The sequence below is a fragment of the Brachionichthys hirsutus genome, chromosome 5 (assembly GCF_040956055.1).
Source record: "Brachionichthys hirsutus isolate HB-005 chromosome 5, CSIRO-AGI_Bhir_v1, whole genome shotgun sequence".
NCBI classification, from domain to species: domain Eukaryota; kingdom Metazoa; phylum Chordata; class Actinopteri; order Lophiiformes; family Brachionichthyidae; genus Brachionichthys; species Brachionichthys hirsutus.
Genome location: NC_090901.1, coordinates 6301820 through 6444887, shown reverse-complemented (window position 1 = coordinate 6444887; position 143068 = coordinate 6301820). Strand labels below are relative to the sequence as shown.

At 46.7% G+C, this 143068-nt stretch overlaps 5 protein-coding genes and 1 long non-coding RNA gene across 6 annotated transcripts; 1 reads left to right on the top strand and 5 right to left on the bottom strand.

Annotated features, from left to right (window-relative positions):
- Window positions 1-2075: 2075 nt before the first annotated feature.
- Window positions 2076-42025, bottom strand: LOC137893638 (spondin-1-like). Its single transcript, XM_068739054.1, has 16 exons — window positions 41690-42025; window positions 40861-40967; window positions 34065-34198; window positions 26836-26909; window positions 25952-26074; window positions 25600-25748; window positions 11644-11708; window positions 10461-10662; window positions 8654-8794; window positions 8507-8582; window positions 6982-7164; window positions 4415-4585; window positions 4084-4251; window positions 3841-3999; window positions 3414-3671; window positions 2076-3331 (listed from the first exon to the last, which is right to left on the bottom strand). Exons 1-16 carry the CDS (start codon window positions 41913-41915, stop codon window positions 3168-3170), a joined length of 2400 nt encoding a protein of 799 aa, XP_068595155.1. The 5' UTR covers window positions 41916-42025; the 3' UTR covers window positions 2076-3167.
- Window positions 42026-42146: 121 nt separating this feature from the next.
- LOC137894357 (uncharacterized) lies at window positions 42147-47483 on the top strand. The gene is made up of 4 exons (XR_011105477.1): window positions 42147-42389; window positions 42502-42562; window positions 43289-43478; window positions 47334-47483. It is a non-coding gene; the product is annotated as an uncharacterized lncRNA (long non-coding RNA).
- A 12073-nt stretch (window positions 47484-59556) lies between these two features.
- kiaa1549la (KIAA1549-like a) lies at window positions 59557-104357 on the bottom strand. The gene is made up of 23 exons (XM_068739625.1): window positions 104120-104357; window positions 88385-89046; window positions 87448-88186; window positions 87213-87328; window positions 84570-84792; window positions 83111-83244; window positions 82074-82242; window positions 78293-78352; window positions 77485-77645; window positions 75926-76097; window positions 75217-75377; window positions 74561-74596; window positions 70225-70415; window positions 68009-68154; window positions 65914-66038; window positions 64618-64838; window positions 62864-62996; window positions 61954-62195; window positions 61560-61731; window positions 60785-60882; window positions 59927-60102; window positions 59688-59842; window positions 59557-59589 (listed from the first exon to the last, which is right to left on the bottom strand). Exons 1-23 carry the CDS (start codon window positions 104355-104357, stop codon window positions 59557-59559), a joined length of 4563 nt encoding a protein of 1520 aa, XP_068595726.1.
- Window positions 104358-107373: 3016 nt separating this feature from the next.
- LOC137893588 (homeodomain-interacting protein kinase 3-like) lies at window positions 107374-129310 on the bottom strand. The gene is made up of 18 exons (XM_068738999.1): window positions 128997-129310; window positions 125646-126667; window positions 125299-125490; window positions 125009-125190; window positions 118297-118420; window positions 117223-117342; window positions 116748-116834; window positions 116402-116586; window positions 115907-116072; window positions 115406-115529; window positions 115004-115098; window positions 114689-114843; window positions 114279-114440; window positions 113879-114205; window positions 113575-113736; window positions 113204-113478; window positions 111597-111724; window positions 107374-111470 (listed from the first exon to the last, which is right to left on the bottom strand). Exons 1-18 carry the CDS (start codon window positions 129049-129051, stop codon window positions 110925-110927), a joined length of 4107 nt encoding a protein of 1368 aa, XP_068595100.1. The 5' UTR covers window positions 129052-129310; the 3' UTR covers window positions 107374-110924.
- Window positions 129311-129894: 584 nt separating this feature from the next.
- On the bottom strand, window positions 129895-134573 carry tcp11l1 (t-complex 11, testis-specific-like 1). The gene is made up of 10 exons (XM_068739504.1): window positions 134442-134573; window positions 133995-134129; window positions 133053-133185; window positions 132827-132947; window positions 132468-132688; window positions 132168-132304; window positions 131395-131576; window positions 131112-131293; window positions 130785-130957; window positions 129895-130704 (listed from the first exon to the last, which is right to left on the bottom strand). The coding sequence occupies exons 2-10, from the start codon at window positions 134119-134121 to the stop codon at window positions 130508-130510; spliced, it is 1473 nt and encodes a 490-aa protein (XP_068595605.1). The 5' UTR covers window positions 134122-134129; window positions 134442-134573; the 3' UTR covers window positions 129895-130507.
- A 513-nt stretch (window positions 134574-135086) lies between these two features.
- On the bottom strand, window positions 135087-138633 carry LOC137894485 (DEP domain-containing protein 7-like). The gene is made up of 12 exons (XM_068739962.1): window positions 138567-138633; window positions 138251-138436; window positions 137945-138086; window positions 137766-137861; window positions 137306-137487; window positions 137035-137227; window positions 136806-136955; window positions 136228-136376; window positions 136004-136146; window positions 135802-135924; window positions 135506-135581; window positions 135087-135283 (listed from the first exon to the last, which is right to left on the bottom strand). The coding sequence occupies exons 1-12, from the start codon at window positions 138631-138633 to the stop codon at window positions 135087-135089; spliced, it is 1704 nt and encodes a 567-aa protein (XP_068596063.1).
- Window positions 138634-143068: the final 4435 nt, after the last annotated feature.

Below are 143068 nucleotides of genomic sequence, written 5' to 3'. Positions count from 1 at the left end.
GCAGACGGAGGAACCAGGGGGTAAGATGCCGAAAAGGTCACGGCAAACAAACAAGCTCATTAAAACTTTCATTCTGACAAAGGAAAATCAGCAAAGGTCCATTTCCTTCCTGTTATCCAATCATCAATGCTTTTCATCGCAGGTGTCCCGTCTTCTTTTCTACCCCTCGGCTTCCTGTGGCGACTCTCTGGGATGGATTTCAACTTGAATATCCAACCTTTATGATCAAAAGGAAGTGGAATAGAGCACAAATAGATCATCTGTTGCACCATAAACTGCAAATTTATCTCAGACAATCAATGATCAATATGTTTGATCAGAGAGGCGGGCCTCAGAGACGCCTTTGGATGCTGATCCTAATTAATTCAGATCAGGGAGGTGTGTGGGTGTTCAGTTCCATCTTCATTTGAATACACGCCCACATGTTGTTAATTCTCGCTGTTTATCTCCCATTTTCATGTTAACACATCAGGAAGGACGGGAGGGTCATCGACAGGAAGTGTAAACGCGGTGCTGACAACAGTCATTGGTTAAGAGACTCTCCTAAACACGCTTGTTAATAAAATGCACTGTGTGTATTCTGATTTTGCACGCGTGCAGAATTGAGGCAACACAGAACCGTTTTTATTACGTTTGGACGGGTCTCTGCAGTTCTGTTGAAGGAGTTCTGGTTAAAAAATAAGCAGAGAGACAGACAGATGAACAGAACCGGAGGAAGAGACAAGCGGAAGAGAGAATCTCCCCGATGAGACCTGTTATGTAACACATAACTCATTATGAGCGTTCTAAAAATGGAGCAGCGATGACGAACACCAACGAGTAAGAGAAAGAGACACGTGCTCTGTTCGGGTCCACGATAGGACGGATACCGGCCTGTGAAGAACAAACTAGACCGGAGAACATCCGGTTCATTCTGGACATGACGACTTGATATGTTTTTAAAGTTAACTGCTTCAGCTCCTGCTGAGAAAACACAGAGGATGACATTCCCACGTTAAAATAGCCATGACCTCTAGAAAACACGATAAAGCGTCGGAACCCTGAAATAGAATTTTCACCTCTCCAGAGGTCGGAATGGTGTCGGCACAAGACTAGACATTTTAAAACAGCACATTATGGCTTCATACCAGGGTTTTACGTAAAGACCCAGCAGACAACTATAGTAGTCGATTAGTTAAGTAGGCCGGACATTGACCGATAGGAAGCTTCAGCCTCCTCGTTGCTGCCCTCTCTTGGACAGGTATATTGTATAGTACCACGTCTGTGATGTGATCCCATTGGATCCTATTGGATCCCTTTGGGAATGATAACAGTGTCAGAAGAACTTGCTTTAGAAACTCGAGTCCCTCAGTCCCTTTGAAGCTTTGTGAAATGTTTGCCAGTGATCCAAACTGATACAGAAGATCATTCAATATTGATCAATGGCAGATGAAAAGCTATTATGCTTCATCCGGCGTTCATTATTCATGCTCACCCTGAAAACACCAAAGGTCTCGTTGCTGCGCGGGGTCGACTGGAGCAGGCAGCCAAAAAGTTCATCCGTGCAAAACTTCAAGTCCATCAGACTCAAAAACAGTTTTAGTCCTGACATTTCAAGTCTGGGGAAAAGATAACGTCACTGTGATGAAAGACGTCCGGTGTAATGGAGCTCGACCTGCAGTCAGGATACATGTTGTTGCATCTTTTAAATTATGCTCTGGATGCTGGCGTTAGTTTGTCTCCAGGGTTTCATGTTCCTCTACCGCCATTTAGTGGAGCGTTGCTGTCATTGCAACTCATCCGCTGCCGTAGAATCAAATAATGAAAGTTCTTTATTCCGCCAAGAATTAACCGACAGTATCGAGACGACTCATTCATCTGCGTTTAACTATCATTTCTATTTGACGTCAGATCATCAAACCCAAAGAGTAAATATAATTTGCATAATCTGCATCTCCTGAAACGTTTAATTTTATACAAAAAAAAATTATAAAGAAAAGGACAAAGTATGAAGGCGACATTAGCAGTATTATGCCGGTAGAGAAGTTCCTAATGGAAGATTATGGTTGATTAAAATAATTCCAGTGACGTCCAGATTTATTTACATTTACATTTTTATTGTAAAGGTGCTTTCTAAGAAAATCTGATGATGCAGAGAAAAAGAAATTAACAAAAGAGTAAGAGGCCTAAAAACAAAAAAGAGTAAAAAAAAAAAATCCATAGAAAGAACTTTGGTGATACTCTTAATAAAACAGGGGGGAAAAACTGCAATACAATCGAAAGTCGAACTAAATAAGATCACTCATCTTGGTAATCAAATTAAACGCTCAGTAAAAATGCGTGGTTATAAACTTTGAAAAGCTTTTAACAACAGAAGGGGAACCCACTTTGTGATCCCAGTGGAAAACAGCCGTTTTATAGACACCTACAGAGGAAGCAAAAGGTCCGACAGAACATCGTCGTCTTTGCACATGCCAAAAAAAAAAAAAGGGAGAGCGCCATCACAGGTTTAATGCTACATTAGCTGAAATCACAGACCTACAGCAGGACAGTATATAAAGACTAACAGTATAAAACATCTCTAAGTGTTTTTAGTTCTTACATACGAGTCATTTATAAGTGTTGGTTAGATAGTAGATACACAGGACGTCCAGCCAGCAGGCTTCTAGCAGGAGCAGTCAGGGCACGGTTTTCCTCACACATTCCGGTTTCCAGTCGGCTCTTTATCCGGGATTCAAAGATTTGACTTTTAGACAGATTTTCTGATGTTATCTTTAATTTAAGTGGTGGAAAAGCGAGCTTTGACACAGATTTACATGGCTTTTCCTTTCTTTTACCTGTAAACATCTGTTTCATGAGGCTCGTGTTTGTTTGTTTGTTTGTTTGTTTGCACCTCAACATGCTTTTTAAAACTACTTCTAGCACACAGGCAGGAAGGGCGTGTCTCAGTGGAAAAGACACCAGTTGTTTATTTTTGAAATGTCCTGAAAAGCCGATTTGTTTTTTTTTGCAGGACCCTTGATGACGACACGCCGACGATGACATCACTAAATATGATCTATTCCCGCCCCTCTCTTCTTACCTGCACCCATCTCTCGTCCCTGTACACAAAAAAAGTCCACCACAACCATAATAATCAAATGAACTCATGTATTTACCCCTCTCACCCTGTGGCTCAGTGGCGCCCCCTAGCAGGCGTTAACGTTACAGGCACGGATCTCCCTGCTGTCTTTACAGCTGGCCACCGGAGTGCCTTTAGCTCTTTTCTTCACCGCCTTCAAGCGTTCTTGGATCCCCCCTCCACACGGTTTGGTACAGTCCGTCCATCCGGCCCAAGGCTGCATCCTGCAACCTGCCGGATCAGACAGATGTCAGCGTCTCCGCTACGACCTCACGTAGAAGCTGTGATGTCATCACAACGGTTTTTCACCGACCTGGTTGTGCCTCCACGGCTGCGTCTCTTCCCTGTTTACGTCGCCTCCTTCTCTTTCCTCCCACGCCTCCTCTCTCCTCCTTCGTTTTTGTCCTGCACTTCCTGAGCTTGCATTTCTTCCTCTGAATGGTTTCAGGACAAGCGCTGCCCCCCAGCTGCGGCTCCAGTTTGACCATGCGGGTCCGGATGGTGTGTCCTTTACCGCAGGACTTGTTGCATTCGGACCACTCGGACCATTCGGAGACCATGCAGTCGACGGCTGGAAGGAGGAAGAGGAGTAGAAAAGACCCAGTAAAGGAGACGCAGACGTCCCAGTAACATTTAAACTCGCTAGAGATCAGCTTCTGACCGCCGCCGTGAAGAAAACGAGAGAATATAGGAGTAAACACGATGACGGCAGGAAGCCCGTGCAGCGGTTTTGTTCTTACGACACTCCGGCAGCATGCATTTCTCCGTCTGCTCCAGCTCCTCCGTGCAATCCGCAGGTTCGGATTTCAGCATCCTCTGGCGCATTCGTAAGCCCCGCCCACACGTCACGCTGCACTCGCTCCATTCGGACCAGGGCGACAGCATGCAGGGGATGGAATCTGCATGACACAGAGCGCCAGATCACGACACAAGACAACGCCATCAGAGTCAAACGCACAGGAAAGGAAGGAAAAGAAACTCACGGCATTCTGGCATCATGCATTTCTCCACCTCGGCCACCTCGGCCTTACACATCGAGCCGTCCACGGGAGGCATCTTCACCATGCGCTCGCGTCTCCTCATGCCCACCCCGCAGAGGACGCTGCATGGGTCCCACTCTCCCCACTCCGTCACCACACAGCTGCTGGGAGCTGAGGGAAGGACAGTTTTCCTTCAACATTATAACTGTTAGGAGATTTGAGCTATAGGAATGGATCCGATGTGGCGCTACACTTGTAATACATTCCTCCACCACTGGGGGCCAGCAGTGAGCACCATCGCCTCATTCCCCACGTGGCACATGAAGGAACTCACAGCATTCCGCGTTCACCACGCACTTCTCCGACTCCTCGGCGTGGAGTTGGCACAGCGAGCCGTCCTCGGGATACTGTTTGACGTAGCGCTCCCTGGATCTCATCCCCATCCCGCAGGACACGCTGCAGGCCGACCAGCTGATCCACTCCGACATCATGCACGCCGAAGGTTCTGTCCACGGGGAAAGGAATAAACTGTTCATAAACTAACCACAGTCACTTTTCAGCTACAGAAAAAAGGTGTCTTAGTAGAGCTGATTGAGGGTTCTAAGCTAAAGCTGAGCTTACAATGCTACTATAATGCGAGGAACCTCCGGCCTTGGGAGGAACCCCCCTCCCCCCCTCTAGATCCGCCCATCTGATCCTCGTCAAACGTGGCTTTCCAGAGGACAGAGGCATTATTTGGATGTTCGACACGCTCAGTATAATAAATTTTGGACAAACGAGAGCACAATGTTCCTTGCAGAAATGGGGGCGTGGCTTCAGGGTTCTGCAGACTGCTATTATAAGAAACAGGCCGGTCCTTATGGCGCTTTAATGTTCGCTGGTCCATGCTAATGTGAAGAGAATAAGATATTTCAGGGAGAAAAGTCACCGTTTTCTCTTTCATCCATCTGGTGAAGATTTAGTGTTCGTTGTTGTTGTTGTTTTATATTTCTCATCTTGTGGTTTTAAAGCTGATGAAGCTCGAGAAAACGTTTCATCGCTTTTTGCTCTGCTCAATGTGTTCAGCAGCTTTGTTTGATTATTTTACTGACTCTGAATCTGTGACGTCATAAATACGGCTTCACGCTTGTCCGTCGTGGCGTCCACAGGACCGGTCAGGGACCTTCTTCTTCTTCAGCTCCACTCACAACCACAGGAACCCTTTAACATCCAGGGCGTCCGCCAGCCACGCTCCACCCCAGGTGTCCCACCTGCCTGGATTTGTGTTACATCTTCCAGGAGCTCATGCTGCCATTTTGAAAAAGGTCATTTGTAATAAGCCGAGGCCCCGTCCCACTCGCAGCAGCTCGCCAGCGGGAGCAAAAGTCAACATGTATGGTGCAGCTGAAACGTGACCTGCAGCTTCCGTGGCTTAACGAGGCTCCACGCCGGTGCCTTTAATCACTATTAGGCAGCACGGAGCTTCAAGACCTCCCTATTCTTCACTTAGAGTCACTGTAATGGTCGAACTGCCCTTTGCTGCCTTCTCCTTCAGACACGTCTCCAGACGGCGTGGTCCTGGTGGAAATATTAAGATATTATGATTTAGAAACGACAGAGCGTCTTTGAAGAAAGATGCAGGAGGTGCCTCCACCCAGGACGATGCCTTCACTGCTCCAACGGCGCCGGGTGAGATCTGCCCCTCCGTGACCCCTGACACATCCAACAACAAGCTCACGTCGCTGCGTGATAATCGCTGCGTGATGATCATGGAAGTTTGGGAAGGAGGAAGACGGACGTCTGGGAATTGGACAAATTGGGGTTTTGTGTTCGCAGTGAAAACGCATGAAGCCTTCAAGCTCTGCGGAACAAAAGCAGTTTCTCCTCCGACAACAGGATGTTAACGTGCTTCAAACGCTTCTCTCGTCCGTCTTCGGCTTTGCGTTCCTGCAGCTTGACGAGACGCCGGACTCACGAGGCCGTCCTGTCATCCTTAACCCAACGGCGGAAGCGTGGATCCAGGACGTCTGCTAGCTGAAGACAAACGCGTCTAAATCCTGGGCGAAGCGTCTTGGAGAACGTTCGACGTGAACCGCTAATCCGTCATATGTGACTGGAATATTCAGGCTATCCAATCAGGAAGTGTTTACACCCTTTGATGAGGGATTGTTGATGCTGACAGAGCGTCAGACTTCCTCTTGTTTCACCTGCTTCCTTAATTACGACGGCTGTGCCGGTGAATCAAACGCGTCCACCAGGGCGTGAAACAGGAAGGAGGCAGCAGCAGCTTTGTGTTCCGACTGCAGATCACATCAGCTTGAGCACGAATGACTGAGTCCAGTCAGGAGGAGACAATCAGCGGAGATTTCATCGGCTTATTATTTGCAGGTTTCATTGATCACTGCTCCTCCGCCGGTGGAGAAACACCCCAGACATGAAAGGACTGCGGCGAACACACAGGCTTTGTCTCCGCCGCTCGCTGCGATCAGACGAGACGCCGGCGGTGATGCTCGTCACGCTCTCCTTACATTCTTTGATGCAGTTCATCGCGTTCATAAGTAAAAACATCTGAGAGATTTTCATTAAAAGAAAAAGAGTTGATGGGATTCACAGAATTAAATCTAACGGCTGTTTATGATGCTTGTATTCAAAATAGAGGTTTGTTTTGTTATATGAATATTCATGATGGACGGACTCGACTGTCTGACTTTACTAAATGGAAATCAACACGGGCGCTCCGGCGCCCGTGTCAGCAGCCAATCACGTTCAAGACAGTATAGCGAGTAGGCTGACATCAGTTATTGCAAAAAACGATAGCAGAAAATGTTGCTAATATATTAAAAGTGTAAACATAGTAAATAGATTTTACAACCAGTTACATATTACTTTGATGAGCATGCGTGTGTGTGTGTGTGTGTTTACCCTCCGTACTGCATCCCGCTGCCATACAGGGCTGGAAGTCTTGAGTGTGTGGACACGGGACGCTGAGATCCAGCTGGGCCTTCAGCATCCTCTGCCTCATCCTGCGTCCTTTATCGCAGGTGGCGCTGCTGCACGCCGACCACGGAGACCAGCCCGAGTAGATGCACGTCTCCGGCGTGTCGTCTGCGAGACAAACACAAAGCGCTGGCGCGTTAATATTGTTAATTAACTGATATTCTCGTCTGGGATTGCGCTGCCATGAAGTCAAGCAAAACTTCTAACGGCAGCAGATCTTGTTTGTCACGGTGAGAAGGAGCTGTGGGAGACGAGCTGACATGGCATCCGAAGGCGATTACCACAGATACCGCCCGGCGCCATTGAGTGGAGTCTGATGGGGACAGGACGGAGCAGAGAGATGCAGCCGGGGGGACAGAGGAGTGTGATTTGTGACTGTCTCGTCCAATTATCAGCGGCGGCAGAGCTACGAGAGGTCGCAGAGGTACCGGCTTCAATTACTAATCGTCTCTCGGGGGTTCAGAGAGGAGAGAGACAATACACCGGCGGGCCTCGGGGACTCACCTGAGTCCAATTCTCCAGGACAACGTCTAATGATGGAGGAGAATGAGGGAAGAAAGGAGCTGGGAAGAGAACAGCTTTGTTGTAGTGCAAGCAGTGATGCTCCGGTCCGGCTCCTCGTCTCCGTTGTGTCATCTCACACAGCGAGGAGGAGGAACGAGGGAGAAGGAGAGAACAGGTGGAGAAAGAATGGAGGAGGAGGAGGGGACGAAGCAAATGTTTTATGAGTGACTGAGGAGGACATTTATTCAGCAGCGGGAGATCCTTGTTAGAACTTCTGCTGCAGAGGCAACATTTTCACCCTAGGAGGCCACTGAAAATGAAAGAAGGCGCGATGCACCTGCAGGATGGAACATAAAATCCCATCATGCAGCAGGGCGTCCCGTTGAGCGATCGTGCAGCCGCTCATCCCAAATCACAAGGGTTCATCGCATTTAAAGGGAGAACTGTCTTTTCCTCAACCTCAGAACAACATACGGCCAAAGCCAGAAGGCGGCTAGCTTAGCATCGACGGCAGGAACAGCTGGCCTGTCCTCCGCGTCTCTGAAGCTCATTCGTTGTTGGGTCGCGTCCTGTCTGCTCGCAATCACAGATGTAAACGAAGGTTTTACGAGCGCCGTTTGTCTGGTGCATGCTGCCGTGTCAGACAGGCAGACTCCTCCCACCGGCGGCGGCTTATTGATCTGTGCTTAAGTGTGTGTGTCCTTAAGCCTCGCATCATCCGCTCCGTCTGCGAGTCCGTAGGTAAATAAATGTTTAGCAAACAGAATTAATTTAAGAGACGGTCAAGATGAATGAACACGGAGGAATGCTAGCAGGTAATGGTGGGTAATTAAAGTGATTAAAGACGGCATCAAGCGCTTGAAGCTGATGCTCCGTGTCATGTTTAGGGTCTTTCACTGAAGAACTCTAATCCGGTGTGTGTGCGTGTGTGTGTGTGTGTGTGTACCTTCCTCCTTCTCCTCCTGTCCAATGTCAGCTACAATGTCGTCGATGGTGTCTGGGACCACGTTACACTGCTCTCCCTGCACACATACAAGGAAAACCGTGGTCACACACACACACACACACACACACACGCACACAAACGCTGTACCTTTCGCGCGATGCGTTCCACCACCACTCTGGCTAGGGGGGTAATTGCCCCTCCCTCGGGGTCGTAGAACGGACTCTGCAGATGGTCCAGGCTGGTCAGCGGTCGGATCTTCTCCTGAGGAACGGTGGGCTTGTTCGGAGACTGAAAGAGGCAGAAAGGGATTAGGAGAAAGATGCCGCGGCTGCGACCTTCATAGTCATGGCAACATCTGGACCACTGACTCTTTTGGCTTCTTTCAGGGGACTGTTTTGGTTTTGAATCTGCAACTTTACAGCTTTACTCAGACCCCTAAACGGTCATGTTTGAGTTTGTGTTTCCAACGGCGTGAAGGACTCCTGGGATGCACGCTGCTTTAGGTGAAGGCTGTGTGATCTGAATCGCTACTGGAATGGAGGGTTTCCTGCAGGGAAACACTCGGGAACGGCAAGAGTAAGGCAAACCGCCCAGCTTTAGGACGTTAGTTGTGGGACGGGAACGTTAATCCACATCTAAAGCGTACGTCTGAATAGAGAACGGAGTTTCTCCTGAGCAGTAGAGCTGCAGTGATGACTGCATCTACAAGCGTTCATTAAAACTAATTTGAACACGCCCGTCTTCTTTATGGGTGAAGTCCTGCATGGACGTGATTACAAGCCAGAGCTTTTGCTGTGATGTGTCTGCAAACAGAAACGCTGTCGTTTCGCTTCAAAAACTTAAAGACGTGTACCTGCACGTGTCCGCCTGTAGGTGGCAGCCATTTAATGTCTGCTGCAGAGCAGGATGACGACTACTTTCTAATAAAAGCATGCCTTTTCAGCTCGGAGGTCTGAACTGTGCAGTTACACATGATTATTGTGTAACTGCTAGGCTAGATCATTTTTCACAAAAGCTTTGTCTCATTTACGTTGGCAGTGTCCTCATTATAAAAACCTTTTGTCACTTAGAAAAGACAAATTACAAATAGAATAAGAGACAATGTGGATCTTAAATCAAATAAAGTGACTCATTAAAGGCTAAAAGCAGGTCCAGGACAGACCAGACTGTTCCAGCAGCCTCGCTGGAAGAGGCTGACTTTATGGCGGAGGGGATTTGGAAAGGTATTTACCTCCTTGTTATTCCTGAAGTTGTAAATCAATTCTTGCCTGCAAACATTGTATGAATATGGATGAGCTCCTTTCATTCTGAGGAGGAATTCCATCACAGGACGCGGCGGGCCGGAGTCGTTTGCGCCGCTTCCAGCTGTCCATCAGCAAAGCTCATATTAATGGTAATAATAACTCACTTTGTCCAACAGCGACTGTCTTTAATGGACGTCAGACAGCTTCAAGACAACAGTGTCTGCACGTTGGACGCAATCAATAATCAAATTATCATAAGATGCTAGTAGCTTTCTAGCTTAAAATAGTTAAACTGAATTTGATAAAACTAAAAACAATTTTATTTTGAGAGCAGGTGATCCATTAAGTTTAAAATCTCCTTTTCTTATCTCTTTCCTGATATTATATAAAGTATTTAGCATCACTGCCGGTTCTCCAGAAGTCCTTAATGATGGCACAATTTCAGATTTGGTTGTCATGGCGATGGAGGGTCGATTAACCCTTAAAGAATCACTGAAGACCAAGAAATGAAGAGAATACACAAATAGGAACGCCTTGATCCACATTGTGGAATTCATTTGTTCAAGCAAACGTCTTTTCCAACACTGGACAGGGACAACAGTCCGTCCAGAGATATTGATTGGCTAATCATTAGTCTCCCTGAGGTAGAGTCCATATTTAAATGCCCAGCCCTCTACCTGTGTCCTAGCTGCCCGGTCAGAATAGATTACCTCATACGTGACGCCGTTGTCTGTGCCCGCGTCCCACGGAATGAGGTCCGTCTCAATCTTCTGGACCCAGCCACACTCTTTGGTGCAGAGGTCCTCTCCCGAAAGGCCCACATTCCAATCTGGACTGGGTCCAAGCATGGTGAGGAAAGACATCAGGTGACGGGTCCGGTCCACAGAGAACTCGGCTGATGGAGCGGCTCGCCTGGGAATCATTGACACCACACTCGTTTCAAGATGTCACAGCACAGATTTTTTGAGGTCATTATTGACCAAAAGGCAAGTTATTATGTCACATATTGTTTATGACTGCATAATGGAAGCACTGGAATATCCAATCAGTAGCAGAAAATAGCTTATAGCAACCGAATGTACGAAAACTAAAGACAAGAAAAGAGTTCATGAGTTAATTTCATGTTTAATAACTTTAAACGCCTTTGGTGTAACTGCAAATCAAATGTTTTGTAAGTTTGAAACACGGAATGAAATGAGCATATAATTCATACTTACTGTGTGTGTGTGTGTGCATCTGCATATTTGTGATTGCTCTCATTAGTAAAAATAATAGTGGCACAATATATCGCAAATGACAGAAAACCCTTGGAGGGGTAATTAAACAGATGTTTTGTGAAAGATACCTAAGTGAGTGTGTGTGTGTGTGTGTGCGTAGTGTCCACAGCCCCGCGTGGATACACTATCTCCGTAGAGTGCAGATAAGTTTCTCATTGCTCTTGAACTCATTCTTTCGCGTCCACTGGTGCTGGAGTGAGAAACAATTCAGAGACGAAAAACAACAACAACGGGCCAGGACATTACAACCACGCCTCTATTATTGTGTAGGCCCTCCTTCTGCCACCAAAGCGGCGCTGATCCATCCACGCATGGACTCTGGACCTCTGAGTCCGACCCAACCACCTGGTTGGGTCGGACTGAAAGATGTTCTGACCCGGTCTCCTGAAGCGTTGTTCTCCCAACACATCGACCTCTAAGGCTGACTCCTTCTTATACCCTTCACCTGTCGGAGCTACTAAAGTCATGTCTGATCGGTGTGTCTTTACATTTTAGGTCTGACCCTTCAGAAGAATGAAAATCAATTATTTGGCTGTTTCACACCTTTCTTCTCCCGCCCATCGTTCAACAGAATCGGCTCTTCACCTTTGTGGAGGTGACGCTAACTGATACTTACAGGTTGAGCGGCTGCCACGCCGGCCACTGAGCCTTGGTCTTAATGACAGTCATGACTTCATCAGCCTGCGAAGAGACAGAGATGGGGAGTGGGCGGGGGGGGGGGGGTATACGAGAAGCAATTTGTCAGTGAATGAATGCTGATGAAGGAGGAAGCAAGGAGGTGACAGAGGAGAGGCCTAAACCTACTGACAGACACGACCGAGGGCGAGCGCCCTCGTCCAAGGTCGGCAAAGTGTTCTTGACTTTTTAAAAGCAAAGTGTGTCAGAAGCGATTGGTTCTGTGCTGTTTTAGAGCAGCCATCTGTTATTCTAGAGTCTCTTTGGTCTCTCCGTAGAGACATGGCCACTTTACAGACAACACGAAACCACCGTGCATCGGATATAAATACCGGGATGGTGGATCCGATGAGGCGCAGACTAGAATGGAATTAGAGCGTCCATATGCACCATTCCTGGGTCCACTAAAGCCATTATTGTCTTTGCTTCATGCATCCATATTGTGCCTCTCATTTTTCAGACACACACCTGCATCTATAGATCAACACTCTCAGACACACACACACACACACACACACACCAACACCTAACCCTAACCCATAATCCAGGATCTCTTCCGGATCGTCACCAAAATGTAATCGTCCGTTCCTGGTAGCATTCCCAACTTTTCCTGAAAATGTCCTCCAGATCCATCCAGATCGTTTTGAGTCATCTTGCTAACGGACGGACAGAAAGACAAACGCCGGGGCCGACCTTGGACATCCCTCCTGCTGCCAACAAGCGTAGTGTTGCCCTAATTCTTGTTAAAAAGCAATAAAACTATGCAGTTCTGTTTTTAATGCCATAGAAACCCAGATGCAGTGATTACATATCTCTTAGTTGCAGAAAGGTTATTAACATTTTTAAATGAACTTTTTTTCCACCCCTCTTTTACTCCCTCCATCGTCTGTCCTCTCCAGAGACTCAATTCTTCGGTTCAGTTTGGGTGAAAGAAAAGAAGTCCTCCTCTTGTGCAGGAGTTCAACACATTTAATGGCAGCACAGCCAGAAAGAATTCAAAATGCTTGCCGGAGGCGGGCAGGAGATGCAGATCTGCCGGTAATGGCCTTGTTTGTTTATGGTAATTATCATAATGTCACAAAATGACTGTGATTTACCAATGTTTAAAAGCTCAGGACATCTTCCTGAATGTTTTAGAGGAGATAACGAGTGGAGCAGAAGCAGAGGTCAGCAGAGGTAGAGAGGATGGTCGGGTAAGGAGGGAGAAGAGGGGGCGATGAGGGAGAAGGAGAAGAAGAGAAATGACAAGGGTGGGTTTAAAATGTCAAACAATGAAGAGGGGAGGACGAGTGGGTGGGAAGTGCTAGAGCCGAACAGAATGAAGACAACAAAGAAAGAGCAGGGCGAGGAAGACGAAAATAAGAAGACGACAGAGGAAGAGAGCCGGCGAATGGAGAGACAGCTGGGAGAAGGGAAATGAGAAAAAAGCTTTTAATGGAATGAGATACAGACGATCCAAAATGGAGAGGTTTAAAGATCCGGGGATGGAGGAGACTCCTACAAACACTCCTCGGTCCAGCCGGACCTCCTTCACTCCTCGACTCCTCCCAGAGCCGTCAGACAGAACTCTGGATGGAGGGGCCATGGGCTGGGAAGGAAATGACATTTTGGTGCAGGCCCACAAGAACTACTGTAAAACAGATTGATCAAAAAAGCTTTCAATAATTGTGAACAAAATTACTGAACGATTTTCCATCAAACTTGGTGGGGGGTGGGAGGACTTGGGTCAGATGGGATAAAATCGATGTGCACACGGTTGTTCGGCTTCAGTCGAGGTGCCGTTCGGGTTCAAATATGTATGTTCAAATATCAACCAAGCCTCTGGAGTGTTCAAAGATGTTCGTTTGATCTTACAGCAGATAGCAAACGTATATCCAATGACAGAGCGGCGTGGAGCGGCTGATGAAATGCTTTCTCGATGATGGAAACAAATATAAAAACGCTGAGATAAGCGGCCGATGAAGAGGTTTTGGTGAACGATGAGGTAAAGGTGCAGGAGTGAATTTATAACCATTTCCTGTTTCTTACAACAGCAAAATGAAGACATTTTGAAGACCAACTATAAAAGACGTGTGGGTTAAGATAATGACCTTAATAATCAATGTCCATTTAAAAGCATTTCGTTCCTTCCACTCCGCGTCTCAGACTTTTATCTCTGTTTAATGACGGCTTTTGAAATCACATTCCTGTGAGTTTATTTCGTCTCTAGTTCGTTCTTTTGACTCGTGTCATTGGACGACCTTCCTCTGAGCCTCTGAGGCCTTTAAGGTCAAAACAGCGATTGTGTTTTGAATTCTTTAAACACCAAATGAGATATTTTGATCCTTTTAGAGACAACCCTTGAATACTAAACTTGCCCATTTCTTAAAATAATCTAAGCACGAGTGGACGGGACAGCGTTAAACCCCCCTCAATGGTCTCGATGCCCTCGCTCACTTTGGATTGAAGTTCCGCCTGGAGGAACTCTCTGTGCGGCAGCACGAGGCTTCGTATTGTCTTTCCAATCCCTGTCTAATAAAGGAAAATGAGCCTGGGGAGATAGGGAAAAGGTGTCTAATAAAAAAAATCAACGCTGCACCAATGCAATTACAACTGCGTAGGGGCTGTGGAAGAGATGAATGACTGGGGCCTCCGTCAGGTAAAACTCACAGCTTAGGTCAAAATGTGTCAGCACCTCCTAGAGGGAGGACACAAAAGGTTTTATCTACCGGAGACAACTTGATGAAACAAGCTGGCCCCCTCCAGATAAATGACGCTTCCCCTCGTTTAGCATGACGACTTCGATCATTTGTCAGACACGACTTCACACAGACGGTTTCAGCTCAGCAGGTTATTCAGCCACGGCGCATCATCTGTCCAATTACATCCTAATTTACTTGTTCCTCCAGCGACGTGCCATAATTGAACTGCACAGAACAGCAAGCTCGGCCCGCCTGCAGCAAAACCACAAACATGTGAAGCAAACAAAGCACTTCGTCATTCCTGAAGGCTTCCAGCCGCAACGCTCCCGGAATTAGTTTTTACAACGGCAATAATTCTGCACTGCAGAATCCGTACGTCATTTCTTCAGCGCAGCGACTTCATATTCCAACAACTTGCAAAATGTAAACGTCACTGATTAAGTACACACTGAAAGCTCCAAAAAGGAGAGGATTAACGAAACTCTGACACAGATTATACTCACAAAACGTGCAAATAAATGCATTAAAAGAATTAGAAGATATATTCTATCAGCGCAAGCAATGTTTACAAGAAGCACAATAGAGGAGAACTGCTTGGAAATGTGGACCAAGAAGAGGAACAAGGTGGAACCAGGAACTGGAAGAGATGAAGATCAGACAAAAGACCCTCATTCTTTATTTATTCTACAATCAATGGCAAAAAATAATGAAACTAACCGGCTTCAATGGGATGAACAACATAAATAAAGCAGAGCTGGTCCGAGGAGGTGCAGAAATGCAGCCTGCGTGAAACACAAACAGAAAAACAAGAAATAGTTTGTTTGTCTTGACAGCCATAATACTGTGTGTAGCTTTGTGCGTGTGTGCGTGTGTGTGTGTGTCACTGAATGCATTTCCTAAAAGATATTATAACCCGAGGGTTTGGTAATCCATCACACCGATGTCAGGTGTAATGTGCGACGCCTCCACCTGAGGAAGCGGCATCACATTAGTCATCGTGGATCATTGTCATCGTCTGGCTCGCTCTCTCTGGTACCAGAAACCAACAGCTGCAATTAATAAAGACGAGGTCCGCTTCACCTGTGCGAGTAGATCCGGACCACCGGCTTGTTTATTTGTGTTTATGAGAAAACACGCGAACACAAGAACGGCTGCAGTTCATCCCCGTTTCAGGTGCTAATATTCTGCGTCTCCTGCCGGCATAAGTTGTTGATTTGTTTATAGAGCCATTTTACCATTTTACAAGTCATTTTCATCAGTGGCATAACGTAGAAAATGGGTTTTGACAGATGAGGAAACTCGAGCAAAATGCTTTCATGCTGCGATAACAAATTGGATGTTGTCATTACAATAAAAATAAATCAACCGGCATGAAGGCACTTCTTTTTTTTCCTCTTAAGGAAAGGTTCTGCTTTCGAAGAAATGAGAACGCTCCAGCAGAAACGAAGACATTTGCGTTTGATGTGAATCTGGAAATGGAGACGGTGTTTTTGCAGACTGCAGATTACAGGCACTCATGCAGGACGCCTCAAAGGCTTTCAGACCGGGCGCTTGGTTTAAATCTGAAATAGCATTCCCGTGGCGTTCTTCCGGACGGCATAAGAGGAGAGGAGGGTTTATCCATCGTCTTTATTTTGTCATCATTCAGGTGAAGCCTGGTTGAAAATGACTGGCGTAGTTATTACGCTATTAAGGAAACGTAGCTTCCTGCTGTGGATTTGGTCGTTTCTGTCGTGAACACGTGCACTTGTCCTCTGATTGAGCTGAAATATTTCCAAGGTCATCGTAGGCTCAATGAGAATGGGGGCTTCTCTGGAGGCCGAGCCCAGGATGGTCGTCTTCATGTCGGTGTTCTGGCCATTTATGTTTTAGGACATTGTCATATTGTAAATAAACTGAAGACCCATTTGAGCTCCATCTATGTCCTCTAGTGCAGCGGTCCCCAACCTATTTCCTGCCACGGACCGGTACCGGGACAAGACCTGTTGGTAGGTGGCCTATGACCTTATGGACCTACAACCTAAGACCTCTACACAGCTGGGACAAAAAGGAATATGAGCAGCGTGTGTCCGGTGGAAAGGCAGAAAAGGAAAGAGGTGGAAAACCATGAAGCAGGTGTCAGAGAGGCAGGAGAGGGAGAAGGAAGCAGGTTTCAGTTTGGTGGAACAGAAGGAAGAGAGAAGGGAATAGCAGGAGGTCATGATGGGAGTGAAAGTCCAGGAAGTGCTTTGACCTTTGGCTGAGGCGAGTTGTAACCCAGTCAAAGGGAGTGATGAGTTCCACGCCGTCGGGCCCGTCGTGGGGATAAAGCCGCCACTCGCTGGGATTTTTGTTTATGAGCACAAAAACACAGAGGGAGGAAAGAGCATAGAGCGGGCCGGTTTTAACGGCCGCCCATGAAACGGAGGTCTGCGAGGGACGCTGAAAGGTCAGAGAGGAAAGACTGCAGCAGGAAGTATGTCCGACCCGGTCGGGTCGGATAGCTTCCTGTCAGGGAACGATGTCCTGACCGAGCACTGGAAGACGACTGAAAGGCTGGAGCGCTCACACTGCTCCGTCTGTCCTCGTCTGTTCGGCTGCTGCAGCGCCGCAGTTTCCCAGCAAAGAATACATTAACAGCTTTTTCCTGCTCATTAAACTTTCATAAGGCTTGTAGCAGTGACAGGAAACATTCAGAAACGCCGTGCACCACATAAGCAACTGCATGAAAAATGATCTTCCATCTCGTGTCGTTCGTGTTGCTTCACGCCGAGCAGCAGCGGCGTTCACAGTCTTTACTTTAAGCCGAACTGCTGCAAAGCCACTCGAGAGTTTGTTGATCGTTTATAGATTTAATCAAAGTTATAATTATCAAGTCTAAAGACATGTAAATATAATTATTTTATAATATAAAACAGTCCAAAACGCATTTTGGGCTTTAGATTCATGAATATTTTGACAATAGTTGGAAACAAAGTTGGGAGAGAAGCAACATTAGAATGGAGGCCATAGAAAAATGTTGTTATATGTGCGGCGCTTGGCTCATCTAAAGTTCTAAACGGTTCTTATGGGCTCAGTATATTGCAAGCATCGGGCTGGTTGAATAATATTGCCTCCAATCGCCGATGAAGTTTTTCGATCTTTCCATCTAAATGCGGAAACAACAGTAGAAATAGAATAGAATAGAATAGAAAACTGTGCTCAATTAAAAACACATCTGCAACCAAAGCTTTTTCTTGAGTTCTGGTTCTGATTCCAGCGTAACAATCTCCCCACATCTGGGCTGCAAACATCTGTTGACCCGGAGGATGATTGGTGGAAATTATAACGAGTTCTGGTTCCCCTGATGGAGAGGGATCCACACCGGTTGGACGCTGACATGTCGGACAGACTATTTACGACATACAGTATCTAATGCAATAAACATTTATCCACTGGTCTGTGGACGAGCTGACAGCCCGCATTCACCCAATCAAAGCAAAGCATTCATAACTTTCATTTGAAGTTGATCTACAAAGCAAATGAAGAACACGAAGAGAAAGCTGAAATAATAATGATGCTACCGGCTGGCACCGGCTAGAAAAGAGAAAGAGGGAAAGACAAATCAAAGCAGTGGAATACCGAGGAAGGAGGAAGGGAGGAGTCACAGCAAAAGAAAAGAAAGTTGTGGGAACTATGTAAGAACAGATGGATTAATTTTAGATGCTGATTCTGGTTGCCGTGTATCACAGCGCCGCCGCGGCATGGATAAAAGCTTCTGTCCGCAGCCTCATTATAAACGTAGAAGCTACCTGGCAGGTGTGTGAGGCTAACAAGCTGCTACAAATCCTTCACAAAAATCTTTTTAGCATTTCAAAATTGTGAGGCAGGCTGGGGATTAGGGTGGAGTCGATGCGATTGTGGTTATAGATGAGAGAAGAGAGGGGACGGGCTGCTGCTAATCCATGAATACAAATTCCCAATTAGGAGAGAATGGAGGCAGAAACACCCACAACATTGTAACACACAAGAACAGATGCTGGCGACGCCGCCGTAAAGTGGCAGCTGGAGGAGACGTTTCCCAGGGGACGGAAACACAGAGCAATTTGTTAGATTAACAAAGGAGGAGTGGAGGCACGCCATCGTTCCTCGACACCATCCAGATCGGCTTTCACTCTGGAAACACAGATAATAACCGGGACACAACCGGGACATGGCTGCGGGGGCCATTAATGGACCGCTGCTGGTGTCGCGGTGGAATCACCTGCCTGAGGAAATAAAGTCGCCAAAGACGGGTTCCTCTCTCAACACTTGCTCCTATAGGAAGCTTTTATCTCCCTGTCATTAGTTTTATTGTCCTGTTTTATCTGGCTTGCGTCCATTTGTTCTTATTGATCCCGTGTTGTTTTTTTATTTCGCTTTTTACAATTAGATCGGACTCTAAGAGTTTATAAAAACAGCGATACAAATAAATGAGTATTTTTGTCATTTATTATCGTAATTCAATCATGTGACCAGATGTGGTGGAATTTTAACGTTTGCCTGTTGCCGCTCCGGGACCCTGGGCTGGCCCTTCTGCAGGGGGTCGTTCTCTGGGTGCTGTTCTGCCCTCTTTCCTTTGGTGGAGGTTTCATGCATGCCAGATCCACTACACCAGCACCTATCGAAACTCAATACGAGAGTTAAGTCCTGCCACCGGTCACTGAGTCAGTGGAGGTTGCTGGGCTAATGACTGTGGCTCTCACTCTGCATGAAACTCAAACAATGACGAACACCATGTATGATGTAATTTTCGAGCACAAATGCAGACAAGTAGAAAAAAAAGGAAAACACGCCGGCCTAAAAAACTGTCTCGCCCCCGCTTCAATCTCCATCTCCATCGATTGGCTGACAGCGGTCTTTAACCTCAAGTAAAAGCGTTTCATTCTGGACGCTGCTTTCTGTCATCGTTGTGCATTTTGACATACCCTATTAAAAATTTACGACGGGGCGAAATGTATTTCAATCGTAATTCCATCGGCCGTACTCTGATCTGAACAGACAGCCTTCCGCTGCCGCCTTGACAATATCCGTTTAGAGGAGAAAAGCGATCACAGAAAGGAGCATCACGATGGGCCACGTCGCGTCACGCAAGGTCTTTACATGTGGGTGACTTTTGGAAGAACAAAAACTCCTCTTTACTCATCAGTAAAGAGGAGATCATCAGACGACTGATGAATAAAATGATCTCCGTGCGTCTGGGACTTGAATGAAGCCTCACGGCAAAGTGATGCGTTAAAGGCTTTTAGCGTCAGATGAAAGAGAGAAGCGTGTGATGTGCTGTAGAGGTGTTGTCATCCTGTCTGGCACCAGAATGAAATTGGGTTTGGAACCCTCTTAGTGCCCTGTTCCAATAGCCCGCTGTGAATATCGCTGCAAGAGATGGAAATCAATTCAGATCAAGAAAATAAAGGAACTAAAGCTCGTTCAGGCCGTCTTTGTTCACGTTGGAGGATCCTTACGACTGAGGCCACCAGTTTGCCTTTCAGCACAAACGCTTGAGCGTTGATGTCCGTTAAACCATCAGTGCATGAGTCTGCACGCCGCCGATGCGAGGATGAAGGGCAGACGTCTTGTGTCGGATGTGTGTCTGGCGTGTTTTTACAGCTTCCTCTTGACTTTTGAAGCTTTTTCAGGTCTCTGGGGACGGCGGTGTCTCCCGCCAGACATAAGAATTAAATTTGGATGCTGCCATCAGTGGAGGAAACAGCCATGCCCACAGCTACAACCGGCTCTGCTCAGGCGCCGTGTCGCTTTGAACTTAAAGACTGTAGTGGCTGCACATTCAAAAAACACCTTTAGTTATCTTGATCATTTTTCATTTGTGTTTTTAGCGGCTAAAAAACCATGAAAACAATCCTTAATTATAATTAGATACTTAAGAAAATGCACTCAGAACTCCACAGCGGCAGTTAGTGCTCAGTCCAAAGGAACTAATGGAGGCTTAACATCGACCAACAACCCTCAAGGAAGCGACAACAAAACCCGAGCGACTCCACCTGCAGGTGAAATCCAGAGAGCGCCTCCATGCACCACAGAATCCATTAACATGGAAGAATAGCAGGCAAATGCTGCAGCGCTGAGGGAGTCAGCCTACCAGGATGACGTCACAGGAAATACCCGGAAACTTCAATCGTTTTCTGTTCATGATTAATCAGGAAGTTTGTGACGCTTCGAGTCTCAACCGGGACTTTCACCGCTTTGTTATCATGAAATGTTCCGATACACTTAATTAGATCATTCACAGCAGAATGTCACCAAACAACACAACTCGGAACGGATGCAGCCGTTTCTCTTTTCCTGTTTCCGGTTCCTTCCAAGCTGCTTTTGGATCAATGCACGTTTCCTTCCTCACTCTGATTTCAAACCGTTTTCCCTACAGATTCATTCCAAGTCAGACTTCTATTTTGGTTAATTGGTAATGAAATAAAATAATCCCTTCATACTAGGAAGGATGCGTCGCTGCCTTCATCGTCGTCTTCATCCATCCAGGTAACTTCCTGCTGAAACTCTTGGCCAATTAAAGTGAGCTGGGAGACGCCGTCCGTCTGTCAGCGGTGAGAGGCTTTCCAAACGTCCCGCGAGACCAACTGCCAAATCTATAGCGTGTCTCATTGTCATGGACTGTTCCCCGACTTAACTACCTCTCACTCTTCGGCGTGGAGAACTCAAGCGGCGCTGCAGAATACTCCTCCCACATATGGACCAATCACAAAGACACAACGCCGGGGTGAGCGTTCGCTCATCTTCCACCCACCTCTCACTCTGGGTGAGAAGTTAAGTCCACACATAGTTCACTGCAAGCTGCTGTATGAGTGACCCGATGCTTCATACCACCCCGGGCCCAGGGAGGTGCAGCAAAGACGCAAGCCGAGGTGCGAAATTCACAGGATGTGTGAAATAAACAAGAAAAGCACCGTCCTCGATAGAGCAGCGGGATCGGGGTGAAAAGGATAACATATTCTGCTGGATTCTTATTCAGGATGGTATCTGATTTAAAAGACAATGCCTTGAGGAAGAGAAAGGCAGCTTGTCAGGCAGAGTGTGAACTCACCAAACCGCCGCCAACCAATGGATGAGGATGAATCACTAGGAGGCGCTGAAAATAGAATTACTCCCAACGCTTCAATCAAGAGCCGGCTCGGCAGAAGAGTGAAGGATTATATTTCTCTCAAAAGTTCATGCAAAAAGGTTTCCTGTCAACAACATGAATTACAAGAATTAATTACCAGTTCCGTTTGTGGCTAGTCGGATTCAAAAACAGCTCAAAAACAGGAAAACAAAACCTGCTTCTTAAGTTCGTCACCAAAATTAAATGTGATGTATTCTGGCTCAACTTCCATCCATGTAGGGAGAAATCCATTCTGTCAAATTTTGTGCGATCCTGACCAGTAAACAGACAGGAAACTTAAGCCTCCTGGAAGAAGTTAAAAGAAGCTTCAAGTAAACAAGTAAAAATCAAAATGATTAATCAAACCAGGTGGAGCGAATAGATAATAAAACAACAACAACAACAACATCTTAAATCTAATCCTCATGGACTAATTAATGCAGTCACTGTGAAACTGGTGAATTTGTGTATTTTCAAGTCAAATAAATCAATTTTAATGCATTTTGTAACACCTTTCATGCTAACATTCTGAATTGTAAAATAGTGCGATTATGAAGATTTATGGAACGAGAGGAGAAAACGAGGGAACGACGCTGACAGCGGGAGAGAAGAGGAAGACTCTGCTTCGCTGCTCACACGCCGAGCAGCCATGCTGGACGACTACCAAACCGACGGGCAGAGAACGTCCCTGCTGAAGAATTTTAAGCAACACCAAAAAAGCGTTGCTCTCCGTGGAGAGCAGCTTGACAAGAAAAAATCTCGGAGAGCAGCGGCGTGTGCGTGGGAGACAGTCGGAAAAAATAAATCACTTAGCATCACTTCCTTAACTCTCAATCTGATGGGTGTCAGTCAGGAAGGAACGGGAGGCAGACGATGGAACGCTCCACAAGCGATCCCATGATCCACAAGGAGCAGTAAACACCTCGGCGGTGTTTCAGGCGTGTGTCCCCGACTTCCTGTCTGTCTGCGGTTCGTCAGCAGCAATTTCCTGTTTTGTGTCGAAAGATTTAAGCACAGGATAGTTCTCTCGCTCTTCTTCCATCCCTGGTATCGTCGCATCCGCCGCCCTACTTTGACAATCCGTCTGAAATAAAGGTTTGGAGGAAGAAGAAAGTTCGAGATGTGGAGTGATAGAAATAGAGAGAAGCAGAGGAAAGTACGCGGAGGTGAAGAAAGACAGTCTGCAAAAAAGTCAAATGTGAAACTATGAAAAGGGGACTGGGGTAATAAAGACATCGATGGAGAGTATCGGGGGAACTAATGGAGAACGAGGGACCGGCGTCGGACAAGCAGCAGAAGCTCAGAGGAGGTCACACATTTTAGGCGACTCGTCCTTCGTCCCGTCTTCCTTCCAGCTGACTCGTTGAGCAGTAAAGAACAAGCCCTCTCAACAGAAGTCTTACCAGATGTTCGGTCTCCCCAGTGAGCGTCAATAGACGCCGGCCGGTGGCGCCGTATGACCGGAGGCTGCATTTCCACCTGCCTTTAAGCTTCAAAAGTAAAACGGTGTCCCGAAAGCCCACCCGGGTTTTAAAAACCACTTCGGCCTCTGCATAAAATATCAAACGGCCTTTCAGTACAGCTGCAGCCGTGACGCTCGCCGTCCCCAAGCGCCCGCTAAGCAACGCATTCAGAAAGAACAGGAAGTTAATTCACAAAGATCTTAAGAAACACCTGACAGCGCGTGGCATTTCACGCAGCATTAATTAGGTGTAGCTGGAGATAGTTTTGTCCCGTGTCAGCGCTCCGTGGCATTAGAAAGCCTGACGATTTATTTCTTGGTCAGCGGCTCGTGTGATCGTTTTATACTCTTGGCTGCGTACGACATTTCTAAGCGATCCTTAATTAGATCTGCCTGGTAATTTTTTGTTTTGTGGTGAAATTAAAAACACATTTTTTTTTGCTCCTCAGGACAAAGACATCTGCCAGATTCGTCTGCTTTTAACCCAATGAAGCTCCAGCAAAGAAAAACGAAATGATCGCACATGCTCTTCTATCATTCACAACTCTTGCATGCTCATCAGCACCCAGACTTCAGATTCATCAGCCGCCGCCACCAGCATCCGGAGTCCAATGGGCAGATTTATATCTCGCAGCGTCTCGGGACAGATTCCGTTCAAGCCCAATGCTTTCAACGAGTTTAAGCAGTAAAGACACAAGCCTGCTGCACTGAGCACAGACCTGATGTCAGTATATTTGCCCCAAATCATGTGAAAATAAGCCCGGCTAACCGGAATAAGCCTGCCTGATTTGATAAGCTTGCTTCCCTGTTGCTGTACTTTACTGGTGCCAGTTTTCTGACTCCCAGCCGGGGTGCAGAGATGTGCTGAGTTCACTGCGGTATGAGCTGACGGAGCCTGAAGCCTTTCAAAATGAGCTTTATCATACGTATTTTCCACAGCCTCATGCATGCTGGGCCTTGTTCAGCAAGGCTCTGTGCTCATTCCCAGGAAGAATCTGATGTGCCGCATTCTGGCCAAGTTTGACTTCAGCAACCAAACAGATGACGGATTTAGGTCATGATTAAGCAAGGCGTGCAGTGGCAGTTCGACAGGCCGGGTGGGCTGTTCTGTCAGCGTCTATTTAGCTAGGCTAGTTTCCAATGATTAAACGGCATCTCATGAACACCATGACGTCTTTCTGCAGGGAGCGCTCCGTGATGATAGCGCTGCAGAAGCACCTCTCGGAGCCATTCTGGTTGTCCTCACATCATCACAGTGAGAGCTCTCAGGATGTTTCCCCGCCTGCAGACTCCGGCTCTGCTCCAGTCTCAGGTTCGTTAGCGGCAGCGCAGGTCGGCGCTTGGCAGCACGGGCTGGCCTAAAGGCTTTGTCCACACATCACAGCTGACCGCTCCTCTGGATGGATTACTGACCCGAGTCGGCTTCCTGCCTCTACAGCCGCAACTTGATCTTCGCTCAGCCTGAACTGAAACGGTAAGTGGTGCCCGTTTTATCGACAACAAATCAAATGTCAAGATAAAAACTCTCTAAAAAGGCATCATCCTGAGTAATCCACGTTTCCACTGTCACGCTGTCATAATGACGGGGGGGCGTGGTCGACGTCTGTTCATAGTGAATTCCTTCTCAAATGTGAAATCCATAGATTTATTCGTATCTGCATCACATTTCAGCTGTGGTTACCATGGTAACAGTAGAAGGACCACTTATGTTGTGATCCCACCCATGCAAAGGGGTAATGAAGCTACGTCCAAGAGGACCCGCACCAACACTGGAGTGAACATTTGGAAAAAAAACAGTTCGGGTTAAACAAAGATGTCCCTTTAAAGAAATCACAATAAAAGGGCACATTTGTTTAACCATTCTAGAAAACAACTGGACCCTCAAGATGCTTGAATACAATACTCAGAATTCCTATTTTAGGATTTGTGAAATAATACACCAGCCAGAACTTTACATAAATCCTTCCAGAGTAAAAAAGACATTAAAACTTTGTGTGGTCGACTTTTGGCCGTGTGAATAGGACAAATCTCTGGACACAAATCTTATTGATTCAAAAATAAAAAGAATTGAGGCCCCATTGGCTCAGCAGCTGGCATTCCAGTCCACGGAACACAATCGAGCTGTCTCACTGCACTATGGAACAGGCTGGAGTTCCCATTGTGTCAGGGGTTGTTATTGGATCAGGAAAAAGAGAGGAGTTAGGGCCGTCCGGCTTCTCCGCAAAACAACCCAAACCTAAACTGACAGGCAGGTACCGGCCAAGATGCACCTTTCAGCGTCGGCAGAAATAGAGCGTGGCAGAAAGAGGACCGCCATAGATGTGGACCTCGTCTCACGCAGGACAAACATGATCGTTATTATCGGTATGAAATCATCTATGAAAGTCAATCTATTCCCACACGATGCTAAACAGAATGCACATTTTCATACAGCTGCCACAAATCCTTAAAGCATGAGTTCATTGCTCAGGACACCGTGTGTCCTGCAGTCCCTGCTGAAATGAATGTTTGTAATGATGATGCAGTCAGGATGGCGAGTTCTTCACCCGATATATTTAATCCTATCTTTTGCTTGCTGCATCCTATTTGTACCACTAGCAGTTGGTTTTAGTCCAATCAGGACAGATGTTCTGCCGTTGACCCTACCTTCTGTCGGATCTCTTCCTCCATCTTTATGGGGGAGCCAAACTCAGCGACCTGACGGACGCCCTCGCTGGCGTAGCCTCCATACTCCCATAGCACGTAGCTTCTGGAGTGGGATGCACCAATCAGAGCTGACCAGTGGTTGGCTCGTCCTGGAAGACAGGAGATGGACAAAGAAAGCTTGTTTATGCTTGTGCAACATGTTGGAGCATCCAGGGATAAAGAAGCCCCTCCGCCCCCCAGAAATAAAATCGAGATCTAATGTACATCTAACTGAGCAAAGAATAAAAAGACAATTCCACACAGGCGGAGCAAAAAAGAGGAGAGGGAAACTTAAATACTTTACTGAACTCACTCGGGTAGTCTTTGGGATGCACTTTCTCCGACCAGTTGCCGTTGAAGGTGAGTCTGTACTTGGCTGTTCCGCAGGCGCAGCACTCTATGGCTGGAGCGTCGGTGGCGCCGCCGAGCACGCGTTCTACACGACAACACAGAGACACACAAATAGATATTAGGATTTATGTCTCTACAAGATGCGCAAGCCTAATGAATCCCAGAAGATAGCAAACAAACAAACAAACGAATGAAGCAGAGTGTCATAAATGATTTACTGCATGAAGGACTGGAGTCTGGTGAGAATGTCCCAAAAATTGCATTGCTGCCATAAAGTGGGATTTAAATGACACTTTAGCTCGCTGCAGACTCATATTGAAATATTGGCCTTGGACAATGTTTCACAGGAGATAGGTCAAGGAGATACCTGAATATTTATGAGTCTCCCTAAAAAAGGTTCTCACTTGACATCTAAGGTAAGAAGAGATGGGTATGCAAATCAGAAACGGCAGACAGGAAAGTAAGACGATGGTGAGGAGGGGAAGATTTTATGAATGTAGTTCTCAATTTAAAAAGATATGTGTACAGGCTGTGTTTTTTATTGTGTGAGGAGAGTCGCCCCGCCGTCCCACGCGAGGGGGCTGTTTATTTGGGAGTGAATATCCACAGATTTGCTCTTTGGCAGAGTAAAAAAGGACTTTTTAATTCCAGAGGGAGCTCCGTGATTCCCATCTAGCGTTTCCCCAACCGCCTCTGTTGGCTTTGCATTTTTAAATTACAGGTCTGAAAGCTGTTCTGCTTTGAAAGGTGACAGAACAAAGGGGATAATGGCAGCATGATGAGGGGAGTGTGAAAGGACGAGTGGCCGGCGAGGAAGAGGAGGCGATGATCGGCAGCTGTCAATACCTTTCTCACACAGCCGGACGGTGAGGGATCCCTCCTCCTGGAAATAAATGATTCTCTTCTGGACAATGCTGGCCCTGGAGAAACAGAGAGAGGTGGGGAGGACGAGGAGGGAGGCGAGACATTTCGAATTAAGGAGAGAAAGAAGACAGAAGTAAAAATGGGTACAAAAGAGGGTATTAGATAGATAATGCCCCAGTGTCTTTGACAAAATGTGATCCATGTAATCTGTGGAGAGACAGGAAGGTAATGGGCTCACCGACGAGGACACAGTAGCCGTCTTCTCAGTATTTTCCACACCTCATGACAGAATCATAGAGCTGCAATCCAAAACGGAACAGCGCAATCACGTCCGCGGACAGGGAGCCGGAATTACAGTCGGAAGCAGGATTATCGATCTTGACACAGGCTGCACACGGAGCCAGACTAACTTATGAGCTAATACTGTCTGAAAATGAAACGGTCTCCATGAAAATAGCTTGTTTTAGCAACACCCGTTATGTTCCCCTCCAGGAAGGATTCAATATGGCGCTCACGTCGCAGAAGAGGAGCCAGAACACTCCAGTGCGATGCTATTTTTATGGACATTTGAAAGGGACGATGAATGTGAAATGACATTTCAAAGGATCTATAAAGTTTGGTGGCCTCATAAGACTTTGCCACAGTTTTATATTAGATTTCAAATGAGCTGTATACGTCCGCCCAGTCCTTTTACAGTACCCGAGAACAATCCTGTGAATCTGCATCAATATTTCTGTTGGATAAAATCCTTTGTCGGGCTCATAAAATATTGGATTAACTGTAAAGTCGGAAAGTAAAATGATGAGTTCCCCCCCCCCCCCCCCCCGCCCCCAGACAGACACCAATTGATTTCTAATAATGTGTCTGACAGAAATCTAGGTGTTGTTTCATTTCTGAACCAACCTCTTAACTTTTTTTTTTTTCAATCTTGGAACCTAAAATTGAAAATAAGTGTGCCCCAGGAAGAAAAACTCATGAATGCATAATTTCTACATCGGCGCAGAGATAATAATTAAAATACCCTTCTTTACAATAAGTCATATCACGGCCAGCAAACCGTGTTTAATAAATGTGAACAACGTTTTCTCGTGGTCTCTGAGCGTAAACGTGAGTCATGTCTGATTTGCATACAGGTGTTCTATCGTTTTATTGCTTTTGAAGTGTCTGCTGTGCTGCACATTAGCTTTGAAAGCAGTGGTCTGTCCCAAAATAGCTAATTCCAACATGAGAAGTAGTTTGTTGACGTCAAACCCCGAATAATGACAAAGATCAGAACAGCTCAGCCTTCCTGCCACGGAGCACGACTGGACTGGATGCTAGAAGCGGCCATCGCTGGCGATTATATAAATAATAAGCATTTTGTAGACTCTTCAGAGCATCTCTGCACCTCATCCAGCAGAGACACATAAAGGTGGGATATTGAACAACACTGACTGCAGACGGAGGAGGGGCCAGCGACATCAGGTAGGAGTTATCGCTTATATTGCTCCTATAAATCTCTCCCAGACTGAATGGTGCAATATAGCCTGCAACACAGGCTGACTGCTTGGGCATGAAATTAAAAAACAAAAGTGAAACCTACAGACCTGCAGTGAGCTTCCCTTGATAACTGATTACAATCAGCAATAGTTTCAACGAGGGCAAAGTTCACGATTGGTTTATCCAGCAAAGGCATCAGTCGCTGCAGAAACCATTCTGGCTAGGCGGAGATAAGATTTGACATCTTTTCATGGTAGAAGTGAGTCATCACTGCAGTGGACCCCCCCCATCAAAAGGTCACAGATGAGTGCGTCCTTTCTAGAAGAAGATAACTCTGTCGTTAAGTGAGGACCGGCTGTATTCGTAAAAATGCTTGTAATTAGTATTTTTTTCTTATTTGTACGCTTCATTTTTTCCATCAGTGATGAACGGCTGCAATGGAACTATTTCCAGGGCTCTGAGCTGGGTTGCGTCCAATCAGAAGCCGCCGAGGCCACGGCGAGCGCTGCTTAATGAGGCGGCCTGGTCTACGGAGGATTACCTGCGCTAAATGGATCTCAGGATACAGCGGGATCTGAGAAAGAGCATGTATTACTGGGAAGCATTTGAAGAAACCTTCAAAATGGCCCGACCTTGTCACCCCCCCAACACAGCCCGCAGACGCCAACCTCGATTTGGGTCCCGGCTCTCAGCACTGCACTCATCATTTCCTTTATATTTTCCAAATAAAAATAAAAGATGAAATGAACATTTACTCCAGACTGATGACATTTGTCAGTAGAAAATATTTCATCCTCATCCAAGAAGGAACCGAAAGGAACCTTCACTGATTATCTGCCGCTGTAAACTCTGTGAGAACCGTCTCCAGCATCCGACTCGGCAGGCCTCGACGATAAATCACATTTTGGTAAAAGCATTAACTCTCATTTCAGGTCGACGTTTATTGGAAATGCTTTCCAAGGAAGGCCTAAACCACTTCAACTCGGCCTGGTTGGTTTATAAAAGCATCAAATGCACCCGTTTTACATCCTAACAGAATCATGAAAAACAAGAGGCGTCCACGGCAGAATTCTGATGGGCTGGCTGTCCCGAAGCCGCGTCCTCCTCGTCTAACGTCTACACAGAGCGTATTCCCACAAACAAGTCTTCACAGAGACAAACGCTTGGAATGTTTTGGGATCCTCGTATAGTAATGTACGGAGAGAGGCGGGAATGCTACCGGTGGGGGCGGTTCATCGGCTGCTTCAGGTGAAATCAACCCGAAAAATCACAGCCACAGATTTGCCTCGCATTCAGTCTGAACGCCGGATAAACTGCAATTACTTTCACGAGCCTGAAGCCGCAAGAGCGCTGAGAATGGCGGCGGCTGCCTCCGTAAAGCAACTCGCCGCTAACAGCATTTTGATGACGGATCCGAATTTATGCTGCTAAACAAATGCTCTTTAGCGGGTAAAAACGAGAAGCGACACAGGACGGATTCGACTCATTCCTTATTCATCATTCACGGGGCTCGACGTGAACCCGGGCTCAGGTTCCTGACAGCTGAGCACACATGAAGAAATGTAGCCCTGTGATCGGAAACAAAAAGCCCGATGTTGAGACGGGCTTTTGGGATCCTGCTGTCAAATGTCTCCACAGAGCTTCAGATTTAAGTTGTCACCCATTGAGCTGAAGACTGGTGGCCGCTTCCTGCTGGCGGAGGCCACCTGGTAGCAGCGGCGGAATACTGATGGGACAAAGTCAGTGCAAAAAGGTTGATGTGAGGTGAAAATAAGATGAACAGAGAGCCGCAGGGTAGCAATGGAGCGAGGGAAGAAATATAAGTGTGAACTTGATGAGGAAATTAGGAGCGATCAGCAGGATGAGGAAACCTGAGGGGGTATTTCTACTGTCTCTATCTGGAGAGCTGGTCCAGAGGAGGTTTCATTTCTGTAATTGGGTCATTAGCGTGTAATGCTAACTCATTTCTCTGCTCATTATTACCAGCAAACAGAAAATTAACAAACATTCATACAGCAATAAAAGTCATTTTTTATCTCCAACCAGTCTTATGAGTCTCAGCAGAGTCATCGGCCACCGCCGCTTCCAGTGTCTGGGCTCCATTGAGGGGGCGGGGTTGTTTTTCATTCACACCTGCTCATTGCTAAAATGCACCTATTCTTGAAAGAACATATTTGATTTCATAATTAACATTTTGAACACGCGTTCCTGTCAGTCTGCCCGTGGCTGTAGAAGCTCTATTAAACTTACGGACTCCACTGTCGCTGCACCTATCAGTACTTGTACGATCACGCTCAGTGACGTTGTACACTTCTGCCAATTCAAAATACTCTCACATTGGATACCAGATCTAATCTGTTCCAGGAACCATCTGAACGTGAATGTAAAACCACAGAGAAGCGCTTCAGACGCCATTAACCCGGCTCCACGCCGGTGGCGCTCGAGTGCTCAGAGACGTCAGCAGCAGAAGCGTAAGTAATTTGTTTTTGGATCATGATTTATGGATTAAATTAGGGAAAACATTGCAATGCTAAGGAACATTTCACACAATTCCTCTCAGAAACTTTAACTCTTTGAGGGAAGCCACGAGAACCTTGAGGATGAAGAAAAGCGGACCCGAAAATAAACCCGGCCTGAAAAGTTCTCCAGCGCCCGTGGAGGCTCGGCAGCTTCTCCGCCTCGGGCTACGTGTTGTTTCAAGTCCGACAGGATGAATGAGAAAAGCTGGGGCAGAAACCTGACCGGCTGAGGGGGAGGAGGGCAGCACACCTCCAGCCTCCAGAACACAAGTTGCACAATGTATTTTTAAGCAGCTGTTTGTTCCGGTGCCAGTGATTCCTGAGACGAGGCGGAACGCAGAACGGAGAAGCGTCTTTGGAAGCCGCCGACGCCACCGGCTTGCCAAGAAACTGATGAGCGTCTTTAAACGGCCGACTTCTCTCAGGCGTTCCACACGTATCCCTGCTGCGTGCGGATTTATGGGAAGAATCCCAGCATGGAATAAACAGATTTAAATGCTCACTTGTAATATAGATTCCTGATTCATCGCTTGATTATTTTATATGATGTTCTTATTTGTTTGCAAGGTTTTTTGAGACACTCTAAAGAGCATCGAGGATCATTTTTGGTGTTTATTTTCTCTTTTTTCAGTCATTAAAATGTAAATATTAAAGGCAAAACTGCTTAACATGGCTGATCTATAATGGGATACCCATTCAGTGGAACAGACTGAGTGCAGTCTTTTGCTCCAAATAAAGAATCGTAGATATTCGTATGTAATAAAAATGCAAATCTGCTAAGGAGAATAAGTCCCTTGTTATAAGCGCTGCAGCTGTCGCTAACAGCTTTGTCACCTGTCGTCCAGGAAAAATAGATTTAAAAAGCAGACGCTGAAAGTTTTGCATCGCGTTAATAAAGAGAATAATAATCCCAAAGGACTGCGTAGGAAAGGCCGATGGGATTAGCACCAGAAGGGAAGAGTGAGCGCTGAAAACCCGCAGCTGGGCGGTTCTTTTTAAACGCTGACCTCGGTGAAAGAGGCAACGTTTACAGGAGACAGTCGTCTGAAGGGACATTTTACAGCACAGACCTCCTTCCTGAATTCCTCTGAGGCCCATGGGAAAAACAGGAAAAGGATCTCAGCGGAGATGAAGCGATGGGAGGAGAGAGAGAAACTAGAGAGAGAGGGAGGGAGAGGGAGGTGCAGACATTAGATGAGACAAGGCTAAATCGCTGTCTGGATGCCGTTAGACCAAAGCGACTGCAAAACGAGGTGAATTTGAACAGCAGATGTTCCCGTACCAAGGCCCGGATTTATTGGACAAGCAAACACCGGGATGGCGACGTTCCATCTGTCACACAGCAGTGGCAGATAAATTCACAGCAACAGCTGTGACGGTTCTGTGGAGGTAAAGGCAAGTGGTAGCATCTCGCTGGGAGGAGGAGGAGGAGGCGCGTCAGGGAGGTTATTCCCACCGGGAAGTTGGAGGAGGAAATGGAAATGAGCAGAACCACAGAGGAAGAGTCATGGGATGATTTTCATTGAAACATCATAAAGAGGCTATCAGCTAAAGGCCGCCACGCGTTTAAGCGCTTTGACCCGTTTATCAGAAAATCGTACATTCACAATCGTACATTCAAACAGGAACAAATCGGAGCCGCTGGGAAGAAATGTGCTTCTTGGTGCTCGACTCTCCACCTCCTGATTTCCTCCGTGTTTAAACACTGATCATCCTGTTTGATCATCCTGATTACATTAAACTTTAATGTAATCAGAACTTTTCATTATTGGTTGTTGTAAAGATGCTTTTGTGATGAAGATGAGGGAGGAGGAAGACGAAGCAAATCATTAAAGTCGTAACATAATCATCACACGTTCTCTTTAAACGTCAGGACGGCTTCACATCAATTCAAATCTACGATGTGAATGGGACATTATAATAATTATTATTATCTCCAACTCAGCGATCAATTCACGGTTATAATATCATGCCTCCAAAGGTTGATCCGGATCCAAGTAAAATCCCAGATCTGATCCGGAATGTTTAGGATTTTCTGATCCTTATTTACTTTTCTCAGCACCTTATAATATAATAAGCTAAACAATTAGCCGACGACCGGCGGCATTCCCCAGCTGCCATCTCCCTGAGCCTCGACATTCCGAGGTCACAGTTTGGTCACACCTGCTGCAAACCTCAATAATCATCTTCTGTCTCTTTGTGGCGGCGGCACTCCATTTACACAAAACCCAGCCGAGCAGCAGCCGGCATTATCCTGCTTAATACGTCCCCACAAACAATAACGACTATCTGTTAAAAAGACGACAACCGCCATCCAGGAGTAGAGCGGAAGCAAAGCGCTGGCGGCAACGAGCTCACGCTGCGGTGGACTCGTTAAACTTTATGGATCAGACTCGTGTAAACCAAGTTATTTTGTATCGCTCCTCCTGGAGAGCTCTACAAGATGGCGTTCGGAATCATTTCCTCTTTTTTCCGGCAGCTTCAGGTTTCCACTGATTTTGTGAGAGCGTGAAAACCGACGTGTGGAGACTTGGAGATATCCCAGTCGTTCTTCCTCGTCTTTTTCTTTCAAGGCGCCGTTACGAGCGAGAAGGGACTGATCAGGTCCCGAAATCCGAGACACAACTTTAAAATTTTCAGAACACAAAAACAAGCAGAAGAAGAAAGTTATCGCTTTACGACGTAAACTACTGAGTATTCTTTGTGAATCCTGGAGACTTTCTAAAGCTGCTCTGAAGAAAATCACAATCCGATTTGGGATTTGGGAATGAGGAACGATGCGAGATATCTGCGAGTGGATGCGAGTCGTGCCGCTCAGGTGTCTGAGGGAACTGTGAGCGTCTGACGGCGGTCTGATAGGAACAGATCCTCCGGGGGCTGATCCGTGTTCTCGCCTCCTGCATGAATATTAACTGTAATAACACGGTTATTACACCAACGGCCTCTGCCTCTCCTCGCAGCTCTCAGGCAGGCTTTCCTTTCTACTTCCAGTGTTCAAGCTGCCTGTGATGGGGGGGGGGGATGTTCACAAGCCTGCCCGCGTCTAAATGAGCAGAAGTCATGTGACACACTGCAGGCCGCTGATTGGTCAAAGGGTTATGAAAACATGGCTTCAGTATTCTCACATTGCTGCATTGTTTCTTCACACCAGACTGAGTCCAGTGCTGCAGTTTCTGCTCCCTGAATGTGAGAGGTATAAAAGTAAAAACCCACTTCAGTATGACGCAGCCCGTCCCGGAGGGCGGCGCCGTCCAGAAGACCTGTATCCTGGTGCGACGGCGAGGCGTGCTCTCGGTCACCGCTGGGGCACAGTTGGTCATGAACTGAGTGTCGTCCTCATCGATGATCTGGATGCAAGAGGGGAAAGGAGGCAGGGTGAGCATCTTGAAAATAAATAAATGAAAAATGCTGTTGGAAGTGTCGTGCCGGTCTTTGAAAGCCAGCAGACGGGCTTTCGTTTCTTCCCGTGGCCTGACAGGAATCAGCACAATGGAGGGTCTTCATCGCTCAGCCGTTCACATGAAGACGCTGTGGAGTAACTTTTTATCTGTAGCTAAAAGCAAACGGCAGGCCCGGTGGACTTCCTCTGTTAACAGAAGAGGTTCTAACTGTGTGTTGGAGTTCCTTTTCCTTAAATGACATTGTAAACCCAGTCGTGTGGTTCTAGTTCACTACGACGTTGATGCCGAGACGAGCCACCGGCCCGGTGGCTGTCCGATGTCTTTACTCGGTGTTCAGACGACACCAGGACCGGTCCGCTGCTTGGTATGAACAGTGATTACCTTGTCCTCATGATCTCCTCTGTGAATCACTGACGTGAAGCCGACTTGAGCCAAAAGCAAGGTCAATGTGAAAGAGGACAGTTCTCACGGTCCCCAAGCGGGGCTTAGGATAATGATGGTCTTGAGTATTCAAGGCGTGTCCAGTACAGTCCCTTCTGTCGTTGGACTTTGTCAAATATTTCAAAGAATGGACAGACACACAGACGGACACGCCGACAGTGTAAATACAATGAAATCAATGTAGGCCGGGAATACAAAGGAAAACAGAGCACACAAACAAGCACACATACTTCTGAGTGTCTGCATTGACTTTGTTTCTGTCCTCTGGACTGAAATAGTGTCCGCAAATGCATAATTCTTAAATAAATAACTGCTGTCAAGGTAAAAGAAAAGACGATCTTATTTCCTATAATGACGCGTTACACTTTAAATCAAGGCCAATTGAATGGCAGGGCAAACATCACCAGGACTATTATCTGTCGTTATCTTCTCTCATTGACTCGACAGGACTGCAGTCCGTTAGTATAATAGGAAAAATAAGACAAGCAAGTCTCAAAGTGTCATCTGTAGCCAATCACATTTCAGTCTTAGCTGGATGCTAACGTGTGCCCACAGCTTGGATTCTAAGACCCAGCTGGATTCCCAGCTGGGTCAATGAAATTCCATGTCAGAGAAGTCAGACAGGCAAGTCCCGACTCAAGTCACAAATCATTTGTTGGGTCCAAAGTTCATTTCATAACAGGCAAGTTTCAAATCGAACACATTTAACAAGCCAGGTCAGGTTAGCCCAAAGGTAAAGTTTCAGGTCTGAACCTGGGGATTAAACCAAGAAGGGAGACAAGTCCAGACAAGAAGGCCTCGATTCAAGGCTCAGACGTCGATTAGTCAAATCAAAACCATTTTGCAAGTCCCTGAAAACAAAACCAAGTCAGAAATGTCGGCCTTGAAGTGCAGCGGCGCTCAACGGTGGCGCAACCACCAGAAACAAGACAAGACTCAGGGCATATTGTTCCATCATTCACAGGAGCGGACCAGGGATGGGGGGACAGGCAGACAAAAGGAGAGAGTGTGGGAAGGCTGGAAAAGGAGCGTTTGTTTTCTCTGCAGAGGCTGGCCTGTCTGTGTGTGTCCACGGTTTGTCTCCCTCGATCGCTCTCTCTCTGCTGAGACGGTAAACACACACGCTTCAGAGTGGCTGCACACGCAAACACACTGTTCAAACACACACACACACACACACAGAGGCAAATCCAGGCTTGAACACACACCCAAGATCCCTACAGAAACCTGACAATAAGAATGGTGTGTGTGTGTGTGTGTGTGTGTGTGTGCTGCCGGTTTCTAATTAAGTGTGCAGCAGTCACAAAGGAGTGAATACAGTAGCGCCTCAGGGACCCGAGCGCGGAGATGAAACTTCTTGGGGAGACGACAGATTGAAACGTCACGTTGAAGATGAGTTCTGCTGCTTGATGAAGACCTCCAAGGCGCCGACATTTTGCCTTGAGCTTTCCATCAATCAAAAGCTGAAGCATAAAAGCAGAATTCCGCTGGGATCTTGAGGCGATCAAAACTATTGCGTCACATTAGATTGTGCGTCCGAGCCACCCGCCCGTGGCGGCGCCACATATCTCAACGGCGTGGAACCATTTCCAAGTAATGGGAGACAATCTTGTGGCTTTTCGCATTCGGTAACAAAAAACAAGGCAGAAGAGGAAGGAAAATGTTCATTAAGTCTGTTTAATATTAAGTTTAAGTTTAATATTAAGAACTACCCAAAAGCAGGACTTTTCGTGCCTGCCGGAGTCGGTTTGAGAGATTTTCTTTTAAATTTCTAGGAGCTGTAATTTTGTATTCACGTCTCAAGTTCCATCAAACTACATTTGTGACCTACTGATCGACTTCAATCGACTCACAATCCAATCATTCGGTGTTTATTGAAATCTTTCATGTCTTTTAAGATTCTCCTTTTACGGTCTACAAACAAAGCAATCTGAATTCCTGAATAATTAATGCGATCATTTCTTTCCCAGAGAGGAAAGTTGACGACTGTTTTGACTCGGAGTGGAAATATCTTCTCTTTATCTTCCTCTTCCTCAAAACAGAGGGAATCGTGCCGAGGTCAAGGCCGAGACACGGAGACGTTGAGACTGGGAGAAGTCGTCCTCGTTCACTGCCGGCTCCCAATCATTGAAACCAAAGGTGAAGTTTTCTTGGGCTTTCGTTTTATTCATTGACCCACTGTAGTAAAATGCATCATCGTGAATGGCTGTGAGGATCTCTATCCGGCCTCCATCTTTGGTGACACAATGACCTCTTGTTGGTGTCCACAGCTTCCCACAGATCAGCTGCCAATCAAACAGTGTGAACGGCAGCGAGAGGCCAGAATTCCCACCACGGAGAAGCGAGCGTCTCTTGCCAGCAGTAGCTTATCCAGCAGGAAGCCAGCAAGGGATCAAATCCTCAGCACTCGTGACTTCTGGCCGGAACAATGTCGCTGACTCGGGGGCGGGGCGGTGAAGCTCCTGCACAACAGGTCCTCCACATGAAATGGTACATTTTTATTTCTCATGCTAATAAACTAGCCAGTAATGCTAAATGATGGCTGTGAGGCGGAGTTCATGAGCAGTGGGTGGAAACCTTTTGCTGCAGGTCTAAACGCTGCCTTCTGTCCTTCCGGAGTCCGGATTGATTAGCACTGAATTTAAAACTGCTTATTTCAGCTCGTGCGACTGTGCAAGTTAATTATTCCCGCATTTCTTGAATCAGTTCTAAACTGTGCCGAAGTGATTTCCCACCTTCTTGTACAAACTCTCTGTCGCGCTACGACTGGGTCCCGAAGCGAAGAGAAGGAGCTGATCGTTTGAATTAATTATGTATTTGCAGTAATAAAACGCAGAGTGCAGCGTTATTCATGCGTCTCAGCCGATAAATAAAGATGGAGGTTCCTCGACATAAATGAGCCGTCCTTGTGAATTCCTGTTATTTAGAGGAGGAGAAGAAGGACTTGTGCTCCTGCATGTGCGTCGACAGGAAATGAGCGCTTTAGGAGCGGAGTGTAATTACGATACGTATCAGGGCAGCATCATTCCTTACGTAATGACCTCAATCTGAAACCCACGGCTTCGCCGCGGCGTTTAAAACGGGTCGAGTTTGTTTATCGACGGTTACTCAGGACTCCAGATAATCCCGAAGAACCGAGGGGAGGATAACATCTCACGTCTTTATCCAAACAAGCTCCCCGTCTCCCAGAGCGACGTCACGCCGTCGGCCTGCTTAAATATGACCCGCATCCCGTTCGGCCGCTCGGAGGGCTGGGAAAAACACACATCCCATTACAAGCACAAAAGACGCACAAACAGACAATGGCCCGATCCTGAGTCCTCGTTCTCCAGAACCAGAACCGGGTTTATCTGTCTCCTCTTCCACTGCTTCCATCTACTCTATCACAAGACTAGCTGCAGAATTATGTTGTATAAACTTGATTTTACCGGTACATCGATTTCATTATGTGAAACTCTGATACGGGTGAGTCTGATGGATTTAGGCCATTTAGATAAAAAGCCATCCTCATCAACCCGCTACAACACGAAGGGCGGCGTGTTTCGTAGATGCAATGACTCAGAAACTCCCTTTAACTTCATGAATCCTAAAGTTTCTCTCCTCGAGCTGAACGCTCCCCGTCACATCTGGATCCTCAGAGTCTCTGAATCCAAGATATTTATCTTCAGAGGTCTTAATCTGTTCCCACATGTGGATGAAAGTGTTGCTTACAGAACAAAGAGCGTCTGATGGGTTTACCAATTTGTATGGTACGTAATGTAACACCCAGCTGTGGAGGGTACTTGTGCTCACGCTCCGCCCCTCAGTGTTCCGGGTGGATCTCGCCGGGTTTGAGTCTCGCTCCAGCAGAGCAAAGGCCTCACGTGTGTTTAAACCGGTTAAACTTTTAAAACTCCAGAAAACGATTTCACCGGCGAGTATGTCCACCCGGGTTCATTTTTTTTTTAACCGATGCCTTACGTATGGTCTTCATTTCCTGGCAAACAACCTCAAATCAGAGGCTGCAATACGCTGAAACCCTGAGGCGAGTCTCCGTCCTGATGCTCAGGGTCAGAGCGTCGGCGGACGCTGAAGGCTGGACGCCGTTTCCAAAAGCAGCAGACAGAAGCTCCTAACAGAGAAGAAGCCCGTGAGCTCCACCGAGACGCGAATCCTTCATGTTTCTGCTGACTGACACTGTTGCCTTATTTAATGAACTATTCTCATAATGCATGAACAACATTTTCCTTTCCTCGCCGCGCTGCCGAGAAGACAAACGAGTTACCTTGTTTGTGATTCCTTCGGCTGTATAATTGAATTTTGCTTAACGATAGCGCACGACGATCAATAAAGGATCCATAAACGGGCCGGGGTTTAATCATGTGAGAACTGAACACCACCCATTTCACATGACTAACACCAACCAGGAAGTTAGTGACACGAATGTTCCTGCTGCTAATCTGAAACACAGGGCCGGACGCCAAACAACCATCAGGCAGCAGCGATGGCGCCTCTTTACGCTCTGAATGCAAGCGGCGTCCCACTGGAGGGTTTTACAGCAGCGCGTCAACGCCGGCCGCTTTGGAATGTCGAGGAGTCCACAGGCTTTGTTCTGCTGTCCACATGTTTTTGGGTCAACTGGTGTTCACTGCGCTCCGTTGCCAGCTCTGCCGTGTTCCTGGCGATGATTCCACCGGATCGCTTCCTTCCTGACTGAAAGCAGAATTCTGCCGACACGTCTATTTGTAAAAATCTTCCAGCTTCTCGGTGTCAGACGATTTAAAGGAGGGGATACTGCCGGAGTAAAGAGCTAAAAACCCTCCCCTCATTGTATGCGCTCTGATTTCACCATCGACAGACCATAATATCATCACAGCATTCAGACAATCTGCTCAAACATCCACGCAGAAGGGACGGACGCCACTCCTGAGTGCCCGCCGCCTTCAATCCTGCAGGTAACAATGCATTCAAAGCCAACAGGTCCCAAGGAGATGGTTCCCAGAGGAGTTCAGGGTCGAGCCACAGATCAGAGACCCTTCAGAGACTTCTCTGGACCTGAGCTCATCAGAATCAGACCGATTTCAGGTGCCTTTGGGTCTGATGAGGCTCCATTTCAGGTGCGAGAGGAAAAGGACCATCCCGCCTGTCCTCAGCAGAAAGCTGCATCAGCGTCGGTAAGGAGGGGTCGCGACCTCGTAACCGTTCCATCGGTGAAGGCTCCATTAGTGCATTCAACGACATCTGCCGCCATCCGGATGACGTCTTTTTATTCCATTACGACAATAAAGCCTCATTCGGCTGCCTTATAAAGGCTTCAGACAGAGAGTCCAGGTACTGGACCGGTCCGTCTCTGGTACTGACCCCTCCCCCAATGAAAATAGAGCATTATGAAGAAGCGACTCACTGCGGTCAAACAGCAAAAACAAATGTGTCAAAATTCAATCTAAAGCCTTAAAGACTTGAGGTAACACAGCGAGGAACATGAACCTGCGTCTGCTCAAAGGAACTCAGACACAAACAATAAAGTTTATCAGTTTGAACTTCAAACATTTGGTCTCTGTGTTTCTCTGGCGGCGTGTTTCTGGGAGTTGACATGGTGCCACAGAACCTGCATTCATTTGATCCTCAACTCATTCAATATTCGATTCCTCCCCATTAGGAGCTGGAGAACACAGGCGTGAGATAAAGGAGAAGAGCGGGGTAAAAGCCTTGAACTCGCTTTTCGGGAAGCGTCTCCGCCTGCCGGCTGCTCCGTTCGGTTGGAGTCTGGTTCGCATCTCCGTGAGGAAAGTGGCTACAGATGTGTTCCTGTTTACACTGAGCAGGAGGTCATTGAAGAGGTCTGTCTCGCTCCTCGGGAGCTCAGCAGGAGCTCAGCAGGTGCTGCGTTACTCCTGTCCTCTGCTTTCTCTCTACATCGCTCTGTCTATCCATTTCCTGTCTGTCCTCAAATGCCTCTCCGGCTCATTCCTCCGCTACCTTCTCCTCAACCTCCCCCTTTATGAGAGGGGGTGCTGCGCCTTCCTCGCCCTCTGTTCTTCCGGCTTCTGACAGCTATGCGCTGCTAAGACGACTCACAGCCTTCAAAATAAACAAGTCGATCTCTTGGAAAGGCTTCCCAGAAATCTCGGCGCACATTCCACACGCAGCGATCCATCCACGCCGCTCCACATCTGCTGATGCTTTACCTGGAACTGGCCGGTGTAGTCGTCATCGGTGGTGCCCTCTCGGCCCTCCTTCAGCGCGATGAGTGTGAAGCCTCTGAAATAAGCGGGGCTTGTGGCCAGGAGGACGACTGCGAAGAGAGGACAGATGGGGTGGACTTACTCCAGAGACACCGAGGACAAAACAAGCACATGAATGGCCTAGTGGGGGGGGCACCAGAATTAAAGTCTTTGTCTTTACGAAGTGAATTCATTTGCCGTTTAGTGGAAACCCCTTGAGCGTCCTTCACGGCTCCCGGACAGCTGATTAAAATGTGGCAGTCAAAAAGTGCATCATCTAAAAATCTGATTTTAGCTGGGAGACGTGGGGACAAGGTGACCTTTCACTTCCATCCTTGTTTTTGACGCCAGGTGTCATCTTGGAAACCCCGCCCCATCTTCTCACAGGATTATATGGAGTGTTCAGGAATACATTTTGGGGTTAAGGACGGATGGGGTTAAACTCAGGTAGAAGCTCCGTGAGTTCGCTGAAGTCGTTTTTTTAATGCACCAAACGGGATGGGGGCTTTAATTTTGTAGGGATTAGTTTAATTGGAGCCAGATCTGTCTCCTTGTATGCTGGAAGACAGAGGACAGAAACACCAAACCACTAGTCTCCCTGCAGCAGACGACGCTTTAGAAATTGTAATTTCAATTAAAAATATATTTCTTTTTGCAAAGTTGTGAGAGTTGTGATGAAACAATTAGTTGGAATTTCTGAGTAAACATGCTCCAACTTGTCTCAAAGTCCGCTCGTTAAATGTGGCGCAGATTTACGCACAGGTTGCGCAGATGGACGCTGAACTCTGCGTACCTCTGTAGGTGCTGCCGGGCTGGTAGCTCTCCGGGTCCCCTTCCACCCTGAGCCTGAACTCGTGGTGGCCATCCCTCCGGGTTCCCTGGGTCTGCGCACGGAGGATCCTCCCGCAGTACGCGTCCGACCTGCCGCCGGAAGGCTCCTCCACGAAAGCGACGGCATTGCATACAAAACTCAAAACGAAATAATACTGCAAGAGCAGCAGAGGCGCGCACATCCACATGTCGGTGCGCGCAGACGAGTGAAAGTCAAAATGAGAAGAAGAACGTCCAGAGCTCCGAAGTTCGACTAAACTACAGCGGAGTCTCGGTCAGCGGGAGGGGAGAGGAGAGGGAGGCGAGTCCATCGCGAACTGGGGAGAGTGCGTGGGGGGGGGGGGGGGGGGCAGCTGCTGTTGACAGTGCGCCTGGAATCAGCGGGGGGGTCGTTAAATATCCCAGCGCGGGTGCGCGCAGCTGTCTCCTTGACTCCAGCCGAGGAAAGATCCGAACTGGAGCCCCGCGCTGCGCTTTAATGAGAGCCAGTCCGCCTGAACGCAGACTCACACCAACACAGCGCGCACAGTGTCCGTGCACGTGCACGCGCGCGCGTGTACTGCCCTGTCTCTTCGGGGGGAAACACGGACGTCCTGCCTGCTGTTACTCCAGACCTAAAGACTCTCCCCAGCTGAAACAGAGACGCGTCCTGCGACGTTCAGGTCCCGTGCGCGTGATTTGTACCTGTGCGTGCGTGAATTTACCAGCTGTCATGAATGAGTGAGCAGCAACAACAACTGCCTGGTGAATTTCTCTGCGTGTTTGTGTTGACAGGCGTCATGAAGTCAGATGAGGTCATCGCAGGTGACAACATAAATCCAAGTGGTGCCGATCCGTGCGTATTTACGCAATTTCATTGCGACACGGATTAGTCGTATTTCCCAACAAATGAGGAATCGACATCGACTAATAGTCTGAAATTAACTTGCGCGTAAAAGCTATTCTGACAAGAAGCCAAATAGAAATCAAAACGTGATTTATCTGCATTGATTTTGTTTTTACAAATAAATATAGAATATTTTAACATTTACCTTGTTAAATTGACGTCACTCCGGTTGATTATTGTGGATTAGTCATACTTTTCCAGATGGGCGTTTTATTAATCAGTCTAAAGTCTAAACACATTGCGCTCTGGCCAGTAGGTGTCGCCAAAGTATCTTCGCACCTTTGGACACACTTGGTAAATTTGTCACTCCTCATCGCGACACCTCTGTCTTCCGAGTAGAGCAGACAAATGCATGTGGGATTAAGGGAATGCAAGTTTCATATTAAAGGCGTGGTTTGGACTCTGCTGAAGCAACAACTTCAAGTTCAAAGAGGTTTTACTTCAATTCCATCGTGTAGCCCTTGATATTTGTGACCCTCGTGTTCCTGTGTCCAGATCTATTCAACGATGAACTGAGAATGTCCTTTGATATTTGGAACACTATCGTCAGATGGCAGATATCAATTTTTAACAAGTACATGGATGTAAAAACTAAAACAAAAGAGCCTGAAAACCTGATTTGTTCATGTTCTCCATGACTTTTTGTTCACATAGTGTGTGTGTGTGTCTTACTAGTTGTGAGAGGAGCTGGTTAAACTAAACAGTCAGCCTGCGTGTCTGCGTGTGATGGATTCCATCTGGAAGGACTCGCAGCTGTAAACGGGCTGACAAACTGCTGACGTCTGGATCGTACCCGAAATGTGGAGTCGAAACCAACTCAATGACCTTTCAGAATGAAAACAAACTGTTTGCGCAGCAGCAGCCGGTAAGATTCCAGCACTCGGTCCAAATGTTCTAGTTTAGAATACCAGCGGATTGGTTGAGATTCTTGAGCTCGTCCCGCTGAACAACAAGTCCGGATATAAATAGAATACTCCATCTGTTTTTTGGTGTGTTTTTTAGCTCACTGATCTCAGACTCTAATGGACGATCAAGGCTTTAAAAACACTCTGCATTTTGCCCGTGTGTACTAGAATTTCTAATCATTCTAAAAAGTGTTTTTGTCTCGCACATGGATCCAGATTAAAGGTTCTGGATTGCTGTCGTTTTGAGCCGCTCTCAAAGACTCGTAGGAACCCAACAGTGTCTGAACCCTTGTAAAGAAATAACTTGCCTGAGCTCATCCCTCCGGAAAGAGTCGACTGGAACAGTCTCCAGTCATTGTGAACTCCATTTAGCAACTGTCTGAAGGATCAAAGTGATCCGACTACAAATATGGAAGGGGAACCAGAACTCCTCACAGCCTGTGTTTTTAAATCCATTTGGGGAAGTCAGGGTTTATTACAATTTACGGACAGCTGAAAGTAACTTCAGAAGTTTTTATGATATTACATCTTCTCTGAGTGTTCTTAATGCCACTGGGGGGCAGGCAGGAGACAATAAATGACTGATATTCATTTTAATGCACCACATATTGCAGCACATTTCAAAGCACGGCAACGTAATCAAATTGTTCTCGGCATTACGTGTTGGAATTCTAATTGGATGCTATGAATCTTAATCCCGTGAAGCTCCGCGGTGGAACTCTGACAGGAATTGAACAAAGTGTTTAGCCAGATGAAAACAGATTTCAGAATGTTCTGCAGTGAAAGAACAGACGGCGTGTTCTTTGAACATTTGTACAAGTCAGCCTTAATCGACCTCCGAGAGCGGCAGGTTGACGATAAATCGGAAATGCAGGCCTGACCTGCGGGGTCGTTCCCAGCCATCCATCACAGGTGGAACTGATCAGTCTAATGAGCTTGTTGCGTCTGAACGCAGCCTGTATGTAGCATTGTCAGGATTAGCCCATTAGCTTCCCCATCCTTATTCAGAATGTTGTATGTTGGAAATAAATCAACCCTCAAATCAGTTTAGCAGGGAATGATTCTGATCATGATTCTGATCATGATTCTGACCCTAACCCTAATATAAGACGATGCAGGCTTCTTATATGATGCATTTATTGTTGGAGGGCTCAGAGCCAGGCAGCCATCAGAAATAAACGGGAGCGAAACATCAAATTAAAGCCATCGATGAAAACAAGCCGTCTAAAGTTGAATTAAGTGGAAACGAACTGCAGGACGAATATCAGCTGCGGCTGAAATGACATCGGTGACCTCTGGCTTCAATGCAGAGATGATGAAGAGACTCCCATCACTCACGTGCACATGTTCACGCGCACATCAGAGGACCACACACACACACACACACACTGGCGAACGGCGGCTGATTGTACCGCACAGATAAGAGAACATCAAGCAGATGCAATCAGCCCTCATCACCAAAGATGATTTAAAAAGATGGCGTGTGTCTGCACATTTACACTCGCGTGTCACTGAGTGGGACTCATGCAGCATCCTGGGGTGTCAACTTTATCTACTTTATGGCTTTCAGAAAATTAACAGGACAAGAAGGAGCAGAAATGTCGGACGAGCATCCGTCAGAATGGAGGGATGTTTAGGATTACATCCCACTAAATATAAATGTGACAAAGGTAGCATCTGAACTCACCGGTCTCTCCAGAAAGTGTTTTCTTTCTCTCTTGCTCACATCTCCCAACGCCAGATTTATCTGCTGACGTCACGCTGAACGTCTGGCGGAACTGACCCCTGCTGGACATTTGTTGCATACAAGGGCTGTGTCTAAATGAATTGCGTTGCCCATTGTTCCCAGTGTGTCTGACTGGGCTGGAGATGGTTAAGCAAACCCTCTACTGCATCTACGGTCAGAAAAAACTCATGGGTAAATCTAGCACTCGACCAGCCACGATAATATTTAATTTACCTCACATTCACACAGTCGGGCTTCGTTTTATGACGAGGCTGCTTTCCAGCTTCATTTAGCTGAAACTTTTATACGTGCACTGTCATGCGAGGATCTACTCGGTTCGATACTGCAGAAACGCACACGTATCCGGACACACAAACATTTGTCGCACCTTACCCCCCGCAAATAACAATACACTCTGAGTCCTGCCAAAAAAAACAAACAAACTTGCTTATAGCAACAAAATGCCAGGTTGCATTTCTGTCACAGTTTTATGAATCATATTTAATGTTGGAATCAATGTAAAGATTTTGCCTGTAAAACAACATAATGGCTTGGTGGGAGTGGAGCTGATGCTTGTTTTGGTTCGATTAAAGTCAAGCCAACATTTCTCCGTCTGTCCAGAGTCACTTCGTGATGAATGGAGGGAAGAGTTTCCTCGAGCAAAAGTAAAATTGGCTCAAAGAGGAGCAGACTCTGAGCATATTGCAAATACGCTGCCGTTGTGATTTGTACTGAAACTGCAGGAGATATTTAAATCTCAGCGGATTTTTCTGCCGCTTGTTATAAAACAACAAACTCTGCTTGTCTCGCTGTGGATTATCGTGTCTCAGCCACAAAACCAAGCTTCTCTGGACGCCTCCGTCAGCATCGCTCCATTTGGTAGCCGGTCTGAATCTCTTTATTAGACAAATGTTGCATCTGCATCGTCCCGAGGGGGGGTGGGGGGGGGCAGACTGCAGGGAGCTTCAAAATACTTTGGAAATGGACTGCATCAGCAATCTAAATAAGAGGCAGGGAAGTTTCTTTTAATTTGCTCCCTCATGCCCACTTGCTGGAAAGAGGCAGGAAGAGCGAGCCGGCAGCCGATTGGTGTAGGTGCTGGAGGATCAGTGTGAGGAGGCATCCTTCATCTCACCTGAACTCCCACACTGGGTGGATTTTATCACGCTCAGATTAAACAGACTGGCTTAAACAGCAGGTCGATTTGTGCATACGTAGCTGTTAAGGTTCAGAGGGATCGCAATATTCATGTTTTATTTATCAAATAACTGCCGAGGGCGATAAAGAAATGCGACGGGCGTTCGTTCGTGGGTTTACGTGCCGACACGATCCATCCATCCAATTTGATCTCTTTGGTCATTCATTCCTCTTTATTGCGTGTTATTTGTGGGTCCAGTCAGCTCGTGTGTTGTGTATTTACCGTCGTATTGTTCTCTATGAGCTCCGTTCACCACCTGCTGCTCCTCTCGCCGTCGGCCGTTTGGCAGTGATTGACCTTGATCAAAGGACGCCTCCGCCGCCGACAGGCCGGCGTTGCCTTCAGGTGATGTACTTGTAGCAGCAAATGGCGGCCCACGCCGGCACTGCTCCCGCTGCTGTCCTGGCTAATGAATCGGGTGCGTTTGCTCGTTGCAGAGAGAAAACATGCACGATTAGATTAATAAAGCTCGATGGAAATAGACTCGGTACAGTGAGCTTTGTCGCTGACACGACAGGAGATGGGTTAGCATCACGTGCATGGCCGAACAACACTTCCTACGCGTGCACAGAGGATAACTGTGGGTTGAGATTGTTTGGCTTGTTTGGGTTTTGGTTGGAAGTCTAAATTTCTTCCCATGGAACATCATACTCCTGTTCCTCTCAGTATTTACCCTTGATGCTCCAGGTAAATCTACCCGCAACGCGGTTTGTCACAAACGCTTGCAGAAGGCTTTGCGGATCAGGATTGATCATTTGACCTTCCCATTAGCCTCAGTTGGACGTGATAGTATGCTAACACAGCTGAGATCAAGATGCGCGATATTAGGATTAATTCACCAGACGCTGGTGGAGTTAACCTTTTCTTCTTCTGCTGCTTACATCATTTCAGTCGTGTCGGTCTGGGAATCGTCTTGTAGCTGCAGCGGAAGCCTGGAAGGGTTCGGTGCTCATCTCCCTCAAGGAATCCCTGTACATCCCCAATTCACTTCTATTTACTGTAAATCATTGAGCAGGTTATCTCGAATCTAGTGCGACAAATAAAGGCTTTCGTTTGAGGTGATTGTTTTTTTTTGTGTGTCTTAAATCACGAGGTGTTTCGGTGTAGTGGGGATGTTTTTAGTTTTGTGGGATCATTAAAGTCCACAAAGATCCTATTTAAATCCATACTTGTGTCTCTGTAAATACCCCGAGGCCTTCAGGTCTTCCGGTTGTTAGCCGTGGCATCTCTAAATCACTGTTTTGTCGCATTTCTAAATCCTCTTCGTACACTGTTGGTTCTAATTGACCACTTTTTGAGGGAGCGAAGCATCAAGAACAAACAAAGAACTCCTAGTTTAATTTCCTTGAAGTCAGGCCTCAAAAAAAGAGAGAGCGAGAGTGTGAGAGAGCGACTAAAGCCTTATGGAGGTTAAATTTATATCTAAATGCCCCGGTGAGCAGAATTCCCTCATATGTATGTTAATGAATCACTGTCTCAGCAAAAGCCACCCTCAGCAGCAGCAGAGGAGTTCGGGTGAACCCTGCTGTCTGAGTGGGGGGGATGCTTGTTTTCCATTCGGTCACAACAGCAGGCTTCAACTGGACCGAGCGGCCTCAGGCGACAAGCGGCGGCTGTTTTTGGGAGCAGCCGTGTGAATGGATGTGGAGGACGATCCGTTTGTTGATGCGTTCCACGCGACTGACACCACGAGGTTCTGCCTAACGCTGGCCAAGCTCGCCGCGTCCGTCTGTGAAGGAAGGTTGAGTGAAACGGGATATAAACAGAAGTCCTCGGGCTACCAAACGCAGCCGTCCCCACCGACACCGGCTCGCTTTGAATATTCCTCACACCTGGGTTTTCACGAGCGACTCAGAGTCGGGAACCGAAAATGAAGTTAAATCTCCGGTGCCATTTTTTTTTCTTCTCTAAACTGAAGAAACAACAAATTAGACTTTTCTTTCCTGAACTTTTTCTTTGTTGTTGCTGTAAACAAAATATACTATAATAAAAGTGTGCACATGAATAAGAATGTCTTTACCTGTCTAAACATTTGATTTAAATAGAACCGATATAATCAACTATCACTATCTTTCCCTTACCACACAGAGAGGACTTCCTTATATACGTTACAAATAAACAGCTAATCCTTTAAGGCGCTTCATGGAGGTTTTAATTACAAGGCATTTTATGACCCTTCCAGGAGGGATCAAGTTGCGTGAGCTCACGCAACTGGTTTCCTTTTAATTACTGACAAAGGCAGAGGGAAAATGAGAGAAAGCGCGAGGCAGGAAATTAATTCAGTTTGATTAAGCGATTGTTTATGAGGAACGATTAAGTAGAACGTTATTTTCCAGGATCCTTTTCACCGGAGCTCGTCATTAGGCGTTGCTTCATATCCTGCCAGCTGCCGTTTGTTATTTGGCTTCGGATTGTGTTTGAGTGAGACCTGATATTCATTTCTACGTACTTCCTTTACACTCAATCCAGCTTTTCTTTGTTCTAATGCTCTTCTTCGTCACACTGTCCACCGCTACGAGGGTTGGACGGGTTTTATTGATGGTTAATCCAGACAGGAGAGATCGTCTCTATTATGATATTCATTATAGTGACAAATTGGATGCCCATATTTATAATGTGAATGATTAAATAATGGGTTTAAGTGGGACTTTCTTGTCAACAGATGTTGCAGAAAAATCAGGATCTTTCATCTCTGCCTTTATTGCTCAGAAAATCACTCTCCGTTCAAACCATTTTTTCTGTTCAAATGCATTTTTCGTACGTTTCACAAATTGTGACATCTGGCGTTCCAATATTGAACCCTTCCTGCAGCTTCTGCTCCCCAACGGAAACAGTCAAGGAATGAAAAAGCCTCGGGCCTCTGAACCAGGTACCAAAGGAGTCTTTTTGGGTCTGGAAGTGAATCTGAGTATGAACCGAAATGTCAGCCTCTCTGTGTGATTCTGCTGGAAAACCTTGAGGGAACCGAGTCCCAGATTCCACAGTCTAGTCAACAGAACCATGAGGGGAGGTAAACCTGACCCGTCCAGTAATTGAGATTCTCTCACCGTTCTAAGTTGAAAGCGATGGATGCTACTTCTGAAGTCGAGCCAATACCTCGTCTGCAAATGTCTGCAGGGCAAAACTGAGGCTCCTCTAATCAATAATCTTTTGTTAGCAATAGATCAGATGTGCGACGTGAAAGGGAAGAATTATCACCCGTCAGCATGACGAAGGATTTGAGCAACTTTACAACCTTTGAAAAGATAGACGGCCAGAACGTTATGATGTCATCAAGCTCATTTATAAATCAAATCAAATAGTGGAAATAGGCAAAAGAAATTCACGTCTTACGAACGTAATTAAATGTGCAGCATTTGTGCAGCTACAGCTCAAAGTTGACAGTTGCCACAGTAACACGCCTTCCAGCATGTTTTTCTGGATGCACAGCTATCGTGAGTTTTGCATGTGCACAACAGTCGGTAAAAGCGCCCGCCGGAGGACGGACAGATTTGTCAAACAACATGAAGCTCAGAGAAACGTTCAAACCCGAGTCGAGCCCAAAAGAATTACGTTTTTGAAAGTTGCTTGGCATACAGCGTTCCGTGGACAGTCCCCCCCCCCCCCCCCCCAAAAAAAAGAGGGCTACAGAGGACACATACAGCCCCACTGTGTTATCCTTTCCAATCTATTTAGCTTAAATGATTTGAAAAGAACTGCTTTAATTGGTTGTCAGCCACGAAGTGAATAATGCCACCTCAGGTGTGGAAGTCCCCGCGGGTCGATCCAATTAGCTTGAAATGCAGTGTAGAAAAGGTCCCTGCAGCGACAAACTGCTTCCTCACCTCATCCGGTAACATTTGAAGACAACATGTGTGGGTTTGTGTGTAGATGTGTGTCTCTGATGGAGTACAGTAGATGACTATGACCGTTTTAACTGCTATTATCCTTCCTCTCTCTCTCCCTATCACCTTTATTTTTCAAATCGCTCTCATCTCAGCTGTGTCTTGGATCTGCTCATGGGCAGAGTAAAGGGCAGTTTTATTTTCTTCTATTTATATCCATGTTCTTTCCCTTTTTCAGCTAAAAAGTGCTTCGCAATAAATTTGGCCTTGATTTTGCGTTATATAAATTAAACCGGGTTGACTTGATCGTCTTCAGGGGAAACAACATGCAGCAGGAAACCTTTAAAAGAATTAAACTCTTACAGGCAAAAACTGAGAGAATTAATTTATGAGAAAAACATTATAGCGGTCATATTTCACGTTCAGGAGCACGAAGGCGCTTTAAGACTGAAGACGAAAACACAGTTTGTCTCCGTCTCATACTCGACCCACTGCGAAGGTGCATTCTTAAGGAAAAAGCAAAGCCAATTACAGATGCAATTATTCCTCCTTCTCATAAAAGAAGAGGTGAAAACACACACACCAAAACATGCCGGCACCTCACGTTAGACTAACACCTCCCTCCAGAGCTATTTTTGCCCGTCTTTAATGATACCTTTTAGAGTGCAGTGGGAACACAATATCCGGGCCACAAGCATTTTGGCATGGCTTGTTAATCCAGTTTAATTTGTCCCGTTTCAAAGCAGGCTTGGAGTATATTTCCAGCGTTTCAGGATGGGTTCTCTCTGGCAGCGGGTTTTTCAAGTGGTGCCGATGACCCGGCCCCCAAAGACAATTAAAGTCGTCTTCAGACCGGACCGAGCGGACTCGGTTTGATTTGAGTCGCAACATTGTTGCATTTATCACTTGTTTCGGTTCTGCTTTCATCACGTGGTTGAAAGGGCGCTCGCCGATTGGACAAAGTATTCAGGAATTAAGTGGACGTCCAGTGGTCGCTTCTTATGAAGGATCGGTCAGTGCACCATGCAGAACATCCTACATACCCATCCGCAGACACGAGATGACCAAAGGGTTCGACTTCGCTGCTTTCTGCATCCAGATACGCTTCAGGATTAACTGGCGACCACGAAAAGCCCTTCAGGTACAAGAAGAAAATCAAAATGCACAAAGAAAGAGAAGCCATTTATCACTGCAGGAAGTGTCGGTCTAGGGGACGGAGACATCAATCTGAAGTCTGTTCTTCATCCTATAATGCATGTTTAGATAAATCACAGTCAATATAATTCAAAATTCTATTCTATGTGTGCAGAGAATAAAACAGAAATAAACATTTCTCCGCTCAATTAAACAAAGCAAACATTACAAATCAATCATCCAACTGACTTTCAACCATTATTGATGGAGACAGTGTGAAAAAGATGGAGGAGGGACGGTGCCGGGCAGACACATGGGTGGGGCGACTGTCCACCTTTGTGCTACCTTTAAATAAAAAAGGAATCTATAGCTTTACTGCTGATGGATGAGCAAGGCCGCTCTTCTTCGTGCGCCGTCAGTAAACCCAAACAGGAGACAGGCGCAGGAGCAAAACCGCGCCTGAACGCCACCAAAAAGGATCCACTCAGTCCTGTTTATGGAATGAGATGTGTAATTAATCGTGTCAAAATGACAAACTGGATTCCCCGCAAGGAAACAAACATATGTAAACAGGTGTAGACAAACGGCGAGGGCGGCAGCCTGTTCAATAACGACAGGAGAGGAATGATCCTTCCAGATAATGAACCACAATGACAGCAGCCGGCGGCACCGCTGGGAACACGCTTGATTACGTTTATGTATTATAAATGACCTATTCCAAGTTTATCAGCATGCTAACATGCTAAAATGGTCATGTTCACTTTCTTGCTTTGATAGCATTTTGGCTTTGCTCAGTACTAAACAGAAAGCGAGTGAATATGATGGAGATTAGTTAGTTGTGCGATTATTTTATTTTTCAGGATTAATTGACATTTTGACCAGGAGGAAACGAATCGTCAATTTATTGAACGCGTCTGTGCACCGATTGGCTCAAAAGGCGTGAGGGCATGTGCTACATGGCGGGGGATATGTTCTTTAAAGTGTAATTATTGTCTGCTTTAAAACTAATAATGCAAACTAAAAAGCTTGCAAATCACAAAAACTATCGGTCAATGCTGCGTTGGAAGCTTCAGATAAACAAGTCCTTTTTGCAAACCTCCGTTTTTGTCCTGGAACCATTAAAGCCACATTAACGAGGAACAGCTTTGCTTGCATTCCTGCCTTGAAAAGCGCGATATAAAATCAATGCATTATTAATACGCAGCGGAGTGGAAGATCCAGAGGTGAAAATAGTCCCTAACAAAAAAACCTACGTCCTCCTGAGTGAGGAAACCTTAATTAAAACTACAGCGCTCAGCTGTTGTAGGAAATCGTGCCGCCTTTAGTCAATTTTGTGATCCGTTTAATAACCAGCTCGATGATCATTTTTCTCCATTTGGCTGCATCAGCCCTCAGAGGAAAAAAATTCAAAAGGCAAGTAAATAAAAAAAAAAATAGAAGCAGAACCACATTATTACGTCTGACCTTCCACCAGCTGATGAAGTGATCACCCGATGGTAAAATCTGCAGTGCATATAAATCACACCGGCTGAGGAAACTATGGAAATGAAGCAGAAGGAAAGTTTCCTGAAAACTGCTGAGCGAGATGCAGCCGAGCAGACGACACCTCCTCATGTCGAGATTCTTTCCTACCGTCTTCCCTCCTTCCCCGTCTTTCGTTCTTTTCTTGTCAACTTTCCTTTCCACCTGACTAGAGTTCAGTGTGTAACAGGATGGCGGGTTAATCGGGTGATATTCACACCCTTATATGGACCGTTTCCTGCTTACTTTATTGAGGCAGTTGCAGCAGGAAGTGAGACTGCTGCGTGGTGAAGAAATTAACAATCCTGACAATGAGTCACTCAAAATTTTAATTAAACTTACCAATAAACCAGATGTTTCGCGAGTCAATCTGGCGAGTTTGCACAAAAGTGAGTTTGAAGCTGTAACTCGGAAAATGTTTGCAAAGTAGTTGAGAAGGTTAGAGCGACCTGTGGACGGAGGCAAATCAATAAGCTGCTAAAAAATCACAGTAGGGAAATGAATACATAAATAAAGAAGTAAGGGAGAGAAGGAACTAAAATGCATCCACGTAAGGAGGAGAACAAAAATAGGTAAACAAGTCCTCTGCTATCAGAGGACTCTTAGAGAGACATCTTGGGACCATTCTTGTCTTGTAATTGTAGATTGGTTCTAGACCATATCTGAAGCAGCAGAGCAAGAAGGACATCAATCTGATGATGGACCTACACCAACGCAAAGTAGGAAAACAAGACAAGGATCATCTTCACCAGCATCACGCTGCAAAAAGGTCCAGAACACGCGGGCTTCAGGCAAAGGCTGGGAAACGTTTCCCACGACGGCCACTGATGATTTCACGCGGCCAAAATCTCTGTCGCAGTAAATTACACCAAAACACGACCCGTAAAAGCCCAGATTTGTCTCCGTACTGTGTCAGAAAATGGGATCCGGTCACACAGATGTTTTACAGTGACTCACAACGGCATGTGGAAATGTTTTTATCCCAGGTCTCTGAGTCCCAGGATGAAATCGGAATATTCCTGGAGGAGGAAACTGAACACAAGTTTAGCCAGAACAACTTCGGCGTGAAGCGAGGATACGCCAGTGGCACGTTTGATATGTGCAGAGGAGGAACAGGTCATGTGACGTCATCCCTGATTCAATCATGCTGTGCAGCTGCCTCCAGTCAGACAATATGCAGGCCGAGGTGCGGCGAGCATGAGCCAAGAGCGTCAGCCTCACAGCTGCAGCTTGAGACGATGAAAACAAGCCAGTCGCGGAAAAGCAGGAGGGACAAATGCAATTATTGCAGAGAAAATGCGTTTGTCATTTTGGTTCCCAGTGCCCAACCTTAAACTACACAGGATTCAAACACGCGACACGATGCTTCCTGCCAGCAGCCGGTCTGATGCTGAACGCGCCCCAGCCCGGCTTCACTGAACCTGATACAGCTGCGTGCTTTGTGCAGTTTCTCGCTGTACTCCCTCGATGCAGTACTTCAGGTGTTTCTCTTTGTTTACTGTATTAACCTGCAGCACTAATTAAAAGTGGTGCGTCTTTTATTCGGTGCGTCTTCCTCCCGGTTCTCTGCCTTCTGAAACGGCCTCGAAGTGACAGATGTGGAGGCGCTCTTACCAGGAGAGCAGACTAGATTGCGTCGACTGGGATGAAGGGAGAGGGGACAGCAGGAGATGAAACTATCAGCAGCCTCCCCGACAGAGCGGAGGGAGGAGCAGGAGGAGCAGGAGGAGCAGGAGGAGCAGCGAGGGAGGGACGGCTGCTCAGTTTGTGTGGCTCGGTGTAATTCACTTAACTCACTACAGAAATCCATTTAAGCACTTCTTGCAATGATGGAGCGCTCTTTCCTCTTGCAGCCCACATGCACCGTCTTGTTACTAATAGAGCGCACACACACACACACACACACACACACACTCAAGCACTGTAATAAATCCCTCTGATGCTAGCTTTGTCCTTTGATAACAACACGGTGCCCCCTTTCTCCCACAGCGCTGGGACAGGAGGGAATCCAATCGCTAGCGTGGTCAAAAATCTGCATCCTCCGTGCCTCGTAACGCAACCGCAACTTCCTCCCTGCCGATCGTGAACTTCCTGTTGGTCCAAGGTACAAACGCTTTGATCCAAAGTGACTAACAACAGCGTCATAATCCGAGAGGACAACTTTAGAATGGCTTGAGTGCAGCTGGCACAAAGGTCAGTGCGTGCGTCCCATGCGTTGATATCGAGGCCCTCTAGCGGTTTCTATTTCACCCGGAGGCATTTTCACCTCCTCAACCGTCTCTGGATGGATTGGATGCAACATGCTGTCAATCATGAGGCGGCGTGGGAGTAAAGCAGCCTTCCTGCTACAAAGGACAAAGGTCATCCTCTCACCTGAGAGATGACCTCAACAGAATCGCCTCCACGCGCTTCATATGGAGACGCGTCTCCGGTTTAAACGACACGTCTCGACCTTCTTCAGTGCATCGGACGCCTGCTGTGCATCTCGGCCGAAGGCATTGGTTTGGATCCCTTTTCTCTGTGGCTGTGGTGCAGGAGGTCCATTTGTCCACATGCATGATCTCACAGTGCCATCTAGTGGTGTCCTCCTGTATCTGCAGAAACCCAAAAGGTGACTAGAGCTAATGCTCTGCGTTGGCCGCGAGCCACAGCCTGTAATAATCAGCACAATTAGCTATCCAAATGAGAAGTGAGCTCTGGGCCAGAACCAAACAGGGTGACTTTGTGTATATATAAATGAATTACCCAACACAGGAGTTGTGAGGAATTCCATTATCCGTTATCAGGTTTAATTAAGATAAACTCTACAGGGATAAAAAAAAAAATGTTGTATATTTATAGAGGAGGAAAATACATACAATGGTCTACTTTTCCCATAATGCACCTTGATATGTGGGCCCAATGCTGCCTGTCAATCACCCAGCTTCCAGCTTTTCACTTGGTCTATACAGTTATTGGCTCCCAGCTGATACAGAACGGCGTCACCGTGACACCACTAGAGTTATCTTCTTAAAATGGTTCAGTACCACTTCGACCGCGTCGCCTACAAATGGAGTTTGTGCACAATCGCTGCAGCAGCAAATCCGTTTCTCAGGGAAACATATTCTCTCTCTGGGTTGTGTCCAAAGATTGCCTTTATTTTTATTGACCGAATGAAACAAAGAGAAGCTCGGACTACGAAGCGAACGCAAGGGCTTGCTTGTTTCTGCAGGATGAGTGGGATTGAGTGGCGGAACCGTTCAATCCAAGAGGACCACCGGGACAAGGTCCGATGATAAACCAGAACCAGAACATCCCACACATGCAGGGTTCATGAGCTCAAAGGAATCTGAAGCGAGCACTGAATAAGACCATGTTTGTCCTTGGTGGGAAGTAGTTCTGGAGCATGTGCGTGGAATATTCAAGCATTGTTGTGCATTATTCTTGGTAGCAGAAACACGCTACAGTAAATACAAAGATTTCAATACATGTATTAATTGAAGTCGTGACAATTCTGGGATAAAAATCACATTTCATACCTATAAGGGGATATATATCTACAGATATATCACCATCACCCTGTTGCGGCACACAAAAAAAAGCCAAAGGAAACAAAATCAGGAATTCACGAGAGCCGAGGTTTGCGATTTGTCTTTATTGTTTCAATTCACCGAAAAGTTTCCCGCATAACTACATCCAACGGCGTTCAATGCCGTCGTCACTGCGACCCAACCGTCACCCTGCTGACCACAGCGTGACATCATCAGCGCCACCGTGACATCACAGCATCATGACATCGCTCAAGCGGCAGAGAAGAACTACTGACAGTCGGTCCGTCATCAATAAAACCGTCTCTCCGCCACCCGTTTAAGCACAAACGTTGCACATCAACTTAAAGCATAGCATCAAGTCTCCATCTTAAAGTTACCGCCTAAACCCGCCCATCTCCTCTTTAAACATGGCTTCAGATAAAACGAGAGACACGAGCGTCCTCGCTCTTCAACCATAAATGCATTTATACATTGAGAATGATTGAAAATATAACGACTGACCAGGATTCAACTAATGACAATGATTCTAAACTCCATGTCTGCTAATAATGATCAATTTTTTAAACTTCCACATCCAGATCCTCCTTTAGAAGCAAACATCCTCTTTCCAGATCTTCTCCTTATCACAGCCTGCGATTATTAAATGGAGAAGTTTTTAATGCGAATAGAAATTTAACCCTGTTGAATTTCGAACGCAAACCCCTCCCAGAAGACACAAATGTCTGCAGAGCCGCTCAATCAGTCCACGTTTCCCTCAGCTCTTGAAATAATGTTTGTAGATTTGGGGTCTGAGAGCATAAACCTGCACCTAAAACCTCCAAATCCTCGGCCGGCATCGGGTCAGACTCGTCTGGGTGGGGGGTCTTTTTAGGATATCATTTGAAAATTCTGACTTTACATTTACATCTAACAGCGTTTGTCAGGTTTTGCACCATTTTAAAATATAAGAAATTGTTTTTGCCTTGATTTTGCTCCTTTTTTACAAAGTTTGGGCTCTTCATAAAAGTGCTCATTTCATGTACAACTCTACTTACAAGCCGAACTTTATATTTCTACGTCGCCTTTCGGTCCTCTGCGGCTTCATTTCCTGTCGAGTACGCGCTCGTTTGTGTCCTTTGACACGTTTAACGCCGTACAGCCTTCCCTTTTTTGTCCACTTGGTGACGTCATATGGCTCTAATCTCCTTTAGTACCACTGAAATAATGAGGAGCGCTAAATAAAGTGTGTCTCCGCTCTCCTCAGAGGAAACCAGGGTAAATATAATTCAGAGTGTGAAATTACTTGTACTAAAAAAATTGCATTATTTAAACTCTTATGGCTGTTAGCTTTATTCAAACAGTGCTTTAGAGTCCGGCTTTACGGCATGTTGCTTTAAACAATCTAACTGTTCCTTTAGTGAAATGAATGCCTTATTTTTTCCCCTCTAATGGCACTAAAAGAACCAGATGATGCAGAAATGTGTGCATCCTCCAGAAAGCCGCGCAGTTTCATTAGAAATGCAGAGAAACCAAAGTGGAAATGACATCAGAGCAATGTCACGCATCCCTCCCCATAGTACTTGCATAAATCTCTTCGTTAAATCATCTCCTATTTACAGCAATGCACCGAACCGGTATTTAACAAACGTGGCTCAACCTGCACGACAGTCCAGAGACCCAAAATTCATCAGAACAACCAAATGTGCTTATTCAGCAGACGTCTTTCAAGTAAAATAACTTTTTCCAAAATTAGTGGTGTGTTCACATAAACTGCAACAGACCCAAGTTCTCACACATTTAAAAACAAGCTTAAAACCATGAATGTAAATGTTATTACGGTGAGATTTTTGGAGGCGATGAAACCCTACCAAGCTACCGAACAGAGGATTTGTGACCCCAGTCCGTCCGACGGTGAGCAGACGAGACGCTTCACAATCAGACCAACGACAGAACGCACAGACTACTTCCTGTTTTCATTGCTGAATCCGATGAAGGAAAAAAGCAAATGAAGTAATTCTTTTTACAAGTACAGGAACGGCATCAGAACCACAGACAACTAAGCGTTCTCCCTTTTGAGGAATGCAATATTTCTTTTTTTGCCTTGAAATAAGGTGAGTGAAACAAACGCTCACTAAGCCTTTTTTTGTACAGTCACCATTGATAATAATCAATGCACAAAAAATAAATGACAAAAGCACACAGATATTCAGAAACTGAAAGACTAGGGAGGTTTTTTTCTTGGGTTTTCTTTTCTCACTGAAGTTTAAAATACACATTAATGATGTAGAAGGTTTACGTAGGGATTTGGATTTGTCCAAAAAAAAAAGAAAAGCACAGTTTTAAGTCAGTCCAGCTTTCCTGTCTTCATGGTGGACTTCAGGGACAATGTTCAGGATGGTCCAGTCCTGGTCCAGTTCAGAGGAGGAGTCTAGTGGCCCTGACTGGGTCTGGGCGCTACCAAACTGGCAACGCAGCGTTTTGTGCCACATCTGCTGGGCAATGACTGCTGGGACAGATAACTAGAGGGGAGGCCCTGTTTGGTGCCCTGCTCTGCCCCCCCCCACCCTCCTCCCACAGTTCACCAGTGCGACGGGCTGGTACAGCAGCCCACAGAGAAAGTGACGAGTGGCCTGGAGGGGCTGGAAGGACCAGAGAGACCCGTCCCTCCCCCAGGAGCAGAGAGGAGACGGGATGCGTGACGATAGTGGATGAGGAAGGCTTTGCGCTGCAAATGAGGAGAGAAGAAAGAGGATAGATGGAGGCCAGGCCAGTGGAGAGTGGGGGGGGGGGGGGGGGGGGGGGGCAGAGGGGGTAATGTAGGGTCCACTGGGGATGAGGAATCAGACAGGAGGAAGGCCAGGTCAAAGTAGAGGAGGAGGCTGCAGCTCCAGGGAGTTTTCAGGAAGATAGTGGTCCTCTGCCCATCCAAAGAAGCCTGGAGGGAGGAAGGAAGGAAGGAAGGAAGGAAGGAGACCACTTTAGTGCGTAGATACTCCACAGCGACTCTCAAACCAGAATCGTTGGGTGACGGTTAACTTTTTAATCTCCTCGTTTCCCACAACAGCGTGGAGGAAGTGACCCACCGAGCTTCAGGCTGTTTCCTCTCCGTGTCGCCGTCACATGACTTCAGCAGATGGTTTCCAGGTGACGCGAGTTCTGCTGTGGAGAGAAGAGAAGAACGGCGTCACACGCAGGAACACAGAAAGGTTGCAGCAAACGTCACTTTCAAACGTGTACAGAAGCTGCGTTTGTCTGACCGGCGCATCGCTCCACTGTCGCGGCAGGTCTTCTGGCTCGGGCGGGTAGGACATCCAGGACGGGCTCCGATACGAGGACGGCGGCGACATGACGAAGTAGTCCGAGTAGCCCGGGCGGTTGGCGGAAATCGCGTAGACGGCTGTTATTGGGTTTCCTGCCGGATGCAAACAAGCTTTTAGCCAATGGGTGAAGTTCACCTGCAGCTCGTTTGCCAGGCGGGACTCCGGCGCTCTCGTACCTGAGTAGGTGGAGACGGACTGGTCGACAGTGACAGCAGGGAAGGGGGTCCGGGTCAGCGGCAGGTAGGGGGCGCCGTTGTGCTGCTGGGCCTGCATCTCTGAGGCCTCCGACGCGCGAGGCTTCAGACTCACATCAGGGGTGGAACTGTCAGTGGAGGAGAGGATAGATGTTAGCCTGGACGCAATCACACAAATAAACATCGTGATGCTAATGAAGCATTGTCGTGATGTCTCCATGACGACCATCAGAGCATCCTTTCCATCTATTTTAGCACCTCGTGGGTGACGTGGAAAACAAAAACAGCGAGTCTCTAACAGGAAGTGATTACACTCCTCTCCAGGAGGACGGTGCTTGTAGATCCCGTATCCGTGATGAGTGACTGTTTGTTCCCGTCAGCCTGCAGCACATCGCAGCTGGACGCTCCCTTGTTCGGGTCAGTTCCCTGTTCGGGCCAATAGATGGCAGACACGCCTCCCCACACAACAGCTGGAGCAGCACCGTTGCTCTGCAGTGCTGGAGCACCCGGCAACAGGATGCACACAGCCACGGCATTTAAATGAGGCAGGTCCGCTCAGGCAGCGCAGACTAACATATGGGCCTGAGACGGAGGAGGAGAGGATGAGGAGAGCTGCCAGTTCAAGTGATGCTCATTAGCATCCCGCAACTCCTGCGTCCTCCACGAACATTCAATACATTCATCAGATAAGATGCTTAACCCCAATTCTGCACCGTGATTGGCTGATGAGATATTTGAGGGTGACGTTAAGTGCAAACGTTCTTCTTAATTCTTATAATTACTTTAATTCCATTTTCATTTGTGTGTGTGTGTGTGTGTGTGTGCGTGTGTGCGTGCTACCGTCGCAGTGAGGTCCCAGGTGGTGGAACTGCTCTTGAGGGGATCAATGGTGGGGGGGATCCAATGCCCATGTCAGGAAGCTGGGTGAACCGGAAGCCCTGCAGAAGCCACAGGTGTGATTTAGTGATAGAATTAATCAGTACCCGGACTGAAACACAAAACGAACTCGTGATCAGAGCGACGGATGTGTGGCTGCTCTAATCCCTGTAAAGCTGCTCACTGGACATCAGCTGTTGACACTGACAACAGAAATGGCAGCTTTCCTCTGTGAAAACATTTGATAGGATCCAGTGGAATGTTGTTGTTGTTTTTTTACCCAGCACGACGTGAGATAAAATCAAAGCTATGCTAATAAACGTGTAAATGTGTTGCTTTACAAACAATCTACGCGACAGGATTACGCTGACATGGACCTGCCACAGGATTGTTTAACCTTCTGTCACACTTTGAAGCTGCTGATTTTCTTGGTTCGATAAACAATGGGCTAAATGGACATGTAATGTATGACCTTCTTATGAGACGTGAACCCGCAGAGAGCCGTTACCCTACGCCGAGGCGTTTTAGTGTCTTTTAGTTGTGTTGGTTTTACGGCCTGCTTTACAGTTTCGGTTCTGTCTCGAGGCATCGGCCTCGTTTCCAGTAGCTGGAGGCTGCTTTTTAGCTCGAGCGCTAATAGAAACCCGGCGCACATCCCGCCCAGGACCAGACAGACAAACGTAACGAAGTTATGATGCTTATACAGCTCGCTAAAGAACAGGACGGCGTGTTCTGGTACCGGTTTGGGCAGGCTACACTGGTGCATGTCCTCGTAGCCCGTGCTCCTCTGCCTGCCCCCACAGGGGTGGTTCATGGTGCCCGGAGCGCTGGTGACCCCGTCGCTGTAGTGGCTGGTGTGGGATGGGTTGTAGGCCCTGTGGGCGTGGGGGTGGTGGTGGTGGTGGTGGCGGCTGCTGCTGAAGACACAGTGGAACAGTCAGAGCTGGATGAACGCAGAACTACTTTCTCTCATGTTCGCTGCGTAACCAAGAGTTCTTGTTCGGAAACTTCGAACGCTTTGAGAGAAACAGCTTGGAGTGGGATTCACTCTGGGATTTCAAACAATTCCCACGCAGGTACCGGAAATTATGCAGATGCTTCACAAAATAAATATGTGAAAAATATAAATTTACTTCGTTGGAGGAGAAGGGGGGTCATGGTCCGGAGGCGCCAGGCTGAAAGCGTTGCCTAGCAACATGTGCATCTGTGAGCGGACCTCGTCAATGGATGGCTGAGAGCTAAGTGTGGAGGAGTCGGAGCCGCGGTGAGCTTTCACCCCTAAGCTGCCGTTCCCGGTGCTGGTAGAGCCGCCTCCGAAACCCAGAGAGCTCATCAGACGGTCCACATTGGTCTCTGCAAACGGTTCCGGTTCCCCCTGCAGAACAGAACAGGAGAGTCAGGAGGATGAGGTCATCAACCTATTTATGAAAACAGCGTTGTGTGTTCACATTGCAACCATCAGAATCATCAGACCTGGACTTTGTCAGTAAAGATGCAACCAACTCTAAAGTATGAAAGTCACACTGATAAGATGCCAATCGCATGAAGGATTCTGCACAAGGCTCTCCCCATGCAGCACCAAGCGGTTCGAATCCAAGGTTATTAACCGCTATCAAGCCTCCCATCTGAATCCATGAACAGGCTGTAATCGTATTCAGTCATTGACATTCAGCTCGGCGGTCGGGCTGCGGTTCTGCTGCAGCAGCGCCGAGAGATTTCACTCCATCGCCTCCCATTTTATCTGCCTCTCTTTCTTTAAAATCCATCTTCTCATGCTCTCTCCTCTCCAGCGAGCATTCGGTCTTTGTCTTAATTTTTCTGTCTGGTGCAGCTTTCTGAAGTTTGTCTAAAGGTGGCTTGTTAATCCTCGGGGGGGGGGGGAAGCTCAGAGCTTGAAAGTAAAAGCAGGGAGATGAAGAATATTCCGTGGCAGTTTTACACTGCCACAGCCATAATGGGACCAGTATGGACTACAGATCCATGGCTGTACGACACCATTGGCAACAAAGACCAGAGAAGGCCCGTGAAGGTCCAGATCCTCACATCATAGCCGTTGTTCCGGATGCCCCTCCTGGACCTTTCCCTCAGCACCAGCAGGTCCACCTCCGTCTCCACCGGGCTCGGGCTGCTCAGAGACTGCCGGCTCCAGTAGGCGGGCTCCCGTGGATGGGAGTACCTGACGGACAGGTGACAGAACAAGCACTTTAAACACTGCAGCCACACCCCCAGGAAGCGTCCCGATAATCACACGAATAAGGCTGTAGGAGCTATTTATGCATTTATTTATCTTAGAAACAGCTAGAAACACCAACGTTGTGCTGCTTGATTCACATCCCATCCTCTCACACATCCCTTATCTTTCAGCTGTGAGTCAGACTGTGCCCCCCCCCCCCCCCCCCCCCCACCCAAAGCAGCAGCTAGGGGGCCATGAAGACACACCTGAACACACAGCAACAACGCGCTGCATCCATCTCTCTATCTGCTCTCAGTCTGTCAAGGTTAAATAAAGAGCCGCAGGCCTGTGTGTGTGTGTGTCCGTTTGACCGACGGAGGGGCTGAACCACACACACACCACAGTGTAGTTTACTGACTGATCTGATGGCAGAAACATCTGTTCACTGGAAGATAAATATGTTTGGGCTTTACATTTACAGACACAGCATCAAAATAGGTGTTTTAATGTTTTTAAAGGCTTCAGGTTAGAAGAATACCCGCAAGACAAGACTTGGCCCGGACAACCGTCTATCCGGATGATGATTGGCCCTCATTATACTTCCTCTCTTTTGCTTTCAGACTCTTGCTGCATCCCAAATCCTGTCCTTCCAGTCCCCTCCTGGCCTGCTAATGTACCTGGATGCTATGCTATGATTCTACCCAATAGAGTAATAGAGTTGAGTATAATAACAGGAGTGTGTGAAGCATTCTGACCGCCTGGTTTTGTTCTCCTCTCAATGCCAGGATTTTGTTCCCTGTATTTGGATTTCTTGATTCTCCTCTGCTCCCTGCTGGATTTGTTTGCCTCCTCCAGCTTTGACCTTTTGTTATAATTAATCTGAAGGGCTCAGCATCCGCCTCTGAAGTAAACGGTAATGATTAAGTGCTAAACATAGTGCCTCACATTCATTTCACTTTAGACACGTGCTTTCACCTGGATATCAAATGATTGTTCTGCCAACAGTTCACAATAACTGCATACGGAACCAAACAGCAGGGTCTGAATTCCATACTCTCGTCACCTGCATCCCGTGACATCGACCGATCTGCAGTCGCTCACGAAGCAAACCAGCTTCTCCGTCTGAGCGGCTAAAATAAAAGGATTCGTGCAAAGTGCGAAGGTCGAAAGTATTAAACCAGTTAAGGGGAAAGAGACGCAAAACAAACACTTGTCTGTATGAACTGTGAAATATTAATGCCTTGACCCAAAATCACCCCTCGCTCACTCCTTATGTGTTGCCTAGGAACCGCGCTCTGCAGCTACACGTCCAGGGTAGATTTCCTTGGTGGAAAAACGGACATTTACTAGGAATGCATTGATTGAACACTAAATAATCATAAAATCATTTTATTGGTCAACGGAAGCCGACTAACGATGAAATGCTGAACAGTTTCTTCTGATTGGTTTAAACATCTGCAGTGCAGTTAAGAGCAACAAAGTCGATCAGCCAGGGGAAAGATGAAAAGCAATCCTATCCCATAATGAGCGCCGGCTCGTTTCTACCTGCCCTCCCAGGACAGGTGGAGCAGATACACGGCCGTCAGATTGAATGATGAATATTTTCTGGATCTCTGTTTCATACCTCTTGTGACATCCTGCAAACGAAGCCCTCTTCTCCTCGGCGGTCATCGGCTCCTTGACCCCGTTGTCGTGCCGACCGTGCCTGACGTCACGGTGACTGTAACCGTGGCTGCCGGTCTCCGACAAGGAGAACTCTCCGTAGCCCTTCTTCCTGGCCTTCTGACGCAGTTTGTTCCTGTAATGCTCGATGTCGGACTTCTGCTTCAACCCAACGTGGTTCGCCTGCAAACAAACCGTTGGAGAATCGAGCTCGAGCATTTATATTTTCCCCAGCTCAAACAGATCAAAGCGTTTGAGCAACGTTCCTGCAGCTGCATAATCAGACACCGTGTCACGCCCTAAACATGATATTTTCTGCTCATGTGCATCAATCACTGGCAGATGAACTGGAAAACTGGAGAGTCCCTGAGGGAATTTTCCGCCTCTACCTTATCGGATTGATGGATAATTTATCATCGGGCCCGAGAGCTCCGCCGTCTCGGCTGCGGCAGCCAATTAGAGAATGAGAGGTGACTGGCTGAGTGGGAGAACAACGACAAAGGAGTGATAAAGTAAAGGAGGAGAGGAGGCATCGTGTTTGTACTGATGAAACGAGATAGGCTACTGCAATGCTGCAGCAGGAAGGGCAGGACGATGGCTGAAAATGAAGATAACTCTAGTGGGTCTAGACCAACAACTCCACCTGTACCAGTAATAACTATTTTGAACACTCATTTATGGGCTTATTTTGGATATTTTGGGGATTTTATTGAAAATATTTTCCATGGATAGTACAGGCGGCTGCCATTGTTTTTACCATCGGTGATGGTGGCGCATGTGGTTCTATGATCGAGAGTTCGGCGGTTCCAATCCCGGCTCCCGCACATGTGCACACTGTCATTGTGTCTTTCACCCACATTTCCTGTGTGACTGTAGTGAGCCTACTTTCACTTGTTAAACAAAAAGCAAGTCTTAATCACATCATCAGTCAAGCAGCAGAGTACACACGACGGCCACACTAATTTAATTTAATAGCTCTTTGCATCAAACACACAACCGTCGTTAATGGACAAGAAGGGGTGGCGAGGGTGAAATCATTGAACGCAAATCCACCATAAACAGCTGGGCTGTGGATAAATACCCGAACACAACATTAGTTATCATCATATCCTGAATCCTGGGGAATACGTACGTGTTTAAAGCTCAGAGGGGGAAGACATAGCTCTGTGCTGAATGACAAACGTGAGTGTGTGTGTGCGTGTGCGTGTGCGTGTGCGTGTGCGTGTGCGTGTGCGTGTGCGTGTGCGCGCAGACTCACCTCCCCGTTCAGAACCACAGAATCCTGGCTGTGGGATGAGGAGGAGGGGTAGGAGTAGGTCGGCTGGGCCGTCATCGGTTTGATGGTGATGAGACGCAGAGAACCGGAATGGTCTTCGTAAGGATCTTTGAAGAAGAGGAGGAAATGGAAGAGGAAGAGGAGGAAGGCATGATGGTGAGGGTGAGTCGGGCAGAGACTGAAGACATTTTAATTACTGTCACAGATTGCACCGGTTCCTCTGGGGTGGGGGGGCAGCTTTCACATTCAGTTAATTACGACAGTAAAGTGATTTAATTACTGATTTAACATTAAACTGTTTGAACACACACATCATATATTTGTGTTTTAGACATAATGTAATAAATAAAGGATAAATAAAGGATTTAGACAAAAACATCTGGATTGATGACTAAATGGCATCTGGAATCTGTGTTTTTGAATTGCTGGAATAAGATTACATTTCATGGAGCATTTTAAATGACAATAATTTTGCAGTGACTGTTACTTTTGTTAATTAAGTGTTTTCTGCACACGAGGAGACAAACACTGCGACTCAAACGACAATCTGTCGCCTCAGAGTACGGAGATGTATATGATCAATTGCAGATTAAAGACGCTCCACTGTCATTTCAATATTTCATTCAGCAGAAAAAGGTCACGGACTGATCTGAGGATGAAAATTCATTTGGAAATTGATTCACTCAATACCAGGACCTTCAATCAATACCTCAATTGCATCAATGTAAAAAACGTTTTGTCCAAACATGATTGACTTGTGAATTGACTAACACTAAAGCGTAACAGAGACTAAGACGCTGGATAAAACCGCACAAACCACAGCAGTGATGCTCGTAAAAACGCACCGACAGCAGCCGATAATATCTACCGGCTGATTTCCCAGCAGCATCTGTGGTCAATGAGATGAAACATAGCCAGGCTAGCTGTTTCTCTTGATTTCAGTCTGGATGCTAAGCTAATCCAAGCATGAATGCATGAATTATTTTTCAGCGCCTTTTAAGAAGTGGATTCAGATAAAGGGACAGAGGAAGGAATTTTTATTGACTTTCTACTACTAATATTGCAGGAAGGCCTTTGACTGTTCCTATAACTTACACTGGACTCCCGTGAATGGGAACGGTTCCCAGAGACGGAACCAGTGATGTCTGGAGAACATCTGGATGTCAGAGGTGGAACTCTACACAACTTAAACACAGAAAGAAGATGTGTGATGATTTCTTTTGTCCCTCTCGCTCTCTTTTCTGAAAACAGTCCTTCTGTCCATCTCTGAGAAATGCAGTGAAAAACTGAGGCAATTACTCATCTTCTCCTCCGGGGTTACGTTCACTTGGCTACATAAACACTATAAATCCCACAGATTACTGTGAACAACGGTTTGCCGGAGCAAAACATATTAAAACATATCCAAGCATCCCAGAATGTGACTGAACAGCAGCAACACTGGAGCGTTATTAGCGGTCGGAGACTCGTCTGAACAAGTCGCTTAACAGATGCCGCCGCTGATAACGACTGCCGTGGCTTTCACAAGATTTAAGTAATGAGGTGAACTCATTTCCTCTCGCCTGCGTGCAGCCGCAGTTTTCTGTCATATCAACAAGAAGCAAACTATTTTGTGCAGCGTTGTCAGGGACAGCCAGCACCAGATGTTCTCCACTAGGAAATGAAGGGATGTTATTATTTTTTTCCTCAGGTCAGCGCTTCAGGAGACTTAGCTCGACACGCTTCCTGCCCCGGACCACGCTAACTTCCCAACACGCGTTTCCTTTTCCGAACTGCAAATGACCGAGACACCGAAATACAAACGACATAAGCGCCTCTGATTAAGAACAGTTTGTGTGTCTGCGACATAAGTAAAAGTGTCATCACTGACACTTCGGTGCATCACAGTGAGTCGCCCTCTGCTTGTGTGCCTTTCTTTCACACATGTAAATTACAATAGTACAAACGTGCAAGCTGGTGTTCCTTTTTGTCATCAGTATGTCCTCCAGCATTTCGCTTTGTCTCTCTTCTTCTCTACTTCTCCCTCTGTAGCTTCCATCCTCCCCTCAACCCCGCCTTCTCTCCTCCCCCTCCTCACCATTGGTGCTCCTCTTGTGCAGCTCTTCCTTGCCGTTCTTGCTGCTACTGGTGGTCGCCGTCCTTCGAGCTGAAGAGCTCTTGCTGGTGTTTAGCTTCCCAGAGCCGTTACTCGACATGGAGCCTTCCTCCTCGCTTGGCAACCGCCTGTAGTATCCATGGCAACAGAGAGAGGCAAAGGAAAAAAAGAGGGGAGATTGTGGGGCCTGTGAGTTTCAACTTTAAACATCAAAACATTAATGAGCAATGACACTAATGGAGCGTTTATAAAGGTACAGACGCTGGGTGTCGTCTGAATGTGTGTGTATGGACGTCAAAAATAAAGAGAAGGTTAAATGTTTTAATAAAAAGAATAGAAATTCAAAGATCGTTTGTTCTGTTGTGCATCTCCTTGTGGGGTTTTTTCCCATCTCTGTGTTTTTTCTGCATCTCTGCCGAGACAAATCTTGGACTCGTGTTCTATTATCTGGTCCTCTGTGGGTTATATTTTGTCGTGCTGATGATGGACTCACTGATAATTGTGATCCTATGTTTATTTACATTTCTGTTCATGGATCCACAAAACCTTTGCTGAAATACGACGGCAAATAATGGACAAATATAAAAGACAAGTGCTTTAAGAATTTCTATTTTGTTGAAAAGGCTGCTTGTGTAAGTGTGTACGGACACGCACACACACACACAGTCTCGGGGCATGTAAGCCGCAGCACCTCCTCAGTGTGACAGGCCCATCTTCAGGTGGTGTGAGATGCAGAGATCAGCAACACCGGACATTACAGAACCGCGGGCGAGGCTAATACCTCCACACACACACTCGGTGTAGCCTCGGCAGCAGTCAATGTCTGGCTGAATCCCAGTAAAAGATGTGTTATCAAGCAAATGGCTGCAGGGATGGAGGAACAAATACAGTGTGTACCATGTAAATGTGTGGGAAGGCCAGAAAGAGGAGCAACAGAATGGATGGACTGCTGGAAAGGAACGTTTGAAACCCAGTCGGTCCCTTTTCTTGGAGCAGGAGAACGCTGTGAGCAGAATAAATGCATCACATAGAAACAGTCCTTTCGACCTTCAGCTTCAGTCTGCAGCGTCCTCAGACAAATAATAAACAAACTGGAACCGAAATGTCGCTGCACTTTTTTTTAGAGTTTCACTTTCGCAGGAAAGAGTCTTTTATCTATCTTCTCTGGATTTGCATAGCCGTGCTTAGCTTTAGCCGAAAGAAAATTAGTGAAATAATGTTTTTCCTGAATACAAATCTGAATATAAATGAATGATACCTAAAATGATTCCAGGTTTTAGTTGTGATGCAGTTACATCGTGAGTGCCAAACTATCCCAGAAGGTTTTACATGCAATGACTCAACTGGGCAAACTGAGCTGAGCTTTACGCTCTCTGGCGACTGGCGTCTGTTTTTTAATGTTTAAACGAAATGCTGCTGCAGGTGTCTTCAGCTCTGGCGCTAACGTCGGGTGCTAACTTCGGAAAATGGGAGTTTAAATGAAAAGCAAGTGCTTCTCTCTTTCTTTGAATGCTTTTCGCTTACAGTCAAACAATACAAAACTCATCTACATCATTTTAGTATGTAAAATAAAATCCATGGCCCAGATGCCGGGATTTTCACGACATTACTGATGGTTTTCACGCTGAAACGTGCCACGTTTTCCAGGATTCCCTGTTAATGCTCACTTTATCTTCAGATCACGTCAGTGTGTCAGAGTCTTACTGCTGGCTTGTCTCTGGCTTAACGCTGCGATGAACAAACAAACGCTGCCTGGTCCTGCTGAACGCTCAGGGTTTTTGTTTCTGGATTGTTTGCGGACTGAAACAGCTGCTTGAGTCCGAAAGTCAAACACTCTAATCAGCTTGTGGTTAAATAGTCCCACCAGTGGAAGAACAACATTTCCCAACAGGGCAGAGAATTGGAGGGATCCACCATCTACAGAGTATCTGCAGAGATCCCTGATAATAAGAGACGAGGACAAAAAAAGCACATTTTAGTGCTTGAAAACGGTTGTGTTGAAGCGTCTTTTCAGTCTGATGAGTCCACATTTCCTTTAATGCTGAAGGTCCATTCAGGTGCAGGAACGTGTGCCGCTATCTAACATGTATGTTTAATACTGTAAAGTGTAAACATGTTCAAATTCAGAATCAAACTGCAGTTTTCCACGTTGCGTGACACGTTGTGTTGCGTAGGAGCCGAGTCAGTAGCTTGCTTACCCTCCTTTGTGCATGTCCGCTGACGGAGGCCTCTTGCTGGCGGTGCCGTCCTGGTGGACCTTCTTATCCAACGACAGCGACAGCGGAGCGTCTCGGACAGGCAGAGCCATCACCAGCGTCTCCTTAGTGACGGGCGCGGCCTCGTCTGTTCGACCCATGTGCTTCTTAGCGTAGTCAAAGCCCTGGACAGGCTGAACAAGACGACACATCAGCGGTAGGAGAACCCGCCAGCGTTCAAAAATGCTGCGGGGTCGACATCAGTCCATCATTCAGGATGTTTCAAAGCTCATCAAAGCTACTGGGAATTTTTCTTGGCCAAAAAACTTAATTCTTTAAAGTCTGCCTGTTGGATCGATGTAACCGGATGCATCAAAGCAAGCAGAAGCACAATTCTTCATCACAGGCTGATCGGTCAGGTTGATAAAGTAGCCGCCAAATGCACACGATGAATGGTTCAACGTTCGAGAAGCAGCTATTGCTGGTTAGCGTCTCAACAACAAAGCACACAGTGGGAAGCACATGCACACAAAGGTTCCTGAAAAATGTTGCATTAATTAAATTTAAAAGGCAGTGAAGGTCAGCAGAGAAAGACAATGTCACAATGATGAAGCTGAACCTGTACCAAACTAACCAGAACATCTGTTGCTAAACTACGATGCAACGTCATCCTGTTGTTCAGCAGTTTGCGGATACACTGACGTAAAATTCAATTAATCAGAATATAAAGAAATCTATTTTTAGACGGTGTAAATCCAGTTAGGAAGGGAATGAGCTGCTTGGCGGAAGTCTGTGCTCTCCGAGTGATTTTCTAGTTTGAACTGGCATTACTGTGTAAGCTAAAAATGAAGTCTATCTGATCAACAGCAAGATATCCAAACTATTCCAGCATGTCTCTCATGTCAGCTTCACGGCTGACGCAACATGGTCTCCTGGATATTAAAGAAAAACTTCCACGTGTTGCTTCTATTTCAGATAAAGGTAATTGGATGGACATCCCCTCCAGGAAGCAGTTTTTATCTGTCTCCAAACACAGCCGACATAATGAAAGAGGGGGGGGGGGGGGGAATAAAGCTTAACTGCACCTTTGAAGTCGGGGGTTTGTCGAAAAGAGACGAGCAGAGAAAGGCAATATGAGACGTGTTTTGCTAAGCCTCTGGGGCTGGGACATATTTTTTGCAAACACTATACGCATTTCAATTTAGGGAATAAAAGAAGAGGGGGGGGGGGGGGGGAGAAAGATTTTTGGCACAACAAAGCAGTGGAAACCCTGAGTTTCTGCCTCCTTCTGTTCAGAGTGGCTCTAAAACGGGACCCTGAATTCTGAGTGCATCTGAGGTTCAGCATCAGGCCGGACGGCATTGTCAATAATTATTCAGTCGTATACAATGCATTGGGTAGCACACACACGTTCACACACACACACACACACGACAGGGAGACAGAGGCTGTCCAAGCATGGCATGAAAACATGAATTGAGTGCACATTAGTTTCCGTGCATCCTCTACCCGCTGAAGTGATGGAAGGATGACACACAAAAATGCACGGAGCTTGTAAACGTTAATTTGCCAGCAGAGCATCATGGGAATTTAACAGAAGTGTGCGGACTAATGTTTAAAGAACAAAGAGGCCGGTTTCAGGAGCGTTGTTGGGGAGCTGTGGCTCAGGATTCCAGGTTACACGGGTCTGGAACGGTGTGTGAATAGCTTAATGATGGCCCTTTATGCATCCCATAATTAGCATTAAATACAGGAGGCTTAATGTGGATTCAAGGTTTCCTACTGGAAATATGAGATCAACCATGCTGCTCCACCAATATCCGTTACGTGCATAGATTACGGCGCTCGACATCGGATGCGGTTTCGGGGTGGCCCCGACACACGCTGCATCGACGGGTAAAGATGCGTCACTCTGGGGCTGATGGGTAATGGCTGTCACGCATAGAGACGGTATGGATTCCCAGAAATGACACGGCCATGGGGTCTAAACCTTGAGAGGAACGCCTGATACTTCACGACTGGCATTCGGCCCCTTTTTTCTTTCCGTCTGTTCATTTCATCCTCACACATCCCGCTTTCCTCTCCATCTCTGCTTCTCCTTCATTTCCCCTTTTCCCCGTCTCCGGCATCGCCTGTCCCTCTCCTCCGCTCTCCGCTGACAGTGTGTTGGCTTAACAAATGGCCATCTTTCATCTTGTATGAGCAGCTCAGTTTAATGAAGGCACTGGCAGCGGACTGGGCGTCTCATGCGGTGAGAGCTTCAGCGCCTTCTGCCAGAGATGGATGGCATTTTTTCAATATCTAAAAAGCTGAGAGAGAGAGAGAGAGAGAGAAGGGCAGAGAGAGGCAACACCGAGTCTGAAGTGAATCGGAGCCCAAATGATCCACTTTTATTTTCCTCGCCTGCAACTAGCAGCTTCTGCTCGCGTCTAATTTTGACTCGCAGCAACAGCAGCTTGATGAGGTAAAGCAGACGGAGGAGATGAGCTCTATTCCCCTCACGGCCATGTTGATATAAGCTCAGCTCTCGCAGAGTGACTGATGGAGGAGAGCTTCAGGGAGAACGAAGCGTCCCAGTGATCGTCTAAATGATGGAGAACGTATCGAGCTGCATCCACTGAGGTAAACTCCTCCCGGGGAAGGGTGAGCGGTACGATGCAGCACAAATGCAAGACACCTCAGATATGACAAATGGACAGCATCTACTTTTGCTTATTCCGTCTCTCCGCGGCCACACATGGGATCTGACCGCGAGGCTTTGGGTCGGCAGAAAAGGGGAGAAAAAGAGTCGGAAGAGCTGCAGCTGCACAGAATCACTCTTTAATTTCTGCATGTATTGATTATCAGCTTCAGCCCGACCTGCATGCTGACACAGGCGTGGTTTGGCTTGATGGTGTCGCAAAACGGATCCGAGGCTGGATGTTTCATGCCAATGGAAAAAAAAGTAACAATTCTAGAATATTTAACATGCATAGATTTGTGTAAAGGAATGAATCTCTTCAGAAAGGGATGCTTTTATGCATCCTGGTGACAAATCTAAAATGCTGAACAAACATCCTGAACCTTCGCTGCACGTCATCCTGACTTCCTGTTGATGGTTCCACCTCCTGTCAGACAGACCGCCCCCCTTCATGTTGAGGGTTAGTCAATGGGGATTAGACGCGAGTAGCAGGGTTCCACTCTGCTGAAACTGGAAGTGTTTATTTCCAGTTTAGATTAATGCCACAAGCTCTAAATCCATGCGTGGAATATTTGCTCTCGAACGCCGATGCTTGCAACTGGAAAAGGTTAAATACCGCTGCAAATTAAAAATAAAAGCAGCGACTGCAGCCTCACAGCACTTCTTACGAGTTGCCAATTTGGGACGCTTTAATATTTAATTCACTCTCTAGGAAAGCAAACACGAAGTAGAATTCAATGTTTAGAAATGATTGTGAATGCAAACACAACCTTAGAGTTCAGCAGTTAGAATGATAACGTGTTGCCATGAATGGGTTAAAGCGACAAAGCAAAGCAGCAGCCCGTCAAACCAAAACACGACTGCAGGAAGGAGCTTTTACATCAACTGCAAAAACGAAATCGTTGCGTTGCTTTTTCCGGAGTGGGTGTTCTCGCCCAGCTGTGTCACGGCGTTAAAGCAGCACGCTTCACTTTCCTGCTTTAGAAATGAGATAAAGTGCCACAACTCTGCCACAGAATCCACAGCGACGCCGCTGCATGGCTCTTTCTAAAGGATTTCTTGTCCATCCATTACTGCTCTGTTTTGGGTTAGATAATGAAGCGGCTTCCAGAACCACGAGGAGCCCCTCAGAAAAACAGGAATAAGCCGGGAGTCTGTTTAGGGTTCCGACTGAACCACTGAGAGGATGAGAAGGATTTCATCTGAGAGGAAGGAAGGGAAAGGAACCGGCAGAGAAACGGTCTCGGCTGATGACACGAGCTTGAGTCACTTTTCAGAAGTGGCACAAAATAAAAATAGACCGGCCCGATTCTTCGGTTGAGACTCCTTAGTTATTCACGTTTACAAGCCCGTTAAAAAATGTGATTTCCGTTTTGATTATTTTTCGATTGCTTCAAACAAAAGCAATTAAAATTTGAAGGAACATGCTTCTCAATGTTATACCCTGTTATTGATTTTCACCTTCGCTAACCTGATTCTACTGAAGTCTGACAAGCCAATGTAGCTGGAGGAATCAATCCAAGTCCACAACATGCAAGAATTTACCCGGCAACAAGCAGAAATAAGCAGCCAGCAAGGCAGCAAGCTGGCCAACACTGAAAACATGGAGCCATTCACTGATGCATGAATGAATTAACCCAACAGCTGACTGGGGGGTACCTGGTGGTGGTAACTGCCCTCCCTTCGATAGGAGGTCTAAACAGGGAGACAAAAGTCAAGGAGGGGTTAGCGTTAGCAGAGTTTACTACACCTACTAGGTTACAGATGCGACTGAACTGTGCTCTGTGCTGGTCTTCAATGTGAACAAACATTTGTACGTAGCTAGAGATCCTTGTAGCCGTTTAATCATGACTTTCAACGTGAAACGGACTCGGAAACAAAGACAGACCACGTCAGGACCAATGAGGCCGGCCGGCTTATTGCCCGTTTATCACTCGACTGACCGCGATGGAACGAGCAGCTGTTGTTCTGGCATCACGCTCGGGACCGTTTCCAGGAATGGAATGGAGTCTAGCCGGATCAAACCAGCTGGTACTAATCTATTAAACAAATCTGATTTGAATTGATTGATTTGTATTTCATCTCAAATGAAGCAGATGATGAGGGAAAGCTATTTTTGTGAAAGGGCCAGAATCACCCAGAGGCTGCCTTCCAGTATGCTGAGCCCGATCAGAACGCATTATTAGCAACGACCATGAGGTAAATGGCAGCTGGAAAACAAGTGGCTGATGTCTACACGCGGGATTAGAATATTTAGGGCTGATTTATTTCCATAGGAAAAAAAAAAGAAGAGGATCAAAGTCAGATGGTCTTACCTTGGAGCGGGAGTTGAAGCTCCTGAAGGCACCGGTTTTGAAGATGACCCTGTTCCTCTGACACAGGATGAAGGCCACCATGCCAATCACCACCATCAACAGGAAGAGCGGCGTAAGAACTGCCATGATCCACAAGTTTCCAGGAGGCGTCTTCACCACAGCTGCAAACATATGATTACTTATCAGCGCTGAAGGATTTCAAATCAACTCGATACTGAATGAAGACTACTCTGCTGCTGCTATCCTTTTATGCTAAGCTAACCATCTTCTTTAAGGCGCGACACCAAACAAACTGCTTGAGCCTTAAACAATTCAATCCTGCATGTGAGCAATCACAGAATGGCTCCCCAAAGGGCAAATGCAGTTCGATCCCTCTGAGCTTGTTTGAGGAAACTAAATGAATTTTACAAGAACATCATGCTGAGTTCACGGCCGGGGAGCGTGCTGACGGCCGCTGATATCCCTCCAATTTGTTCATTATAGTTTCTGAGAAAATATGAGGGAATGAGCGGTGAGAGGGAACGTTCTGTCATCTCCAGCAGAACATTTTCAAAAAGCCATTACATCCAACAAGACATAAAAAAAAGAGGCAAACACAATGCATTTTAAATTGTTTCAAACCCACGTTAAAAACGAGTTATTTATATAGAAGAGTGGATTAATGAGGGCCTTCCTCCAAACACACTGGATGACATATAACACGGCTTACGTTCTGCCTGCACTTGCACAAAGTATCCCAGCATCAGCGCCATTGTCTGGGAGTCCAGGCTGCTGAGGGCCTTGGCGGCGTTGGTCCCAGTGATGGGTGCGCCGTTCTGCTGGACGTAGTACGTCATCTCTGCTGGGTTCTTGGGACCAGGCAGTCGGCGAATGCTCACCATCTGGAGAGGACAAAGGAAGGGTCTGGGATCTCAAGAGGGTGTCCCGTAAAGAAGTGTCTGGGCTGCATACACAAACGCATGTGTGTATGTTGGCTCAGTATCAGAACAGCACATCAACCCCCCCAGGCAGGTTTAATACACAATCCCTTGGTCTCTCTGGAGAAACAGATTGAAGTTCCTTGTATATCTTCAGCAGCCAATCAAACTCTTGATCAACTGCTTTGATCCCGGCAAATGATCCGCTGCAAGATAACCGCGCTTTGAGAAGACACTCGAGGATAGCCGAGTCACTCGAAGTCTCAATTTCCTCTTTCGTACATCAAACACATTTTCATTAATGCGACAAATGCATCACATGGGTTAATCAAGTGTGGTGATGTGATTCGGAATTAAAACGAATGGATGATTGTTTCCCTCAGTGCAAAACATCCCCCACCATCTCTGCAAGGCTCCCCCCTCCTGCATTCCCACTGCCATCGACCTGGTCGTCTGTGACTCCCATCACACCATGAGTGTGAGGCATAAAGCGTATGGAACGCTGATCAGGAAGGTGACACACGCAGGAAACATACCTCCCTTCCGTTGTACCTTTAGTTCGAGTGCATGCGTCTTCACGGTAGAATGGAGATGTACTTTATGTACCCATAAATAAAACAGTGACGTGAATTCAATCATAAGGGCGCCGCCGAGCTGCGGCGTAAGCAGAGGTTTAACTTCTAAAAACGTACCAACAAATTAGATTCCCAGCTAAATTAAATCCACCTTTTTATTTCTGTTAAATGGGTAGAAGGTTCTATTCCTGAAATGTCTTTCAAATGGAATAAGTGTCCCAGTTTAGCAGTTTCATAGATAAAGAGCAGGAGTTGCATGGAACGGTGACCGGGCACAAGAAAAGGGATGAAATACACTTTAAACAGTAGATTTACAACTTAATGCAAAACATGCACGTCCTGACCAGCTCCAGATTGCTGAGCGCAGATCAATTAGAAGTTGATTTGTAAAATCATAAAATGTGAAAATCAAAACAACGACTTTTGAGAAATGAAATAGCGAGGATGTGTTTGTATGGCTGTAACAGTTCCATGAGCACCAGATGTGTTTCAGTTCTAATCTCGTGCGTTTGAACATTCTAGCACGCTAAACTGGGCTAAAGAATGTAGTAAACATGCCACCAGCTGCAGCTTCTGCATGCTAGCATTGTCATTATTAGCACTGCTGCTATGCGTATTGTGAGATCAGCCGCGCTCAGCTGCAAGCACGACTGTTGACCCCTCATTTTTGTGGCTTTGTGGGTCTTCTAGAGTCCCAGAAACAGCACAAAGGTTCAGCCGTAGCGCACACAGCTAGTTGGTTGATGTCACGTCATGAACGGTGCAAACTGGCATACCTGCACAGTGTAGCCGCCCACAGAGGTCGCCCGCCGCAACCGAGCCGTGCGAGAGCCCTGCCTGCCCGCCACCAGGAAGAGCTCAGCCAGCCGCTGCTCCATCAGGCTGGCAAAGCTCTGATAGTTGGCCTCCAGAGAGGAGCTGTCCACATCCTGGATCACTGCGAGGAGAGACGAGGACAGAGGAGGGATTTAGGAGGTAAAGAGGCACTCAGGCAGGAAAAGAGGGGTAAAGGAGGAGACAGGTGGGGCGATTAACGACGGGAGGAAGGAGCGGGGTGGATGAGTGAGCAGGAGCAGGGATTGAAGACGGAGCAGTCGAGAAGGTATTAAAGGGAGATGATTTGAGGACGTCGTGGATAAGAAGGAGGGGGGGGGGGGGGGGAAGAGAAACAATTGACGGGGGATGAGTGGGAGAAGAGCAAGGACTGGATGATGTGCCTCCTATTTAAAAGCTGCTCATCCAGAAACCATTACTGCTGCAGCCACACACACACACACACAGCCATGATGTGATATGTGATGTGGTGTGAAGTGATCAGTCCCTCTGCCGCTCTGTCTGAGCTGTGAATTATGCATTGATAGGTTTTCCCAGGAACAGAGCGGTTAAAGGAGGAGGCCAGGCTGTGGGAGGGAGGGAGGGAGGGGGGGTCCAATACTGTTCTGCTGAATAGCACAACACAGACCGCCTGGGCATTTAACCAACTGCTGCTTAGTCCGGTCGATGCGGCTCTTGATTACGGCTGATCACCCAGCAGCACTTGTGTGACGTGTGACGTGTGTGTTTATGTGTGTGTGTGTAATTTACCTGTTATCACCCAGTAGGTCTTGGTTGCCATCGATGTGTTGAGATTATGGTATTCAAGGGCTGCAGAGAGGAAGAGGACAGGAATATTAAAATCTGACCGGCTCTGAATTTCATTCCAAACATAACCTCCACAGATTATCTCCTCTCTCTCCATCTCAAACACACACACACACTACAAGATTTCATTAAGATTCTGATGGAGCGATGAGCCCGCCGCCTCACATGATCTCTGGAGTAAGTGTAAACAAAATTAATGAAGATGTTGCCATAGCGATCGCCACATTTTGCAGTAAGAAAACAAGAGAGCAGAAGGAAAGAGAAAAGCACTGAGAGAGCGCAGACCTCCGCCGGGGAGCTCGTTCCCCCTCCGTGGTGATCTGGCTCATCATCAAAAGGTTCTAGATTGTTCTTGGTGTCTTTGTACGCCAACCATGACATTTCAAAGTGAATCAGAGTTGATGTGTATTTGTAACAGATCTTTGAATCTGTAAATGGAGTTTTCAATGTTAAAATTTAATATCCCCCCCCACCCATGTTATTTTGGATCTGACCCAGATGAAATTCGGTGGTGAGATAGAGACCCCCATGCACCCTACAGGACTGTGTCAAATTCCATAAACATTGGTCAATAATCAGAGATTTTGAGGGACACATTTTGACGCTCCACTGACTGCAACATTTCCTGAAAATGTCCTTAAGAGCCTTCCAGAACTTTTTGAAAGTTGCTCTCCCCCTCTCACCGTCTCATCTCCACCATCCAGCTCCACCAGCCGCCACCATTGATGTGCTCCTCCATGGCCTCCTTCTCCAACTGTGTAGCCATCAGCAGCTCCTAATACACCTGTCCCTTTCTGTCCACCAGACCGTCTCCCCCGTCTTTATCTCCCGATCATCGCTTTCTCGAGATGTGACCCTTTTTCTGCTTCCATGTGATTCATCAACCTTTTCTTTATCCTGTCCGCCTGTTCCATGCAGCATATGTCTCTACTTTTTTCCACTGATCAGCTTTTTCATCACTCATTCACTTCAATGAAATTGTGTTTGGGAACACCCAGGGTTTCCATGGTGATGCCAAGCATGTTTGAATGATAACACGCAGTGATGTTTCAACCCTTTGTGTGCTAAGATTGTGCACAAACACATACTGATCTAATCTCACGGGTCTAAAATTAACTCATCCGGAGAACATGAACAACAGATTGCCCACGGCATGATTCGGATGATAGGAACTATGCAGCGGTTTCCCGTTGTAAAGTCTCCCCGGGGGGCATCAGGGCTGCTGTGCAACACTGACAGAGATCGATTGGTTCTGCCATCTTGTAAAAACTCTTGAGGTCGGTGACGTGACGTTACGGTCCAATGAAAGTCATCTGACTCCTGTTTTTGGCCATCCTTAGAATTGGTGCTTTCTGCCGCTGGGAAAGGTTCATGAAGTTTAGAATAGAGTTGAGGGACTCATTCTCTCTTGGCTATCTAGAACCTATACAAAACGGTTGCCAAAGATCAAGACCACAACTAGATCACCTTCAAAATGGAAGACCCAGTAAGCAGCAAGTAAAATGCATTTCACTGTTCATATCCGAGGCTCACAGCATAATCCGTCATCCTGTTTTACTCATACAGCATAGAATAAATCTGAATTCCACCCTTCTGAGAAGCAGGTCGAGCATACGCTCAGTCATAAATCATGCATCATCCTGCAGAAGACTCCATCGCTTCCCTGTAGTCTTTCATGGTTTTGAACCTCATGCGGCGTTGCAGGGCGTAAAGCCGCTGTCTTGGTCTAGCAGCCAACAAGAGACCGGCCTCAACCTGAAGTCCACCTCCGTTGAACAAACCAAGACCCTTTCTCCGTCCCCAGCTCCAAATATCTCTGTTCATCCCGTGTTGCTGGTGCAACCCCCCCGCCTGCAGGCAGTCCTCCACCCTGCCTCCAACCTGTCTGCTGAGGCTGAATGCTAATATCTTTCAGGATCAAGGATCAGCCATGAAAACTTGCTATCTTCCTGCTGCCGAGAAACTCGGAAAACACAGAGGGATGTGGGCAAAGTTTCCAATCCTTGTGTTGTTTTCAAGTCAACCTTCACAGCCTCAGGGTAACCACCAAAGTTTGTTTGGAAAAAAAAACTTTATGGGAAAGTTTTTCGCTACAACAGTATTTTGATGCTAGGGCGCATTTGAGTCTTTCGGTTTGTTCTTAGCTTGGGGAAGGAACGTGCAAGCAATGCAAACCAATAAAATGACAGAGAAAGACAATTAGCTCACGCAGACGGAGACTGGAATGTCTAGCGGAGACCTTAAGTCTTGAAATGCCCTTTAAAGATCAAGATGAACTGCAGCGGAGATCATCTTTTGAACGCCATCATGTCTAACCAGCACAACAACAACACTAAAGCTAATTTAGTTCACTCAATCAATTTTGGATGACTTAAAAAGCAGACGTGCGTAATGTTGTTTTTGGCGAGCTAAGCCGTGCCAGGTTAAATCTTTGTGTCAAGCATTGCATCGCAGTTCAATTACTCATTTTCATCTTCAATTAGAGCCTCTGAATAATTACTAATGCACCGTAGCAGTCCAGCGCTGCCTCTGGGAAGACGGATAAGTGGTACATCCATAATTTGTTGGCAAGGCACGGCTAATTCGGCATTATCCATGTCTGTATGCGAAGCCGTAAGAGCAAAGCCTGTCTTTGTTGCTGCAACTGCTGGTGAGCAAATGAGCGAGGGATGAAATGGCAAAGAGGAGTGATGCCAACTCATGTAGCTGCTGGCTGCTTCGAACAGCCAGACAAGTTTTTACACATGATCGCATTTGCTAATTTGCACACGGATACGAGACCTTCATTGTGTGAAAAGAGTGTTAAGATTTAACAGATTTCAAAATTACATTAATCTATTGTTGGAAAAATTAAAGGAAACAAGTTTTTTTTAAAAATCAGAGTAGGAAGTGGACGGAGAAAGAAAGAGAGGCGGTTTCTCATGTATTTGCAAGAGGTTTTTCACTCTGAAGAGTCTTATTAACAAGAGACTTTATAAATCAATAAATCAATAAAAACAGTTGACTTTGCTGGGTTTGAGTTCCTGGGCTTCATGGTCATAATTTACATAATTAGTGACATCACTAATAATGACAACTACTGAACTATTGATAAAGATGCGAACCCGTTAACTCTGATGGGTTATCATAGAGCGGTCCTTTGATTATCTCATAAGCATTATTCTTGTTATTCATCATTATATATCATTATCATTGTTACTAGGATTATTTTTTCATCATCATAATAATTTTAATTGTTAATATTATTCATATTGATTTATTATTAATAGTTGGAATATTTTAACTGTTGCCTTAAATCATTTCTGCTGGGCTGAATGATTCACTGGTGTGTGTGTGTGTGTGCAGAAATCCATTGCGTACTGATAATGTTATTTGTGTTTTATGTTATTCCTCCTTCTTGGTTATGGTGTGCGTGATTGGTTGGAGTTGGTTCTTGTTTCTTTGGTAACAACATTGATTTGGGCTTTGCAGCGTCGACTTGTGATGCAGTGATGTGATGCAGATGGATGCAGATGGAAGCAGCCCTCACAAGGAGTGTGGAGAAGAGTCCAAGTACAGGGCGTGCCATGCTAGTGCAACAGAACACTGGAGCTGACGGCGTGAACTGGTTCAGCTTCAGTCCATTTGTTTGAAGCTGGACAATACTCATAAAGTACTCCTGGAGGAGGTGGCATTTATTTTAAAACAGTGAATGTGAAATGACTTGATTTGTGGCTTTACTTACGCTCAGCGATGACCAGAGGCGGGTAGAACAGGAAGTAACCCACCAGCTCTGCGGTCAGCTGATTGAGGAGGCCGCTGGCGATGGTGCCATTAAGGAGCACGTCCTGGTTCTTCACCACATACACCAGAGAGACTGACGGAGACCCCGCCTCCTGGGACACGCCCTGGATCTGAAAATAAATACAGACAGACTTTTGAATATTTTACTTTGAATTAATATACAAGTTAAGACAGTGACCCAACGGGGTAGTATTTGTTATTTTTTTATGTTCAAAATCTTTATTCAAAGCAAATACACAAACGCACAGCAGATGGGACATGTATAATTCAAGCATCCACACAGACAGCTCTAATGGTATCATGCAAAATGCCTGAGATGCCCATAAAAAGTGCATGACAGTGCCCCAGACACGGCAGGACTCTGAATGAACGATGGGTTTTCTGTCTATAATAAGAGCAGTGTTGCATGCTGACAATAACGTGCCCGAGTCACCCCGGGGGACTGGATGATGATACCAGGAATTCTCATCACATTCCTCCTTGAGTGTTAATATTTCAGCAGATGAATTATGAACGGCGCCTGTATGTGCCTCCGCTCATTGGGACCTACTTTATGAATATGATGCTGCGTGCGTGTATATCCTGCAGTCATGAGAGTACCTCGACGGCCAGAAAGAAAGAGACTGACGTGGGAGAGGCGGAAACAGAGAGCACAAAGAGGAGAAACGAATGATGTGGCTCTAACGGCAGACGAATGAGTTTAGATCGTGTGTCCGTCCTCTCTTCTTGAAGTGTAAATGGTTGCTTGTCTGACTTTTGAGAACTTGAATTGAAAAAATACTCTGCGCTTCGCAGTGTTGTACAAGTTCATCTGCAGAAAAATGCTTCTGCTGTGACCGTAATGATGGAAAATGCAAGGCCGGAAGAAAGAATGTACCCCAGGGGCTTATGATTCACATTAACCTGATTATTATGCAACAAGCAAATCGCCTGTCTGCCATTCGCACTAAAAATAGCCTGCATGAACTGGAGCAGCACCTCCACAGCGAGCCTGCTGTAGGTCTCAAGCACTTTGTCCTGAGCCTCATCGAAGGCGTTCTCCAGCCTCTGCTCCAACATCTGGACGAAACTGCAGGAGTAGACATTATCTGTTGGGCTGACGAACCGCAGCACTGGTGGGAGACAAAGAGAAGTCCCGTTATGAAACACTTTTATTTCATTTACATGACATGTGGATGATGTAAATCCAATTAGGAGGGGAATGAGCTGCTTGGCGGAGGTTTGTGCTCTCCGAGTGATTTTCTAGTGCATCTATAGCCCCAACTACAGTCATCAAACTAACTGAAGCGCAAGAAAAGAGCTGTGGGAAGAATTAAAAGCTGCTTCATCCAGATGAATGTGAAATTTCCAATATTAATGAAAGCACTAATAGTATTAACAGTAATAGTAGTAGTATTACCAGTGGTACCAACAGTACCATAGGAGTAGTGTTCTGGATATATTTTGTCTAGCTGATAAACGTAAGCAGTGTGACACAAAACACAAAAAGAGGATAAAGCAGCAGAAGGAACACGGAAAACCATATTGAGTTCATCAGCAGATTATAGAGAACATTATTAATGTCACCTCAATCCTTTTCCATTATCTTCCTTTTAAAAAAAACCTCTGAAAGGACAGGGACAGGAGAGGTGGAACAATAATTCTGACCTACATTCATCAGACTGCATCTCCAAACTGCATCCGTCGTTGGCCTCACACTCTGGCACAAACAGTGTTGACCCAGTTGCTAATCTTATGCAAATTGTGCTGTGGCAAATTGGCATATATTGTGAGTTTATGGATTGGTGAGCTGAAGAGCCGGAACTGGATTTTTTTTTTGTACTTCCCTCAAGCACTTCCTTCACACACAGCTGCACACAAAGACAGGAAGGCTTCACTGCCATCACACTAGAAGTAAAATACGTTTTTATGGACACAACACGGGCCTTTGTTTTCATCTGAGAGTAAAAGCCAAGCACGAACAATTAAGCAGCAGGTCGTAACAACAATGCAGAGCGCTGCACCGCACTTAAACACAGAGCAGAAGGCCCCGACGGAGCCGAGCCATAGCTCTCTGCGGCTCCGTCATTACGCCACGACCTCCTCCGTTACCGCCGCCATTGTTGGTGATACGGATAAAATACTTGTGAGATCAGCATTAAGAAAGGCTGATAATAATTGAGCTATATATATATCTATATGTGTGATGGCTCTGAAGAAGAAATATCTGAAGAAATATCTGAAGTAAGTAACAAGCCTCTGAAATAAGTGTTTAGGTGTTTTTTTTTTCTTTAAACTCATGTAAGTATTTCTGGTATCATGAAACGTGTAAACAGAATTTCCTAGTTTTGTCGCCACTCTCCTCTTCCCCTGTGACTCCCTCCCTCCTCTTACACCCATCATCTCTCCCTTGTCATCACCAATCGGGCTCATCTCATTTTCCGCCAGGTCTCATCACCTGTTTTCAGCTGCAGGTGGATGCTCGGGGTGGGCATCCAGGTTTCCACGGGGACCAGAACTGCCTTAACCAATGGCGTGTGCTGCCTGATGTCGGACAGCAGCTTGTCAAAACCATAAACATTGAGCGCCTCCACCACCAGAGAGGAAACGCAGACAGTTTTGCCCCTGGTCACGTAGTAGCCCAGCGTCACGTTGTGGGGGCTGCAGTCTTCACCCTCCACCTGCAACACAAAGAAGAAGAAAAAGAAGAAGAAGAAGAATGCAAGCTGGAGACTTCTTTTGCCTGAATACATCCTACAAACATGTGACGCGAGTGTGTCTGGGTGATTTCAAAGCGCATACCCTGAACCAGACAAATGGTATCAGCGATGAAACCAGCTCAGACGACTACAACAGAGACGCGACACTTTCTTCGACGTTGTGCTTGAGCTATAGATTTGGAATATAAATGCACCTGGCTAAGAATATTTATAATCCTTGGTTGTTGTTTATTTTTCCCTTTAAATCCAAATCTGCCTGGAGGGAATATTTTTGTTTGAGCCGTCAGCAGTGATAAATCTGTGTCCTGAAAAACCCCACAAACAACGATCATTGTGAGTCAAGGCTTGTATTTCTGGAACGAAACGCCGCCCACCTTCCGCTCCCCTCCACCTTAATTCCCTCTGAGCAGCTGTGGCTGCGGTTGTTAAAGCTCTCGCTCCTCTTCCCTCATCAATCTTCTCCTCTCCTCCGTGAGCATTAGCTTGATGCCCCGAGCGAGTCTCTTTCTGGAGAAAACATATCCCTCCTTGTGAAACTGGATCTCATTATCTCTCCCTGCCGCTCCTCTTCTCACCAGCTATGCTAACCGGCTTCAATCCAGGTCTATCTACCTTTTAGTTTTTGGGGTTTTTTTTAAATCGTACCCAACCAACCCACATTTGCTGCCTTTTTGTAATTTCACGGGAGGGTAAATGAAAATGTTCTCTAATTTTTCTCAAATGAAATGTGAGGAATTTGGGCAATTTACTTGCATTTCCTTCCTTTGTTTTTGGTGCTGCAGTCGAACAAACCGACAGAAGGGACTTTTTGTTCTGCAGCATTCTTTGGCTCTCATTCAGATAAAAACTTTATTTTAGTATTTGTCAAAACAAGACAAAAATAAACAAACTAGTCATCCAAGGATTAGATAGATTACCTATATTTTTACATCCACACTTTTCATTCAAATGCAAGAACAGTAAGTAACTCATATCTATTTTTAATGATATACTACACCAGATAGCTGATTAACATATTTATATATAAAATTATACGTCATTAAAATGATTCCATAACTCCACAGATAAGCACTGATAAATAATGTGCTTGTAGTGACACTATAGTGTGTGATTAACCATTCATGTTCTTTGTATAACACTAATTAAAGCTAAACCAGGGTTGTCAATGAGGCGGAACTCGTTTTTAATTCCTGCAGAAGCCAAACGTTCCTTTGGATCGTGTTTAGCTCGAGAGAAAAGCAGCGTTGTTCCTGCAGACGTCGTCATTGACCTCTGCTGTCACTGCTTCTCACTCAATAGTAAAGCTTTAAAACTGGCAACATTTGAACGCAATTATACTTATGCTCATTTTTAATTAGCATTATATTAAATACTGCCATCTGCTAATTTCATGCTCTTTGATGATCCCTTTTTCTCTTCCTATGTCGAACGCCTCGGAAACACTGCCTACGTAAAACAGCTTATAAAGCCATGGCCAAATTTAGACCTTGCTGGTGCTGCTGCTTTCTCACAACAAGGCGATCCGGATCACCAAATGATGGTCTATGTTACCTGATGGAGAGGAGGAGGGCTCAGGTGTGTGTGTTAGTGTGTGTTGGCGTGTGTGGCTGGGTCTACATGAAAGTGGACTGGAGTTCAGAGACACTGAGTCACTCCCTGTTCAGGCTCACAAACAACTGGATAAAAATAGAAAAAGCAAGCCGACAAAGACAGGAGACAGACGGACAGAGAGATGAAGGGAGGCAGGTGGACAGACGAAGAGGCAGGAGAGGCAGACAGCTTGGCAGATAATCAGTCAACTTATAAAGGGTAGAAAGTGGTAACGGGTGAATGACATATAGAGAGAGGGTGAGTATTTCAGATAAGGAAAATAAAACAATACTTCCTGTGTAAAAGGTGAAGATGGAGAGGTTGGGAGAATCATTCTAATCAGACACAGAATATAGCAACACATAACCCTAACGGCCTAACCCTACTGACTGGGCTGCTGTGGCACAAGAAAAACTATTTATTCTAGATCATTTTTCACATTTACATGTGGGTGAGAGAGAGTTAGTCACCATCACCACTGAGATACAGTAAATCCCTGTGAGGTGAATGAGAAGGATGAGACAATGATGATAACAGTAGTAAACCGATGAGAAGTTCTCATCAGCCCCAATCGACTATCCAGTTTAACATTTGACCTTTATTTACCCTCTAACAACCAGTATTTACTAGCGTATGACCTTTATTTACCCTCTACTCACCTTTAGCATATGACCTTTGATGATTCTTATGCACTCCTAACCTGGTTACTAGGCAATGATTAGCTTGACCCATGACAAGCCAGCGCTGTGCTCTCGTCATAGAGGCTCTCGATTAAACTTGGAGACACTGACCTGTGCATTAGCTGTGGGGTCGTTCAGAGCTCTCTGCAGGGCGTGGCTCAGTCCTTTAGAGAGGTTCTGTTTCAAGATCAGGTCCAGACGGTTCCTACGCAGCTCAATGGACAGAACTGTGAAGATGAGGTGGAGCTCAGTTGTTGCACACTATGAACTTGTACTTACAATTACAATTCTGTAGCACACAGAATTATTATTAATATTATTATTATTACTATTTTAGGCACCTTACCAGTTCGGACCCAGTACTTCTCAGTCACGTTGCACGGTAGCAGACCTTCCTCTGCGCTGGTGCTGGAGGGAGGTTCGGTGGTTGTGGTGGGAGGCAGAGCGGTCTGGACTGGGATTAACACAGTGGTGGTAGGTTCCTTTGCTGTTGTGGTCCGAGTGGAGGCCGTAGTGGTGGCGGCCACCGTAGTCGTTGCCGCAGGCGGAGTGGTTGCGGTAGTGGTTGGCGTGGTGATGGTGGTCGGCAGTAACGTTGTGGTGGTTGTTGGCTGGGAGGACGTTGTTTCGAGGCTCGTTGTTTGCTCTGTGGTCGTAGCGTCAGTGGTATTCGGCGGCACTGTTACGCGGCTCACTGCCTGTGACGTCGTCTCAGCAGCGGTCACAGTCAGCGTTGTCGTCAAGGGTGTCGTCGCGGATACCGTCGTCAGCTGAAGGCTGTCGTTGGTCACAGTGTCCGGGCTTGGGGCGTGAGAAACTGTGGTGGAACTTGATGGCGTTTGTGCTCTTGCTGCAGAGGACGACAGTGACGTGGTGGTGGGGGATGGCGATGCGTTCATGGTGGCGGCTGAGGTGGTTGTGTGCCTTGAGGTGATTCTTGTGCGCACCGGCAGGGTGGCGTTCCAATGGTGGGTAGAGAAAGGGCTGGTGATGTTGGCAGGAAGGGTAAGGTCATGGTCGCCCACTGTGGATAGGTGTGACTCTGGGACCGTGGGGAGATCCCAGGCGGGCAGGCTGCTCACCGACTCTGTCGTGGGGAGGAAAAAACACGGCATGAAAGGATGCATAAAGACGGAAATGTGCCAACTTTCCGAACAGTGCATCTCATCAAAAATCCAAAGTCACGATTCATTGGCATTTCTCTCAGGCTTTGTTGGTGATAGTTAGATAGTTGTTAGATTTATATTTTATCATTCAATTAAAAAAGCAAACAGCAGCACAACCGTACCCAAGCTGCTGCTGCTGTCTGAGGAGTCGACGCTGTCGTTGCGTGATGCTGTTGTACGACTCTCTCCCACATTGACTGGAGTAGAAAAGGAGGAGGAAGAAGGCAAAGAGGAGGCTTTTGTTGTAGAGGAGGTGGAAGAGGAGGTTTTGGATGATGATGATGATGATGATGATGGAGAATAGCTTTTGGTCCATGCAGCTTTGGACAGCAGTGCCAAAGGTTTTGCTAATGCTGGTGCCTGCAGCTCCACAGTCTCCGTCAGCATGGGGGGGTCTGAGAAGGCTGTCTGCTTCCCCAGCCAGGCAGCTGGGTCCCTGGGCATGCTCGGTACTTCAGCCCCCTCAGAGGTCCCTGCTCTCCATTCAGCCCCGACTTCAGCCCAGACACCGGTTCCCGTCATAATCCCAGTCTCTGCAAAGATTTCACCTCCCGCCCCAGAACGCACTCCAGTTTCCGTTTCCGTCCAAACTGCGGTTCTGGCCCCAGCGAACACTTTCCCATCAGGCCAAGCTCCAGGTCCAGCGCCAGGATCGATGTCGGCCCCATCCAATGCATCTTTGTGCTTAGCCCCGGCTATGCCTCCCATCCCAGGGGTGGCTAAGAGGTCGGAGGGCACCGCAGGGTCCAGGGGCAGCAACTCATGGTGACCTCCCTCTGCTGTAGGAAACACCAGGGAAGAAGGGGCGGAAAGAAAGACAGAAATTGTGTTTAAGTAGGAGCAACAGAATCATTGTGAGCATGCTTTGACTCATCCGTCCCACAGCAACGACAGTTTCAGTTCTTTGTTTAATTCATCTAACACGTGCCTTTACACGCACGCACACACACACACACACACACACAAACACACACATGGGACCCTCACATCTCACAGTCCTCATAATTCTACCACAACTGTCCGACTGCCTGGGGATTTAAAACTCCTCTGCTTGAACTCACACACGCGCAGAATGAAAGCATGCACACACATCTACGCACGCTCTTCCTCATTCTGTCACAAATCTGAAGGGATTAAAAAAAACACGGAAAAATGCAATTGTGGGACATATAGTGATAGTCTGAAGCGGGTCACTCCTGTTTTTAGAGGATAAAGCATAGGGAATTAATTTAGATGTTCCAGAGGGCTTGAATTAGGACACACACACACACACACCTTAATCAGCTGTGATTTCACAGATACTAATCTGATCCGTTAGGTTAGCCATGCTCGTCTGCGGTTGTATTATTCCTAGAACATAGACATCATAGTTCGGTGAAACTAAAACGGAACAAACCTCAGTGTATGTAATTTAACACCAAATGCTTCAGATAACGGAGCAGCAACAACAGCGTCGTGCAAAAGCATTTAATTCAGGCTTCTATTTCTGTTGGGTGAATCGACATCTCCTGTGTAGCCTCAGCAAAGCCTGCAGGTTCGGCTGACTGAGGCGATTATCCTGCCTAATGCATTCAGTCTCAAAGGCACCTTGCTTTAGTGGGAATGAAAGATGAGAAAATAAAAAATAAAAAAAGGCAGACCACGTGGCCGGCTCACTGGCTGCCTGAGGAGGAGACACCGTTTACTGCACGGGATCATTGGTTCTGAATTAGAAAGGTCTGGATGACTTTGAGTGCCTTCTGGTCCTTTTTAAGTACATGCTTGATGCAAATATGTTAAGTGTGCATGTAAATCTCACACTTCCCATACTCTCCACGCCTCTTGCGAAGGATTGGTTCATTAAGAGATGGCAATTGAGATTGTAGAGAGGTTTTACACAAGCAGCCTCCTCCGGATCATTGCTATAAAAATAAGTACTTTTTTCTTGCTATAGGATATAATTCCTTTAAATGTCGTTAGGAGAAATTTTTGCATTGACAATTTAAGATCGAAGCATTTTTTTAGGGCCTCTCCAGAGTTCCATCAGCCGGTTTTACAGATGAGAAAACGACAAAGCCAGAAATGGCGAGGGGCAACTGATCTGGCTCTGCAGGGAGCAACGGAACGTGCTTGTCAAATTTAACGGAAACCTTATATTTGTTTTTGCAGCGATCCGTCTTATCAAGAGCAACTGCAGATTTTCAGCACGAAATGTTCCTTTGCTGGGTCTGAACTGAAGGTGATGCAAAAATAATAAAGTTCCTCCGAGACAGAGATTCCTGCCGACATCGTCTTTAAAGGCGGGCGGTCCGACGTGCCGCAGCAGTTCATTCTGAACAGAAGACGTTTATTCACAGCAAACAGCATAGAATTGAAATAAATCTTTTAATTTCTTTGCTGCACTAAAATTACTGCGACGAGAAATTATCTACAAATATGAAGCTAGTATTTTTCAACAATGGGATTGTAAAGCTGTGCGAAACAAAATCTGAACAATGGACAGAGGCAATATTGTTAAACGAGTCACTTTGTGACAATATCAAAATGAGTTATTATCCGATACAAAGCATTTCTGCACTTTTCTGCAGACTTGTCATTTTCTGTCCTATAGATTGCTTCCCTGGCAGCAGAAATGCTCGGATAAACACTTTGTGCACTACCTGCCCGGCAACAGATGTCGCATGGCTAAGGTCAGTGGCTAACAGGTGAACGTATTAGAGAATTAATCTGCTGAAGATGCAGGTATTTCCCTCTGTGATTGGCGGAGAGCTGACACAGACTGGATTCATTCCTTTTGTGAAGGCACCGCTGCAGAAAGTCAAACACTCGGTTTAAAAATGTGTTGACTGCACACGGCAAAAAGGGTTACACGATCAACGCCTTGTGGCCTACAGGGGTCTGCTGTTTGCAGCGTTAAATTGTGCTTCTCTAAACAGAATTGGTTTCTCTGAAGGTATTTTATTAGTGCTCGCTCCTGCCCATATGTAGGTAGAATTGTATATCTTTTCATGAATGGACGGGATGAATGGAGGGACCGTAACATAAGCATTAACAGTGTTCTCTCCTCCGACAGCTAAGCCACCTGCTCTAACAGAGAGCAGCATATGTGAAATGACCCCAGGAAAGAAGGACCTCCGCTGAGAACAAATATGGGCTGGATGGATGGATGGAAGAAGAGAAAGTAGAATAGAATAGAAATAGAAATAGAAAGCCTTTATTGTCATGGCATAGTAGCTACACAATGAGATTAGGAGTGCCGCTCCGTCTGGTGTCTAAAAACAACATAAAATACAATGATAACAGAACATTCAAGTATGGAAGATGGATAAATGTGAATCAGAGCAGAATTGACCCGCTTTAAATATTTGGACGACACACAGAGGATATTTTTGTCTATTTCTGTGAGAGAACATCTGCTTTTAGCAGATTAATGACAGTGGTCACCATAGAAACTGTGCACAATGCACCAGTGACCATTCAGAAGGCCCGTGTCATGATATGCATCGATTAGAATGCTTTTTCAGCTGACATTTGGTCCGCTGGCAACCTGCTAAATGTCACTACATGCCAGCACAGCACTGAGAAGCACGAGTTCATGCCCCAATTCTCCTTTGTGAAACAAGAACATTCCAACAGCAGCTTTTTAACCTCACCGCTCAGCACCTGAAAATTCCAAAGAGTCTTTTTCACAGTTTGATACGGTCCATGTCCCGTGGAAAGCTCGTAAGACTTTCCACTGCTGGCCGAGAGCAGGAAAGGTCAAACAATAAATACAAAAATCTTTGCACAGGTTTTACCCGATGGTTGTGGGGCGCACCACACGTCCAAGGAGCGGCTGAGGGCTGCAGACCAGGAGCTACAGGCTAGCTTTTCATCCATTGCCAACAGAATAAAGCGGATTTGTGCATCCGCCCAGGTTAATAAACCCAATTTACCAGCAGTATATCGGATCTCTAGCCTGATTTACCCGACTACCGTGATCATTATTTCAAATCTTTCTATAGACGGGCAAGTGTTAAATTGCAGGTTAAACAACTTGCAATTTGGCTGGATCTTAGGGAAGAACACCAAAAATAAGGATGCATAGTTCCAAACCAGACGTAGATGATGTCTGACAGGAAGACGGGTTCATTTCGGGACGAGAGAGGAGTTGTTTCAGGGACGACGTATTTAAATAAATGAGTTATTTTCCCTTTGTGGTTCGAGTGGGAGTGCTGGTAGTAGGGCAGAGCGGAGATTTGCTGGATGAGGTATGAGACGCAGTGGGAGTCGGGATGGTCTCGAGCCAGTCGGTTTTGTCCAACACAGTGAGCTCTTCCAACAGGATGGACAGCTAATCATTTCCTCCAACTATTCATGGCATCCGTCCGTCTGCGTGGAGGCGAGATCGGGACACAACGCGGACGGATTGTTGAACCAGCGGATGTCCAGGTAAACAGATTAGAAGTCCCATGTTTGTGCTGGAAAAACCGATGATTCGCGTTGACTGTTTGAGAAGTCAACGTTTAGCCGGGTATTTGATAGTATACATACTCTGAATGCCTGTGCAGTCACCAGACACACCAGTGCAGACATGGCTGTCTTTACACAGGCAGAGCCCAGGCGTAGCCTTGAACACGGCGTAATCCATCAAGCCCATCGATGTGAAAAACAAACGTAAAAAATTCGGTTCACTTAAAATAACTTTGGTTTGACAGTGCGGACTTCAAGTAAGAATGAGGTAAATAACTCACAGCTCATGTCGGAAACAAAACCTTCATCTCAGAAACTCATCACGCTCTCCTTCATAAGAGAAGAGGGAGGAGCCAGAGCCGTTTCGCTCTGGACTACAGCCGCTAACAAGGAGCAGCAACTAATGTGCTCTAATCCGCTCCCTGAACTCATTTTATTGTCCAACATGTGGCCCCCCCAGCAGGGAGAGTCTAACCCTTCAGCTAAACCAATTAAAAAGGACATGCAAGAACGTGTTTTCCATTCACGGCGCGATTTCTTTTGTCCTTTCAGCTCCCGTTGCCCGATCTGATCAAATCCGCCGTGATCTTATACTGACAAAAACAATTTCTCCAAACAACTTTCCTCTTCTTGCAGGAGCAGAGATCAAAATGAACGTCGAAAAAGTTGGCATGAGCCGAGCGCTGCCAGATGCCAAAAGGACACACAGCAACACGGGACGCCTGTGGGGACATCTTTTATTTCCTGGCTGCTCCTGGGGGAGGTTTTAACACGTCTCTGGGTGCATTCACACTTGGTCCGGAACAGTGCAGAAATGTTTAGCACTGCTTCAACTAGCATTCACACGTCGACAACAAAAGGGGATGCGTATGAGGTCACGACCTGATTGGACAGATTTGATGATGTATTTATGAGGTTTATCTGAAACAAACTGGGCTAACCAGGCAAGGCAGAATGTTTAGCGTAGCGAGGTAGCAGGATAATAATACAGAAGCACCAATTAAAGGCTGTGGTTGCCGAGTGGAACCAAATGCTCGGACGCACTGCAACATTCCCATCACTTGTCTAAAGGCCAACTAGGGCTGATGGTTGCATCCTTGCCCCCCCCCCCATACACACTTTTAAATTCAGAGGAGATGCACACAGGCACACAGATGCTGCCTCATCTGTGCTGCTCTGTCAGAGTCCCGTGTGACTGGCTAACACACATCATGTGACGTCTCCGGGGCACTCGGGAGGTCAGGCAGTCTAGCATAAACAGAACCGGGGAGACGTTCCGGGCTTCTGTGACGTGCTCCTGCTCACGCAAACACACACAAACCTGCACAAGCCAGACAATTACTGTGAGGAGGAGAAGACGATTCCGCTGCGGGAACAGTCGGGAACGGCACACTCCGATAGACTCATATATTCAGAGGCAGAAATAGACTTACGCCGGCACACACACAATCCCTGCTTCCTCCACAAGCGCACACAGCTCAGGCCACGGCGCCGAATGAAGGCGTCATAACCCACGACTATGGGATGTTTAACGTTCTGCATTCAACTCCGATTGCGGCTAACAACTTCTCAAAGGAGACGACTGACTTTAAGGGCAAATAAGACGATATAAACAAGAACCTTTTGGGGTTGTTTTTACACTTGCAGATTTAATCATTAATTACTCTGTGTTTGATGTCTGGTGATTCAGAGTTTATGACATTTCCAGGAAGGTCAAAACGACTGTTGATGGCTCGGCAGCAACAAGGACTTTTTGGAAGCCATGACGTGAAAACATCAGAAGTCCTACTTTGAGCTAAACCTCCAAACTCCGGCAGAGGTGGAGATCGGTTGGAGTCGTGTGTAGAGGAAAGCTCAGGCCGAGCCGAGCTGAGCCGAGCCGGGGCTGGGATGGGATGCTGAGACGCATCCTCCCAGCTGGCTGCAGCTAACGCTGCGGCCGTGTTCAACAACCTGCCATCTGGCCCCTGTTGTAGCTACTGTGGGAGGGAAGTGGTGTCTGGTGGCGAGTGAAGCACCACTCAGGGTTGAACGGGCAGCATGTCACCGACAATAGGATGGCTATGCACCATCATCAGCACACAGTCTGGTGGGTTTGTTATATTTAAATGCATGGAGTCTAGCTGATTTTGCAGTTTGTCAAGTGTAATGAAGTAAGTCAAATATTGTGCATGATCTATCTCAGGATAGATGCTTCGGACCAGCTTTCATCCACATTGCAAATGGGCCGATGCAGAAATGCTGCACTCCACACCCCGCAAAACCCCAGACTATGCCTTACTTAAACTTTCTCTCCTCATGTCTACAAGCCCACATACCCCAAACCACCCCCATCCCTATCCTGAGCATACTACCCCAGCAGGAGGGGCAGAATGCTGATGAAACCATTTGAAGAAAGTCTAAATATTTTTTATTACAGGGGACATATGTCCCATGGAGCTGGGGATGGATAATGGAAGTATCATCCTACAGGAGCAATGCAGGAGGTCAGAGGACTTTCATAGTGTCTACAGGCATCAAGACTATCACCTCTTTTTAACACAACATTTCACTTCTATCACTCCATTTTTCTACTTTCTATTTGAATCACATCCATTTTGCTCCTGAAAAGCCCTTGAAAGCTGCAATACCATATCATCTTCTCATCGTCACGGAAACACTTGACTCAAATTGCCGTCGAAAGCGGGAGCAGCAGAGGTCAATTGATTCTGTGTGTTATCTAATGTGCTCTAATCCGCTCCCTGAACTCGTTTTATTGTCCAACATGTGCCCCCCCCCCCCCCCCCTCAGCAGGGAGAGTCTAACCCGTCAGCTAAACCAATTAAAAAGGACATGCAACAACGTGTTTCCATCCACGGCACGATTTCTTTTGTCCTTCCAGCTCCCGTTGCTCGATCTGATCAAACGCTGCAGCTCAGAGACCGGAGAGCCGTCTGCAGGCCGGAGACGAACGATGGCGGATGTTTTCTGATTGTGTTTTATTTATCGTCTGTGAAACGACACACCCGCCAGGCCCAAAACGCAACCTTAAATACAACGAAATACGCCTTCAGGGTCGGGCGCAGCACACACACGCACACACACACGCACACACACACACACACTACGAGAACAAACTAACCAGTTACATCGGAAACATCCACATTTAAGGAAAACACACACAAAACACAGGAATACGCCGGATCGGATCCCATCTCCCGCTTCATTTCCCCACAGACAACCTGCTCCTGCCGAGGCCTCGCTTGCATGAAGGAATGAAGGATGATTGCTGTGGAGGTGTGTGTGTGTGTGCATACGAGGTGAATAGAATAAAACAGAAGTGCAGGAAAGGAAGACAAATTATTTACAGTCGGGTTTGTTTGTTTTTTTAAAGCACACACACACATTAGTATGTTGGTGCCAATCTGTCAAGCATCGCGATATTCCAGACAGAACTTGCAGGCCCAGATTTGGATATGCAGCCGAACAGGTTCCAATAAAAGCAGAAGACAAAAATCACAGGAGAAACACAAAGGAAGGATTTGAACAAACAGAGTGTGAGAAAAGCAAAGCATCTTTGTTATAATAGAGCAGAAGATGGACCCCAGTGCATTGTGGGTGAGTGCTGCTCGTGTCCGTCCATTCTCACCACTGGGACTGATCCTTCAACGAAGCCAGTATTAAACTAATCCAGGGTTCAGTATTGATTATTAGACTGACTATTTGTTGTCTAACGGGAGTTCGACGGGAGTTTATAGATTTGACATTAATTTAAGTTCCCTCCGGAAATGAAGCCACAGTGTCCTCTTAAATATTTAGATATTGATTCTCTGGCAGGGGGGGGGGATTCCCAAAGGTTTTCGATGCATGAAGCTCTGAAGGCAGGTATCATCTTGATGCATTCAGCTGCAGGAGGAAAAGTCTGAGGTCCAAAACTCCATGCTAGCACCAAGCTGGTGAGCAATACTGGGAAGATTTTCCCAGTTGGAAGCCATTCCCTCCTGACCTTCCGTGGTGCAGTTGTGTTTGCTACTGCTGGAAACTTTCTGCACCCACACAAAATGTCCAATCTGTTATACAGGAAGACAGAACTGGTGTGCGTTTGCATCCCATGGACGCTCGGCGTCTAGAGGAGTCAGTAAACTATGGCGTTACAAACGGCGTCCTCACGCTGCGACCGACATCTCTGCATTAGCTTGCTGAGCTCGTAAAACCAGCAGGCACCGTTCCCCAAGAACTCTTATGGGTCATTGGACTCCCCAAAATGCCTCTTAGTGGCTTTTAGTGGTGCTCTGCATCCGCAGGAGGCACGCAGCGCAGTCTGATTTATTTTTAGCTTCTAATTTTAAACTACGGAAAAGGTAAAATAGAGAGCCTTACACAAGATTTATCACTGAGGGGAAAACCAATCTGTTTTGAGAGCGATCCGGATACACATCTGGATAAAAATTTTAAAAGAATCTGGATTTTCCCCATTTACTTGCTTGGAACATTTTAATGCAGTAGCTGCAGTGCAGAAAAACCCAGCTCCTTTCCATGCATGGAAAATGAAGCATGAATACATCTCGAAGTTAATGAAATCACTTTGGGGTTACACAAATACAGTCAGACACACATTTTACAGCACGTTAAACACACAGGAAGACAAACACAAGGCGGTAAATCTGCTTCTGAATTCCTATCGACTCAAGTACGCCCTTCTGAACAGAACACATCACATGCTGTCGTCGCCACACAAGAGGCATAGGCAGACGCTTTTTACACGTTGTGTGTACAAAAGCTTCAGCAGTGCGTGAAGCGGTGTTGATATTCAAAAACAAAAGAAGCACTTCTGCAGGAAGGAAGCATAATGCGACTCTTCAACCAAGAAGAGACACGAGTGAATCTGATTGGCCCTGATCACCTGGCGTGTGTTTGACCTTGCTGCGACCTCTGTGGATGTTCTATTAGACGTGCACGGGGTGAGTACAGACTACGGCTTCATTACTGACTGCAGATATTGATCCGTCTAAGCACGGCCACTCATACGGTGTCATCCGTTGGCTCCACCCGGGCAGGATGTCGAGATGAAGATGAAAGGTACTTCATCCAGCTCAGATGGTAATTATACACATCAAGGAGCCGCCGTATTTTTAAATTCTTTATTCTTGTGCTCTACTTCCTGACTTGGTGATGTCAGCCATTTCATCCTTCCCACGATCAGCTCACCTGCTGTCATTTCATCCATCTGCTGTTGTTCAGGCATACAGACTGTGGGAGAATTCAACATCCTTAAGAGAAGAAATGACAGATGTCTGAATTCGCCCTACAGAACATCACTTCAATCCCGAAGCACAAAACAAGCCGGTTTTATTCCCCTGCACCGTTTTCCCCTTCATCTCAGTCCATGCCTTTATTTGTGCTCATTGATTCTATTCTATCCCTTTCATCCAACCATAACCAAGAATTATCCCAGAACCACAGGTTCTTTAAAATCATCTTCCCATTCCCATGCAAGAAGAGCAAAGAGCGTTGTTTCAATCACCATGGAAACAGCGGATACGTGGTTAATGTCATCATGCTCTGAAATTTAAACTTCTACCAAGTCAGTGATAATTTCATGACCGTGGAGTAAAGAGCTTTGGTTAGAGTTTGCCGACTGTGCCGGAGCTCCCGCCATCTCCCAGCCAGACCGTCAGGGCTGTCAGAACCGGCAGGCTGTGAGCGTTCATGTGTTTCAGAGGAGCTGCTCCGGAAGCAGCCAGACGGGAGACGAGGAGGGTTTTGTTTTCTCCGTCTTTTTGTTCCTCCAGCACACGTCCCGCTTCTTTCTTCCAAGAATTCCTTGAGACATTTTTTTTGGTCTTTATTTGGTAGGACAGCTTTGACAGTGACAGAAAATATGGAGAAAGAGTCGGGAGGTTTGCAAACTTCAAGAAGGCCATGAATCAGGCAAGTCAGTTTTTGATTGGTGCTTGTCTGAAATATTAGCAAGATAATTTATGCATAACGTGAAGATAATTGGGGTAAGGCGATAACATAATTATCACGTCAGGCTTGCCCTACTGGCGCCGCTTCTCTTGTGGAGTAATTTGGCTAAAGGTTTCCGATAATCCAACGAGCTTTCTGACTTAATTTTCATGATGCCTTTCTGTTCTTTAGCCATTAACTTGTGATTTTCCAAAGGAATGAAGCCAGAAGAACGAGGACTGTTAAAGAGAAAGAAGTGACACTTGGACAGACAGGTGCAGTGATGGAGGAGAAGGAGGTGCAGCGATACATGGAGAGATAAAGGAGTGGACTCCAACAGCTATAAATCCTTCTCCGCCAAAGTCGATCCTTAAGAAGCAAAGGCCGATTACATTTTCGTTCCATTGCTGGCTTTCCTCCCCTTCTCTCTTTTTCCAGTCGAAAATCAATCCCCCCCCCCCCCCCTCCCTGCAATCCTGGGGGGTCATCCAAGACGTTCCACCCATCAGGAATAACAAGATGTATTTTATTTATTTCTCTGAGAAGACTTTAAAAAGCATGACTTTGAGTTGAGGAGCGGGAACAACAGACGACCTTGGATAAAGGACAGCTGAGCGTCCCGCTGCGAAAGCACGGAGGCTTTTGAAGGAGCGTTCCAGGATTCCTATTCATTGTATAAAAGGTTTTACATCCAGAGCAGCGAGTTCAAACAAAAGCAACGCGTCTCATTCTTATTCAGATTTCTCGCTTCGTCTTGACTGGAAAGCCGAAGTCTTTCTTCACCTCCCTCCTGTTGTGTACGAACAAATTCATTTCTTTGAATATAGGCAATCGCACCGATGACGAAGTAGTTCTTTGTCTTTTGTTAGATCATCTTCAGATCAGCTGAGTCTTTGTATTTCCATGTTTCTCACACTGCTTCTTATCACCAAACCGACTCCTCCGGAGGGAAATTACCAATTCCATTGTTGCCGGCTCATCACTCCATTTGTTCCTACCGAGGTGAGGCCACGCGCGCCGTCATCCCAATCTAGAGTATGACTTGTCGTAAGAATCATTTCATCTCGAGGTCACGCCGGAACCTTTCTGACAAATTCAATCACAACCCCTAAAAGCAGAAATCTGCTACACGATTGGAAAATCACTTTAACTCGCTGTTCCAAAAAACCTCTTCGTGGTCGTGAGGAATTGGAGATAACATTTAATTTCCCGTATAATTCAATTTCAGCGATGAAACACTGACGCCGAGATTTAGATCATCCGATGAATTCACAAAAAAACTAATCGCCAAAAAATATATGAAATATCAATTTGGTCCTCGCCACAGAGAAAAACACCTTAAATGCAGACGTGCACAACTCAACACACGGTTACTGAAATGCAGCATCGTCTTTGAATTTAGTCACATAAATGGTGCATGCACACACACACCTCTACATGGCTGGACTCATTGTGTGCTGTGTGCACGTGTGAATGAGCTTTGAGCATGAGAAGTGTTCTCATGAACAGACGCATTTGTTCTTCAAAGTGCTTCTCGCCTGAGACTGTCAGAAAATAATTAACCTTCCTGAAACACACTGGAAGGAAGCCCCCCCCCCCACCCCCACAGATTAGAAGAATACAAAGTGTGGCTAATTAGGATTACGAAAATCAGTTCATCCAAAAGAGCTCCTACCTACCGGTGTGACTTGAACCAGGTCCCTGCCTTGCATAATCTAGTTAATGTACAAGCTGGGGAAATATTTATGATCTATACAACTGTCTCTCTGCCTCCATCGTTCTCGGTGTTCCTCACGCACACAGGAAGGAACGCCTCCAGAATGCAGCAGGAGAGATGCTGCTCTGAGTTCCCATCATGCATCCTGCAAGGGGAAAGGATAATGTGCATTACAGCTCAGGTGATGACTCTCTGGTGACGATCGTAACAACAACCATTAACCCAGCGTCATATTCATCTTCCCGGCATCATAAACTGATTGCATTTCTGCCTGGCAACAAGGAGCATGAGGTCAGCGCTGCCGGTAAGGGATGTCTAGCATGACAGCAGTCAACCCCCCAAAGAAAATCTAGCCGTCTGCTCAACAGGAAACAAAGGATTTAATTGTTCATTCATCCTTGCTGCCTTTTGGTGACGGAATACTTGCATAGTTTGTCTTTTTGGGGGCCTTGAGCAGAGGAAGGCAAAAACTTCCATTTCAAATGTCTGTCTATTTGTCCTGCAATGTGAAAAGCTTCAGAGGTGCACAACAAGGTGCAGAAAAGGGTGCAGCCAAGTTAAGAAGCCTCAGCTGCATGTACAGGAATGACGCATTACCCCCCCCCAACTCCACCCCCACGGGGACCGCATACAGGAAGGCCTCGGATCAATTTGTGCCACAATCCTCCTCTCAGATGTACCGCCAGACCTCCGGTCACCCGAGCACTCGTGGTGATGAAGAAGCCCATCTGAGCGCAGCTTTCTCCGGGAGCAGAACCGGCATCGATGGCGCAGTTCTCCTCCTCAAGGCCGGGCTTCTGCTCCGACTCCGGCCATATGTTTTTACCTTAATACGCTGAAATCTGTCGCTGGATCATTTTGGGTTCCTGCTACGTCTACCTTTGGAAGCTGGTGTGGAACCTCATCGGGCCACTCTGCCTCATTAACCGACACAAAGGGTCAAACCACAACTCTGAACACTGAACCGTGCTGCTCCGGCTATTATTATTATGACATTTCCATTTTTAAGCTGCGGAAATATTCCTTTTACCAAACTTGCCACATCGCTGAGCTCCCCCCCCCCCCCGTGGTCTGTGACACATCCAACTCAATAGATGTAAAAGATGCGTTCTGACACCAACTCAACGCCGCTGAACCGAACTGTGGCTTTGGGAACCACGTGGAAGGAATGTGGGAAATGTTATTTACCGCAGCTGTCGAGTCGGACACAGAGGAGTGTGGCAGTTGCTAAACGGGTGAGCTGGCCAATGGCGTGTGAGCGAGAATCCTTATGGAAACATCAAGCAGGTTGAAGCGTGGCGAGCATTCTCTTCCATCACGAACGTTTCCAGAGGGATCATACCCGACAGTCTCCGTGCATTAAAACACAGGCGATGAGCCCAAAAGCTCCACGGCAGAGCTTCATAAGAGTCGACTGTTTAAAAGCTTCTGGATCAGCTTCAGTCCTGATATCATCCGATCACATGACCGACCGTGTGGATCCAGAGCAGCGACGCGTTTCAGAACCCTCAAGAACGCGAGTTCAGGCTCGCAGAATCAGCACCACGCCGACAAGCACCACAATCAATCACATTAACTGATGACTAATATCAACAGTACTCATCTGTAGCGACCAGCCATTTACTTTCTAGCTGTCCAAATACGCCACATGAGGCTCTGCTCATGTCGTCCTTTTATTTATCATGACAATGAACAATATGAGGCTCCGTTCTGACCTTTAAACATTTTAAACTGACTTTTATTACACGAGGTTGGGTCACTGGAAAAGGTTCCTAAGAACACAACGGCATTGTGTGTTGATGTGGTTCTGAGCTCAAAGCCCACAATCCTCCCCGTGTGTCAGAGTGTGTGTCAGAGTGTGTGTGTGTCAGAGTGTGTGTGTGTCAGAGCGCATTTCATCGCCGCTGGCGTGTCACCGGAAGCTGATTATTAGCCAGCCGACCTGACACTTACTCAGATGTTATTTCAATCCCTGACTGACAAACACAGGCACACACGCTAAGAAAAGTACTAGCTGCTGATCTGTTCCCATGGCAACATGTACCAATGGATCGCAGCTATTGACGGAGGATGAAGATCTCTGCAGACCTATTAAAAAAACAAAAAACTCCTACACACATTCATTTCGTGTGTGACTGCAGACACACTGATGCCCGCGTACACAAATCACACATTTCAGCCTCCATGAAATATCGTTTTGTTCTAAATGGAGAATATAAGAATACAACCTCTCCAAAGACCTGAGGCTGCTGAATGCTTGAGCAACCAGGTATAAGAGAGAATAAAATCTCCCCGAGCCATGCGGTGGAAGAGCAAGCGGCACAGCGGCGTGATGTAAAGGAGGTTTATGTTTAGAGGGAGATTTGCCGAGGAGGCCAGGCAGACATTAACATTTTAATTCGGCCTACGATGTCCAAATACAACGGACGCTAGAACGGCCCTCAGAGGAGCTCCGACCTCCAGCAGGATGGAAATGAGATTTCCTACCAAAAATGATGTCTATTGTGTCCCACCTTGCGACGTTACGTTGGAACCTACCAGGATGGCGTCAAAGACCTGCCCCAGCCTCTCACCAACATTTTGCCTAACCTGCTCTGCAGAAGAGTCGTACGCCAGGAGGAGGATGGATGTTAAAAGGGTGTGTGTGTGTGAGACTCCTGGGTGTGTGGCAAGCATTGTGTTGTCCATAAATGAGTTTCAATCAATAAAAGAGCAGACCCATCGGCGCGACAAATATCTCCGTGTGAATTTTATGGTGCAGAGAAAGATCTGAGAGAGCCAACAACCATGCGCCACACCGCTGGAAACACAGAAAGCTTTCAATATTCTACATGAGATGGAACGAATTATTAACAAAGCTGATATGGAGCCCGATCAGGTGATGCTGACATCATGTTTGGTTGAGCCTCTCTGCATTAGAATTCAGGTTCTTTTTGTCATCGGGCCATCATAATTTAAGAAAAGCTGATATGGATACATCTAAAACGTCTCACGCTGAAATCCCTTCAGTTATCTGTGGAGCATCCAGAGTTATATATATATATATATATATATATATATATCAGTTCTATTTGTGGGAAAAGAAGACATTCAGTGCCCCCCCCCCCCCTCCCCCCCAAATGCCATTTTAGGTGCTGCCAACATCGAGGTTCAAATTCCATTCACATCAACAGCAATGCGTGGATGTGTGTTGGGGTTTAATCAATCACCTTCCAGTTATTAAAACTATTTAAATAGATCACCTATACCTATCAAATGCTCACCAGATACTAGCTATAGAATCAAATGCATTCTGTTTTACTGTATTATCAGAATAAATAACAACAATAATGACGTCTTATGGCCAGAGTCGCGTCTGAATCGTCTTTGCTGCCATTTCCGTGCCAGCACTGAAGACAGATGCAATCATTTATCCAAATGTGCCGCCTGTGAAACGTCCCTGTGAAGACTGCTCGAGGTCTCGGTGCTCCACGAATGAATAAAAACTTTCCTCCTTGGCGTAAAGAACACCGATGCTTTATAAATGCACCTCAAACACTATGAATATCCGATCAGATCAATCAGGAGAATTAAAACATAATCTGTGAATAGATACATCAGAGATCGTATAGATATAGCCGCTCAGGGCGCAACATACGGAGTCACTTATTAAATCTTCCACACGCGGCTCCTAAACAGGCCGATAAATAAGTGCGTTAATAAAATGATATTATTGGGAGCTGATAGTGGAGCGTTGACGCGGTGTGTGTCTGTAAAAAGGAATAAAGCCGTCTTACCGTTAACGGCCAGGGAGCTCTGCATCATCAGCATCAGCACCGCGCCGACGCTCATCAAACCCCGCGCCAGCATCCCGTCCAGCGGCCGCGTCCTCTTGCGCTTCCCCGGCGAAATAACGGACACCATCTCCGTACTCAGGGTGCATGCCGTCGGCCAGCAAGAGCAGGGGTCGCCAACCCCGGAGCCGGAGCCGGGGCCGCCGCCGCTGCTGGAGAGGAGCGCGTCTTGGGGAGCCATTGGTCAGCCAATTAATCCTGAAAGGAAAACATTTACCGGCGCTGCTTTGGTGATCCGGTCAACGCGCCCCCGGTGCGGACAAGCAGGGCTCCGCTCTCCATGAGCCCGCTGGGGGGGCGGCAAAGACAAAGAGGGTTGTATTTTCCTTTGCGCCTCTGTGAAGTCTGTTCCCTATATGCTGCGACCTCAACGCGCTCTCCAGCTCCACCGCACTGGCTGCTGCGTCAATGCGCGCGTGCGAAACCGGAACACATTAGCAGCTCCTTTCACAATAAACGCATTCAATTTGTTGATTTAAATTTTGATTTTAAGACGCAGGTGGGGCAATTAAAGCAAAGGGGCTTATATAGAATCGTTTGCTCCCGCATGAAAGCAACACAGAAGGTTCCTATATAACTAAAATGTCTTACCTTAATTATCTTTTTTTTGAAACTGATACATCCTTGGGTAAGAGCTAATTAAAAAAACAAAAAACAAACAAGGGATAACATTTGTTCTTTGATATCAAAGTGATTTATTTCCTTAGACTTTAGCGCCAACGAAAACGGAGCTCGGAAAGCTTAACACAAATAATATTTTACTGAATATGATTGTTAAAAAATTGGGTTGTGATCTAAAAATAATGAAAATATCATGAGCAATAAAACGTGATTTGACAGCACCACCTGTAAAAGACACTCATTCATCCGACTTCCCTCTGTGACCAATTTATCTTGAGATAAACATTATAGTCAGAAACACCTGTGCAAGTAATCTCAAAACTACAGACAATATTCTGACACCCACGAAATGTTTGCCAGAAGCAGCATCACAATCAGAAGCACTAATTATCCCACAAACAGCGGGAACCTTAGAGGCTGGAAGTTCTCCACTGAGAGACAATTACTACTTCATGGAATTCAATTGCTGCCTTTCTAGTGTTTTCTCATTGACGGGACCTTACCGGCATGGGGCTGCTGTGACGCAGCGCTAATTATTACCTGGAGTCAGGTGCGGAGCCAGATGAGCACTGGCAACCAGCACGTTAATCAGCCGTTACTCGATACACCTGTAGGACCTAATGTTATGTCCTAATATTTCTATTGTAGTTACCAGAATATTAATTAGACAATTAGAATCCCGTTTTGGCTAACAGGTGAAAGTAATTAAGTGCGGTGATAATGGCGTTCAAATAGTTACTATTAAAATAAAATGTAAAAAAAAAAAAAAACACCACAGGTGCATTACACTTAAGACAACAGAAAGAAGTTATGTCCACATTATTTTTATTGTGAATGAACTCTTTTCTTAGGAGAGCAGGGGACCTTCGGGGTTGAGGGGGGTCCATCATGTGCCACAGGAGCTGGTCCATCTGCATCCTGAAAGGAGGAAAACCACGTTCATTCGCAAAACACTTGAAGGGGGGGGGGGGGCTGGAGCTGCAATAACACGAAAACACAAGACAACTGAATGATTATCTCACCTCTGAGCGGGGGGGGGGGGGGGGGGGGGCGGCACCATTGGAGTAAGTAGCTGGCGACATATGGCGCTCAGGTTCAGCACTGGGAGCTGTCCAGTGGGGAGCTCCATAAGGGAGCTGTCCCGGTGCTGAACCTGAAAGTGACGCCTTTTCCGCGGCATTGACTCGGGAATGTTCTTCGGTTGGTTTTTTTGTCCATGACAAGACAAGGTGGTGGCGTTTTTGTTTTGCTTTAATTTTGTATCGATTATCGTTGTTCCTGCGTGATGATTGCATTTGAATGGAACTTTTCCACATTATTAGATGTGTCCATTTATTCCCATCTTGGTTTATACTTATGATTTTTCTCATTTACAGTGTGGCTTTATCTCTAACAATTAAAAAAAGTTACCTTTTAAAAAAGTGATATCGGCTAACGAATTAAATTTAAAAAAAAATAGTTATTTAACAGCATGTTAAGGAGTAGTTACATTTAGATTACATTAAATTACATTACATTTAGTTACGGTTTACATTTGGCCTTTGGAGGGCAAACATAATGATAATGTGGCCCTTGGAGAAAATGAGTTTGACACCCCTGACGTCGATGGTTCGCTGGTTCGGTGAGGAACACCCTGGAGGATGATTCTGATCACAAAAATACATCTACGTTCAGGTCCTGGTTGCTGCCAAACCGGAACACACTGTTCCCCTCAGCATCCCCCCAGGTCTTGCCGCTGCTGCTATCTGTTGTTCATGTCAGGTACTGCAGCTCACTCTCAGCCGCTGCCTGCTCAGATTCCCAACAGCCAAAGCTGCACAAACTATTACAGGAAAGCCCATTTTAATTAAATTAGTACAGATCTGCGGGTGGATTGTTAAATTTCTAATCATAGTCTAGCTTTAATTAATTCTTATAGATATAATTGACTATAATATACAGGTAGAGCCCTGGTCCTGTTTCTCAACCAGGTCTTCAAGAGATTTAAGCTATAATTTCTATATCTGGTCACATCTTGGGACTTTTCTCTCTGGATCTTTGTCTGTTTCAGAAGTCTGGTTTGGCCTGGCTGCTCACAATGCTGCTGCATCAGCACAAATCAGATGACTGTCTGATTTTGGACCGCATGTAAAAAATTCAAAGATCTCACGATTTGCATCGTCTGCAGCGTCCTGGAGAATCTTTCTTTTTAATTCAGCTCTCGTCTTTTTAACTGCCCAGCACTTGGGGACAGATTTGCAATTGCCTTCAGGAATCAGTTTTGCTGGCTACAGTTGTCTTTTCAGGTCACGTCATGAAATGAGCCAACGTTTTCCGCGGCTGTTAAAGGTGCAGACGCTCAAACATCTACAGCTCTGGGCCCGTACAAGGCAAATAAATATTAACCGTCAGAAATTTAACATGGTTAGGCCCCCCCCTTGTTCCTGTAACATCACTACAATGCTTGTTATAACATTACCCGTCTGTAAAAGAATAAAGGCTACAAGGGAACCAGAGCTGGCCATGAACTGGTTAAAATAGTTTATCACGTGCAGGACAAGCGTGACGAAGAAGTGACAACAGTGACTGTAGCAAAATAACTTTTTTTTTCTTTTTAATTCAAAGTTAATTTTGACATAATACACCATCAATTTATAATTTGACACTCACCAATAAAGGAACCCGCTTTTTGTGACAAAGTACGTAAGGCTTGGTCACACTGAAACTCACTGAGAACGAGGGCGAGGGGGAAAAACGACAGCAAATTGGTAGAGACCCATCATCACATCCAAACAATTCTCATTTCCCCATCCTCTCGTTGCTGTTTATTGCACAGTGCGGTTGCTACATGTCAAACTAGTGTAGCATTAAGAAGAAAAAAAAGTAACACGTAAAATCATGAAGCCACACAGATCTACACATTTAGAGAGTAACAGTTCGATTTAGCAATCATGTCTACATATTTGTGTCTAAATACAACCTGATAATTATCGTGGTTAAAAACAAAACAAGTGTCATTCGGAGTAAAAAAAAAAAAAAAGTCATTTTTTTCCAGCCCAGAATATAAATGAGGTTCAACAGGAATCACAGCAGCTTCGTCTGCGACACTTTGAACTCTCAGATCTGGAAACGTGAGATTATTTATCTTTCAAAGTGACTTAATAGCCTTTTTATTTCTGGACCAGAACCAACTTTAAGATTTCTTCTGGCATGGACAGAATTTCACTGAAAAACAAAGTCGTCTTCCTGATTTTATCCGAGCGGCGTTTCTGTGCCGACAGCGAGCTCAGTTTTAACGCTTCAGAAGCCCTGCTTTGTGGCTGAAGCTTTAAATTTGGGCAACTTTGGTAAAGTAACTGTGGGCGGGACGTGAGACACACGGGAACCGAGCGGCTGCACGCCACCGGGCGAATACACTACACCGTTCTGATCCATGATGGACAGCGCGTCCTCTCGTTGGTGTGAGGACGGTGGACACAGTAGCATATCAGACGAGTACACAAATACAACCACTGTTACAAACGACACAGCAACACCTTTACAACGTCATACATTAAGCAGATAAGGCAGTGGTCTGCCGCCATCAGGACAAAAAACATTTGGTGTCTTAACCTTCCATAGACAAGGATGGGACAGCTTTGGACTGGATGTGTGATCAATATAAAGCCCTCTGAAAGAGGCCCTCATTGAAAAGCATGATGCCATCAACCAATGGTAAACAGCTGCATATAGGAACAATCAACACACCAATCATAAAATGAGAACACGCCATCAGAAACGCCACAAGCAACACATTTGCAAAGCACAATATATATATATATATTCTGCAAATACATTCACGGTGTGAGAATAAAGCTTAACTCTCGATTCATCTGGGCCTCATGTTTTTAGATTCGTTTGGGCAAAAAAACCAAAAAAAACACACAAAAGTTCCCTGATTTGACGTTTTCTTATGATTCTACGAAAGGTTTGTTTTCAGGCCTCGTCTTAGTCCAGAGAAACAAATCTGTGTTTTTGAGATGTGAAAATAGGTTCCGATCCCCTCCGGAGGAGTTGGTTGACTAATTTTGCTGGCTGTTGTAACATCAAGGCGGGAAAGTCAGCAACCAGCCAGTCGCACGTAGAAAGGCACTAGTTGTACAGTACGAAGAGTCGCCAAGACGACCCGATAATGCAGGCGAAACCAGAAAACAAGAGAACATCCACGGCACGCCGATTACAGAAACCCAGCCTACATTTAAAATACTGATTCTAAGTGCACACGCGCGCACACACACACACACACACACACACAACAAAAAGCAACAGAATTAAAAAAAGAAAACTTCCATTACAGCAGTTTACAATCACTTCAAAACAACAAAGCCAATATACAGAGGCACTATTATATAGGAATAGCATTCAGCACACTTTAAAATAAAACCCACTTCTATTGTATCGAGTCGACAGAACTACAACGCAGGCCAGAACGAGATTAACCCTCGAAATTCACAGCTACAAAGTGGCAGATAATCAGTACATAGCAGCTTATTACCTAGACATTCCAAATACGATTTGCCAAACATAGCTCAGAGAAATAAAAACCTCAACCTCATTGTTTTATTTTTAAATAGAGATCTCAGAATATATTCTAATATTGATAACTGCAACAATATGCTGGAGGTGAAAGGAGAAATAATATCGACCATGCTTCAGAAATGATTAACGAACAGTCTTTGGTGCTAATTGCAGTAAAATACCAGCGGCTATGACGGGGGGAGCGACGCGACGCGACGGACACGCTGGAGACTAAACGCGACACGACAAATCTCACGGCTGCATCCACCCTGAAGGAATGTATGAAAACTGAGCAACAGGCTTCAATACATGGATCGCCGAAAAAAGGTTCGTCTCGCACGGCTATCGACACTGAGAAGCATTTCGAAGTAAAAACAGAACACTGCGTTAAAGGAGACATATTATGAAAAACTCTTTTCCCACGTTTCTACACTATTATGCTGCTTTTGGGTCCTCAACCCCGAAACAACTAAATTAAACCATCGAGTGAATCCTGCATAGTTTGCGTAGTTCTGTAATCACCTACTGAAACGCGTCTGGCAGAAATCTAGCCCCCTGTGATGTCACAGACGTCGAACGTGCGCAAGATGAACTTCGTTTCAGTTTGGTTTTCAGAGGCTTTTCTGACAGAGCTGCTTGAGACAGAAACGAGGGACACTGTCCTGCAGCATCTGTTTGCTGTTTGGACAAAAACCTTTTCAGTTTTTTACATAATTGTCGGGGAACTGCGATACCTTGTGGAAAAAGAGTATAATATGTGATCTTTAAATCTACGCCACTCCCAAAAATCTACACAACAAAACGCAAAAACCATTAAACACAGCAACCCAGAGGCAATCTAGATTGTATTGCAGTTACAGTAAACAGTGACAATACTGTTGTGAGTTAAGTACTATAGTGAATAGAAATCGATTATCAAAATATCAAATCCCTCTATATGTACATTAAAAGCTCGTTCAGTCAAAGCCCTAAATGTGCATCCTCAAGCTAAAGTAAATCCATAGCGAGTCAAAAAATCAAGCTGAAGTCCAACATTTAACATGAAAGCAGAACTGCGAGCGTTTGTCCTCCGTCCGTCCAGCAAGCCGGCGCATTCAGAGCCGGGAAATTAAGTGCTGCAAGCCCGTTCAATCTACAATCTAAAAGCTCCTGAAGCGACGTCACACTCGGGGTTTAAGGCACGAGGAGAGGGCAGCAGTAAACTGCCTCAAAGACCGGTTAGAATACGGACTGGGATGGCTTCGGAAACGGATCCGGCCGGCGAGCACGCTACGAGGCAACGGAGACAACGGGAAGGAAAGGGAGGCCGAGCACCCGGACAGCAACGACAACGGAAGATCTCCAGACCCCGGATCCGATCGGAGTCCGACTCAAAGCAAACGGAACAAGGAACTCGGTGAAATCCTCATCTTCATCATTCGTGGATTCGCTCCGGTGCTCCTCCATCGATGAAGCTTTGCTCGTCTTCATCGGGATGACCAGTGTCCGTTTTGTGCTTTGCTGCTGGCTCTTCCTGCCCAAGTCCCCGCCCCAACCCATTTGGCGTTGCCCCTCCGCAGGAGGAGGAGGTGCTGCGGCCCCATCCTGCTCCTCAGATGTAGGAGAACTGGGGGTGGTGGCTGAGCTTGGTGGGGCTCAGAGGGAAGCCGGTGAAGGCCGCTGGGGAGGCCAAGTATGGATGAGGGGGTGGGAATGGAGGCTTGAACTGGTGAGGGTGGTGGGCGTATCCATGCGGGTGGATGGTTGGGGAAGGGAGGAGCCTGTGTGGATGGGGCGCGGGGTGTCCAGGGTGGTGGGGGTGGGCGCTGATGCCCAGGGTCACCTGATGAACTATAGCGCCCCCTTGGGTGTGGGAGAGACTGTAGCTGTGCTGGAGGAGAGGGGGAGGAGGGCAAGACGGCAATATAGGGTGGGGGTGGTGAGTTGTGGTGAGGGGGCCATTGGGAGGAATTGACAGCAGGGTGTGAGTGGGCAGGCCTGGGGCGTGGGGGGCAGCCGAGGCGTGGGTGGGGCTGCTGTGGGGCAGGTGTGTGAAGGTGTGGGTCTGGACAGTGGGGGGGATGAAGGCGTGCGGGCGCAGCGGCCCAAAGTTGCCGTTCCACTCTTTGTGGTTGGGGTTGGAGCCATACGGCTGCACCTGACGGGGGGGGGAGGAAGAGGAGGAGTTAACACAATGTTGAAGGGACGTGAGAAATCACCTCACAAACAAACACACACACACACACACACACACACACAGACAAAGGACCAGAACCAGACTGACCTGTCCAACGACCAGAGGGTGTTGCTGCTGCCGGGACAGGGGAGGGACGGAAGGGAGGAGGGGGGCGGACGAGGGAGTGTTGTGTTGTCCTGAAAGGTTGCATCGCCCTTTGGACCGGGACCAGGACTCTGAGACCGGGACAGAAAGGAGACAGAAGTGAGTCAAGGACGTCGGCCCATCGATGCATTTATACATGAAGTTTAGTCCACATAAAGGTGAAGCACAACAAACAGGGATCCACAGCAGAGAGAAAACAACGAGCACTCGTTTTGTTTTGTGCACGGCGGTTTCACCAGGGAGCGGACGGATACAAGCGCTAAAGCTTATCCGGACGTCGGCGTAAAACTACCAACAGAAAAATATCGGTAGGACTGCGGAATACGGAGAAAGATTTTCACAGACAAAACACAAATTCAAAGAAAACTGGAGCCAAACTTCTCAAATCCAGAATACGACACTAATCTTTAGAGGATTACCCAGAACAGGAAGCACATGAACGGATTAACGCAACAACACAGCGGAGGAAGCGCCTCAGTCAGTCTACAGACTTCATTCCTGATGAAGAGGTCATGCAGGAGTGAGATCACGGTCTGAGAGGAAGAGGCGTGGTGTTGAAGGGCCGCGACCCCAGGGGGTACAAGAAAGGTACCTGCTTCGGATGAAATGGGTGCATTTATGGCCGGATTAGCTGCAATTTCCACCGTTTAAGGATCAAAGGTGTCAGACTTTCTGTCAGGTGGGAATATTCCAGTAACACACAGCATCAGAAACTAAATAGGAAGTCCTTTAAGGTGAGGAAAGGGAAAGACACTCAGAGAAAGGCCTTGACCCTGATCTGTACCAGTTCATAATTCACTTTTAAGGTGGAAATTAGCATTTGGAATCAAGATAACAATGAAACTGATCTCAGATCAGTGCCTCGGGAGCAACGATTGTTGTATGGGCAAGAACCAGCAGATGAAACGTGGGCTGTGACTCAATACCAGAAGGAAATGCATCCACCTTTCTCTGCACTTCACACACCTTCCTACTGGAAAGAACCAAACGTGGACCGCCGATGCGGGTTGTCGAACCGCAAGGGATCGGTTGCCAGAGCTTAAGCTGCGGCGAAGATTATCTTTGACGCGCTGACGAGGTCGCTTAAGGGAGTCACAGGAAATAAACACCTCCACCAAGAAGGAAGTCACTGTCCCGGTGAAGAGAGCGACATTTCACCCTTTCTGCACAGCGCCCATAACAACCGGGTTAGAACGTCATGATGTCAATGTGCTCTCCTTCCTTCTTGGGAAACTTTCCTCGTGGAAAATTGCTATTTCTAAATGGAGGGAACGCCACAGAAAAGCAGTCTTGGCGCAATTGATAGCATTGCTATCGATGGATGCATCTTTGAGGTATTGGTAAACCGCCCGTCTCCATCTGTGTCTCTTGATCACCTGTCGATGCCTCTATGCCCCACTGGGGGGTGGGAAGCCCCCGCTGGTTCCACATGACCTGCGGAGTAGACGCCGCCCAAGCACAGGTGACAGAACATGACCGGAGGCAGGAAGGCACGTTTATGAAGCGTGGTCCAAACGCAAATCAAACATCTGCACCACATTCCCACTGACCTCTCCTCTGAACACGCCCCTCTTTTCCTTCAACGTTGTTGTTCTGCACCCTCATTGGTGGAACCACCATTGTCCTGACCCCACGGGGACCCCTGCGCTGCGCCGCAGGAGAAGGCCGTGGCGCTACCATGGTCGCCACGGACGAGCAGCTGTCGTGGTTACTGTTGTCAAGGTAATGGTAGGTGTTGTTGCCACGCAGGGAGGCCGACGCGCCGGATGCCGGCGAGCCTTCCACTGTGTCACAGCCGCTCTCGTGGCCGTCGTCCTCGGACATGCTGAGCACAGGAGAGAAAACGCACAAAAAGGTGACCGGGGGCGTGGCTTTGCTCTGCGGAACCGAACCGAAGACGGCGCCGCGAAAAATAAACTACCTGTTGGGTCTCTTTAGCGGGGACACAGAGGGACTGGACTGCAGCGAGTTGGAGGCGAAGGAACTGGTGCTGAGGCTGCTGTCAGGGCTGCTCAGGGAGCACACCCTCTCCATAGAGACACTGGTGCCTCCGCAAGCCTCACACACACACTCCTGTTTACACCTACACACACACACAGGTACGGACAGGTGAGCATCCAACAGGTTTACGTCTCGCATCTAGAGTCCAGCTTTGAGGAACATCTGGCCAGCTTTCAGACGTCTCCGTTCCGGATGCTCTCAGACACCCGGCAGGTTTTACTCACTCGCTCAGATGAGGGCCTTCGTCATCTCCCTCCTCGTCGGTCGCGTCGCTGTGGATGCTGATGATGCTGGGCGCCGGGCTCGGCGTGTCGCCCATCAGAACGGCCATATCTCTGGGCCCGTCCAGCTGGCTGTTGCCATTTGGCACCGCGTCCCCGAAGCAGCTCACTTCCTCTTCATCGGCATGTTGAAGCTCAGGCCGACTGGTTTCCACCAGAGGGGTCGCCCTCTGAGGCTGCCCCCGCCGTGCTGCCGCTTGTCCGACGACATCAGCCATCTTGGGGGTGAGACACGTCGGCACGTGGACGTTGTTGAGGTGACACAGGTTCCTTTAAATGCAACGGTTTATGTTAGACATTCAGAAAATGGATCGGCAGCTTCACCGAGAAAGCAGAGTCTCACCTGTTGTGGCCGTGTCGGTTCCTTTTATTGGCCGGCTGGGGCCACACTACATGCGCTATGCCGATGTTGATTGGCTGATGGGCAGAGAGCGATGGCATCTGATTGGTCAATAGAGGCTGCTGCATCACTGAATTGAAAAGGCTGTTGTGGGAATGCATTTTCCTGGAAAAGGAATGACGAGGGAAAAAAAACCTCAAAACAAGTGCAAGAGAAATGGAAACCTTTTCAGTAACATTTACAATAATGTCAAACAACATTTTTAACTGTCACATATGTCGAGTTTCTGTTTTAGAGACGTGAGAGAGAGAAGCAAGCAGTAAACCTGCTCCATTTCCTCTCTGCCGAGCGAAAAACAGTCGGTCAAGTCTTAAAAACAGGGACTTTCCCTGGGCTAGCTTCGGGTGACTCACCCCCAGTCACCGATCCTTTGTGGGCCAGCCGTGCTGTCGCTGGTGAGGGAGGACGGTGGGGGTGGAGGGGGGTGAGAAGGGGGAGGACCCACTGGAGTCAGCTGCTGCCATGCTGCGGGAAGGAGGAGCTGCTGCCCCCGGCCAGCCCACGCCTGCTGCAGGGACAGAGGAGCGAGATCAGGGACTTCTTTGAGCCCAGAGCTATGATGCATGCAAATCCCCCCCCCCCCCCTCCCCACTTGACTCCGGGGTCAGAGGTTAAATCAGGGATTCAAATGGCCGTCTTCTGCCGCCATGTTTGAATGGCTGTCTTACCTGAGCAATTACACCTGGCCTCACTGGCAAGGGCTGTATGGGAGGGGCCTGAGTTACCATGGGAACAGAATACCCTGCTGGCTGGTTAAGGTTACCTTATGGAAAAGAGCACAGGAGAATCAATCATGGCTGAATTTTGTGGCCACTTGAAGTTATGGAAACATTTATTACAAGTGACTCTCAACATGAGATATATTTAAAGTATTTAATGATTCAATGATGCAATATTTGTATTATAAAAATGACATAAAACACAGAATAGACAGAAGACTTTCCCATATCCTCCCCTCAGTTCATTTGTGAAGGATAATAATTGCGAAATAACTTTAGAAAAAGTGAATGAAATCAAAATGATTTAAAAAATGTCCCGTTATCATCGAAAGCAGCACGCAGTCTACAAACCTTGTATGGTGGGAGGACAAAGAAGAAGGGCGGGCGGGAATGAGTCACTGCACCCAAACTGACCGCTCCCAGTGGCCAGAGCAATCCCAGGATGCAACACTGATGGGCCCGACTGGTTTATGGTATGGAAAGGAGAAGCAGAGAAGGAAAGAAACAAAGGCGAAATGAAAGAAAAGAATTAAGTGGAAATTAAATGGAGACAGGCGAGAGACCGACAACAATATTCTGTTATACAACATCTCTCCTGAAGTGGGCGATGTTGAATCAACAGAGGACAGAAACGTTTTGTATCCGAATGGAAAATATATTTTTAGGCTTTTTGTTTGAGTTACTAGAAGAAAAACAGATGATACGTTGCGTCCGAAGTTTCAGCCGAAACAATCTAGTACTGCCATGTTGAATTAAAATCACGAAGAGGAAGTGGTGCTACAATGGGAACACACACACACACACACACACACACACACACACACACACACACACACACACACACAGTCTCACCTGTGTGTGGACTGGTATGTTGCCGTAGCCCAGCGGGAGGCCAGAGGAGGTGGCAGGAGCCACGGCAGCTCTGGAGAAATGAATGGTGTTCTGGTTCAGAGCATCAAAAACTGCGTTGGTGGGCCAAATGTGGCACATGTCCATGATCCGGAACGCCGACTGCACGCTGGCGGGGATCACAGATGTGTTGTTATGATCTAACAGCAGCATACGGATTGTTAGCAGACATTCATTGAAACAAGGCAGACTTTCATTCACGATGGAAGCATATTTTTGGAGGAGGCTAATATGGCCAAAGTTAAAAGGCATGAGGAAGAAGGAAGTTAAAATAATAAGCTGTTGCTGGAGAAAGGAAGAGACGAGGGTGTTTACTGGCGACGAAGAAAAATCGATTAAGCCGAGTAAGGGAAAAAAAAATAAACACTGAGCCAGCAATCACACAGGGTTTAGAACATTGTTTCTGCAGAAAGCATGCGTGTGCTGCAGCAGCCTTACTGGTTGCTGTGTGGATAGTCCAGCAGATGAGTCATAGTGAGGAATGGGTGATTGAGGACACTGGAGGGAACGACCCTGTCCTCAGCATTGATCAACAACATGCACTTCAGCAGAGACACAAACTCCCTCCGGTCGGACTTCTCTGCCTGCATGTCGCTGCCATCAGGACTCAGCACCAGGTTCACCTGAAGGACGGAGACACGAGACGCCGCATGACAGCAGGAAGGAACACGGGAACTTGCTCAGCAACGCCTCCGGGTCTCATGAAGTCGCCTAATTTAAATGATCACATCTGAGGCAACTTGTGATGGATTCAAGGGAAGCCATTCGGGACGGGTAGACTCACGTGGGCTACGTCCTCCAGACAGCTGAAGATGTACTTCCGGGCCTCTTTGGATTTAAGGCCCGTCTCTTTCTCGTGCAGCTCTGTCGTCTGGAGGAACAGAACAATGAAGAGTTGGGTTTCTCATGTTTAAACGACAAAGAGCATTCAGTAAAGCAAACAGGCCAAATGGCCCAACGACACGCTCCCAGGTCATTGGGACTCGGCTGGCAGGCTCTTCCTTGCAAAAACACAGGCCTGCAAAATGATGTCGTGTCAGCTCGACAGGTCACGTAAACACAGCTTCACGTTTCCTCAGGATCTGCGTACTTTGTCCGGCTTTCGAAAGCGTATTCAGCACTTTTCTCTTCATATTTGATTCGGTGCAACTGCAACTACTCTCGTTTGAATGTCATCAATATATCTGCATGCGTATGTGTAGCCACAAGGTGACGGTTGATGATATGCGGTTGATTTTTGTGTGTTTGTGAGCAGATACTTTTAGTCTCCAGGAGGCGTAGGGCGAGTCGGACTCTTTGGAGAAGAAGCGAGAGGTCTTGGTCCCCTTGTTGAGCAGATGCTCGGCAGGCGGGCCCTGAGTCTGAGAGATGTACCGGATCTGAGCGGGAAAAGGAAGTTTCAAAGTAAAGACGCGAATTCAAACGCGGTGAAAATGGAAGGAAAGAGGAGGAGGTGAAGAGAAAACAGATAAGATAAGATCATCAACTTGAACGCGAGGCGTTCGTTTTAATACAGCCGATATACCACAAACAAGTTTGTTGATGTTTGTAGTGATGAGTGAAACCCTTTGCAAGACATACGTGTGCACGTACACGCTCTTTGGACTCCAACTTCGATTTTGTCCAGCAGTGTGTCAAAGTTGATCCTCGTCTAATACAGTCAAACATTTTGCTGCTCTGCCAGACTGACACAGATCGACTCCTTCACAGCAGAGGCAGGAAACATGTCCCACAAACATCCGGTGCCTCGGCGTGGCACCGGATACCTCCGGGGGGGGGGGTCACTGTTCACGTCAGCGATTGTCACCGTTACAGCGAGGCTCGAGAAAAATAAAAACAAAAGACAGACACGCGCTTGAAACCGCACCTCCCCAGGAAAGTTGTCCACTCCTCAAAAAGGTAAGCGATGGCGTTAGCACGTACAGGTCCGGTTTTCTCCGGCCATAATGCACAGTAAGACAGGACAACACCGAGGCGACTCCTCTTCCTCAAGACGTCTCAACACGCCACAAGTTTAACTGGAGGCAAACACGGGATCATCCCGGACTGGTTTGTGGATGCGGTGCGGACCTTTTCCCATGCTCCCTCCCCCCTCGACAGGGGACTCCATTTCAAGTCCCAGTTGTCTAATTTAGACCACATAACCTTGTGGGAAGATAATCACAGAGCCATTTCCTGAGTCACTCAGATCAGATTAGCATTAGGTGGATTTCATGCTGGATTTGTTGGACAAATCCACAGGTAAAAAAGAAGAGCACATCTTCAGCGCCTCTCCTTCCCTTCTTTGGAGTATGTACACGTGTTTGATACTGCAGGTGAGACAGGAATGTTACCTGGTCGTACTCCAGTGCTCCGGGGTACAGGGGCCAGCCCAGGAAGAGCTCAGCTATCACGCAGCCCAGAGACCACATGTCGATGGCCTCGCAAAATGGCAAGCCCAAAATAATCTCTGGAGCCCTGCAGAGAGGAAAGAGACGGGAAAGGTTAGCCTGGGGGGTCGGTGGCCATGTTTGTCGCACAGCAGTCAGCGGCGAGGTCGGGTTGTCTGATGGACGGAGCTCAGAAAGGAAGTCAAAGTGGTTCCGTTGAACAAAGAGGGTAGAGAAACCCGTCAGCTTCAATCAGCTTAGCTCAATCCTGGTTATCCAACATGCAGCAAAAATATCCAGGAGCTAAATGTAAAGCTTTGTTATGCCATGCATTTATCCCAACGTACTTCCAGCTGACAGAAAGGTGTCAGCCTATTGATTCCACTGCAGGAGCTTCCTTCCTCTCAGAGGAATCATCCTCAGTGAAAGCGCAGCCAAGAAAATCAACCATAGACAAAAGAAGATAAAGTACTGAACAGAAATGATCAAAAAGTAGCCCACAACTGATTGTACACGGGACATTCCATTCGATAATATCTCATGTGCATAATTGAATATAAAAAAGAAGATGTGGTGTAGGTCTGTTACCATGACAACTATATTGCATTGTCTGCAATGTGTCAGACGGCTATAAAAGCATGCAAGCAAAGACAATTCCTTCATTCATTCACAAAGCCCGTAAACATTCGCCTGCAGGATCAGGAAAAAGCTTCCTGGTGTAACCGCCGGCGTTTACCCGTCTGCCCGTTAGCGAGATAACTCAAAACTTTCTGGACGGATCTGGATGAAATGTTACCAGGAACAGATTCAATTTGGGTGACGATCCACAAGAGATCCTGGATTCTGGATCACGTTTTGGTAAGATTTCAGTCAATGGAGCTTCAAAATATGTTCTTCAATATCTCGGTTGATTATTGACCGATGTTTATGGAGTTTGATGCAATCGTGTAGGGTGATCTCCATCTCAACCCCGAACTTCATCTGGATCGGATCCAGAATTACGCAAGGAAGAAATATTACATTTAACACATTTATGGATTCAAAAATCTGTTAAAAATACACATCAACTCTGATCCACGTTGACTTTTCATGGTTGGTGTATAAAGATACCAAAAACAATCTAGAACCTTTTGATGATCCAGATCAGCACGTGGACGGTGTGAATCCAGTTACGAGGGGAATGAGCTGCTTGGCGGAGGTCTCCTGAGTGCTTTTCTAGTTTCATACTTTAACCTCCTAGGTCATAGGAGGAGCTTTCTGCAGGAGGGAACTATACAGTACATGAGTGAAACCGTCTCTGTGCAGGAAATCAACCTCTCATCAACAGCATTTATTCTGGGCCCTGGATCTGCTCGCACGTCATTGGGTGAACTGTTCAGGGTTGCTGCAACGAAGCGCTGAATCTTTTCCAACAAATGGACGTTGTCACTTCAACGATGTCGATGGGGCTTGTAGTCTTTGCAGCAGCACTTTGAAGCAGTGCAGGAAAACTTTGAGTTATTGGGCATGGTCACAGCAGCTGAGCAACAGGACTGCAAATAGCAACCGCTGCTGTGACGACCACAGGGGAAATGACTGTTACCAAGCAACAGCCGGAACAAGACCATAATATAACAGCATTACAGGGTTTTAAATGAGGCCGTAGCTTATCGTATCGACCGCGGCGCGTGTGCGTTTCAAAGTGTCCGTCGTGTTTACAACGCAGCTCCTGCTCTCAGCCCTCCTTCGTCCGGAGGAGGAAATGACACTTTTTCCTACGGTTCCTTCCAAAAGGAGGAAATCCAGTTATGCAACACCAAGACGTCCCCGGGAGGGTGTCAAAGACTTTAACAAGTAATCCCACAACGAATGTTTGAGACGCTGGATGTGCTGTTGTTGTTTTTTTAAGTTCATCATGACTTATTTGTCCAGCGTCAAAGACGTGACACACAAGAAGCCTGTTTTTGTGGTATTTTTTAAATATGCAAATAGGAATAAAGGGCTAAATAAAGGCTCTTCTAAACTCAAATATCGTTTATTGCTGCTTGTCAAAAGCCAGATTTTGAAAAAGCTCCTCAGTTCTGGGTTTCTGCAGGTTTTAAGACATACAAATCAGATTTAAGACACAATATGAAGTCCCCGTTTCTCTACAGAACTGTAAGAGAACACAAAAGAAAAAAACCAAGAATGTTGACACGACATGAAAACACTAATCTCAAAGTCAGAGCACAGATCTCTGGTTAATCTGCGCAAGTTTTTGAGCAAACACAGTTGAATCCACCTTAAACACACATCAGCAGGTCCAGCTAAACGTCCCGTTCATGGGTCGCCTCTTCTAGAAGCATAAACACAGGTTTGAGTCCATAAGCCCAAAATGGTCGCGCCCTTGAGCCTGGCATGGACAAGCGACACTGCTCGATGAGCGAGACCAGGTTATGCAATCACTGGGATTACAAAAATCTAGAGACAATTTACTACAACGATGAGTCAACCAGGACGTTCCGGTTCCAACTCCGCCCTGGTATCACATCCTCTTCTGTTTCATGCCTGAGCTACGGATGAAACCAGATAGCAAGGTTTCCCTGCAGAACCGAGAAGTAATGTGTATTTAGTTTCTATAAAGTCTAATTATCAAGTAATTTTTACTGTGTACCGATTATCTGTGCATCTCCAAGAGAATAAATACACTCCAGACTGAAAACACGCAGCTCATCTGAACATTACAATCTCCTGCAGGAATAAACACACGTCGTCACGCAAACAAAAACTAACAAACATTAGAGAGAACGCATGAAAATAAACCTATGAAGAATGTGTGTGTGTGTGTGTGTGTGTGTGTGTGCGCGCGCACGCTTTCCAAAGCTCAGCTCGCCACATAACACACACCCACAGGTGTTTGGCAGCCAGGCCAGGTTCCAGAACTACCTCCTCTCTCCAGAGAGCAGCAGTGACGAGAACAAACGCTCCTCACTGCACGGAAACACACACCGCCGCTTTCACCTGAGAACTAGGACTATTATGGACACACCAGAGTGAGTTGGACATGACGAGATGGGACCGGGCGCAGGACATATGAACCCAGCGCTTCACAGTCTGTAGACAAAGCTGATCCATGTGATTATATTTCCAACACCTCACCGCCTAACCGAGGCTCCGCGTGTGGGATGCTGGTCGGGTTGCATGACGGCAAACGCGTACCCGCAGCAACCAGAGCAACAGAGGCTGAAAGCAAAAATGGGCTCAACGCTAGCAGCATGTGACAGTTTTCAGTTCAATTATTTAAATGGTTGCACAAAGTCCTCCGTTAGCGACGCGCTCCAAGACCAAGCAGGAACACGTTACTCCGTCAGACGCGTCCGGATGTTGAAGTTTTTTTTTTTTTTTTTGATTACATGAAAACAGCCACAAATTTAACACCAAACGAAAGACCGTTGAGAACCAGATGAACGGGTGGAAGAGTGATCTGGGAAGCATGAGAGGGAAGAAATCCATGGATAAATAGGCTTCAAACCCTCAGGGTGCGTTTCCCTGACGACGTTAAGTTGCTGTGCATGTTTTGGAAAAAGTGTAATATTCAAAATATTACATTTTAAAAGCACATTGAAGACGCGGACATAAAGCAAAGGGACGGACACCGCTTCACATAAATGTAGTAAAACAGAATTCAATTAGGAGACAATCCAACAAATGATCCAGTTGAGCTTAAAGAAAAAAGAATGAAAAAAACACCCAAAATTGACTCGCAGAAGACACGAAGTCGAGACGACAGCCCTGAGGGCTCCCACAATGTAGAGAAAGTGGAAACAAAAAAAACAGCGGGGCGGTTCCTAGTCAGGTTTATCAGAGGGGAGGTGTCGGCTGTCCTGGCGGGCCTTCTACTCGTTACTGTAGCCCGCAGGTAAGACAAAGAGCCTCCAGCCACACCACTTACTTTGAGCGATCATGTATTATGCACGCTGGACTCTAAACCAGTCCTTGCAGCAGGTGTGGGGGGCCGCCATTACCATCACAGCGAAACGAGGACGGAAACACACAACATCGACCATGATTGATGAAGACGCACACTGGTGCACCGTGACGGGGGTTCCAGCGTGATGACATCACACCCCGATGAAGCCAGTATCTGTCAGAACAACGTGATCTGCTTCACGGAATTATTCACAGAGCCCAGCGCTCCGTTTTCATAGCGGGAGGCGCTTCGACGTCACCGGCGCCCAAAGGGGCATACAGTTACCTCGCGAGCGAGCGCCTGCTGTGTCATGCAACCATGGCAACAACACGCTGGAGCATGACAAGCGTCGCTTCTACCAGAGATTTCTATCTACAAAATCAACAAAGACTGAAGTGTGTGTGTTACGAAAGTACCGAGTAGTACAAATACTAGTCAGGTAAGTGAGGTAGAAAATGTCCCACCCGTTTCCTGAAGGTGAATGAAAACATTTGGTTGGCCTGACGAGGTGCGTTTGAGAAATCAAAGGCAAAGCGTTCACGGCCATGTATTTGACGGAGGGTCGACAGAGGCGCGGTCGGGGGCTCTGGGGGGTCCTCGGGCAGGTTTGACTGTATTTCACTCTTAGATGTTTGCATCAGTATTTCACGCTTGCTAAAAGCAGCATACTGGCAGCTCCTGAATAGCGCAGTGACTAAAGCGCTCGTGGGGGGGGGGGGGGGGGGGAGGGGGGTTAGGAAAATGAAAGCGTACGTCAATCAGGCGGTGAATGTTAAGTACAGGCTGCAGTGTCGGTTAATAAACGCAGCTTCCTCTGATGATGCGATTTCTGTGGCTTAAACGGCCAGTTCTGGGGGGGCGGGATGAAGAATTCAGTTTGGATCTTGCAGAGTAATAAAAGTGCTGCGACAACCTGAACTTTATGTTATATAACCAACTTTTGCATCAAAGACACCTTCCTGACCACGCCGACTACATACGGTTCTGGAAAATAGAAGTCCTCCGAGCCGCTGTGGTGAGTCGGGCTTCACTGCAGAAACCATTATGCCATTTGAGCAGAGATGAGAAGTCATATTCCGCAAAACCAGTCTCCTGCTAACCTGATGCACAAATACCCCCCCCCCCCCCCCACACACACACCCTCTGGGCCTCAAATTACATAAATCATATCAATCTAAAAAATAGCAGAGGCCTCCTCCCTCTGAACGCGGCGATCCACCTGAAGGAGCAGACGCACAGGAAGGACGACATGCTGCCTCCATAAACTCCCACACAGCCAAAGGAAGGGAGCAAAACAGAGCTGGCAGGAAGTGGCACGGACGCACTGGCCTATAAACCAAGCGCCCATTAACATTTGAACCCAAATCAGAAAGGGAACTTTTTCCAACACTTCTGAGTCAATAAAGTTACTGGAGACATGTTGGGATTCACTATGCAGCCCACATGAAGCACCCCGGGTGGAAGCTGCTGTGCAGGGGCGCAACACGAACACACCCAGACACACACAGGAATGTCTGAGTGGTTGTTTCCTGGATCTAAATGTGGGTTTTTAACATACCACTGTGTCCTGGGTGACCCTCCCTCAAATCCAGCGCCAGTCCATTTTAGCTGAACTATGATCTCAGCGCCGCCGCCTGCGTTGCTCAAACACCAAAGCACACACGCACACATGCACGTACCGCTCACGCACACACTGATGCAGGTCATCTGCAGAGCGAAGCCTTGTGTTATGCAACGGCTTATACCTCTTCTCTTCGTCTCTACAACAATGGCCTTTTGCAAAAAGAAAAAAAAAAACTAAATGCAGAAGTGCTGTGGCTGATGGCGACATCACGAAGCTTCCGAGCTTCTAGTTTAATCAAACAGGATGTCTAACCTCACTCTCAGGGAAATGAAAGGGTGGCTGTGTGCGGCTCATTCGCTGCAGAAATACTCAGTATATCAAGTACTTTCGTCATAAACTGTACAATGTTTGAAGAGCCTGCAAAGTCAACCTGATGAACATGGCTGGAAACAAGAGCAGATCAATAAACCGGTCGCCTGGCACTGACTCCCACACGCCATGCCGCAATGACTCATCTGTAACCGACGGTAATTCAAGCACGCAGGCCTCGATTGTGAGCAAATCTCCCTTTTCTGTCTGATCTGTAATTCCGTGGTCTTGATCTGCAGACGGAAGCTGATGTTTGAGCAGCATATTGTCAGGTTTCAGCTGAATTACTTCATGAAGTTCTTTTTTTACGCCGCGTCCGGAAGTTCTCGATCCCGGCTGCGTTTCCTGAAGCACACGCAGCCTCTCACCGTAGCCTACTATTTATTTCAACACTTCAGTTCCTCTTCGCATTATGCAAGAGAGGCAGAGTTTTAGGGTGTGAAATGCTGAACGTAAATCTGGCACACATTCCTGCAGGAAAGCAAAAAATGCAAGAAAGCAAAAGGTGAGAGGGAAAAGACGCGAAACGCAAGTTAAGAGGGAAGTTCCCTCAGGGAACTTCACGTTACTAAACAGAAAATGTTTAAACGCTACTAAAGATATAACTAGAAGCACGCAGAGAAACTGCTCTCGCCCACAGGACACGCCAGAATGACAAACGGTATCTTTTCTTTCTGCACATAAACGCTTTAAATTTGGATGACAGAAGAGGATAGAAGTAGAAATTTCCAACTATGAATATTAATGGAGGTTAAGTCAAGCTTCACCCACCGCAGGGTAACAGAGCAAAGCTTCGTTTCTGCATAAAGCCTCACCTGTAGTATCGAGACTGCAGGTAAGTGGAGCAAACGGCTTTGGAGACATGGCTGGCTGAGCCAAAGTCAATGACCTTGACTCTGTAGGGCTGCCTGACGGGGTCCACTAGCATGATGTTCTCTGGCTTCAGGTCGGCGTGGATTAAACCCAGAGACTTCAGCTTCTTTAAGGCCGTCGATACCTGGAAAATTTCCCATAAATACATCTTAAACAAGTTGGGCATTTTGACAGGAGCACATCCTCACGGGTACAGAGCCAGCAGCTTGTCTGCGTACGAATGCCGCTTCACCTGCTGCAGGATGGGCCTGATGACTTTGAGCGGCAGCGGACTGAACTTGTTCTGCTTGAGGAAGTCATAGAGGTTCTGCTCCAGCATCTCAAACACCAAGCAGGTGTGAGTGCGGTGCTGAAAGCACTCTAATGCACGCACCACATTGTGTTCGTCTGCATTCTCACTGCTCAGCCGCGCCAGAATCTCCACCTGGGGGGGGTCCACAGATAAGCGAGACGATAATGAAGGTTTGGTCAAAAGGAAAACGGCAGAAAAGAACAGCAGACGGACATTTTGTCTCTGTCTGAGGAAAGAATACAAACTGTTAGAATAATGCACAAAATGAACTCGGGCAATCGCCTCACCTCAATCTGACCCTGCCGTGCATAGGACGGGTGGTTCTTCAGTATTTTGACAGCCACCACTTCATTTGTTCCCCTCTTCCAGCACTTGACCACCTGACCGAACGTTCCTCGACCCAAAAACTCCAACACCTCATAGCTGTGCTTCATAGAGCACAGAATCTCGTGCTGAACCAACTGATAGTCTCCATCTGCGGAGCCGGTTCGGCTCACTGTCGCTCCCGCTGCCGCCTCAGTGCCGCCTTCAGGTCCGTTTTTGGTTCTGTCCTTGCCGCCTCCTATGCTGGGTTTGGTGGGCAGTGTCCCTTCACCCACTATTCTGAGTGCGTCTGCATTGCTCCCTTTGCTGGGTTGCAACATGGCCGCAGGGGCAGGAAGTGAAGGCAGAGCAGAGACCTCCTCCACTATCTGCATGGCTCCAACGCAGCTGTTCTCCTGCGGGGGTTCTCCGCCTTCACATGCCTTCTGTTCACATCTCTGTGCAGCACCTGTGTCTTGAAGGTTGACGTATCCTCCCCTTTCTTGTACTCTTCCGTTTCTACCTTCCTCTTCCTCTCCTCTGACGCAGGCCCGCCGATGGAGCCCGCTCTCCCTGCCTCCTCCTCCTCCTCCTCCTAAAGGAGTTCTGTTTTTCCGACGAAACGCCTCCTTCGGGCCTCGACCCCGGTTGAGAGTCTCCGTGAACCCGACTGGGCCTTCCCCTCGCCTCTCCCAGCTCGCTTGTCGCTGTAATCTGGCGGTCTGCAAAGCCCACTCCTCCCCCTCCCCGAGGTGTAGTCCCCTGCGCGGTCTTCCCGAATCGGCACCGGCTGAGGACGGGACGACGTTGTTTGGATAGGCGATACCGTAGTTGACTCCGATCACGTAGGCCTTGGGTGGGGGTCGGTGCCGAAAGGCTCTGCTGGTGTTGGAACTGCTGCGAGCTTTGTCTTTGTCTCTGGCGGGACCACGGCTGCTGGCTCCTAAGACACTTGTTTGAGCTGAGTGCAGGCGTGATGGGTAGACCAAGACTTGTGAGGCCATACCTGAATAAAGCACACAAAGGCAACACGTGGTTAAAGAAGAAGAGTCAACCTGGCCAATAGAAAGCTCGAGCCACCTGGCAGATATATAAACGAGACACTGTTTAAAGTCTGTTTAAACAGAAACGCTTCCTATCCCCCCTTACAAAGATGGCCTTCTAAATAAAGACGTCATAAAGGCCGCCAAAGCAAATCGACCACATCCACGCCTGACTGGAAAGAGGAACTGGCAAACCGTAATGGGAGATGGGGGGGGGGGGGGCACTGGATCTCTTGCCTGTCCGGCATGTTACACTGGAGGGTCAGTTTCACACAAAGCAGAAGCTCAAAACAAGCGCCCGTCCTCGGGGGATGAAGCTCGATGAAGAGGAATCTATCCACACATTACTGAACGTTTTGCAAACTGACAGGGTGATCAAAATCAGGACTTCTTGGACACGTGTGCGAGTATTGAATGGGATGTTCTGGAAAACGTTCTGTGAGGGAACCCGTCTGTCAACAGAGATAAAGACCACAATGATTTATGCTGTTCAGGAGTGAAGTTGCACCGTTGGATGCTGATGGTCGAGCCCAGAATGCTGATCCTGGTGAATAATTTGTTTTGTGAACAGGAGCCGCTGTTGTGCTTTTCTAAAACTTTACGGTACATTCAAAGCGATAAAGCCTCCTCCAGATCAACAGGAAGCCTCGATGAGTTCTTTGCTTCCAGGGTCTCCGTGTTGAGGAACTCTGTGGGAACTGAATGTATTCTAAAACTAAGATTCTAGCCTCCACGCCATTCCAAAATTTCTTGTTGGACTTAACTCCTAAAAAATATGTGGTGAGTGGCGTGCAGCAGCCTTGCTAACAGATTTATGGGGGGGGGGACTTTTATTACTCATCCTCTGCAGCTGGAGACAAGGGGAATAAAAAAGTGCAGCCACTGCTCTGAACTATGATGACTAGAAAACTCCTTTCTGTAAATCTACATTTATTTAGCAAATATCTGATGTTTTCACTAAAGCAGCAAGAACATAATGTACATGTGTCAACTTCAGCATTCCCTCAGCAGTTAGGAGCATTCACCGGCGCCCAAATGAGGACGTGGGCGTTGGGGTGTCACACAGAGCGTGTAGCAAACACATTTCAAGACGGCGTGCGTCACGGCTTCCTGAGAGCCTTTACATTCCTCTCCCCGCAGCAAGTCACGGCGACGTGACAACAGACAGAGGCCGAGCCTCGCCAGCCACACTTCCAGAATATTTCCAAACAGAGCCCGATTGTGCCCGACTGGGTTTGGACTCGGGGACGGGTGATTGCGGTTTTAAAGCGGCGATACACTCGCTGCACAAACCCACCGCTGAAGCTGGGCGCTTTAAGCAGACATCGCTGGGACAAGGAAGGATTGTGGCGCCATCGCACACGCACAGGCTCAGGCAGGCACAGGGGCGCGCCTCGGCCTCAACACGGCACGGCAACACGCCTCCATTCCCATGAGCGCCATCAAGAATGCGAGAGGTGGAGCACTAGCCACAGACATTTGCATCAAATGTTAAAACGAGTCATCGTCTTCTGACCCAGTTTGTGTCGCGGGTGAAATATCACGAGAACGCAAAAGTTCAGTTCAGCTGTTAAGTGTTCTCACAAGAACTTATGTACATGTAAACAAAGATGGCACCCAGGTCCGACGCCGCCTTGAAATCAAATCTGTTTCACGCCGTCCGATATTTTTGAGAGCAATTATAAGTGTTAACAGTTTAAGGATGCTCCATTGGCATTCTACCGTCATCCAGTTTAGACAAACAATATTAAGAAGGATAGAGAATCCAAAAGTGAGCCGAGTACTTCCGGTGCTACCTGGGGGGGGGGGCGTTTTGTTTTGGGAGGGGACACACCTGCTTAGACACCTGTTGAAACACATGTCCAAAGTGACTGGCAGCTGCAGGAATGAGTGTGGGACGTGAACTAAAGTCCTCAGAGATCTATTATAAACATTATAATTCATGCTAACTGTAAAGCGCGAGTTGGATCGCTTTTGCCTGCTAAACGCAAAAACACGTATTAAATATATACGCATGCTACCAAAGTATAATAAAGCTTTAATAAAAGTTGCTCGAAATCAAATCAGATGCGTCAGTGTTTTTTTTGCGGTCATTCGTCGTTAGAGCGAAGCTAACAGCTGCTGAGGAAGGATCGCACCTTTTCCGCCACAGGGCACCGACCCAAGTTGGCTGGCTAATCAGTTAGCAACAAGCTAGTTGCGAGTCCTCTCAACGTGAAACGACAAGAAAAATACCCCCAAAAAAATAGAAACCACACCCGCCAGGTTAAGTTAAATAAAGGTTCCATTTACCTTTACTGAGACCCGGAAACAATATCACCCAGTGCGTCAAAGAACATGCTCGCATCGAGGATCCGCGCTGCAGCCGCAGCCGCTGCCATCTTGTTCAACGACGAGGGGAGACCGAGCGACTTTTCACACATTTGAGGATTCAAATAACTCAGATTTGTAACTAACACGAAAGCCAGCCGCGGCCCATGGTGTCCACAGCCGTCCGGCGGTTCACGGGGCGCTGCTCGGGTCTCTATTCGCGACGAGGCGTTCTGTCTCGAAACTTTTGCATGTTGATACGTCGGAGCTAGCCCCGCTGGCTAGCTAGCGTTAGCTGCTGCTGCTGCTTCGGTCGGTAGCTTGTTGCTTCTCCGCATGTGTGGAATGTGGGGGGAGAGAGAGGGAGGGAGAGAGGAGAGAGAGGAGAGAGAGGGAGGACACCGTGTCTATAAACGTCCCACCGTGACAGCTGAGTAAAAACATTTGACTTTCTTGACTTGTCCCAGTCCTGTTAGATTTACTTTACCTCCGGATGGTGACTTTAATATTTGACTTGTTATGGAAAACTTATGTCAGAGGCACATACACAATATAAACGTCATATATATTCTCCAGATAAAATGACTGTTTTGATTATATGATTATTAGATTTGCTCAAGCATTTTTTTTTTTACACGCTTTGTTCTGCTAATAAAAGTTTAAAAAGCTTCGGTCGAGCAGTCGGTCTATATTCTGCTGCAAAAAATATCGACGATGAAACCATTATTAAATAGTAATAAGTTGAAATTGGATTTCTGGCCCCATCTACTGTCCAGTTTGTAAGAACTTTGCAGAACTCAGTTGACCGACGCCTTTCACTTTATAAACTTTTTTTATTGAGTAAAAGATATAAATAAAACATTGGCAGGTGAAATCTAAAAACCCAGTCTCACCTGGCTCAAGATAAAGCAACAAGATTTAGAGGCATTAGGGAAGAGAAAGATGTTACTCTGCTTTGTGTCAAACGATGCTTTATTGGCATGTCTGAAGTCAATAATCAGTTAATCAATTGGTGAGACAAAACTACAACAAGGAGTTTAACATTTGCAGCAATTCTCGGTATTCTGTCGTGTGTTAAACATGTGAGCAAAGAAAACATATTCAAATGTCATTTCAACCAATCAGACATAAACTAATGATCACACTTCAACAGTATGAGCAACGATTAAAACATTCCTGCATTGATTTCCCTTTAGTCAGATACACAACCGTCTGATTTTAGACGATGTCAGAGATCTATGATGTCTGTGGATGAATCTGAGGTTGAATATTAAACTGTTTCGGTTTCACTGGCACTGAATGATTCCAGCTCTGCTTGTAACACTGAAGATGACTTAATGTGATGTCATATTTCTGAAGCCTGAGATTTTATCAAAACAAGTAACACTGAGTTAAAGCAGCTTGTGGGGGGGGGGGGGGAATATGTCGGCCGAAGGTGCGTCCTCCAGGGCGCAGGCTCTACCTACAGTAGATCCTGTGTAGGTGAACGGCGTTTAGGTCAGTAATTTACTCAGAATGTTTCTGTAGTATGGGCTGTAGACCAGCCTGTTGAATGTGACGAAGCGACCGAAGCGGACGGCGAGCTCCGTCAGCTCCACGCCGACCGGAGCCAGCCCTCCGGGGAGAGTGGGAGGAGTCTTGCTTTGGCTCGACTCCAGGAAAGCCGTGAGGTAACTCTGAACCCGAGCGTCTGGGAAGAGGGGCGAGAAAGATCAGCATCGCCGCCGTAGGAGCGCTGGCACACGTCAGGCGTCGTCATAGGTTCCTTACCCATCAGCTTGCGGACAGTGTTGTCTTGCTGGACGGTGGCGGAGATCTGTCCCTTCAAAGTGGTCTTCTGCTCCTCCGACAATGCCGAGTGGCCGTGCTGCCTGAGACAGAGACTCAGCTCATCACACAGCTTCTCTCCGATGGTCGCGAAGGACTCCGGCGCGTTGAAAGACCTTCGGACGGACAAAGAGTGTTTTTTTTTATTGATCAAAGCCGACGTGGAGACCAGGAGACACTCTGTCCTGGTTCCACGTGAGAACGTGTGAGAACGTGTAGCCATTGCTGTGCGCCGTATTTCAACACGGCCGACAGCTGCCGGTAACTCACGGCGTGTGCATGTCTGCAAGCATGACGTTGACGATGGTTTTCAGAGTGTCCATCAGCGCCGGCAGGCCGGAGACCGCCTCTCCTGCGGTCGTGTAGGCGACAAGGAGCACCGCAGAGAGGAGGACTAACTTCTCAGCCTCCTGCTGCATCTCCTGAAAGCGACCCTGATCCATCAGAAATGTCTGTGGGGGGGGGGGGGGGGGTGCAGGAGAGGAATGTCATTTATGGAAGCAGAAGGACTCAAGAGGCAGGTTTCATTTAAAAGAATAGCGGGGGGGTGTACCTCTGGGAAGGGGTCCGAGGCGTGGTCCCACCTCAGCAGCAACAGGAAGCTATGATGATGTGCATCCAGGTTAGAGGTTCCCGCCCCGGTGGAGGCGGCCACGGCATCGGCGCAGTCCTTACTGCCCGCTCTCATGCATCTGGCCGTGTCCTCGAGCCACTTCTCAGTGTAGTCCAGGGCATCTGGGGGGGGGGGGGCAGCGTATAGCCGTCGACAAGTGGGTCCAGACTGAAATTAAACTCAAAGGAACATTCCACCCTGATATTCTCAACCCCACGCCGACGGAAAGTCTTCTTTTATTCAGCACAACATTTCTAGCGCTTCGTAGCGAAACAGAAGAAGACAGGGTTTTAAATTCAATGCGAATGGACGGCTAAAAAACCACAGCATCACTAACTAGAGCTCGTGGGGGCGAAGCCTCCAGCAGGAACAAGAACCCAAAATAATTTGTTCTCTGCTCGCACACGGTCTGTTGTGAACGACACGACGACCAGACAGCGCGTGTGAAGATCACAGGCTCGTCTTAATCTTGTCCGGCAGCAAATGCACCATCTTTGAAGTTTCCTCAGGACTGAATGCTAACGCTCTTAGCTCATGGCGACAGTGAAGATTTTGGGCCGTTTAAAAAAAGGCGTAAAGAACAAATCGGTGTGGGACCTTGAGGCTTCCGGTGACCTGGATTAAACCGGGTCCAAACAACTCTCCATCTTGGCGAAATGCTTGAATGTGAATATAAACGAAATGAGTAAAATCTCCTGAAAGTTCTTACTCACGAGGATTTTTTTGCAGGAACTCATGGAACTTGCTCCTCTCATACTGCACTGCGTGATTCGACATATGAGGCCTGATGCTCTTGATGGCAAAGTTGGCCATGTCCAACTTCATGAGGTCCAGGATGGAGAATATTTCCCTGGGGAGGGAGGACAGCGAAAGACGGAGACATTCAGAAATTACACCCGTCTCAAAATACACTGGAGTCAAGTCAAGCTGGATTTATTCACTTTCACGAAGCTCATCTACGATGGCGTCGCACCTGAGCATGCAGCACGAATAAAAGCTCCCTCTCGGCTTACTTAAACAAGAGCGCGATATCGGTGACCTCCTTGAGCTTGTTGACGTCGTCGTCTCTGCAGGGGGCGCACAGCGAGCCCATCATCCCGATGATGAACTGGGACAGCTGACCGATGTCGAGCGCCCCGTTACCCGCCTGCTGCTGTATCAGGGGCAAGTCCAGAACCTCCTCGATGCAGGAGCGCAGACGCCCGTGTCCCGACGGCAAGAAGGACAGCAGCGTCTGGACGAGGGACGGAAAGGAATGAATTAGCACGGACATTTGTAGCGCGGCCCAGAGTGGGCTGCATCATTTGGGTTTTGTGTACTGCAAACTAAACCGACGGGAGCCACGTTACTATAGCAACTGAAGAGAGAAAACCTCTTTGATCTCAGCCACCAGCTTGATGGCGTATTCGTACGTCGGCGGATCCTCCTTCAGCTGGTCTTCCAAAGAATCCCAGAATGCTTTGTGCATCATCTCCTTCACTCGACGCTCCAAACTGCGCAAAGGATAAAAAAACAACAACCAAACTTTAACAACCTACGGCCAGAAAACAACCTCGAGGACTCGGAGCAAGAATCACGGCATCTGACCGCAGCCTCACCTCCCTTCAGGAAGATCTGCAGGCGTGATTTGAAATTCCTGGTTAACCGTTATTTCGTGGGCCAAAGCCATGTTGGTGACGTCTTTAGCGGTCTCCATCAGCGCCTCCAAAGTGACAAATCCAGGAGGGCTGGCTGTGAGAGACGAATATACACGATGCAAGAAAACAAACGCTTGAACGAAAGTATCCGTCAAGCATTTCAACGTGAAACGGAAACAATATCCCAGCTTTAACGGTTCAGCATATAAAATCTAATAAATATTTAGATGCTGCACTAAAGACCTAAACTGAACTTTCATTCCCATTGCGTTCGCGTCAAGCGCTTATGAAACAGCACATTTGATTTATCGCCGTTTTCAAAATGGAAAACCAGAATTTGTTTTACGTCTGTTTGAAGCCGATGTGCGACCAATGCGGGAACGTCCCACCGAGGCGCCGTCCCCCTGTTTACCATCTGATGTCGACATTATTGAAAATGTAAGAAGACGCGTCACAAAACGTAACACTGAGTTACAATCAGAGGTTGCAAAGTTTACCACTTTGGAGGAACGTCGTATTATTTGCTTTATGTCTGTAAAATTCTTCCTAATTTCACAGAAGTTCCTCCTGATAGATTTTTTTTTATCACTCGTGGGCTTTCTTGGAGAATTTTTCATCAAAGATCTACTTTGAACTTTTGATGGAACGTTTTGAGTCACCAGTGCAAATTGGGAACTCGACCACTCTAAGAGTTGGGCATTGGTGGCCAAATAAAAGGCTCTCTCCGGCCCCCTCCGGCTCCTCTCGGCCCTCTCCGGGCCCCCATCGGCACTCTCCAGCGCTGCTGTTCCAGTTCCAGAATGGAACAATGTGTTTCTTTCATGTTTTATGTTCGGGGAATGAACAGAACAGAATGAAGGAATCTTTAGGAGGAGACTTTATCTCCCGTTTCTTCCCTCTCACCTTGAGGAGCGCTCCCTCTATTCTCCCGGTCCTTCTTCCTCACAGTCTCCTCGGGAGCATCCTGCGCCCTCTCCTCCTCCGTTTCCTCGTCTCCTCCGTCCTTGAGGTGGTCTGCCTCTTTTGGCATGTTAAAACCTGCAAGGCAGCCATCGTGTTCGTTTGCTTTCAAGTTCTAAAGCGCTGGCAGTCAGAGAAAGACCCCACAGCAAAAAGAACTGATGCTTGTGATCGGAACATAATGACGTCACCTGTGTCGGGCAGTTAGTGAGACGCTAATCTGACGGAGGTGTTGGAAAAAACAAATGAACAGATTGTGGCTGTTCTCGTTGTCGGGGTTAGCTCAATGTGTCTATCGGTTAGCTTCCCGACGACTAGCTAACAACAACAACAACAAAGCTAGCCCTTCGTAACCCGGCCACGGCGCAGTTAACGCTGTCGGACATTTACCTACAGCTTCACCGCCGACAAACCGAGTGTTCAACGGGGTAACGGAATTCCTTCCTGGTGGGGGAACCCGACCTTTTCCACGAATAATCCCTCCTTTGATAAGTACTAGTAGCCGTAGCCGTGAAATCGGGCTGCTCTTCCGCTTTGGGGTGTGGCCAACGTGACGTCACGCGAGATTTCTGTCCGAAACAGTCACCTGAAAACTCGAGTTTCAGGAAGCTCTGGTTCTGATTCTGTTGGATTTGGCGTCCACCTCCTCTGATAATGATCAGAGCGAGTTGTAGGAAATTTAATATGCAAAGAGAAAGTTTATCTGAAACGAATCATCAATAGAAACTACATTGTGTTATTTATACTCCCATCATTTTGTTTCAAAGCCGACCCGGGACAATATGCTCCGTAACAGAAACCAGAGTATACCAAATATTTATTTAATGTGTCGAGTAATAAAGCAATGTCACATGTACAAAAGCAATCATGACAGATGGATCCTTCCCGCATGCATCTTTACAAACCTTTAAGACTGGTCAGGGACAAACATTTCTTTTAAGTCAGTAATTTTTTATCTAAACAACAAAAGGTCTTAAAAAAAAAAAAAAAGAAAAAAAAAAGGCAAGAACTGTTGGTGAAACTGTCTGCACAAATCTAGAGCACACCGAGGGCAGATTCACCGAAGTACTGGTCGAAGATCTCTGGGTGGGCCCCGTAGAACTGTCGGAGCAGGCGTTTCCTCTCCCTGGAGGAACGTTTGGTGTCCAGGTAGATGTTGTTCAGCAGAACCCACAGCTCCTGGTTGGTGGTATTCTTCGTAGAGTCGGAGACGTGCTCGGAGAACGCAGATCCTGGAAAAACAAGAGCGGAAAAGGAACCATTAAGCAGGTTTTCTGTCAAATCCCAGTGAACACTAAACAGAATCACACCGAGGCGAATTAGATATTGTGAATCGGTGAAAAGCGAGGTGTGCAGCAACACCTACAGTCTGAGCAGAAGGCAGGACGTCCGTTGTATTTTAAAGCAGCGTGATATTGTGATCCGTTACCGGACTGCCACTCATCAACGTTTACCTGTCGCATCCGGCGGCTTCTCCTGTGCGAGGCTGGCCAGCTTGTCGCTCACGCCTTTGTGCAAAGCGCCAGGTATCTGTTGGCAGAGAACAATCACACATTACAAAAAATTACAGTTCAGTGTCCCCACTTCTCTCCTGCAGTGAAAGATACATCATCGCACAATATCAAACGTCAAACGAGCACTTCAAATAAAAGTTAGCCTTGAACTGATTTTCGGTGACATCATGAGACTGTTTTCAGAGCTGAATCCGTGCCGAGCGTTGGGCTGATCAGTCCCCCATCATATACCATACCCTAAAAATGTCCTTGATGTTGCTGAGCATGAAAGCAACCATGAGGTCCTCCATGTCCTTCGAAATAGTCTTGTGGAGGACGGCCCGAGAGAAAAAGCGCTTCACTGCCAGTCGGTTCTCCACCTGCCGGATCAGAGGCACAACTTTCAAGCCACCCGACTTTTAGTCATGAACTAACATAACCTCCTTCACCAGTTCCCACCTCCTTGTCCAGTTTGATCCCATTGGGGTCGGCCGCCAGAGCCATGAAGGAGAGCAGCCTGTGCAGCTCGTCTCTGCAGGCCGCAGGCAGCAGCTTCAGGCACAGCTGCAGGGCCTGCAGAGCTGTGCTCAGTTTAGCATTCACTGGGAAGCGGAGCAGTTTGTTCAGCCCGTTTCTACCGAAGGGTCTGAAGACCTTTGGGCGCGACACGGACGAGCTCTTACCCAGCAGGTCGGTGATGGCCGTGTAGATGTCAGCCATGTGCTGGGGCATCAGCGGGGGCCTGTCGGCGTGGTAGTGCTTCACCAGGGTTCTGAACAGCAGCAGCTTACACTGGTCCAGCCCACTCTGGGAGAGACACGGCGGGTCATCGCTGCCGATGACTGGGATCAGAGACGCCGCGTTAGTGTGGATACGACGACCAAAGTATACAACCATAGAAACTGTCAAGGAGCCCATTTACACAGGCTGGACGCGGCTGCATTTTCATCTAAGGATGTCAGCTCACTTCGGCCACTGGGCAATGTTCTAAGATGTTTACATCACGCCTATGAATACGAGCCAATTCCAACCAGAGTGATCCGAAAGGCGCCGTGTCCCTAAAGAAAGCGCAGCGCAAGACGCTTTAGAGCAGTGGGTTTTATTTTGGGTCGACATCATGCAGCAGATCAGACCAAACCACACCGTCTCTTCCACGCACCATGGAACCAAACGTTTATGCTACAGCTTGCATTTCAGAACAGAGGACACCAAGTCAGGAAGAAGCAGCAGCCTCCGCAAGACACCTGAGCCCCCCCGATACTCCTCCAACCACTCGCCTCCGTCTTGCAAACTGCTACCAGGAGGTTGATGATCCGGGAAACAATGAGGCAGTTCCCTGCTCAGCTCCACCACAGGCTGGTCAGGCAAGAAGTCCAGACAGTCGAGCCCTGCACAGAGCCACTCGTCTTCCCTGATGGATGACACACAAAAAAACAGGGTTGTTTTCATCCAATCAAGTTAATCCTGAAACCAGGATGAGTTCGACGCACTGAGAGTCCCTGAAGGCCTTGAGGATCCGTCTGTCCAGGTGGTTGCTGCTGTAGATCAGGTCCGGGTTGCTGTGGCTCAACCGTGGCGACGAGGAAGGGGTCTGGGTGCACTGGAGCAGCCCTTCCAGCAGGGGGAGCTCCACCAGGTTCAACAGCCTGAGCAGAGTCTGCTCCTGCCACACCTCATCAACCACTGAGAGGAACAAAAGATGTCCATTTTCTCTCTAAGCTTTGATTTAAAGCCATCGGCACGAGGACGCCAGCGTCTTACACGACTGTGGTAAAACCGTGTCCGCCAGCGCTCTGCTGGGACTCAGACTGTCCGTCACAGGCGCCGATGACGCGCCGGCGGCGAGGGGAAGGTCCAGATGGTTGACTTTCCCAGCTGTCTGAGGAGTCAACATGACAGGGCTGCTGGACGTCTGGACATTGGGACATGTCTGCTGCTCCTGTCTGGAACACAGAACAGACAGGTGGCAACTAGAGACGCTAGGGGGTCACGATTTGTAGACATTTTATTTACTTGTACTCAAAATGTTCCACAGAACAGCATCAGTCTCATCTCCATGGATTTGAGCCACTGGGAATGCAGCATTTCAACACGTGCTCTTATGAGAGACGCCAATCATCAAATAATTCTGAGACCCAAAGATCTTTCATGTTGAAGGTGGAAAATAAGCATCCGTTGAAACGAGCTACTCAAACCCTTCCTAATGGTCTCTTCTTCGTACCCGTCTGAAGGAGAGCCGCAGAAGAGTTTCTGGATCCCGTTCACAAGCGCACCTCTTTCCAAATCATCGACTGAAGGCGAACGCACACTCACGAACCTGGGTGTAAAAAATATATAAATAAATAGACGTGAACACATTCAATAAGTAAATAAATAAAGTAAAAGGCATTTCCATCCAACCTGTAAAGTGCACTCTTGCTGTCCTGAAAGGTGCTGTGCTTCACGTCTTTGCCGAACACCTTGGTTCCCACCGCCTCAAACACGTTACAGTCCAGCAGCGCCTGGCACACACAGCCCACTTTGTCCCGCGACACAGCGACACCTGAAAGTGTCATCCACAGAGAGTGAAATGAGCAACTTCTTGAATTTTTCATTTATTTATTCATATACATTTAAAAAAAAAAAGGAGAACGCGAGGATGGGTTTGGTTCAAAACGAGACAGAATCAAACTTCACCAAATGAAGGGATGCAAGTCTCACACACACCCTCAAAGCCTTTAGCACCACCGAGGTGTTCCGCCACCACATCCACAGCCTCCGAGCCCAGGAAGCAGTCGTTGTGAGACTTGAGGTGGACCCGCCGACGCTTCACGGTCACAGAGGACTTGAGGTGGGAGATGAGGCCACTCCATATGCAGGAGGACTGGACTGGTTTACTGGCTGCTCCATGTGCTGTGAAAACGATGCAGAGGAAAATGGAATAAAGAAAAAGGTCATGTTTAACGACGAAGCCGCGCTTGATGAATATCAAAGCCGTGTGAGGTGAGGAGGAAGGTCAAAGGGGAAAGCTGGCTTGACTTACCCTGCGGACGCACGCACAGCTTTTCTGCAAGGTTCAGCGCCGCGGCTCTTTCTTTAATTGAGGCCATGTGACGGTGAAGCCGCGGGATGACGCTTGTTCTGGAGATAACAGGCGAGCAGACGCGCAGGAGGAGATAATTAGTGACACAACCTGCCCCAGAAGGGCGCTCGGTGTATGTGCTATTTTGTAAAGGATCCGCTAGGTGGCAGTAGGCACCAAGACACACTGTTGACTTGATTTTATTCATAGGAGCCTAAATGGTGAAATAAATACCAGAACGCTGGTAGAAAGTGCGGTTAAAATCGTACACCTTTAAAAAAAAAAGGTAACCTAGTCAATCTAGAGAAAACAACAGCACATATAAAGTATATAACGGTGAGGAAAAAATGTAAATAAAATAAGGTAATTTAGTTATTTCCGACATCTGGAAAATGTGCCTTCACGTCATCAACTTTATAAACCGGATGGAGTTTGCTTTTCCAAATTCAAATAAAGCAACAGCGTCAGTTTGTTGATTGTTCTGATTAGTAGCTTTCCTCATATGTGCTGATTTTAAATCACATTTTAAAGAGGATTCCTGTTTTATGCGCCTATCCTAGTTTCTTCTTCTTCTTCGTCTTCTTCGTCTTCTTCTTCTTCTTCTTCGTCTGTTCTCTTACGCGCGGGGGCGCTGTTGGGCTGACTAAAGGTAACGCATGTTACAGCATTAAAAAAATATATATTAATGTCGAGCGAAACGTATTTAGTAAAAACACATTTTAAACCCACTAGAGAAATTAAATGTGTTTCTGTTGATTTAGATGTATTTAGCATTGTATGCTAGCTAACTTTTCAAACTAGATGTTTGATTGAAAGGCTAAGACTTTAGCTCATGTGTCGGTGTTGATTCTCCCTGGAAACTATATTGTAATGAACTGTTCTTTAATGTTAGTTATAATTTGAATTGCAACATTAAGAAAATGAAAAGCTGAACTTGAAATGACAGTTTCAAGAATAACATCATCAAACACAGGAGTTAAATATGAATGGACTGCAGTTTGACACAGTCAGAACATAACTGAAGGAGGCCCTGCCTTTTTAGTTCACATTTAATGGAATCAACCATTCTTCATTTTATTAAGTCTACCTGTGTTTTTTGTGCTCTGAGAGGTCAAAGTGTCTGTTGTGCATCCAGCCAATGCAATAAACAATGGATGACCCAAAGTGAAAAGATAATGCAACTTACAATCAATTCACCAGATGAATTTGACCAACACAGCAATCTGTTTTTCTTTTAATCATAAATTAATATAGAGCAATTTGGCACACTTGTTAAGGAATGGAGTGATGTTATCACATAGAGTCTGCATTTATAAATTGCCATTCGTCAATTGGACATTGCGATGTGTTAGTAGGAAAAGCGTTGGTTAATATGATAATGATAATAATACTTGAGCGCTCTTCATGCAAGAGATGTAACTGGTAAGAATACTAGAACTTCATTTTAACTTAAAAAAAATATTTTTAATGAAAAAAAAAGGCTTATTATAGTTTACATTAGTATTTCACTGTATTGCTGTTAGCGATACTTTAATGACTTGTATTACAATCTCATGGCTTAACTTTCTTTTCCCTGGTGCATCACAGAAGATTAGCCAACATAACTCACCTTAATGTAATACAGTCAACATGTTACCTGATAGAAATGTCCCTCTTTAATGGACGGCACTTCTTTTAATGTGACTTTTTCATGGCTTAGAGATGGTGCTTATTACCTGCTCAGCTGAATCACTGGAGAAGCAAATAAAGACAGTGTGGTCCCTCCCTCACTCACAGTCGTACACGCGTTCACATGGCACACATAGGAAGCAGGCACACTTTGACACACTAACACACGTTTGCACGCTCCCTCCTCCCACAGCCTGGGGGGGGGGGGGGGTGTCACACTGCCTTTTTACGATAGTATCCAATTCTAGCAGGGATCATTTAATTCTCCAACATGATTGATACCCGTGCAGGTTAAATGGGAGAAAAAAGGTCCATTCTATCAAGTGATCGGTGGCTAGTGGAGACCTCCCTCTTAAGTAGTCTTATTTCCCTGTAGGTGTGTGTTTGTGTGCGCCACTCAGCTCCCAGCCGGCGCTGAGGGGACAGAGACGGTTGAGCAGGACCGTCCACAGGTCAAATTAAATAACCTAGATAATTTAAAAAGCATTGACAGTGTAATTTGTTCGTTCAGTGTTATTGCTATGACCCCTATTAGTGTCAATGGGCTGGTTCATTTGAACCAGGATGGCTTATCAAGGTGTTATCTCCTCACTGCACTGGAAGTGGTGTAAAACAAAGATGGAAAAAAAACATAATGGTCATTTCCAAGCTATTAGGTTATAGTGTGGTGATTGAGAGACATTACGAGGCCTTAATGTGCTCGCCGATTATTCCGAACAAAATCATTTAGCATTAAAAATTGCAGCTGAGGAAGTAATTATAAACTTATAAGAGGGAAAGCAGAGTGTTACTGCTAATTAACCGACCAATTCTATTAACCTTTTTCAGGTTTTCTTCTTGATTAACAGGCAGCAGAGGCCCGCTGGGACCTTGGCCTGCCCTGAAACAACTTGATGGACCTCAGAAACGGCACTGGGATGCTCTCCAGCAGCCCCACTGTAAGTTACTACATCAGGTGGTCAGAGACAAAGCTAAAGACAGTCCTCGTCTGAACAAATAATAACTGTCAAAGTATTTCAGGTTTGTTTTCAGAAAGAAAACATGGATAAACAACGATAGCTACATTCAGGTGTTTCTTTATTGCTGTATGCTGGATGAAATGACTTTAAACACGCACCACCCTACATCCTCAGCACGCAGCCTCAGTTTGTGCCTTAAAGTTTCCTCTTGTCTCGGTGTTTGAATCAGGAGCTTTATGTTGCAGGTGGAAGGACCCTTGTCGGAGCGAGAGCCGTCTCTGCCCGGTCCTGGCTGTCAGCCGGAAAGCGGTGGGACCATCTTACTCCAGCTGCTGGAGTTTAAAACCCGTCTGCTCGAGGCTGTGGAGGAGCTGCATATCCGGAGGGTATAGTAGAGACTGAAAAAACAACAACACAGAACCTCAAAGTTAAATTGGATTTGTAGCGTTATGTCAGTGTTTACAGGAATCTTCAAACCCATTTTCAAAAGATTTTAATGCCAGAGTGTCAAGAAAGAGATGAAAGTTAACATGAAGACTTTCAATCTTTCTGTCTTCTGTGCACATTTCTGCTCGCAGGCGGTTGTTAAAGAGCGAAGGCAGCGACCCCCATGTTCCTGTCAGAAGCGACACATTGTGCATAAATCTCCGGGTTTTCATTCCGCTAATCATCTTGTCATGACCCTAACATTTATCCAGCAGCTGCAGAGTTCTGAACCCAGATGATTCTAATCTACAGAGCACATCAACAGGGAGGTCACAAACCATTTGCCCCCCCCCCCTGACAAATAAGTAGAAAGGAAATCTGTTTTGTAAAAAGATATAAAATGCTTCCTACCCTCGAGCAAATGCTTTCAACCTGACAACAAAGCCTGAGTGTGCTTAAAGGTTAGGGGAGCAAGAACTGGGATGTTGGTCGTTTGTTGCCATTTCACTTTTATTGTTATGGTCATTTTAACTGGGACACAAACATGTGATTGTATGTCGGCGTGATCCTCCTCGGGCGCTCCTGCTATCAGTTGTGTCGTTCCCGGGGTGGAGAGGTTGAGACGATGTCATGATGCGGCCCTTTTTTATTAAGACTGTCGCCCACCGCTTCAGATTGCAATGTCGAAGAAGACGGGTTAAAGGCAGGTGCGTGTTCATCCAGCAATCTGAAACCTTTATTAGTCGTCAGGTAGAGACACATCTTTGAGCTGAGATGTAAATTAAATCGGTGATTAATGCACATAATGGAAAACGTTAGGATTAACTATGTCCAGAAAATATTTATCTGTTTTAATATCTAATGAAAATCAGCCCTTCAGAGCAGCATTAATAAAGTTCACCTCACTAAAACTACAGATTTTATTTTTCATAAAAAATACACATGAAAAGGTTTTCAATTAAAATTAATCTGCAGTTGCCTATTTTGATCTACATGAATGAGCGCGGGCTTGATAAAGCTGACTTGTGTCTTTGTACACACACACACACACACACACACACAATTATTCCTTAGTGGAAAAATAACAGCTTTAACTCCGGTTCACTCCTTGATTTGAAAAGTGCAGTGCCACAGCAGTGGTAGCATAGTTTAATAGGAACTTATAAAATAAGGCCAGCGAGTCAGCCAGCTCCCACGTGCACATAAAAAAGTCCTGTGGATGTAGAGAGCAATTGACTTTTACCTGCCTTCTTCAGAGGAAGAGGGAGGATAGGGATGGCTTTCCACAAATATCACCTCCCCTCTCATGCTCCTCTTTCTTTGTGTGCATGTGCAAAAGATAAGGAGGAATGAATCAGGGTGTTGTTCTGATCAGCTCCGGGAGTAAATTGCCCACCGAATGAAAGGGAT

Coding starts and splice junctions, on each gene's coding strand:
- LOC137894485 (XM_068739962.1), bottom strand. CDS start 138,633: ATGGCCTCAATTAAAGAAAGAGCCGCGGCGCTGAACCTTGCAGAAAAG. Junction 138,437..138,566: donor GCTGTGCGTGCGTCCGCAGG/GTAAGTCAAGCC, acceptor TCGTTTTCACAG/CACATGGAGCAGCCAGTAAA. Junction 137,228..137,305: donor CACGGTTTTACCACAGTCGT/GTAAGACGCTGG, acceptor TGTTCCTCTCAG/TGGTTGATGAGGTGTGGCAG.
- tcp11l1 (XM_068739504.1), bottom strand. CDS start 134,121: ATGCCAAAAGAGGCAGACCACCTCAAGGACGGAGGAGACGAGGAAACG. Junction 132,948..133,052: donor GCAGATCTTCCTGAAGGGAG/GTGAGGCTGCGG, acceptor TCCTTTGCGCAG/TTTGGAGCGTCGAGTGAAGG. Junction 130,958..131,111: donor CTTGCAGACATGCACACGCC/GTGAGTTACCGG, acceptor GTCCGTCCGAAG/GTCTTTCAACGCGCCGGAGT.
- LOC137893588 (XM_068738999.1), bottom strand. CDS start 129,051: ATGCGAGCATGTTCTTTGACGCACTGGGTGATATTGTTTCCGGGTCTC. Junction 126,668..128,996: donor GTTTCCGGGTCTCAGTAAAG/GTAAATGGAACC, acceptor TGCTTTATTCAG/GTATGGCCTCACAAGTCTTG. Junction 125,491..125,645: donor CACGGCAGGGTCAGATTGAG/GTGAGGCGATTG, acceptor GACCCCCCCCAG/GTGGAGATTCTGGCGCGGCT.
- LOC137893638 (XM_068739054.1), bottom strand. CDS start 41,915: ATGTGGATGTGCGCGCCTCTGCTGCTCTTGCAGTATTATTTCGTTTTG. Junction 8,795..10,460: donor ACAACGGCGTCACGTATGAG/GTAATCTATTCT, acceptor TGCCTCTTTCAG/TCTCCGAACAAGCCCACCGT. Junction 4,000..4,083: donor ATGCATGATGCCAGAATGCC/GTGAGTTTCTTT, acceptor TGTGTCATGCAG/ATTCCATCCCCTGCATGCTG.
- kiaa1549la (XM_068739625.1), bottom strand. CDS start 104,357: ATGGCTCCCCAAGACGCGCTCCTCTCCAGCAGCGGCGGCGGCCCCGGC. Junction 77,646..78,292: donor GACCTACTGGGTGATAACAG/GTAAATTACACA, acceptor CTCTCCTCGCAG/TGATCCAGGATGTGGACAGC. Junction 76,098..77,484: donor TGGGCGGCTACACTGTGCAG/GTATGCCAGTTT, acceptor TGTCCTCTCCAG/ATGGTGAGCATTCGCCGACT.